The sequence below is a fragment of the Metarhizium album genome, assembly GCF_000804445.1.
Source record: "Metarhizium album ARSEF 1941 chromosome Unknown scaffold_14, whole genome shotgun sequence".
In the NCBI taxonomy this organism is placed as follows: Eukaryota; Fungi; Ascomycota; class Sordariomycetes; order Hypocreales; family Clavicipitaceae; genus Metarhizium; species Metarhizium album.
In genome coordinates this window covers 391,362-526,193 of record NW_024467588.1, presented here as the reverse complement: position 1 = coordinate 526,193, position 134,832 = coordinate 391,362, and the positions used below count along the sequence as shown (strand labels likewise).

At 55.8% G+C, this 134,832-nt stretch overlaps 38 protein-coding genes across 38 annotated transcripts in view; 18 read left to right on the top strand and 20 right to left on the bottom strand.

The window, feature by feature from the left end:
- The window catches only part of MAM_05616 (OTU domain-containing protein 6B), a gene marked incomplete at both ends in the record, with an annotated part of 948 nt that extends 462 nt beyond the window's left edge, over positions 1-486 (top strand). Inside the window, one exon of the mRNA XM_040824414.1 lies at positions 1-486. This exon is cut by the window's left edge and continues 462 nt beyond it. Within this exon, the coding sequence (XP_040677739.1) occupies positions 1-486 (486 nt within the window).
- A 176-nt stretch (positions 487-662) lies between these two features.
- On the bottom strand, positions 663-1,594 carry MAM_05615 (Thiopurine S-methyltransferase; the record flags this gene model as incomplete). Its single annotated transcript, XM_040824413.1, has 2 exons — positions 663-1,010; positions 1,121-1,594. 2 exons carry the CDS (start codon positions 1,592-1,594, stop codon positions 663-665), a joined length of 822 nt encoding a protein of 273 aa, XP_040677738.1.
- Positions 1,595-2,392: 798 nt separating this feature from the next.
- Positions 2,393-3,229, top strand: MAM_05614 (NAD(P)-binding domain protein; the record flags this gene model as incomplete). Its single annotated transcript, XM_040824412.1, has 1 exon — positions 2,393-3,229. One exon carries the CDS (start codon positions 2,393-2,395, stop codon positions 3,227-3,229), a length of 837 nt encoding a protein of 278 aa, XP_040677737.1.
- A 3,270-nt stretch (positions 3,230-6,499) lies between these two features.
- MAM_05613 (beta-1,3-glucanosyltransferase) lies at positions 6,500-8,252 on the bottom strand (the record flags this gene model as incomplete). Its single annotated transcript, XM_040824411.1, has 3 exons — positions 6,500-7,146; positions 7,236-8,067; positions 8,169-8,252. 3 exons carry the CDS (start codon positions 8,250-8,252, stop codon positions 6,500-6,502), a joined length of 1,563 nt encoding a protein of 520 aa, XP_040677736.1.
- A 2,771-nt stretch (positions 8,253-11,023) lies between these two features.
- On the top strand, positions 11,024-12,703 carry MAM_05612 (uncharacterized protein; the record flags this gene model as incomplete). The annotated part of the gene is made up of 2 exons (XM_040824410.1): positions 11,024-11,263; positions 11,363-12,703. 2 exons carry the CDS (start codon positions 11,024-11,026, stop codon positions 12,701-12,703), a joined length of 1,581 nt encoding a protein of 526 aa, XP_040677735.1.
- Positions 12,704-13,146: 443 nt separating this feature from the next.
- Positions 13,147-14,319, bottom strand: MAM_05611 (Aldo/keto reductase; the record flags this gene model as incomplete). Its single annotated transcript, XM_040824409.1, has 4 exons — positions 13,147-13,535; positions 13,625-13,706; positions 13,735-14,189; positions 14,268-14,319. 4 exons carry the CDS (start codon positions 14,317-14,319, stop codon positions 13,147-13,149), a joined length of 978 nt encoding a protein of 325 aa, XP_040677734.1.
- A 620-nt stretch (positions 14,320-14,939) lies between these two features.
- Positions 14,940-15,982, top strand: MAM_05610 (uncharacterized protein; the record flags this gene model as incomplete). The annotated part of the gene is made up of 2 exons (XM_040824408.1): positions 14,940-15,512; positions 15,587-15,982. The coding sequence occupies 2 exons, from the start codon at positions 14,940-14,942 to the stop codon at positions 15,980-15,982; spliced, it is 969 nt and encodes a 322-aa protein (XP_040677733.1).
- An 845-nt stretch (positions 15,983-16,827) lies between these two features.
- On the bottom strand, positions 16,828-19,239 carry MAM_05609 (SPRY domain containing protein; the record flags this gene model as incomplete). Its single annotated transcript, XM_040824407.1, has 6 exons — positions 16,828-16,979; positions 17,044-17,559; positions 17,616-17,862; positions 17,932-18,059; positions 18,124-18,347; positions 18,419-19,239. The coding sequence occupies 6 exons, from the start codon at positions 19,237-19,239 to the stop codon at positions 16,828-16,830; spliced, it is 2,088 nt and encodes a 695-aa protein (XP_040677732.1).
- Positions 19,240-21,565: 2,326 nt separating this feature from the next.
- MAM_05608 (DUF1711 domain protein) lies at positions 21,566-22,456 on the bottom strand (the record flags this gene model as incomplete). Its single annotated transcript, XM_040824406.1, has 2 exons — positions 21,566-21,977; positions 22,071-22,456. 2 exons carry the CDS (start codon positions 22,454-22,456, stop codon positions 21,566-21,568), a joined length of 798 nt encoding a protein of 265 aa, XP_040677731.1.
- Positions 22,457-24,984: 2,528 nt separating this feature from the next.
- Positions 24,985-25,386, top strand: MAM_05607 (Crotonase, core; the record flags this gene model as incomplete). Its single annotated transcript, XM_040824405.1, has 1 exon — positions 24,985-25,386. One exon carries the CDS (start codon positions 24,985-24,987, stop codon positions 25,384-25,386), a length of 402 nt encoding a protein of 133 aa, XP_040677730.1.
- A 1,169-nt stretch (positions 25,387-26,555) lies between these two features.
- MAM_05606 (arg-6) lies at positions 26,556-27,927 on the bottom strand (the record flags this gene model as incomplete). The annotated part of the gene is made up of 4 exons (XM_040824404.1): positions 26,556-26,611; positions 26,666-26,715; positions 26,768-26,968; positions 27,035-27,927. The coding sequence occupies 4 exons, from the start codon at positions 27,925-27,927 to the stop codon at positions 26,556-26,558; spliced, it is 1,200 nt and encodes a 399-aa protein (XP_040677729.1).
- Positions 27,928-31,375: 3,448 nt separating this feature from the next.
- MAM_05605 (uncharacterized protein) lies at positions 31,376-32,935 on the top strand (the record flags this gene model as incomplete). Its single annotated transcript, XM_040824403.1, has 1 exon — positions 31,376-32,935. The coding sequence occupies one exon, from the start codon at positions 31,376-31,378 to the stop codon at positions 32,933-32,935; it is 1,560 nt and encodes a 519-aa protein (XP_040677728.1).
- Positions 32,936-34,314: 1,379 nt separating this feature from the next.
- On the top strand, positions 34,315-35,889 carry MAM_05604 (indoleamine 2,3-dioxygenase-like protein; the record flags this gene model as incomplete). Its single annotated transcript, XM_040824402.1, has 2 exons — positions 34,315-34,769; positions 34,863-35,889. 2 exons carry the CDS (start codon positions 34,315-34,317, stop codon positions 35,887-35,889), a joined length of 1,482 nt encoding a protein of 493 aa, XP_040677727.1.
- A 1,060-nt stretch (positions 35,890-36,949) lies between these two features.
- Positions 36,950-38,114, top strand: MAM_05603 (uncharacterized protein; the record flags this gene model as incomplete). Its single annotated transcript, XM_040824401.1, has 2 exons — positions 36,950-37,208; positions 37,363-38,114. 2 exons carry the CDS (start codon positions 36,950-36,952, stop codon positions 38,112-38,114), a joined length of 1,011 nt encoding a protein of 336 aa, XP_040677726.1.
- Positions 38,115-38,719: 605 nt separating this feature from the next.
- MAM_05602 (Cell division protein Cdc14) lies at positions 38,720-39,680 on the bottom strand (the record flags this gene model as incomplete). The annotated part of the gene is made up of 2 exons (XM_040824400.1): positions 38,720-39,178; positions 39,258-39,680. 2 exons carry the CDS (start codon positions 39,678-39,680, stop codon positions 38,720-38,722), a joined length of 882 nt encoding a protein of 293 aa, XP_040677725.1.
- Positions 39,681-41,449: 1,769 nt separating this feature from the next.
- MAM_05601 (geranylgeranyl diphosphate synthase) lies at positions 41,450-42,832 on the top strand (the record flags this gene model as incomplete). Its single annotated transcript, XM_040824399.1, has 1 exon — positions 41,450-42,832. One exon carries the CDS (start codon positions 41,450-41,452, stop codon positions 42,830-42,832), a length of 1,383 nt encoding a protein of 460 aa, XP_040677724.1.
- A 361-nt stretch (positions 42,833-43,193) lies between these two features.
- Positions 43,194-44,694, bottom strand: MAM_05600 (peroxisomal Pex24-like protein; the record flags this gene model as incomplete). Its single annotated transcript, XM_040824398.1, has 2 exons — positions 43,194-44,439; positions 44,513-44,694. 2 exons carry the CDS (start codon positions 44,692-44,694, stop codon positions 43,194-43,196), a joined length of 1,428 nt encoding a protein of 475 aa, XP_040677723.1.
- A 3,741-nt stretch (positions 44,695-48,435) lies between these two features.
- On the top strand, positions 48,436-52,573 carry MAM_05599 (serine/threonine protein kinase; the record flags this gene model as incomplete). The annotated part of the gene is made up of 2 exons (XM_040824397.1): positions 48,436-51,429; positions 51,488-52,573. The coding sequence occupies 2 exons, from the start codon at positions 48,436-48,438 to the stop codon at positions 52,571-52,573; spliced, it is 4,080 nt and encodes a 1,359-aa protein (XP_040677722.1).
- Positions 52,574-61,142: 8,569 nt separating this feature from the next.
- Positions 61,143-66,051, top strand: MAM_05598 (Major facilitator superfamily domain, general substrate transporter; the record flags this gene model as incomplete). Its single annotated transcript, XM_040824396.1, has 3 exons — positions 61,143-61,581; positions 61,637-63,948; positions 64,021-66,051. 3 exons carry the CDS (start codon positions 61,143-61,145, stop codon positions 66,049-66,051), a joined length of 4,782 nt encoding a protein of 1,593 aa, XP_040677721.1.
- A 292-nt stretch (positions 66,052-66,343) lies between these two features.
- Positions 66,344-69,919, bottom strand: MAM_05597 (uncharacterized protein; the record flags this gene model as incomplete). Its single annotated transcript, XM_040824395.1, has 2 exons — positions 66,344-69,495; positions 69,604-69,919. The coding sequence occupies 2 exons, from the start codon at positions 69,917-69,919 to the stop codon at positions 66,344-66,346; spliced, it is 3,468 nt and encodes a 1,155-aa protein (XP_040677720.1).
- Positions 69,920-71,219: 1,300 nt separating this feature from the next.
- MAM_05596 (ESCRT-III component) lies at positions 71,220-72,170 on the bottom strand (the record flags this gene model as incomplete). Its single annotated transcript, XM_040824394.1, has 4 exons — positions 71,220-71,302; positions 71,373-71,581; positions 71,646-71,877; positions 71,996-72,170. The coding sequence occupies 4 exons, from the start codon at positions 72,168-72,170 to the stop codon at positions 71,220-71,222; spliced, it is 699 nt and encodes a 232-aa protein (XP_040677719.1).
- A 1,246-nt stretch (positions 72,171-73,416) lies between these two features.
- Positions 73,417-74,787, bottom strand: MAM_05595 (Anp1-like protein; the record flags this gene model as incomplete). The annotated part of the gene is made up of 6 exons (XM_040824393.1): positions 73,417-73,565; positions 73,618-73,752; positions 73,808-73,888; positions 73,944-73,991; positions 74,052-74,680; positions 74,780-74,787. 6 exons carry the CDS (start codon positions 74,785-74,787, stop codon positions 73,417-73,419), a joined length of 1,050 nt encoding a protein of 349 aa, XP_040677718.1.
- A 2,464-nt stretch (positions 74,788-77,251) lies between these two features.
- Positions 77,252-77,580, bottom strand: MAM_05594 (small nuclear ribonucleoprotein SmF; the record flags this gene model as incomplete). Its single annotated transcript, XM_040824392.1, has 2 exons — positions 77,252-77,315; positions 77,381-77,580. The coding sequence occupies 2 exons, from the start codon at positions 77,578-77,580 to the stop codon at positions 77,252-77,254; spliced, it is 264 nt and encodes an 87-aa protein (XP_040677717.1).
- A 574-nt stretch (positions 77,581-78,154) lies between these two features.
- Positions 78,155-79,261, top strand: MAM_05593 (DNA glycosylase; the record flags this gene model as incomplete). Its single annotated transcript, XM_040824391.1, has 1 exon — positions 78,155-79,261. The coding sequence occupies one exon, from the start codon at positions 78,155-78,157 to the stop codon at positions 79,259-79,261; it is 1,107 nt and encodes a 368-aa protein (XP_040677716.1).
- Positions 79,262-83,835: 4,574 nt separating this feature from the next.
- Positions 83,836-85,116, top strand: MAM_05592 (ECM33-like protein; the record flags this gene model as incomplete). The annotated part of the gene is made up of 3 exons (XM_040824390.1): positions 83,836-83,890; positions 83,947-84,781; positions 84,846-85,116. 3 exons carry the CDS (start codon positions 83,836-83,838, stop codon positions 85,114-85,116), a joined length of 1,161 nt encoding a protein of 386 aa, XP_040677715.1.
- An 818-nt stretch (positions 85,117-85,934) lies between these two features.
- Positions 85,935-87,631, bottom strand: MAM_05591 (G-patch domain containing protein; the record flags this gene model as incomplete). Its single annotated transcript, XM_040824389.1, has 2 exons — positions 85,935-86,033; positions 86,186-87,631. The coding sequence occupies 2 exons, from the start codon at positions 87,629-87,631 to the stop codon at positions 85,935-85,937; spliced, it is 1,545 nt and encodes a 514-aa protein (XP_040677714.1).
- Positions 87,632-88,425: 794 nt separating this feature from the next.
- On the top strand, positions 88,426-90,059 carry MAM_05590 (DNA/RNA helicase, DEAD/DEAH box type; the record flags this gene model as incomplete). The annotated part of the gene is made up of 4 exons (XM_040824388.1): positions 88,426-88,622; positions 88,687-89,175; positions 89,240-89,489; positions 89,550-90,059. The coding sequence occupies 4 exons, from the start codon at positions 88,426-88,428 to the stop codon at positions 90,057-90,059; spliced, it is 1,446 nt and encodes a 481-aa protein (XP_040677713.1).
- Positions 90,060-93,275: 3,216 nt separating this feature from the next.
- Positions 93,276-103,159, top strand: MAM_05589 (uncharacterized protein; the record flags this gene model as incomplete). The annotated part of the gene is made up of 3 exons (XM_040824387.1): positions 93,276-93,362; positions 93,455-93,509; positions 93,594-103,159. The coding sequence occupies 3 exons, from the start codon at positions 93,276-93,278 to the stop codon at positions 103,157-103,159; spliced, it is 9,708 nt and encodes a 3,235-aa protein (XP_040677712.1).
- Positions 103,160-103,771: 612 nt separating this feature from the next.
- MAM_05588 (Ribosomal protein L22e) lies at positions 103,772-104,541 on the top strand (the record flags this gene model as incomplete). Its single annotated transcript, XM_040824386.1, has 4 exons — positions 103,772-103,786; positions 104,028-104,063; positions 104,128-104,324; positions 104,415-104,541. 4 exons carry the CDS (start codon positions 103,772-103,774, stop codon positions 104,539-104,541), a joined length of 375 nt encoding a protein of 124 aa, XP_040677711.1.
- A 414-nt stretch (positions 104,542-104,955) lies between these two features.
- On the bottom strand, positions 104,956-106,182 carry MAM_05587 (Mitochondrial carrier domain protein; the record flags this gene model as incomplete). The annotated part of the gene is made up of 2 exons (XM_040824385.1): positions 104,956-105,893; positions 106,053-106,182. 2 exons carry the CDS (start codon positions 106,180-106,182, stop codon positions 104,956-104,958), a joined length of 1,068 nt encoding a protein of 355 aa, XP_040677710.1.
- An 839-nt stretch (positions 106,183-107,021) lies between these two features.
- MAM_05586 (Mannan endo-1,6-alpha-mannosidase) lies at positions 107,022-108,684 on the top strand (the record flags this gene model as incomplete). Its single annotated transcript, XM_040824384.1, has 3 exons — positions 107,022-107,121; positions 107,194-107,984; positions 108,112-108,684. 3 exons carry the CDS (start codon positions 107,022-107,024, stop codon positions 108,682-108,684), a joined length of 1,464 nt encoding a protein of 487 aa, XP_040677709.1.
- A 774-nt stretch (positions 108,685-109,458) lies between these two features.
- On the bottom strand, positions 109,459-110,201 carry MAM_05585 (uncharacterized protein; the record flags this gene model as incomplete). The annotated part of the gene is made up of 2 exons (XM_040824383.1): positions 109,459-109,782; positions 109,848-110,201. 2 exons carry the CDS (start codon positions 110,199-110,201, stop codon positions 109,459-109,461), a joined length of 678 nt encoding a protein of 225 aa, XP_040677708.1.
- Positions 110,202-111,625: 1,424 nt separating this feature from the next.
- MAM_05584 (uncharacterized protein) lies at positions 111,626-117,005 on the bottom strand (the record flags this gene model as incomplete). The annotated part of the gene is made up of 3 exons (XM_040824382.1): positions 111,626-111,669; positions 111,748-113,431; positions 113,493-117,005. The coding sequence occupies 3 exons, from the start codon at positions 117,003-117,005 to the stop codon at positions 111,626-111,628; spliced, it is 5,241 nt and encodes a 1,746-aa protein (XP_040677707.1).
- Positions 117,006-121,353: 4,348 nt separating this feature from the next.
- MAM_05583 (uncharacterized protein) lies at positions 121,354-121,788 on the bottom strand (the record flags this gene model as incomplete). The annotated part of the gene is made up of 1 exon (XM_040824381.1): positions 121,354-121,788. One exon carries the CDS (start codon positions 121,786-121,788, stop codon positions 121,354-121,356), a length of 435 nt encoding a protein of 144 aa, XP_040677706.1.
- A 1,600-nt stretch (positions 121,789-123,388) lies between these two features.
- MAM_05582 (enoyl-CoA hydratase/isomerase family protein) lies at positions 123,389-124,374 on the bottom strand (the record flags this gene model as incomplete). Its single annotated transcript, XM_040824380.1, has 2 exons — positions 123,389-123,882; positions 124,020-124,374. The coding sequence occupies 2 exons, from the start codon at positions 124,372-124,374 to the stop codon at positions 123,389-123,391; spliced, it is 849 nt and encodes a 282-aa protein (XP_040677705.1).
- A 1,036-nt stretch (positions 124,375-125,410) lies between these two features.
- On the bottom strand, positions 125,411-126,996 carry MAM_05581 (1,3-beta-glucanosyltransferase Gel1; the record flags this gene model as incomplete). Its single annotated transcript, XM_040824379.1, has 3 exons — positions 125,411-126,002; positions 126,062-126,722; positions 126,870-126,996. The coding sequence occupies 3 exons, from the start codon at positions 126,994-126,996 to the stop codon at positions 125,411-125,413; spliced, it is 1,380 nt and encodes a 459-aa protein (XP_040677704.1).
- Positions 126,997-129,123: 2,127 nt separating this feature from the next.
- Positions 129,124-132,243, bottom strand: MAM_05580 (Oxysterol-binding protein; the record flags this gene model as incomplete). The annotated part of the gene is made up of 3 exons (XM_040824378.1): positions 129,124-131,959; positions 132,039-132,115; positions 132,208-132,243. The coding sequence occupies 3 exons, from the start codon at positions 132,241-132,243 to the stop codon at positions 129,124-129,126; spliced, it is 2,949 nt and encodes a 982-aa protein (XP_040677703.1).
- Positions 132,244-134,121: 1,878 nt separating this feature from the next.
- Positions 134,122-134,832, top strand: part of MAM_05579 (Arf GTPase activating protein) — a gene marked incomplete at both ends in the record, with an annotated part of 2,173 nt that continues 1,462 nt past the window's right edge. Inside the window, 3 exons of the mRNA XM_040824377.1 lie at positions 134,122-134,319; positions 134,382-134,492; positions 134,558-134,832. The exon at positions 134,558-134,832 is cut by the window's right edge and continues 1,462 nt beyond it. Coding sequence (XP_040677702.1) covers positions 134,122-134,319; positions 134,382-134,492; positions 134,558-134,832 — 584 coding nt within the window. The remainder of the gene's footprint in view (positions 134,320-134,381; positions 134,493-134,557) is intronic.

Here is a 134,832-nt window from a genome sequence, read left to right as displayed (position 1 = left end):
GCGGCGGGCATGACGGACCACCGGACCATGGAGAGCGCGTCCATGAAGGAGGAGTTTGCGGCGCTGGGCCTCGTGGAGAAGGACATTGAGCCCGACGGGCACTGCCTGTTCTCGGCGGTGGCGGACCAGCTGGCGCAGAATGGGATCCCGACGGGCCGTACGGACGCGGCCGAGCCCGAGCACAGGACGGTGCGGCGGGCGGCGGCGGCCTTCATGGGCGCCCACGCCGACGACTTTGCGCCCTTTGTCGAGGGCGACCTGGGGAGCTACGTGGCGAGGATGCGCGACACGGCCGAGTGGGGGGGGCAGCTGGAGCTCACGGCGTTGGCGAGGCGGTACGGCGCCGAGATACGGGTGGTGCAGCACGGGAGGACGGAGAGGATCGGCGAGGAGGAGGGCGCGCAGACGGGCAAGGTCTTGTGGCTGGCGTACTACCGCCACGGCTACGGGCTGGGCGAGCATTACAACTCCCTGAGGCGGGGGTGAGGCCGTCTCCTGGGCTGGTCACTCTCGTCTGGGGGCGCAGGGACGTGGTGGCATCTTCCGGTCGAAAGCGGCTCTCTGATGTAGAATTCTATGGTGTGCGCGAACCCGTGCGTGCGTCATGCTCTTTTCCACCCACCGTCCTCCCACCGTCTCCGTGCCATGCCGTGCCCGCCACGTCAGCGGCTCCAGACCGATATAAAGTCCGACACGGTGCCGTCCGCGTTGGTGCCCGCGGGATGCGTCTTGGCCGGCCTGATGAGGCCCGATCGGTGCAGGGCGTTGGCGTCCGGCTTGGCGGCCGTCGCGACCACGGGGCTCCCGTCGGCGTCGTACGAGATGTCCTTGCCGGGGGCGCCCAGCAGCGCCTCGTACGTCTCGGGCCGCACGCCCCAGGGGGGGCCGCCCTCGGAGAGCGCCTTTCCAGACGGGCACTCGAGACACACGAGGTGGCCTGCGGGCTGGAGGAGTTGGGACATGCGTCTGGCCCATTTGGGGCGCGCTTCGGGGGGCAGGATGCACAGGAACTACGCGTCGCACTCGCCGTCAGCCGCGGACTCGTTCGTTGCAGGCGCGCGCGCTGAAGGGCGCCGCTCGGGCGTTGGTTCGCCGCCGAGGCCGCGCGACAAGTGCTCACCATGTAGTCGTATATCAGGTCGAACTTGCCCGAGCCGCCGGCTCCCAGGCCGCCCAGCACGTCTGGGGAGAAGAAGTCGCCTTGGAGCCACTTGATGGTGCCCGTTTCCGAGCCTCGCCCGGGCTGAAGCCGTGCGGTCCGCTCCGCCTCGCGGCTGTTCTCCTCGGCCATGCGCAGAGCGTCCGGGCTGACGTCTAGCCCCACGACGTCGTACCAGAACTTGCTGAGCAGGAGGACGTCGTGGCCGCGTCCGCAGCCCGGCACGAGGGCCGTTGGACGGATCGGATTTCCCTGCAGGTCTCGGGTCTGGGCTGGGGGCACGAGATCGTGTCGTGTGAGGAGGAGCTCCTCCAGGGCGTCGGAGGGGCCGTCCTGGTCCCAGGGCCGGATGCCTTGCTTGTATGAACGGGCGGCGAAGGCGAGGTTCTCCAAGCTTTGGCTCAGGCTGCCGGGGGGCTCGGCGGCGGTGGCCATGGTTGCGATGGGTTGGCGGAGGAGTTATCGATGGGTGGGAGTGGATTGACTGACGGGGCGGGGCCGAGCGGCCGCAGAGAAGAACGCGAAAGAGGAATGGCGAGACAAGAGGGAGAAGCGAAGCTGGGGAGAGAAGAAGACAAGGAAACGGGGAAGAGGGTAGAGTGAAGAGGGAGACTGCAGGCTCGCGATGGTTCGGGTGGCCGACGAACGGAGGGGCATTTCATTGGGCGGGATGGTGCAGGCCGGGCCGAGGGAGGGGCGGGCAGCGGATCTGGGACGACGTCGGGCAATGAATGAACCTTGTTGCGGTGCAGAGACGCCAGGCGCAAGTGAAGGTTTTGGTTTCGGTCTGGGAACGGGCGTCGAGGTGAGGCGATTGTCGGCGGTCGACGTTGGTTGGCAGGGATGCCGTTTGCGGCGGGAGCGACGAGGCGTCGATGCGAGAAGCCTGCGCGCGAGGCTTTGCTGCCGCACCGCGGAATCATCGCCGCCGTGTCGAGGAGCGGTTCATGCAGCCTGCACTGTGCGGGCTGGCCTGCGTGGAGTGCCCAACCCTAACCCTACGCCAGCCCTCGCCGGCCCCGCTTCCACATCGCAACGCTGTGCCTCGGCATCTCGACCTCATGCCCAAGCTTCAGTCGAACTCGGCGCCGAGCATCCATCCAACAATGGCTAACCACCTGCCTCCAACACCACACTGATCCATCCTCCATCGTGACACCCACAGGGCCGCCCAACCAGCACCATGGATGTCAGCACTCTCTTTGGAGTCCAGGTAACCCCTCCGCCCCCAAAATGGAACAGGCAGAAAGAAAAGACACCAAAGAAAACCACCCGCTGACCCATCACCACCACCCAGGGCAAAGTCGTCCTCGTCACCGGCGGTCCGTCCCTCCACCTCGATCCAAAACCCCCCCCGCTAACACCACGTCTCCTCCCCCCCCAAAAGGCGCCAAAGGCATCGGCCGCATGATAGCGACAGGCTTCATCACCAACGGCGCAAAAGTCTACATCACCGGCCGCGACGCAGCCGCCTGCCACGCGGCCGTCACGTCCCTCCAGCCGCTCGCCCGCCTCTCGGGCTCGATCCACGCGCTGCCCGCCAACCTCCAGCACCTCGACGAGTGCGAGTCCCTCGCGGCGTCGCTCGCCGGCCTCGAGCCCGCCGGGCTGCACGTCCTCGTCAACAACGCCGGGGCCACCTGGGGCGCCGAGCTGGACACGCACCCCGACGCGGCGTGGACCAAGCTCCTGACGCTCAACCTCCAGCGCGCCTTCACCCTGACGCAGCTGTGCCTCCCGCTGCTCGAGAGGGCCGGCACCGCCGACGATCCCGCCCGCGTCATCCACATCGGCAGCATCGACGGCCTGCGCGTGCCCACCCTCGCCAACTTTGCCTACGCGGCCAGCAAGGCCGGCCTGCACCACCTGTCGAGGCACATTGCCCGGGACTTGGGCTTCCGCAACGTCACGAGCAACGTGCTGGCCTGCGGTCCCTTCAGGACCAAGATGATGAAGGCGACGCTGGATGCGGCCGAGGGCGTGCTCACGGAGAACATCCCCCTCGGGAGGATCGGCCGCGACGAGGACGTCGCTGGCTCCGCTGTCTTTTTGGCCAGCAAAGCCGGGTGAGTTGGGACGCCTTTTTGCTCTTCTGCCCCCCGTCGTCGGTGGTTTTCGTGGGTTTCAGCACCCTGTCCATGGATCGAGTTTGCTGTCTTGTGGAGACTAAAACAAGTCGCGCGTAGGTCATATCTGAACGGCGCCTTGATTAGAGTAGACGGGGGCGCATCGTTGATGGCCAAGATCTAGAAACTGGCATTACCAACCAGAGTGTGTCTTCTCCAAGGCTTGTGCCCGGAGAGACTTGTATCAAACGTTACTGCCGAGCATCGAGGGACGGAAAACACGGAAACGAGGTGGTATAGCCATGTGTCAACCTCGCCTTGTCTTATTACACATCGTACTAGCTCTCTCCTCCAAGGGGTATCTATCATTCCTGCTTGAAGACGGACAAGACGAGGCTGCATATCCGCAAAGGCGGCTCCCTCCACCAAAGAAAAGCAGTGGCCGCAGAAAACATTTCCTCCAAAGTAGCAAACGGAAAAGGCCGAAGCCCGACCTTGTTCCCCGTGTAGCGTGTAGTGATGATGCTCCCCCGCGCCTCCTCCCCCCTGTTGCGCCACCGAGACAAGAAGCAAAACAGAACGACGACGAATTGTCGCACAGGCATATCACGCGCCGTCAAAGAAACCAAAAGACGATAGACTCCCCCGCTGATGCATCAAGTCTACCGGATGAAACCGCTGACGTGATGAGGACCGAGAAAAAGAAAAAAAAAACTAAATGCAGAGTGATGAGAACGGTACGGGCACAGCGTGGAGTCGTGGCGAACAAGGCCCCGTCACGGCAAGGTCCCCTGCTTGCCGCCGGCTGTGTGTAGATGGAATAACTATATAAGTGAGAGAAGAGAGAGAGACACATTGGACCGCAGGGCGTGTGAGCGCTCAGAGACCGCAGTCTTCGAAATCGCGCGCCAGGCAGGCCAGTTGGGCTCGCTTGGCAGCCTCAGCAACAAGGTTGACATCCTTGAGAAAGGCCTCGGTGGAAGGCGCTTTTATTTCGACGGGGGGGATTCTGGGAACAGACTGCGAGGGCTGGGTGCTGGTCGGGGACTGCTGCGTCGACGAGGGGGCCGAGCAGCCAGCGGCGCTGGGAGACGAAATCGGGGCGTTCATTCTCGGCTCGGCAAAAAGAGCATGTGGCTTTTGTTGTTTTGCGCCGCAAAAGAAGAAGAAGAAAGGAAGAAGGAAAGGGAGGGAAAAGAAAAGAAAAGGAAAGATAGTTGTCGTCGTTGTTCCCTTGCGAGATTGAATAGAGGGGCTCGTACGGAGTGGGCAGCGTGGGGATATGAAGCCAAAGGCGATGCGACTTTTCGCCGAGTCGGGTTTTGCACGGGGTTGGTTCTTTTTTTTTTTGGTCTCTGTATCGAGCGAGGCCCCCAAAGAGTACGGGGAGAGATGAGATGCAAGATGCGGTCGTAGTGCATGCAGTCTCGGATGGAGATGGAGATGGGACGCCAGATGCGGAAGGAACGATGGCCGAGGTTTAGTAACCGAAATGGTGTCGAGTCGGGGAAACCCCGACAAATCGGGGTTGCGGTTGTCGCAGAGGGGTCTCAGATGGCAGACGTTTGCGGGGGAACAAATCATCAACGGCTGACGGGTTCAGGAACAGCTCAGAAATCAGAGGAGGAGCAGGAGCAGGGCAGAGCAGAGCAGAGCAGAGCAGAGCAGGAGAGGAGGCGGAAAGGCGAAACAAAGTGAGCGTCGACCTGTGCGGCCGTCTGGCGGTATCTGCGATACGAAGCTGTCGAGGTCGGATTTGGGAAGAACCTCGGCCTGGGGAGGTGGAAGGCTTCTCGGTCGGAGGAGAGAGGGAACGAGCCGCTACGGACCAAGTTCCTTGCCCGAAGTAGCACCTACTTAAGTACCTAGCTAGGTACCTGCCTAGGCAGTACTTGCTCCGTACAGGAAGCTGGTACTCCGTACTCCCTACGCATTTTTGAATTTGGCTCCCCCGCCGGCCGCGAGTCAATGACCGACAGAAGGGTGGGCACATTGACGAACCAGACAGGGACGTCTGCAGCCAATGACCATTGACTGGCAAGCGGCGACGGTGTGCACATGCGGGGCCGAGCTGGTGAATGAATCGTTGATGCGATGCTCTCTCTCTCTTGCGTGCGCTCCGTACATGTACTCGGCTCCGTACCCAGCCAGGCACATGCACCACCATCCGCGCAACGTTGAAAAAAAAAAAAAAAAAAAGGCGCCGCCAGCAACAACCAAAGCTAGCCGGCGCCAACCAGTCCATCCATCATCCATCTCTCGCCCGCCGACAAAGTGCCAAGTGCGAGAAGTGCAGCTGCGTGCCGTCGAGTCGAACCGCCCGCGACAACGCAGCCACGTCCGTCACCGCGCAGCGCAGCGCGGTTTCACCACGGGCATCTTGTGCATCCGCCATGTCAGGGGCTCCTTTTTCGTTCGGTTCTATTCATAACTGCCTCCCCTGCACGCACAACCACGGCAAGCATGGAAATGGATGGACATGGACATGCATGCTGCGACTCGGCCGCTATCACTAGCCATGTCCTCTAGGGTTTGATCCACGGACCATGACCATGACCGTGACCATTCATGACATGACGATGGAACGGCGGTCTATCAGCAGTAGCAACGCCCAGGCTGTCGACATTGCGCATTTCTGCCATCCCGGTCGGCATTGTTCGTGACGCGCCCTACGGAGTATACTCCGTGATCCTGTCGAATTATCGTATACTAGCATGTCATGCCCCAGCCTACATACAGAGTACACGCCAAGTAATAACGTTAGCAGATGGAGCATGTTATTATCAACAAACGTGCCACCATCCGCCCCCTTGATCGGTGTCACCGTCACACTCGGTCCCCACAACGTGTCATGTTGGCCTGATCGTGGCCCCCGTCACCGGGACCCCTTGGTAGGATCACCAACTCACTGGCGGAAAAGTCTCGCTGGACTGGCGGCGAGGCCGTCGGGCTACAAGAGGAAACAAGAAAAAAACAATTCATTCGACGCCGATACTCCGTATGTGATGCGCCTTGCCAAATGCCACCAACTTTACGTTCCCAGGCTTGAGCGACTGATTGAAACACCACACTGTTCCATGGCTGACCGACGTGGTTCAGTCCTGCACAGACGGTCGGCGAAACAGGGACAATGTTACAATGTCTCACTCTATATTCACTTATACAAGCTCAAGGACAAGGACATCCGCCAAAATTGGCAACGACGCCCACCCTGCAGGTTTCTGCAACTCCGCAACACGAATATTATACTACACTGCGCATGCCAAACAGTTTCCTACCAGGCCACCATGCCCACTCCAAACAAAGCCACAACCAAGTAGAGCCCGACGGCAGAATTTCCCACTCGGGTCGGCGACGCTGTCATCACGGCAAAGCTGTCACTGCTGTTTCCGCTCGAGGTAGGGTTCGCGCCGTTTGAGGGAGCCAGCTTGGCACAGTCGGACTGAGAACCACGCGCGCTCTGAGTCGTAGCCTGGCCCTTGAAGTCGCACGACCCGGCAGCATTCTTGTTCTTCTTGTAGTACGCATCCAGCACGTAGGCAAGTTTCTGGCGGCTGGAGCACATGCTGTACGGGCCATACTTTCCGGTCGTGGTGTTTCCGTCAATGCCAGCACAGATTGACGTGTCCGTGCCGCAGACGAAACCAAAGATGTCACCGAAGTCGTCAGGCTTGAGGCTGCTTGCAGGAACACAAGAAGACGCTTTGAACATGCATTCACAGGCCTCGTCGTTGGGGGTGGGGGGAAGCGTCGAGCTGGCTCGCCAGGTTGAGTCGACGGCAGGACAAGCCTTGGCCGTGGCTGTCGGGTTGTACGAGTCCATCTTGACGCCCTGGGGGTTGACTTTGCTCATTTTGTTCTGGAGAGCGGCAAAGTCCTTCATCTTGGATACGGAGCCGCCACTGCCGAGTTCGACCAGACCTAGACAGCTCCAAGTTAGTTGCGTTGAAGCTCTAGTCCGGCTGAAGCAAAGGAAAAAAAAAGCAAAAAGGAAAAGGAAAAGAACGTACCATAGTCGTTGGTCTCCTGGAAGTACTCATAGACAATACCCCCGCTAATGACTTCAGTCATGTTCTTCTCATACAAAGCGGGCGTTTCTTCAAATGTGCGGTCCGCGCCGCCATTCGGCAAGTTACAGCCATATTCGGCAAAGAACGTAGGGACCGAGTAACCGTTGAAAAACTCAATGAGACGGTTGTATCCGGACGCCTCAAAGTTGCTGTTGCCACACCACGAGTAAATATTGTATCCAAAGAAGTCAATCGAATCTTCCCGGGGACCGCAGTTGAAAAAGCTGGCAATCTGGTCACGGATAGGCTTATCGTCGTTGGCAGCGTAGCCTACACCCATCCAGCGGTACTTCTTCGACTTGATGTACGCCTTGGTATCACGGACGGCCGCCTTGACGTATGCAGATGCGCCAGTGTTGTTGTTCTGATTGCTGACCTCGTTGCCAGCCAGGAAGCCAATCGTATTGGAGTACTTGGCCAACTCGTCAACGACTTGCTTATAGCGAGTAAAGAGCGCGGTGTCCCAGGCGGGATCATCGCGGTTGATGGAAAGACTGGGCTCGCCCAAGTCTGCGATGACATAGATGCCGTTGTCATTCAAGGTCTTCATGCAGCTTGAATGGTCCTTGGTAGGGTCAATTGCGTACACTCGGATCACGTTGGTCCTGAGCTGAACCAGATTGCGGACATCGGCTTCGCAGCGCTTGGTGTCAGCCAAAGGATCAAGGTAGCTCGAATTAGTCGGTGTCGACCCGGCAGCGCCAGTCTGCTGCTGGTACGCAACACCCTGGAAGAAGAATTGAGTTCCATTGGGATAGAAAAGTTTGGAGCCCTGCATCACCGGAAGGGAGGGGTGCCACGTCAGTCAATCATGTCTACTTGAGTTGTCTTGTGCTACATGGTGCCGTGTTTGGGACTTGCTCTGCGTCGTACCTTCATCAGGATGGATGGCAGGTCGGCGCCGAGCGCACCGCCCGCCAGAGCCAAAAACGATAATGAGAGACGTGAGGTGATCATGCTGAAGCTGGGGCGAAAGTCGATGAGGACGAAGCAAAGTTGGGATGGAAGTGAGATCAAGGCTGAAAAGAATCTGTGTATGCGTAGCCGACGGGACGTGACGTGAGACGGGAACGATTGCGACGACTCGACTCCTTGTTGCACCACCAAAAAAAAAAAAAATCGTCTCCCGAAAAAAGCGAGCGAACTGAGAGAAAAACTCTCACAGATCAGGCGAAACAAAGGGTGTCAGAAGACGACGAGGGCGACGACGGCAGAGTGATGACGAACGTCGAAGAGAGAGAGAGGCTCAGAGGACAGGCGCCCGGAAGTCACGAGATTTCAAGGAGAAAAGGGGAAGGCAGGAGCAACCCTCGCGGTGCACAGCCTCGACGCATAAATACCCGGGTACGGAGTATACGGAGTACGCACACGTGGGCCAGTGCGGGCGACAGTCGGGATGCCGGATTGCGCGGCACGGCAGCAGCAGCCGTCGTCGACCCCTTCAACGGCCAAACGCCAAACGTGAGCCGTTCCCCTGGGACGGGGTGAAGACTGAAGAGTTAACTCATTAGTGAACATTCAAGGGGCTTGCTTGGCCGGCAGAAATTGCCCTTGACAGGGGCCGGGGCGTCGTTTGCTGACTTGGGTGTATGGACTGAGGGGTGCTGACCGGAGGGCAGTCCCACCTTTCCACGCCAGCCCGAGCTCAAGGTGCTTCAGTGGAGCGGCTCTTGGCCAAGTTTCTTTTCGCCCCGCTTGACTTACTACAACGCAATTATATAACCCTGTGGTTATAAATTTCTTGTCAACAGAACATGCGGCACGTTTGGCTGCGTGTGCAGTTATGACTCGTAGGTCGCAGCTGCAGTGACAATTGCGGAGCGTTTGGAATCGTGGCCCGTACATCTGGCACGCAGTCAGGTCCTCGACTCTTCGCACATTGGTCTGCTGGGGACACATTGATGGCTGGCAAGTCCGTGCAAAAGAAGGGTTCCTGCTCCACGCCCCCGTGACTGGCAGGTCAACGCAGCAGCCTCGCTAAAGCTAGCACCTAACACCAGTGAAATTGGGCAACAGGGGCCTGCCCGCCCTGGCAGCTCACTTTTTAACACTAACAATACCGCTAAATTGTCAACTACAATGACCCATTCGGAGCCTAGGCAGCGCTGCGGCGGCGGCAGCCGAGCAGCTGACGGTCTGTGAGCGCGCACGCATTGATTAAGACACTTTGAATTGGCGTTAGTTCTTGCTTGTATTGTTGAGAATTGGCGGGGAAAAAAACAATCGATTCTAATCAACCACAAATTGGTTTTCGTGACATGAATGAAGCCTTGACCATGTGGGTGTGTGTGAGGATTTTAGGGGGGGGTGGGGGAGGCGCTGCAAGCGGGCCACTAAGCTAAATGCAGCTTAGTGGCGCGCGAATAGCACAACTCTTCATGCCAGGCACGGTCAGGCCTTTTCCCTTTCTGTCTTTTGCCAAGAGTGGCTTGACGAATCCACACCTGCGGCACTCGGCACGTCGACGGGACTCTCATCCCATCACCCATCACCCATCACCCATCACCCATCACGCTGCATCCTCACCTCGATCCAGCCACAATAGCTGCTTCAAGACAAACGTCCAACGTCGTCTTCTTCTACGACAGCTGCATCCACAAGGCCATTATCAGTGGAGCGATTCCGCCACGAATCTTTCTTCTGACCTGCAAATCGCATCCTACATGTCTCCCTTTCCCGTCATCGTCAAGTCATGATGGCTTTCCGAAACCTTGGGAATACTGGTAGCAACTTGTCAATTCATTCTAGGTGCCCAACTCCCCGCTGCAGGCTAGCAAGAAGCAAAAAGTCCAGGATTTTCTGATCCGCAAGACACAGACGTCATGTCGAAACATAACTGGCTTTGGGACGGCCGACCACGGCAATGTGGAATTAATCGCAGGAGTCGACATCAGATCTCAAGTGCTCAACACACGAATCCGACGCTACTGTTCGCAGCGTTTCTGTCGGAATAGACAAGCCACAAAATATGCTGATCCAGACTACGTAGATATGCGCATCTGGTATCAAATAGTCGCCCTCATCATCAAAGACTCGCATGTTGCTGTGACTACCGCAAACAGTGAGACAACGTGTCGCTGACTTGACAAGTTTCTCAACGAGTGATGCATCAACCGGCCATCCAAGTCCATGGAGAGGGAAGGAAAAAAAAGGTACAGAGAACATTACCGCTATTGTATAAAGGACCCAGGTCCAACCCAGTAAATGATGTTGTGATTGCTTGGCCTGTTCATTGTGTACGCATGTAGGGAGATTTACTTTCTATCGGGCCTAGCTCCAAGGCGGAAGCAGGACTCGGGGCTAGAGAAGAAGCAACAACACATCTAGTATTCAAAACTTTTCCGCTAACAGAATGTCTCACCTTTAGCATGCCCATCTTCGCCTTGCCAGTGCCGACTCAGGCTCTCACGATAGCCATTGTCATTGGAGGATCTCCTGAGAACGTCTCAACTTGGGGTTTTTTTTCTACTGAGCCATCTCCTGTTGCGGTCCTGTTGGAAATGCGGCACACAGAGATGTCTCGACGCGGGTGCGTTTGATTTAGACCCTTAGTTGAGTAAAAGGCCCATTTTGGTTTGAACAGCGTCAACCTTCTTTACAAAAGCGCGTGTCTTCCCATCCCCCCCGGCCGGCCCCTCGCGAGGGCAATTGTGAATTGCTTCTCGGCACTGTCTCCCCATGGTCCCCGAGCTTTAGCTCAAGGTGAGCAGTACCGAGATTTCGTCGAGATGGTCTTGTTGTGCTGTGGTTCACGGCCTGAAGAGGCCCCGATAGAGAAGTCGACTCCGGTGTATGACGCGGTGGTATATCCGGTACATTTGTTGGATCAGTCCACACTGAAGCAGGAACTGGTCACCTGGGTCCTGAGCTTCAATGACGTGCTCTCTGCAGCTCTCTTGCACCAATCTCTCTGCAAACTGCTGGAGATTGGGGACTGGAAGAAGCTCGGGACTCGACTACGGGTCCGGGTAAGTTCATAGTCCTTGGTTTCCTTGGTTGACATGAAGAATGGTGGAAACGACATGCTGTCCTTTTGGCGTGACGACACTGATGATTTCATGTCGTAGGGTGATGGCTTCATGGAGGCATATGCCCCAAAAGAATTCTCCGCGCAGACCCCTTGTTGCACATTCTTCCACGAGAAGTTTTTCGATACGCCTATTGAAAGCGACCCTGTTGGAAAGCACTTCGTGTTGCCGAACAAAAGGGCCTTCACTCAGAGGTATCCTTCGGACTACCGCCTTCACTTCCTTCCGCCAGGAGTCCCCTCAACCGTGCAGGACATTGTGGACGGGGGATTGTCCCAATTAGTCCTTCGTGTTCTTTCGTTCCGAGACGCAACCATCGTAACCCTCTCGTGGCCGCCCAACTCCATGGACACGGCAAGCTTCAGAGCACTCCTTCAAAACTGGTCGCTATGCATGGCAGGACGCACAGACGAGGTTGCCACTGTTTTTGGGGCGCGCGAGGATGCGCTCGTAAAGCTGGTTATAATTGCCGAACGAGAGAGAAACCTCGACGAGCTCAGAAGGGACAGAAAACTCAAGGCCTTGTCGCAGAACCCGATTTCGAAATGGTGGACACGACGGAGCCACAAACCACTGCAGAGTAGGATGGTGTTCATCCCCCAGGCTATCTACGACAGCTTCATGAAGGAGATTCGCAAAGACATCGCCAGCATACTGGAAGACGACGTCCAGCGATCAATGACAAGCGCCGCGGACATCATCTTGGCCTGGATGAGCAAACTACAGGCCGCAGCTGACCCCAAACCTAAGGGTGTCTTGTCCACGTCCATGGTCAACCTACGGTGCCGCATTTCCACGCTTCGCGACCCGTCAGGAGAGTATCTCCAAAATCTGACACTGCCGGCCTACTCGTACATGTCTCCCGAAGAAGCCACGGATACAATCGGCGCCATCGCCCTCCACCACAAGCACAACATGCAGGACCAGATGTCGGAACACCAACTGCTCGCCCTAGCGAGGCACATTATCGACAAGAAGAGGCGCGGCAAGAACCCGCTCCCCATGTGCGACGTGTCAAACATGCCGTGTCTCGAGTTCCAAAACTTTTCCCCGCTGCAACTCTTCTCGGCCGCCGACTTCTCGCCAGCGGTTGTGTGCGCCGGCGAGTTCGACAATCCTCGGTGGAACCCCCCCGGACGCGTGACCACGGCGTACTATCTCATGGAGAGCACGAATCTGGACGAAAGCGTTTGCGCCGTGCTGGGCAAGGATCTCGGCGGCAACTTTTGGATGACGTGCCAGCTGGAGCCCGAGGTGTGGATCAAGGTCGAGGAGGAGTTGTACAACCTGCAGAAGTCGGTGAACTCGCCCACTTCGGGGCATTGTATCCGGTTCTACAATTATTCCACGCGCAAAGTATCCGTCAGGACTTCGTTCTGACATGGCCCTGAGAGATGTATTTCGTCACCTTGACACCGTGCGAGAGCTGGGGTTGGCCGTGGACGGATCACTGGGGTCACTGGCGTGGGTGACATGACATGTGCTGTAAACGTCATATCAGATCTTTTTTTTTTTTTTTTTTTTGGTAGTCATTTCAACGACGCGCGCATGCTGCATTCTTAATAATAATAGCTAATAGCTAATAGCGGGCAACGCAGGATGAAGAAAAGGATAATAAAGGCGCATCGAATCAAACCATGGGCTGACCGGCGGCTTTCACCGTTGAAACGTACACAAGAACAAAGAACCCCCCGGGTCATGTTGGGGCCGGACGTAGCCGCAAGCGGGTTCGACATCAATGTAGTGTTGTAGTCAAAGTCAAAGAGAAAAGGAAAACACCTTGGGACACTCGTTCCATACACGCAGCGGCATCAGCTTGCCGCTCACAGCTGCAATTGCCCCATGTACGCGGCCGGATACCTCTCTCCGGCGACGACGAAGCCCCGAAGCATGGCATCGATCTCTGCCAGGTCGTCGTCTGTGAGGTGCGTAATCGTGGCGTTCTCCTTGATCCTCTCGGGGTCGGAAGACCCGGGGATGGGGATGATGACGGGCATCCCGGGCCGCTTGGAAAGCGACAGGAGCCAGTTGAGCGAGACCTGGGCCGGGGTGCAGCCCTTCTCCCGGGCGAGGGCGGCCACCTTTTCCACGAGCTTGAGATTGGCCTGGAGGTTCCCGTCCTGGAACTGCGGCAGGCGGCGCTTCGGGTCGTCCGGGGCGAGGTCGTCGATGGACTTGATGCGGCCGCCGAGCAGGCCGCGTGCGAGGGGCGCTGGGGTCGGGGTCGATCAGCAGACGCTGCAGGAGTCGAGCACAGTGGACGAGGCCAAGCGGCGCGAGATGGGAGGACAAGGAACTCACAGTACGCAACGACGGGGATGTCGAGTTCCGCGCAGGCCGCGAGCAAGCCGTTGGTCAGGGGGTCCGTGTGGAAGAGCGAGAGCTCGGTCTCGAGGGCCGTGATGCGGAACCTGCGGGCTGCGCAGGGTCTCGCGGTTGATCTCGCTCGTGGAGATGCCGTCTATGCGGCCGCTCCTGACGAAGGCGTCTATGGCGGCCAGCGTCTCGTCTTGGTAGTCGTGGCTCGGGTCCTTTCTTGCCAGGGCCCATTGGGCGATCCTCCCCGCGGGCCCGAGTTGCTGGAGCGAGTGCTCGATGCTGGCTGTGACGGCGGCTTTGCTTCCGTCGAAGCGGACCATGTTGGAGTGTCGGCCGCCCTTGATGTTGACGACGACCCGGTCCGCGTCCTGGGGGTACCTGGCGAAGTAGCGGCGGAGGAGGGCGAGCGAGTTGTCGTCCGGGCCGCGGCCGTAGAACTCGGCGCCGTTGAGGAACGTGCAGCCGCACTCTACGGCGGTCTTGATGGCGGCCAGGCTGGACTCGTCCGAGTTGGAGTCGGGGGCTGTCCCGAGCCCGAGCCCGAGGCCTGGAGGTTTGGGGGCCGATCAGCGGTTTTCGAGGCCCAAGGTTTGACGTTGTGGAATGACGGGGGGGGGGTTGATACTCATGAGGCCGTAGCCGATTGGGCCGACTTGCTTGCCAACAACGGTGGGCATGGCGATGGCTGGGCCTGCAGGACGGATGGGAGCAGTATATTTCCTGGCTGTTGAGGGTCGAGTGGTGACGGGAGATTGTGGTCAGGTCGCCGGTCACTGGTGGTGGTGTGTATTTTATCCCAACCGACATGGACGTTTGCACAGCCCACCCTGCCTGATAGTTCATGGATCAAAGATGCTGTCTGCCACCAAGTCCCAGGCAATCAGTCATGTTGCGGCGCCCAAGGCCACTGCACCGCTCGAGAGTCGCGAACAATTCTTGGTTGTCGTGGAACAAAGCGTCGTCGTGGCCGGCCCAAGACGGCTTGTTTGCGCGCGCGCCAGACACATGGCTCATCTGTGACATACAAGCAGATGCAAGGCGTCCGCAGGACAGGTCTCTTCCAGACCTGTGCACGATTGCCGGCTGGCCGTGCGACGCATCTTGTGCTTCAACCATCGCCGGCTCGGCCTGGAGTCGCTCCCCACGTTTCCCCGTCGCCAAGGCCGTGTGGGGCCAGCTCGACCACCGCCCCACCTGCCCCGCCTGGACGGTTGCAACTCCAAAAAATCTCCAAACCTCGACATCGTGACAACGCAGACAGACGACCATCCCATCCATCCCAACAAGGCCCTTTGCCATGGCCGCCGCGCCCGCGGCCCCCAGCGCGCCCCCCGACGCCGGCGTCTTTGCCGTCCCCCGTCCCATCCGCTCCCTGTTCAATCTCTTCCCGCTGTGCACCTACGGGCCGGAGCCTCTCCCCGTCCGCGCACCGGACCGATCCCGTCCCCGCGCAAAACTCTACGTCTTCTCGTCGCACGAGGATGCGCTCCAAGGACGGCCAAGCTTCAATCCCACCTGTCTCAAGTGGCAGGTTCGCCGACCCCCCCCCTCAAACCTCAAACCCCAAACCCCAGACCCCCACGACCCGCGTGCATCTGACAGGAAACAAAACAAAAACCACCAGACATACCTGCGCATGGCCAACATCGAAGTCGACCTCGTCCCGTCCACGAACCACGCCTCCCCGTCCGGCGCCCTCCCCTTCCTGCTCCCCCCGTCGACCGACTCCAGACCAGACATTGCCCTCACGGGCAGCAAGATCGCCCACTACGCGCAGAAACACTCCACATACTCGCCCATCCGGGAGTCCACGTCCCCAAGGACGGAAGCGTACCTCTCGCTCATGGCCCAGTCCATCCGTCCAGCGTGGGTACGTCCCTTTCCCTCTCTCTCGAGAACATCTCCCGACACGTGTCCCGACATGCTCGTTGCTCACGCTCCCAGCTCCACGCGCTCTACATCTCGCCCAGACACACGGCCCTCCTGACGAGCCTCTACCTCCCCCCCTCGCGGCTCGTGTCGACGCCGCTCCTGCACACCCTCCGCTCCGCCGCGACGGCCGAGATCCTCAAAACCACACGCCGGCCCTTCCTCGTCCCCGCGCAGCTGTACGCGGACGCCCGAACCGCCTTCCGGGCGCTAGACACGCTCCTATCCTCAGACGAGTGGTTCTTTGGCGCCCACGAGCCGGGCTTGTTCGACGCAGACGTCTTTGCGTACACGCACCTCATTCTGGATGCCTCGTTCGGATGGCAGGACGATGCGCTGAGGGCCTGCCTCGACGACTGTGAGAATCTGGCCGAGCACCGGCAGCGGTGCTACGAGCGGTGCTGGCACTAGCCGCGCAAGCGCGCACGTGGCAACATGCAAGTTGCGGTGGAATTGGAACTGGAGCTGTACATTACTGTACGCTAGGCGCCATGGCAAGCATTACTTGCATTGGCTTTATTTATACAGGCGGCTTCAATGTCTGGAAACACCCGTGACTCGCCGGCTATTCTCCGCCCCTTGTGCTTGTCTAGATTTGATGTGCGACTCGGGCTTCTGCTCACACAATTCCTAGCGAGGCGAGCACGGATGAGCAGTCTCGGGCACATATGGCTTGGCCGCAGTGCCGGTGTGGCAGGCATCCCATCTATTGAAACTCCGCACGAATACGGCGGCCAGGTAAACTACTCACAGCACACATGTGCCGCCAGCCTCCATTCGGAAAAACAAAAGACCAACAAGAACAACTGCATGCCACGACGGGATATGGACTCCGTCTATAATTCGCTGCTCCGTATCCGTTATCATTCTCTCGACTTACACGTGCCCTCCCCAAAGTCACCATCTACCACGTACGGCCCTAGGTGCTGATCGGAACGGAACCATGCACAATACCACTGTTCCCTCTTAAGCATCCAATCTCGCAAATCAAACGAGCGCAGGTGAAATGCATGCAACGCCACCTCTGAATCCAGATATCACATGCTCACAAGACCATTCATTACCCACCTACACGCCCAATTTGCCATGCTGAACTGGGGAAAAAAATAAGAGGAGAGAGAAAGAGGCCAAACCGAGGCGAAAGGGAAAAGCTACCAAGCGCCATCAACGCCGCACAACTAATACAAAACAGCGACAAGGGACAGCTTCGATAACTTGCCATGATGAGTGACAGACCATCTTTAGTTCCAATCCTTCTACAGTCGTGGCCCGGCCTTGATGCTGTCCACAACATCCTGCACCGAAACAAACGCACCTGCGCTGCCATCCGCTCCAAGATCCTCCAGTAGGACACTTGTTTGCGCATAGAGCTTCTCAATAGATGCCTGCGAAGATTTGCCCAACGACGCTGTCCGTGGGTCAGCACCAAAACTTGGCCTAGACAGAACGCCGTGCCTCATAGCGACACTTACCCAAAATGGCAGAGTTGAGTTCCTCTGCCACAGCTCCTCTGCCCTTCTTATCGAGCAGATAGCTGACATTCTTTTCCATTAGAGGATTGGCATACGCCACCAGTGCCCATATTTCTCCAAGCGCCTTGGTGACGGAAATTCGCGGGTCACTTGCATATTTGGCTCCTAGGGACTGTCCGTAGCTGAGCATTTCTTGTTCCAGCTTCAGCAGCTCGAACTGAACATCTTGCGTATCGGCATCCATGTTGGAATTCTCGTTCCAAGTCATGTTGTCACCGCCATTCAAGTCAACATCCATGTCCTGCGAAACAGAGCTCGAGCCGGGTCCATGTCCGTTGCTCATCTTGGTGTCGACTGCGCTTCTCAGCTGTGCCGTTTTACGCACCATTTCGATGAATTTCCGGCAACACAACTTGAAATGAACATCTTCGTTTTCTTCGAATACTGGGGGATAGTAGGCCTGCGTGTACTTCAGCGCACGATCAATGTCGCCCTCGAGAATTGCTTTTCGAATTTCTGCATGACGTGTTAGCCAGCACCAGTGGTGAGCAGGTGGCCACGCATCAGCTTACTTTGCCTGTTGTTAGCATCTTCGTCATCTTCAATATTGACTCCATCGACGGTAACATTAGGATCCAAGTTCAAAGCCTCCTTTTGCAGCTTTATGTCCTCCGCAAAAGCTCGCGCTGTTTCCACATAGCCATCGTGCTGCAGGAACTGTAGGACCAAGGCTTGTATGAGATCTGTTTCGCTCATTCCCGGTTCAAGCCTGGAAATATCAGTCTTTTCAATTTCGTTTTGGACTTTGCTCCGTTGCTCCTATTTCCGGCTTAGTAGATGTGATGGCGTGGAGCATGGTCTCAAAAATTATGTGTGCAAAATACTCACTCTCATCATATCGTCAATATCATAAACAAAAGGGGCCTGCCCGAAATTGACCATGATATGTTCGCCCGGTTTCTTAAGGCTAATGGCAGGGAAAAGCTTAGTTCGAGTGACGTCGTGAAAAGCCACGCCTGGACATGTCACATCAGAAGAGCCATCCACATGTGTAACTTCTTGACGGCCGAGAAGGCTTACCAATCTTGACGCCGTTCTTGGTGAAAAATGCAGTGTGATCGCGGAAGTTGACGCCGCATCCGACGACGTCTCCTGTGCTGAACGTTGGACCGAATGCCCGCCCTGAGCTCTGGCCGGCAAAGCAACGGCCATCATCTCCATGATATCCCCACGTCTCGCCTTCCCAACCTACTGGCCGCGACATGGTAGCAGCTTTTGTGGCAAAGCCGACGGCAATGGTAGTACTGCACTATTGTCAGTTCGCTGCGTGAGCTGACGGGTGTCGGAGCGAGGCTCCCATGCCTATTTGACTTACTCGTCGCGTTTTCCGTATAGGACTTGGACCTCGTAGTAAAATATTCCACATTCTGCAGGCATGGGATAATCAGCTCGCACGGCAGCTGCCTCGTGGTCCCTATCTTGATGACTTCTCGGCCCGATAAACTTCAAAGATCGGCCAGCTTCTAGAAATTCGATAGACCCCCACGAGTCCCCGGGATTCCAGCGACTCGGCAGAGGTGTCAGATCGTCTTCCAACTTTGGCCAGCCGGGCCTCTCCAGACCCGTGTGGGGCCTGGTGCCAACTGACGTCGGGTACATCCTCAGACCAGTCTGACTGCGGGCCAATCCAGTTGCCATCTCCTGGTTGTGTTGCTTGACAGCCTCTCTCCGAGCCTGAAGCTTGGACCTGTGTGCGGCCTCCAACTTGTGGACATAGGTGGACTCGGACAGATACGACGGGACGAAGAAGGCATCGTGGTCTTTGGAAGAAGACTCTGAGCTTTCTGGATACATCGGGGCCATGAACATGTCGAATCCGCGAGAAAACGAAGGCAGGGTGCCGCTGGTCTTCCACATGGTGGCCACGTCGTGGAGGCCAGAGTCGTGCAGGTTATTGTTGTCGGCACGCGACGTCGCTGAGACGAGGCCGGGCACGGGATCGAGCAGGAGACCACCACTGGGACTCAGGATGGACGTGCGGGAAGGATGCGTGAAGAAATGAGAACCGAGGCCGGAGCGACGCGGCGGGTCGGGGGTGTAGGTGGCGGCGTTGCGGGATTGCGGTCGACCAGGGCTTCCAGCTGACGAGTCTGAGTCTGAGAAACCAGAAGAGCCATGCTGCTCCAGGCTAGCCATGATAGTAAGATCAGAGAGCAGGAAGGGGTGTTGTGCGTGCCTGGGGGGCTCAAAAGTTGGGTTGGCCGGGTGGTGCGGGTGGATGGCAGTTGCCGTGATGCGAGATGCGAGATGGCCGTTCAACAGGGCTGGTTCAAGAGCGAGCGAGCCACGCAGGCAAGTGGGTGCTTGAGCAGCCAGGCTCTCTTGGACTAGAGTTCGTCACCTGAGCCGGTGATGCTTGAAGGGTTCAAATATTGCTTGCTCGACGTGACCAGTGCGCCGGTGTGCCACCAGACCCGATATCCCAGGATGCGGAGGTACGAGCATGTAGCTGCTGAGGCCCGGGTCGGGTCAAGTGCTACGAGGCGACACGTTGGCCTCTTTGCCCAGCGGAATTCTATCACGGCCCGGATGAGAGGTTCAAGCGCCGTGCTGGCTTGGAATGGAGCTTTGTCGAGGGATACGAGGGTGTCGTCGGCAGGCATTGAAGGCTGCTGGATGAGCAGACTTGACACCAGGCAGATGCCAGCGCTTGGAGGAGACTGGCTGGGAGGGGAGTCTGGGACGTCAACGGAGGGGGGTCGGAGCTCTTGGGCACTCGGTGCTCCGTGCAAGGAACCAGCTGCCACTGGCACCACGGGCACGGGCAGGTTCTGGTGCGCACGCGGCGTGCATATCACCAGTGGGCCGCGCGCAGGGGCGGTTCGGCCTTGCTCCAGTGCTGTGCAGGCGCTGTGCAGGCGCTGTGCAGGCGCTGTGCAGGCGCTGCGGACGACACAACACAGTGCCAGGCTCGGTGCAGGCTCGCTGGTCAGTCGACGGGGCGCCGAGTAAAAAATCGAGTGCAGCTTTCACAGCCAGCACTTGACATTTTCCTTGCTTGCCCTCACCAGTGGCAGTCCACAGTTTTCCAATGATGGCCGGCTACTTAAGTACCGAGAGGCTGGTAAAAAGTCGAGTCTGCTGCTGCGCTGCTGGCTGCTGCCGCTGGCCGCTAAAACGCCTCGTCGCAACTTCCTCGTCCAGCTCATGCCGTCTCGTCTCTGCATCGGGATGGTGGTAATCCTTCACGCCTCCCCTCAATACGAATGCCACGTTCGTCATCCCTACGCACGAGAACAACCAGACGCTGGCATTTGCCTCGTCACCTTTTGAGCAATCCGCCCGTTCCTTGGGTAGCGGCAGTTGGCCCCATGGTCAATCAGATTCTCTCCATCACTGCTGCATCGCTTCCCAACTTGCATTGCGGTCAACGTATCAGTCGTCTGGGCTCGGCCGCCAAGCAGACGTGTGTCTGCCCTTACTTTTTCAGCGCCACCCATCGACGAGCAAATGTCCCTCCTCGCCCTACACCTGCGATGCTGATAAACAAACCCGCCCGACCCCTTGCCGTGACAACACGAGGCCCGTACGGAGCATGTAAATTGTAATAATTCATGGGCATGGACGGCCACGGCCCACGGCCCACGGCCCACGACCAAGAAGCCCGCTGCCCCTGCTGCAGGCCCTTCCTTGGCCGAAAGCGTCCGCGAGCTCGCCTGACTAAGCCCCCGTCTGTCTGCCCGAGCATCGACAAGGGCCGATTCAAACCTGAATCACGGATGAATTCCCCTTGTTTTCTTGCCTAGCACCATCCAGTAAAAGCACTGAACTGTCGCGTCCAAACCAGGTACAAGTCGGCTGTCGTTTCACCTGCAAACTAGTCGGAAAATGCACGCAGTGATCCGTGAGCCGACCTCGTGTGCTGGAACATCCAAGACGTCAACAGCAGTTGATCATACCGCTAGATTGCTGCGTATCACGCACTGCGCTTGTGGATTTTCTGATGCATTTTATGTATTCGTGTGAATGTGTATACCCGGCATTGAAGCAGCGTCCATCGGTACTACTGGCCGCGGCCATGGCCCATGATACACCTGCACTAATTTAATGCTCGGGGCCCAGGGCTTCTAGTTATGGATATGTGAGAGACTGTTTCCATTCAGCCGTCAGCTATTTGCAGTCTGACTTCCCTGCAGTGTACCAAGAGATACCACAATGTATTGGCCACTTCGCTATTGACACGGACCCGATTCTAACAGTAATGTACATGCAGCACGCCAACCGTGTTATATCCTTTAAATCCTTAGGCTGTGATTCCAATGACTCGCCCCCGAAACCATGAAACGCCAACGGTCCAGTACCGTGATAACCCGAAAACATGTGGGAACAGTCAACCAGATGGCCCGACGTAGACGCCTGGCCAGCTCCAACCCCGGGCAATGGGAAAGTGGAAAGGGCGAAAAAAGAAATGCGGAAATGCAGAGGAGGAGGGGCAAAGAATAGTTGGAAACAAGGTCGCCAACTAAGATGCAGCAGTGAGTGCAATGGGAGCCGGTGAGGAAGCGTTGATGCTGGGAACGCTGTTCATCTCGACGTCTCCTCCAGCGTTGCTATTATTGGCACTGTTTTCTTCTTGGCCATTGACCTTATTCTCCTTGCCGCTGCTATTGTCAGCAGAAGCCGAGGCAACGCCGGACTCGTCGTTGTCATCTTCGCCAGACTTCTTTGCCGCTGGAGCAGTCCAGCGAGGAATTTCCCAGACTACGCCGGTAAAACTTTTCAGCTTGAAGCCACCTCGAGCCCACTTGCGACAAGGCTTTCCAGATCGGTCCAGCGCGCGAAGGCCGGCATTGATGGCCCCCTGGTTGGCCTTTGGGCCAAGTTTGGCTGCTTGCATCCTAGCGACAGCGGCGTGGTCGATTGTGCCATCCTCTCTGCAAGGTGAATATGTCAGAATTTGACTACGAACCGTGTAACGAACATCCAGCAGGTTCCAGGGGATGTGTGGGCGGCAAGACAAGACTTACAATCTGGGCTTCTTTTTGGGGCCAGGTTTCCCACGTGGCTTTGGCAGCCCATCTATAGTAGCTGCAGACCTCTTTGCACCTTTCTTTCGGCCATCTGTTGGAGGTGCCACTGACGAAGGGGCAGGAGTTCCCTCGGCTGCCGGCGTCGCAGTGTTGGAATCAGAAGCATTGTCGCCATTTGACACGCCAGACACGGCAAATTGGGCAGACAGAGCGGGCGAGGCGCCAGAGTCTTTCGGCTCGGAGGACTCTTTTCGGACGGGCGACTCAGCATCGGGAGACTCGGCGTGCATCACTTCGCGTAATCTAGACGCAGTGATTTTGAGTGTGACCAACAGGGCTGGCTTGCCGCCAGATTTACGACGACCGTCACCCTTTGGAGGCATATCCGCTGATGTGCGCTTTTCTACCGTCGGAATGTCGCGTACGAGGTCTGGATTTTTTATAAGATGTATAAGCATTCGTTCTGCTGTAGACGGTCAAGAGATTTATCAGGTACATGTCCGCAACAAACCTTGAACAAAACGACTGCTGTTCAGCCGATTGATGATGAACAAAGGCGAACAAGTGTCCTGGTTCCAAAAATGGACGAGGGTTCGTGAACAGTGCTGTAGGTACGGGTCGATGACAAAGTGTAATGTACGGTCAAGGTTTGTTTAATAATGGCTGTGATGCCGTACAGCATCAATTTTGAACGTGCGATCTAGTTGAGTTAGACCAGGGGCCTTCGTCGGGCGGCGTTGAACTGGAGTGATGCTAGGAGGCACGTGGGTTCCTTTTCTCAAGTCGCGGCGGCGGCGATGATGGTGCTGGTGATGATGGCGATGGAAAAAGGATGATGAAGAGGGGAGAGTTGGGGATGGAGGGAGGGCGGAGGCGCTTTCATTTTTTCTGGGGTTGCGTTGTCTCGTAGACCATGGTCTCATCCTCAATTTTCGGTGCCAGAGGCGGCGCACAAGAAATCGGGCAAAGGTTCTCTCTCTCTTTCGACGCTGGCGCACGCTGGACCGTGACGCTCACCCAAGACCAACAGGCGAAGGGGGTGTGGGTTTTGGAGGTTCCTTTCCCGCCGCCGACCCTGCCCTTCCTTTGCTGCCGATTGAGTGGTGTTGCCCAAAGCGGCTTAGCGACTAGGGACCCGACCAAAAGGGGCGCGCTTGGAAACAAGAGGTCGCGTGTACCGTGCACCTGCGACAAAGTACGCACTAGCGTCTCAAGGTTTGAAACACCACACTGCCAGTTACTCTGCTACCCTTAATGGGAGCTAGGTACCATGATCCGTTCGACGCTGGTGTCGCATCCACTGGTGGGCAGGAGCGATCCTGGCCGCGAATAGCATCGCAACAGCCGGGCTTGGGCAGAGCGCCGGGTGATGAAAGGAACAGAACAAAGAAAACTTGCCGACCCTGCAACATGGTGAAGTTTGCGACGTAGAACCCATGAACACGCATATTTTGTGCCCAGGAACAACACTATGCAGGAGTGCAGGCTAATTTTTCCCCCGCTGGCTGGCTGTTCAGTATTTCATGCTTCAGGCCGCCAGACGAAGAACAAGGCTGCCTCGAAACCGGGCCACGGACTCCACCGCAATGTCTGACGACTCAAGTGCGGTGGTGATTCTCGAGCACAACCTTTTGCCGCTTCCATCTCGTTCCAGCCACGCTCCAGGTGCCAGGTGGCGAGGGAGCCCGGATTGATGGTCGTAGCCACTCGGCACTGGTAATCATCGGCCAGTCTCAAGAAGTCGGCATGCGACGGGAGCAACAAAAGAGCGATCGCCTGCCTGACTCGCTACCTTCCCCAGACACGTGTTGAGACCGCAATGACCTGGGCTTTTGATGCACCCACGCTGATCCCGCTTGGTATTGCAATTTCAGATAGAGACGGATACTGACGACTAGGGTGGAAGGGGGTTGCGAAACGTTCAGCCTTGTGGTTTCTTTCAGAAGCGATCATGACGTGAACAGCATACAAGATCGTCGTGTGCTACGCCAACCACTTCGCATCTGTTATTAGAGCGTCGAGCAATACTCCGACTGGGCGCTCTTGGACGCTTCAAACCTGCTGCTTTCTTGCGGCCGACAGCCGCAAGTCAACCAACCCCATTACGAGCCTGTGATGGCGGCGCCCCCAAAGGCATCACACGGCCGTTGAGCTGGCAGAGATTAGAGGTTCCACCAGATCGTCGTTGGATTACTTTCGTCACCAGGTCGATACGCTCCTGAAAGCCTTTGTGTATGGCAGAGAACATCCCTGTGGTCCAGACTCTGGAAATCAAGGTCGTGTGGCTTTGGTTCGTCACAGTGAACATTTCAGCTCCAAGCAGCAAATTGAACAGAGTCCAGCCAAGTCAGCCAGCCAGACGCCAGAGGAACTCCACAAGCTTCCAGTGGTAATAAGCCAGAAAAGGATGATCAACCCACTTTGACTTCGTTCGAGACGCATCAATGACCCTGCAGGAGTGTCCTGCCTGTCAGGAGTCGGACTTTGTTGGTTGGCCATGCGCAACACAGGTTATGTGAACCGCCATGCAATTTTCATGTAAAGTGTAATGAAAGACGAATGCGGCGATGGCCCTGTGGACTTCCGGCCGAAGAACAACCAGGAAGACATTTGTCGAAAGACGTTCGTGATGATTGTCGGGTGCGGGAAGACGAGCTGGCCGAAATGTGGGGTGGCCCCGGCTTCACGAGCAAGCCATAACTGCCTAGGTATGTCTCTCTGCTTGATGTTATCGCATCATTGCCACCTCGGCACGGCCCTGTCGCGGGTCACATCTCTAATTTCGAAAAGCGAAAAAACAAGGATTCCGAATTCTCATTGCGGAACATCTCAATCTCAAGACGTGGCGTGCCTATTGCCCCCTCTCATTACAACTTTACAAGCGATGCTGCCCTACAGTCCATGGGTCACAATGGAGCATAACGAGTTCAAGTCCGTCATCTACAAAACGTCATCAGATGGGAAAGTAGCGTACATTGTCCTCAATCGGCCAAAGCACTTCAACGCAATCGACCAGAATATTCCGGCTGAACTACGAGCCGCCCTTCAGCTAGCCAACTTGGACTCAAGGGCACATTGCATCGTCATCAAAGGAGATGGGCCCAGATTCTGCGGGGGCTATGACTTGGGCATTTATGCCGAACATGGCCAACGTGGTCAAACCGAAGGTAGTCAGGACCTAAGCAAAGGCTACGACGCCTTTCAAGACTACTTGACCATGGGCGAAGCCACCGACTGTCACTCAGAGCTATTCCGGAGCCACAAACCCACCATAGCGCAAGTTCACGGGGCAGCTGTCGCAGGGGGGGAGTGATATCGCCCTACGTTGCGACTTGGTCGTCATGGCAGATGATGCTCGGATTGGTTACCCGCCGAGTCGAGTATGGGGTTGTCCAACGACAGCCATGTGGGCGCATCGAATTGGGTCTGAAAAGGCAAAGAGAATGTTGTTCACCGGCGACCTTGTAGATGGCAAGGAAGCCGCATCCATGGGCCTAGTTTTGAAGTCCGTCCCCGAGGCCGAGTTGGAGGAAACAGTGAATCTGTTGACGGACCGAATCAAGACTGTGCCTATCAACCAGCTCTGGATGCACAAACAAGTTATCAACAGTGGGATTGAGAGTTCCGTGCGGTCGAGCCAACGCTTGGCAACCGTATTTGATGGCATCGCGCGGAATTCTCCCGAGGGCATTGCATTCAAGAGCACGGCGATGCTGTCCGGTTTCAAAGATGCGGTGAAAAGGAGGGATGGACCTGGAAACAGCGAATCATACAGATTGATGTGGAAAAAAAAAAGTTGTGATATATGTCATTCCTTTTGATTTATATGGGAACGCCATATATCCTGGCACCGAGCAAAATGCTGCCTCCATGTCATGCAAGTCTTTTCCGTGCCCAACAATGTAGGCAGATATCCGATCGTCACAGGAACTTGATGCAAAGGCCTTCCGCTCTTGCTTCAACGTACAAGAGGGGAAAATTGTCATCCAGTACATTCGATAAGGATCATGGTTTGCAATCAAGAAAACCTTGCTGGCGGTCGTAGGAGATTGGGCCAGACCATGTCCGAATACAACACAACCCCAGTTGTTGACTGTGTTGTAAGGGTTGATGCTCCAATTAACCGTAAAACAGACAACAACAAAGGCCTGGCCTGTCTATATTACACATGAGTACTGACAGTTGCTCACTGATGGAATGGCCCCCCTCTCTCCCCGTGCTGTACCTATCCTCCGATCAACTGCTGCACTCAAATACATGTCAAAAGCATCATGATCAATTGGAGTACGGGGCAAGTAGGGTAGCACGGAAGCATGGTTAATAGATCACGAGGTACATGCAGCATAAAAGCTTCTATCAAAGATATTATAACAGACCTTGACAAATTCCCTCAAAGGCATGCATGTTACCATGTATGTATATATATGTAAGATATCTAAGCCGACTCCCACGAGGACGTCCCATTCAATATACCCACCGCCTTTACATGGTGGGAATGCCCTCATACTCTGCATATCCAAGCGCAAGGTTCATGTTCTCTGAGGAAGCCCGTTAGCAAGTCCAATACATCTCGCTTTGGCACGGATACTTACGCAGACACTGAGTACTGGCGCCCTTGTTCAGGTTATCTATCGTAGCGCACCTTCACGCAGTCAGCATTACCGGTCCACTTCAACCGTCGCCAGCCCACTTACACGACGACGCGCTTGCCCGTGCTGTCAACGGCGAGGCCTCCAATCTCAACGCCGTGGCGCTTGTAAATGTTTTTGACCATGGGAGGCTCTCCCACCACCTTGACAAGCTTCTCGCCGGCATATCGGTCCTGGTAAATTTGGCGAATATCGCGAGAATTCATCACCTCGTTGAGGGGGATGTTGATGGTCAGGTGGATGCCGCTGCAGCGCAGTCAATTAGTCAGGGGAGCTTGGGAATCCGGCGATTTTCAAATCACGCCAACTAACCGGAACCACGAAGCGACGTGCGGGACGAAGCCGACTTTGGCGCCGCCGAGATGGTGAGAGATTTCTCGCTCGTGTATGTGGTTCGTCAACGAATACGGGATGAGGTTGTCTGCGAGAAGCGTGACGTTGTTCTTGTCGCTTGGTTTGGTGCCAGCTCCGCTGTAGCCCGAGACGCCAAAGATGGAAATGAGCCCGTTGCCGTCGATGAAGGGCAGCAGAGGGGCGATGCCGAGCTGTGCGGCAGTCGCGTAGCAACCGGGATTTGAGATCTTGGTCGACTGGCAGATGGTGGACCGCTTGGTGAGCTCGGCGAGGGAATACGTCCATTGCTTGTCGAACCGGTAGTCGGCGGACAGGTCGACGATGACACTCCTGTGGCCGGTATGCTTCTGAGCCTGGTCGATGGCTTCGATGTAAGGCTTGCAGACGCCGTTGGGGAGAGCCATGACCCAGCAGTCGATATCCGTGTCCAGCCGGGCCACGTCCTCGGGGGATAGGTTCTCATAGATGATTTCGCGCTTGGAATACCCCTGGAGCGCTTGGCCATTGAGCTCTCGTGAGGATACATGCTGCAGGTCCATGTAGAGATGCTGATCAAGAAGATCAATCAGAGCCTGGCCGGTGTATCCTCGGGCTCCAATTAGGCCAATGCGAGACGGGATGTCGTTGGAGGCATTCTTTTTACCGAGGGGCGGGTTGGGGTTCGTCGTGGCAACGTAACCTCGCCTTTGCCGGCCAACAATGCATGCCGCGGCCTGATTGAATGCGGGACGCGAAGATGAGAGGCCTCGGTTAGAGTTTGGAGCCGCCGTGATTGACGACGACGACGATGTGGCTTGTCGAAAAGCTCCGCGGGCGGCGGTGCGCATCGCCACAGATGTGGGAGAGAACATGATTTTGGGCGCTTCTCAAGCCAATTGACTTGGTGATGTCGAGAACGAGAGCTGGAAAAGAGCTCTTGACCAGGGGTGACTCTCGCGACGAGGTGGGTTTTCCGACTTGAACCTTGGCAGTTTTTCCTCTGTGCCGTGGCCGAGATCGGGTCTGATGACATAATGGACAGGGCAGGTATTCCTCGTAATGGGAAACGCGATTCGCAGTTTAATCCATATGGAACATATCAATAAAAATTAGTCTATTTCATTGGCATACCATGTTTGTAATTTTCTATGTTTTATTTGAATATTCAAGGCGATGTTTAGAGATTTTGAATTTATACTCCGAGATAATAAGCACAACAACCTGGAGGCTGAAGCCTGGACCCCATATCCGGCCACGTGACCAGCGGGGGTCCGCCGCATTCATCATTCCCCGGCTCTAGTCACTTTTATGCCGGGTAGGTGAGGAAAAATCTCAAGTCGAAGTAGGAGGACTGCTTATTCAAATTGGCACCACTCAGGGTCCCCAGTGAAGGTTAGGACACTCATGATGTTCCTTGTGGCGGATGATGTGACAATGGGCTCGGTGGAGGGCTTCGTGACGGTGCGACGCTGGCAAACCAGTTTCTCGATCTTCATGGAGTACTCAGGGCACTTGGGCAAAGAACGTGTGGCAGCCATTGCGATGTCATCGGTTCACGAAGCATTTTGTGGCATCTCATGCGGGAGCGTGAATTGTCTTGAAGGTGTGCAGCTTGAGAACCGGTCGTCTCCCACGCCGCTAAGCAACTTGACGGGCGCATACAGATGCCTCTCGTTACTCAAAAAGCATTCAATTTAAACTTGCCACACTTTAATGCTTGAAAGATTCGGCCACGGTTCTTCCGGAAAGAACTGACGATTCTATTGTACTTTCGAATGGCGAAAAAGTGAAACCAGCTACTAGAACGTCTGGGTTGACGACAATGCTCTGACAGAAGATGTATTCTTCGTTGCTTCTTGACTGTAGACTCTCGGGCCTTTGGTTTCGCTCCATGGATCTAAAGGTCCTGCCGTAATGTTCGTCATCTGCTAACCTTCCAGGAGTTCAGACATACCCACGCCTTTGACATGGTCTGCATTAAGTACTAGTATGCCCCATCGCCTTCGAAGTGACGCGCACGTACAGAGTACAGTCGGCGATGTCCAGTGCGGAATCTCTAGTGCATTCTTCCTCTGGGGTAGCGTCTGCGGACATGATACGCGTATTGATTTGGCCGTGACGGATTCAAGCGTGAATAATCAGGCATTGGCTCGCACGAGATCTAAAACTGTCTCATTAGTCTGTTAGCCGGTGAAGGGAGATGGCGAAGGGAGATGGAAGGGAAGCGATGATGTGGTTGACGCAGTATCAGCCAGTGAGCGGTAGCGGCCCGTGAGCCTGCCAGAGCCGTTGTGCAAGTAACTTGGTACCCACTGACCCACTGACCCGCCGGGCCCCACAGGGTTGCTCTTGCCTGATCAGACTCAACTCTCAAGCCTTCCAAGTCCTCACACGACTCCGCGGACCACGAATTGAGTGCGGCATCTGCGCGAACTTCTGGTTACATCTGTATCAAGGTGCGCTCTCCCGGTCTCTCGTTTCTCTGCCGAGTATTTCACCACCCGAATATGGCCCATGCTCCCAAACCAAGAACAACCAGGGGTTTGACGCAATCCCCGTTACATCCAGGATCCGGCCAACCAGGTTTGTTGTTGACGCTGCGGCGAATGCCCTCTGCAAAAATGGGAGTCGGACCAGCCAATCCCTCATCAACTTTGTGTGCCCATATCTTTCAGTGTGATTCGAGGGGCTGAGTTGAATCTCACTATCCTGCTCGAAGGCACTGAATTCGAAACCCTACCGCCAACATGTCCTTTGGGGGCGGGTGTTCCAAATCCAGGCTCAGACAGTTTCCTTTTTCACCACCTCTCATGGTCTGGCGGGGAGATCTCGATCACTGCGCAGCGGGAGCCTCAGACAAGGCCATTTAATGACCAAGCCTCAGTCCGATACAGACGGGGGTTGACCTGAAAGACAAAAAAGTGGAAAACAGGACCAAGACTGCTGGCCAACTTTCAGCTTTGGGTACGGAGTAGTTGATAGTTGATAGCTTCTTCTTCGGCATCATCTATCGACACTGCTTGAAGCGGTCAGTACATATTTGGCAATGTGGCCAAGTAATTCGAAGCTTGGGACGGTAGTTGAGACACAGCCTCTGGTCACGGTAAATACACGCTCTTTGGAATCATCAATATGCGAGTTTCTTGCACGACAGTTTCTGCGTCAACAGCGTGGCTAATGTGCTTGAAAATAGCTGGCCGAAACCCCCAACTCCCAACCCCCTTGCAGCTCTGAGGGCGTTCGGTGGCTTTTGTGTAATCAGAGGTCATTATAACATATCAGCACATGGGTCGATTAAATTAAAATGAGCCAAGAGCACAAGAGAACATGATCCCTGAAGTCGCCTCGTAGCCTACACATCGAGGTATATGTTGTAAGTCGATGGATGCACACATGACAGATCTCATAGCCTCCACGCCACAGGGGTGGCTATTCAAGCGGTCAAACTTGAAGAGTCGAATCATCATTCCTGGTGCCGTACTATCTCGGTTTGTCTCGGCATGCAAGTTATCTGTATCATGCAGGTGGATCATCTGGCATGGCCACATGCCAAATAGTTTGCAATGTCCGGAGACCTACGTCGAAGAGCTGAATACGAAGAATGAGCTTCTGTTCAATTTGTCTTGCATACCAGTCAAGACGACTGCCCCGGGTAAATTTACGACGTAGGTGGGTGTCTGTCATCCCCTGTGAAAGGCTGTCACCGTCACGGTGGCATCGATTTGGGGAAATAATCTCCAAAACCGATTGCGTCACCAGTTCAGTTCAACGAATTCGCTGCCTCTCTATGGAATGATGACCCCAAGCGATATTCGAGAAGCTTTGGCCAGCTTTCAAGGGATATCTTTGACGTTGGAGCATCATCCACGGGAAGACCAGGAAAATCAAAGCATCAACTCAACGCCAGTCTGATGTCTGCAGAAGCCTCCGTGCTTCACCTGTCATATCATACATAGCCTTCCTACTGCAGCCAACTCACTACCAGATTAGTTTTGATACAGACATGGCAACCATAAACCTTTGACGGAAAATGGTGACCTACACCCCCAGCTGCCCTCTGGAATGTTGGCGACCCCTGGAGCGGCCCAGAGACACCTTCTGTCAGCACAATACCTGATTCACATGGGCGGAATTGCTAGCGTTGACGGCACCGTTACTGGAATGTGTTGCTCGCCACGGCTTCAAGCATCAAGGGTAAAAGAGATATATTCCCAGAGCCCATGAAATGCGACCGTCTTATCAGAAACAGCAAACGAGAGGCTCCACGTCTTTTACTCTTCTGCCGCAGCTTCTACACCTGACCCCTTCATCGTCGCTGCAATGGTTTTGCTCGGCAACCTCGTCAGGGCCCTGTCACTCAATCCACCTCCGGGCCTTGGTTCAGACGACAACGAAGCGCTCGTTCGTGCTGAAAGCACCCGTCCGCACGACCGTTATGTTCAAGGAATCCCGTCCTACGCCACAAACATCAAACGCTTTCATTACACGGTGAAGCGGGCGCGCAGCATCATAGAGGAGCGCGATGCCGTGGCCGTGCCTCATTCAGAAGTTGATAGTATCTTGACCAAGCTGAAGGATCTCGAGACCCAGGTGAAGGCGTGGGAAAGTCAGAACAGCGGCTCTGCATCCAAGCCGACTTCTGACAAGCATGGCTCCGGCAGCACGGCTGATGAGGACTGCGACGCAGAGAACTTGATGTACGATCTGGGGGCAAGAGCCGCTGTGAACGACGACGGACGGGTAAGTGGACACCCGTTGTTCCGTAGAGATGCGCCCTGCCGCATGGAATCTGCCCTCAGTGGTGAGAGCTCCAGCAAGTCCGCCGGTTCAAGTGACTTGACAAAGGGGTCGTCTGCTCAGGGCGGTGCTGCTCCCAACAGGGGAGGTAACAAAGCAAACCCCAACTCCTCTCCTTCTACCGGTAACGCGGCTTCGAATCGCCCCCAGTCCGAGGTCTCGGCTGGCCAAGCTCGCACGGGCTTGACTCGGGTCGTGCCAGCTACGGTGGAAAGTGTCGAAGTCAAGACGTTGCCCGTCAATGGCAACTTTGTCACGACGACCATAACCAGGACGACCACTGTCAGTTCAACAGTCACGGCTGTACAACGCAACAAAGCGACGGGCTCTGCCCAAGAGGCAACACCCGACGACTCTGGCCGTGTCACGGAGGAGCCCCAAGCCAGCAACAGCGGGACTATCGACAAGGGCAAGGTGTCTCACAATGTCCCCGCGGCGCCAAGCTCTGGCAGCTTCGCGCAGTTCTCCAACGACACCGCCAAATTCTCCAACGGCACTGCGGCCGGCCACAATTCTCAAGTTGCGCATCAAAGGCCGGCGGCGAGTGTCGCAGTTGACGACAAGTCTTTGAACCACACCTCTGTCGAGAAGACGGAACCGTCCCAGCTCGTCGACGAGAAGACTGTCCAAGAAACCGGGACGGCAGGGGATCCCACAGCAGCATCCCAGGAATCTGTGAGCGTCGCTCCCGATGAATCCGCCAACGACAATACCACGGCGGACACTGTCGCCACCGCTCCTGGTGACCAAACTACGACTCTAGACGTGACTACAGACCCGGGGCCGGGGGACGACGACACCGGCGCCGAGACAGCTGAAGAGTCCCTCAACAGCGTGCCTGAGCAGGAAGCAGACTCTTCTCCGGAGACCAGCAGCCCGAGCGAAAAGATTCAGGTTGTCACCGTGGTCCCCATCGCGGCCGAGTCGGCCAGCGCGCCAGCTGCCATGGCCACTCCGGCCGTGACCCGGGGCCTTGCGGCAGAGATGGCCGAGCCAGCCACGAGTGTTGAAACTGGAGCCAGCGAGGCTGCTCCCCGGGTGCGGGCCGGTTTCGTGACGGTGCTGGTACCTGAATCCAAGTAGTGGAGGAGACGGCAAGGCGAGAGGAGGGAATAATGGCGGCAGGGACAGGCAGGGGATACAGGCTATACAACGCGGCAGCAGGATAGGGTGTTTATTTCGGACATTTTGGACCTTGTTTTGGCTTCGGCAGTGGAGCGTATTGCTTTATGTATCAGTACGTATCTAATCATGTCCCGGGACAGGATTTGTTGGGCATATATATATGGAAATCCTCCGTGATAGGCGGGGCCGGAACATGCAACGGTCAAGGCCCTCGAGGGGCTCGAGACTCGGTAGCACAAGATTGTCCCAGCTCCTCTTTTTGCTTGGCTGCCCGCCAAGTACGCGCGTGCGTGTCTACCCCGGAAGCGCACGATGCATGTGCCGGGATGGGGTTGTCTGCGCAGCAACCATGAGGAGTAATAAACTTTCCAAGGCCTAACCTTGCCGGGCTTGTTACTCCGCCCGCACGAGGCCCCGTACCAAAAGACACGACACGACACACGTCGCACGACACAAGGGGCGTCGAGGCCCGCAGGTCTGATTGCGTGGGCACAACAGCCGGGTCCGATCTCGCCGTCTGTGGCCGGAACGATTCCGGCCAATGGGCCAACGAGAAGCCAGATTGGGGCCGGGCAGAGTCGGCATGATGCGGGTCTTTTGTGGGGCACGCCCTTATCTCCTCGTCGTCGGGCTCCCCGTCCCGCCCGCTGGTGGCCCTCGTGTCCATGCGAGAAGAGGACGACCAGTGCGAGGGAGAGCATTGTAAATCATGACCGTTTACCCCGGATTTCAGAGCCTCGAGCACTTTCCGCGGCACGGCCGGAAGCAAAGCAAGCAGCGCCAGCAGAGCCAGCAGAGGACAGAACAGACAGGACTCGCTCTCGCTCACGCTCTGCGCAGGCAGACGCTGGCCCGACACGCCGGAGAGCCGCTCTGGCCGTCGGCCGCGAGCCGCCGAGTCGCGTCCTCGTCCCGTCCGCCCGCGCGCACATCGGCCGTCGTTGGCCGCGACAGCAGCAACATGGCATCTCTGTTACGTGGCAAATGGAAAGGCCACGATGGCCACCCTTCCAATGACCAGCCACGCCGAGGGTCTGGCGCTCCGATGTTGCGCACATCGTCAATGCATCCCCGCTTGTGAGGCCGGAATGCATTCCGGCCACGGAGTACTTAGGCGGCGCCGCGAGCCCGGATCTCGAGTTGGACTTTTCTGTTCCATTCGTCCTCGAGAAAGGCGTGCCAGCCGTCACTCTATTCTCTTTCGTCTGCTTCCCTTGACTCGATCCCCTCGACTTGGACGCAGTCACCACTTACACCACCACTCACACCACCACCTGCACGCTTCCATCACCACACACCACACACTTACACGCCAAGTCACGCAAAAGCCGTCCACCATGGGCTCTATTGACACCGTCCCCCCTTCCCAGTTCCAGGTCCTCGACGACCCTCGTCCGGACGACAAGTCCCTCCCTGCCTTCATGGTGTCCACCACTCGGGGATTTCTTCCTCGCCTGGACCCCGTCGTCACGCTGCCCAAGGAGTTTGAGCCCCTCGAGTCGTTGTTGCAGCGCATGCCTGTCAAGACGCTCTCCGGGGAGCCCGGGCTTCTCGCCTCGGGCAGGCTGGGCGGCGTCGTGGACAATGAGTTCCCCGACCTCACCGACGAGATGGACAAGTACAAGCATGACCTGCCCATGATGAACGCCCTGTACCGTGACTACTCCTTCTTGGCCTCTGCCTATCTGCTGGAGCCTTGCCACGAGCGCTTCGTCCGGGGAGAGGAGTACGGCCTCGGCCGACAGACTCTGCCCAGGAACGTCTCACGGCCCATTGCTCGGTGTGCCGAGATGTGAGTAGTGTCCGGCACCAGCACGCCCTGCCGCGCAACGTTGCCACTCTCGTCTGTACTCCCACGTATCGTGCCGCTGACACGCGCCAACAGCGCCGGCTTCATGCCCTTCATGGAGTACGCCGGCTCGTACGCCCTCTACAACTACCGCCTCCAAGACCCCTCGCGAGGCCTCGACTACTCCAACCTCCGTCTCATCCGCGCCTTCGAGCACGGCCTGGACCCCGCCTCGTCCGAGGCCGGCTTCGTGCTCGTCCACGTCGACATGGTCAAGAACTCGGGCCCCCTCGTCGCCGGCACCGTCAAGTGCCTCGGCGTCGGGTCCGGCGTCACCACGCCCCTGGGGACGAGCCAGGAGCGCGCCGCCCTCAACCAGGGCCTCGGCGACATCCTCGGCGCGCTGCAAAAGATCAACTCGGTCATGGAGACCATGTGGGGGAAGTCCCGCCCCACGGAGTACACCAGCTTCCGCACCTTCATCTTCGGCATCACGTCGCAGTCCATGTTCCCCCACGGCGTCGTCTACGAGGGCCTCAACGACGACAGGCCCATGTCGTTCCGCGGCGAGAGCGGCGCCAACGACTCCATGGTGCCCCTGATGGACAACCTGCTGCAGGTGCCCATGCCCAACACGCCGCTGACCGACATCCTCAAGGACTTCCGCAAGTACCGGCCCAGCAACCACAGGGACTTTTTGCTGCACGTCAAGGACGTCTCGGAGCGCCACGACCTGCGCGGCTTCGCGCTCGCCCTCAGGGCCAGGCCCGCCACCGACGAGGACAGGGACCTGGTGCGCGAGTCGCGGAGCCTGTGGCTGCAGATCCTCGACCAGGTCCGCGACTTTCGCTGGCGCCACTGGTGCTTCGCCAGGGAGTACATCCTCAAGAGGACCTCGCACCCGACGGCCACGGGCGGCAGCCCCATCGTCACCTGGCTGCCGAACCAGCTCGAGGCCGTGCTGGCCGAGATGGTGAACATCAACGAGATTGCCGGCAGGGACGACGCGCGGGGCCTGGGCAAGACGTGCGAGGGCATCATGGACGCGGCCCTGCGGCAGAGGGACACCCTGCGGAAGGAGGTTGACAAGTACTGCGCCGAGCGTGGCGTTTCGCGGACGTAGAGACGGCGGCGCTTGGAGCTTCCCCCTCGGGTATATTGCTTCGCATTGGATTTGTATGTACTGGTTTAGTTTCTGACAGCGCCTAGAGCATCACGTTGCAGTTGACCGAGTTGTTCTTCTCCCACGTCTCCCGCGGTGCCTGTCGTGAAACATGGACCAGGACCAGGCTCGTGCCGCCGAGCGGGTGCGACAAGTTGGTCGGCGCCCAATCCTGCATCTCGCCGTGGGCGACCCGGGGTTCGAGGCGGCATACGTGCGAGGCGGGTCGGGGCGGCCCGGTCCTCGTCGACGGCACCGTCGTCGGGCTCGTAGACCGGGGACCGACGTGCTGGAAGCCCGTTGTGCGTCCGTGTTATCCTAGCGTCTTTGTCAGCGTGTCTGAGCACCTTGGCTTTACTAGATGGGCATTTCGAGGAGTGAGGAGCGGTACTTGGGGCCTCCAAAGGCCGAGGGGGGGCGAGGAGCGGCAGTCGGATGTGTCATGGACGGAGTGGTGCTGTTTATTTGTGCCAGACGACGATACGACGATGCGACGGGGTGTCTGGCTGTCGCGGGCCGTAGGATGCTGTCAATGACCTCCGCACACTTGACATACATGGCATATCGTGGGATCCTGATACCGGGATGGAGGGGGGAGTCATGACGTGACTGTGCTGCATGCGTTGGCGGCGAATATAGTATACGGCTGCTTCTTATGAGACAAACACCGGAGCTCTTTTCTCCCGCGAATCCCCAACTCCCTCAGCCGGCCCAGACATGCAGACATGCTCTTGGAAACACAAGCTTACTCGGTGGCGTCCGAGTCGAGTCGTCTGCATACAGACCAACCAACCAACCGACCAACAGCTCGGCCTCACACACCAGCCCTGGCCCGCGGACAAACAATGGCAGCAGACAAGGGGCAGAGGCGTCGTGCACAGACGGGGGAGCTTTGGGGCAAATGCGCGCCGCCCACGCGGGCAGAATAGAATCATCACGGTCGACCCGGCATCGACAGAGGCACCCGTCCGGCACGTCACGGCGCGGCCACGGCACCACGCATCACGCCTGCGGACGTTGCATGCGAAACTCGAGAACCCGGCCGTCCGCACGGCCAAGAGAAACAAGAGAGGGCCCAGGAAGCCCAGCTTCGTCGCCTCGCCTCGCCTCGCCTCGCCTCGCCTCGGCCATGTCTCCCGACTCTCCATCCCGCACGCGCACCCGCGCCGTCTCGGCACCGACGAAGCCTCACAAACCACCGCCCACGTCTGCAGCAGCTCGCGGATCGCCGCCCCGGCTCGCCAGGCGAGACCAGACCTGCGGAGACGGGCATCACAATTGTACGGACACGGACACGGACGGCCCAGCATATTCAGTGACCAGCTGAGCCCCCAACCCCAACTCTTGCCCATCACCACCACCGTCACCATCGTCACCGCCGCCATCGCCGCCATCCCATCCCATGCCCTGACACTCACTCACCCCCTCTTCCAGGCCTCGACATCAACCAGCCCGACCGATGCTGCAGCAACCAGAACTACTGCTACGTCAACGCGGCCGGCGAAGCGCGCTGCTGCCCCGTCGGATCCAACTGCGTCGCCGACTCGCCCTGCAAGAGCGAGTTCTACTTCTGCACCACCACGCTCAGCGGCCTCGCCGCCGCCAACGCCGCCAACGCCGCCAACGCCACCACCCAGGGCTGCTGCGGCCGCAAATGCCCCCAGACGAGCTACTACCTGTGCCCGTCGAGCCTCGGCGGCAAGTGCTGCCCCTACGACGCCGACTGCCAGGCCGACGGGAACTGCGTCATGAAGCGCGCCGCCCCCTCGACGACGACGCCGACCGGCCCAGACGCCATGTCCGTCGTTGAGTTGGGCGGCCTGTCGCCCGGCGCAAAGGCCGGCGTCGGCGTCGGCGTCGCGCTGGGCACGTCGCTGCTCATCGCCCTCGCAGCGTGGAGCTTCGCCCTGTGCAGGCGACGCCGCGCGCGGCGGGCAAACGCCGCCCGGGACTCGGTCGCGAACCGCGCAGAGATGACGGGCAGCCTCGCCCGCGCCCCGGCCGTCGAGATGGCCGAGGACGAGCCCGAGCCGGACGCCGCAGGTCCGGGCCCGGAACGCCCTCACGTCGAGTCCTTCGACGGCCCGTTCGAGCTGGACGCGTCGTCGCAGGCCCACGCCCCTGAATCCGACCCCGGCCCCGGCTCCGGACCAGGTGCATACCTGAGCCGCCCGGGCAAGGTGTAGCAGATGGCGACGAGCTCGAAAAGGAGAAAGAGGACCTCTGACGAAAGCAGCAGGTGTGAACCCGCGCGAGGTAGGTCGAGGTGGTATCCGCCACGGCGTCATGTGCAGACACGGCCGAGGGCACAACGGCAATACCTAGCAATGAGGTGTGGCGAGGACAAGGAGCACGAGTACAAGGCAGACAAGCAGGTGTGTCGGAGCAAATAGCAAGCCCTTTCGTCTATCTATACAACGCCAGGCCTATTCGTACACGATATTCATAAAACTTGCCTAATACCAGCTGAAACCGAGAAACCCCCCCGTCAGCGCAGAATCCACGCGTTTGCAGTCTAGTCCGTCCGTCAAGATATTGCCCATCCAACGCCTCCAGAGAAACAAGAGAAACGATCTAGCCAAGGAAACAGAAGAAGAGGAAGAAGAACCAATCTGCGCTCTGGGTTGTGGGGGGAAATGAATAACGCGTAAAAGAACCATATCGCAGTAATGGAAAGCAATGGCGAATAATCCTGGAAAAAAAAGAAGAAAAAATCTTCCAACGCTGGCCGGTTGCAGGCACCGACGCACATTCGTCACGTCGGACCTCTGCTCCTCTGCTGCGCGCTCTCTCAACACACCACGCCTCCAAAGGGAGCGCAGTTCTTGAGGTCCTTGACGAGATCCTCGACGCTGCTGAGGTGTCGACTGAGGAGTTCCTGCTTTTCCTCGGTGGTCAGCGTCACCAGGGCGGCGCTGCTGGCGCGCCTGCGACGCGACTCGGCGTTGAACGCGCCAGCCAGCTTGCTAGGGCTGCGCTGGAGCATGGCAGGCACGGAGTCGCGCTGGTCGGCGCGCGGTATCGACGGCGTCTCGGGCATGAGGTAGCAGTACAGGAACTCGACGAGCTTGAGCTTGACCTCTCGCGACGTGCTGCGCGACTTGAAGAGCGACGTGACGGTGAGGAGGCCGTCGAGGCCCTCAAAGGTGCGCGTGTTGCCGGGGGTGCCGATGAGGGCGACCACGAGCGTCAGCAGCGTGGCCGACTGGATCGCCGGGCAGTTGAAGGGCTCGAGGAGGTCTAGCAGGAGCTGTGTGGTACATGGACCGCTGTTAGGAGAGGGGGTGTTTCGACGTGCCGGCGGCGGCGGCGGATGGGGCCCGACTCACGTTCATGTTCTGCTCCCGCGAGAAGAGCGTCTTGCTGGGCGGGTGCAGCAGCAGCGCGCCCTGGATGAGGTCGAGTGCGCTCAGGATCAGCAGGTCGTTTTGGCCGTCGCTGCCCTTGGCCATGAGCCGGTCCAGCGTGCCGATGAGGCGCATCGCCACGTTCCACTCGAATCCCTCCTGCAGCTTGAAGAACTCGCGGAACGCGGGGTCCTGCGAGAGCTCGCCGAGGTCCTTTCTCGGCGGGCTCATGGGCCGGTCTCGCTCGTCGTCGACGCTGCTCCGTCGTCGCTGGGCCGGGGGTGCCCTGCCGTCGGACAGGCAAATCTGCGCCAAGAGACCTTCGACCTGGCGGAGGCCCTTGCGGACTTTGGGGCCGTCGTAGGACGAGAGGTTGTCAAAGGCGAGGGACAAGAGTGCCTCCATCTTTTGCCGGTCTCGTGTTCTGTTCGTAGCCCGGTTGCGGCGGAGGTGCGTCGGGTGGGGGGACGCGCGCAAAGAGGCACGCGGCCAAGTCTGGTTGATTCGATTGATTCTGGGGGCAGAGAGCAGGTGCGCCTTTTTGCTTTCAAAGTGCCGAGCAGTTGCGCGGCTTATATCGAAGCGAAAGCTCACCGACGCGAGCCCGATGGGAGCGCAGAGCGCGAGGCGCAAACGTTAGCACAGATGGTAGAGGTGGAAATGCATCCGAGCGAGAGAGTCCACGAGGCGCTTTCCGTCTGGTGCTTTACCGTACCGTCTGGATCGGACGCTCGGTTATAGATGGTGAGAGTGCTGGCACTGCTGGGTCGCAGACACGGCCCCAGGCGGCGTTTGCTGGGAGCATCTGGAGTGCATGCATGCATACATTTTGGTTTCCAGGGCAACGGGGCCGCGCAACAAACAGCTCTATTTACGTATTAGCTAGCCTCGGGGCTCGAATTTCAAGCACCCAACTACCTACCCCTGCGTCACGACGGGTCAAAGGAGGGGAGCAATGATGCAAGCAATTTATTCACAAAACCATACCTGGCGATGGTCTGATGTGACGGGCGCATCATGCACCATGATGGTACGATACTCCCTACTCTGTACTCCGTACCCTTGATTCTGCAATTTTGCGCGAGGCACAAAGGGGTGGGGTTCTCCATCGCAAACGTCTTTCTTATTAGTTAGTAGTTACCACCTCGCAGAAACAAACGCAAATCAGGGTCAAAGCATGTTTTCCGCCCCCACGAAAGGCCCCGTCCCAATTGAGCAGCGTGGTCCATTCCGTTTGTCCGTGACATCGCAACCGACGGTGCTTCGACGCTGGCTTTTTTAAGTTTGGCGGGCGCGCTTTGATGCTGCTTGTCGGCTGTCGCCAAGCAAAGCCCGGAGTAACGTTATTCCTCCAGCGCATGTGCACAGTACAGCTCGTTCGCGCCTTGGTTTCATCGGCATCAGCTTCCTCCCGCTTCACTGTTTCCATCCACGCGCCGCCACTCCGACATGGAGACTCCCAGACATGCGCGGCGGTGGCACGCAGACTCATCCTTCGTCGTCCTACCCGAAACTCATATAGGAATCCGTGTCCGTGCCTCTTGGTGGCGCATCTCGGGCACCGGCCCATCTTTGTTTCACATGTCAAGCCTCACGGCCCACAACTGATAGACAGAATACCAAGTTGCTGACTGACCCTTTTTCCTTTTGTTCCTGCGTCATTCTCTTCTTGGTCCTGCAGAACAATCGACGTCCACGAGTTCACTGTTCATTCAGGTCACGGCCGGGGCTCGGGCCTCGGGAGTCGGGGGTCGGGGGTCGGCGTGCGCTCTATCGTGACAGTGCCGCCACCCTTACTGTGCAAGCATCATCTAACAGGCATCCCATCATCATTACCGTCGTCCGACGGGCTCAAGGATACAAGGATACCCCGTGTTGAGCCTGTTGAAAACAGGAAGGTTAATCCAGGGACGGCACAAGACGAGCCAATCTCGAGTCTTGTCACCCGCCCGCCCCACGAAAAACCACCGACGTTTCGGCGACGCGAGACTGCCGACTCGCAACTACAGACCTCATCCCGTCCCAGCTCTGCAGCGCTCCGGCTCTCCAGCTCCCGCCTGGAGCCGTCTGGAGCCGCCTGGAGCCGTGTGCTCGATTTCGGTCCTCTCCCCGGCATTGTGCTATTTATTCATCTGCCACCACGCGCCCGGCGTTGGCGCTTCTTGTCTCTCACAATGGCCACATCGCCGAGTGCCAATTCCAACTCGATACCCCTCCTCTCCTCCTCACCGCCCAAGTCCAATCCCACCATCCCCCCGAGAACATCCAGCACGGGCCTGAATAGAAACAGCTTCACAGCCGCAACCGCAACCGCAACCACAACCGCAACCACAACCGCAACCTCGTCGTCAGCCGTCACCATCGCCGCCGCCGCCTCTCCCTCCTTCTCCTCGTCCTCGTCCTCGTCCTCCCCTCGCCATTCCGCCAACCACCAGGGCTTCACGCCGCCCGCTCCGCTGCCAGACATCCTCAGCCCCTCCGCAGGAACAGACGTTGGCCTCTCTGGCGGCCCCAGGCAGCGCTCACCAACTCACTCCCTGTCGCCAAGGACTCCCAGCAGCCCCATCTCCAGCTTCATCATGCACCACAACCAGCAGCAGCCCTCGCAGCCGCCCGACCCGCGCCGCTACGAATATGAGAACCTCAACTTCACCCCCAAGCGCTCCTGGACCGACGACAAGGAAAAGGTCGTCCGCGCCCCCTTCGACTACGTCGCCTCCCACCCGGGCAAAGACTTCCGCTTCCAGCTCATCAACTCCTTCAACACCATCCTCCAAGTGCCCCCCCACCGCCTCGAAATCATCACCAAGGCAGTCGGCATGCTCCACGAGTCCTCCCTCCTCGTCGACGACGTGCAAGACTCCTCCGAGCTCCGCCGCGGCTTCCCCGTCGCCCACAACATCTTTGGCGTCCCCCAGACCATCAACTCGGCAAACTACATCTACTTCATCGCCCTCCAGGAGCTCCAGAAGCTCAACAACCCCGCCGTCATCTCCGTCTTCGCCAGCGAGCTCGTCAACCTGCACCGCGGCCAGGGCATGGACCTCTTCTGGCGGGACACCCTCACCTGCCCCACCGAGGACGACTACCTGGAAATGGTGGGCAACAAGACGGGCGGCCTGTTCCGCCTCGGCATCAAGCTCATGCAGGCCGAGTCCGCCTCCAGCGTCGACTGCGTGCCACTCGTCAACCTCATCGGGCTCATCTTCCAGATCCGCGACGACTACATGAACCTCTCGAGCCGCGAGTACAGCGACAACAAGGGGCTGTGCGAGGACCTGACCGAGGGAAAGTTCTCCTTCCCCGTCATCCACAGCATCCGGGCCAACCCCGCAAACATGCAGCTCATCAACATCCTCAAGCAGAAGACGACGGATGTCCAGGTGAAGCGCTATGCCGTGTCCTACATGGAGAGCACGGGGAGCTTCGAGTACACGAGGAATGTCATCGGGATACTGATTGCGCGGGCGAGAAAGATGGCCAGCCAGATGGATCGCGGGCACGGCGAGACCCACGGCGTGCAGAAGATTTTGGACAAGATGGTTGTTGAGAAGTAGCGTCGGGCCGGGGCCTCGAGTATGTTGCCAAATTGTGTCTGTCTGCATCATGAGGAGAGCATGTCGATTGTCATTCATTTGCCTTGGGAAGCTTTGCAAGGGGTTCCAAAACAAAGTGGATGGGGCCGTTGTCGAAGCGTCGAGGCGTTGGGAGTTTCTGGGATCTCATTCGCGCATATAATGCCGCTAGCACAGTTTGATAGCTTACGCGACAAGGTGTCACTGCGAAACGACCATGGATTCATCATGTACATACTGGGGGTCCGGTGGAGGCATTGGAAAGAGAGACTTTGACCGTATGACTCCAAGGCTGTCGACGATGGTTCTCCAAAGGGCAACCAACCATACATGTACATGTGCATTATAAAGACTCCGGAGCAGCCTTCCTCTTGACCAACCGTACCCATCTCCTCCTTCGCCAGTCCCCTCTCCTTTGCATCGCATCCTCCCCTTCCTCCCAGCTCGTCTGGCGCATCGCCATCTCCGTGCTCTTTACGGGTTCCGGCGTGTCAATGACGCCCGTCCGATCGCCCTTGTCGCTCCAAATGTCATACACCCACCGCTCACCTTCCGTCTCAACCTCGACGCCGGTGATGATGCGCTCCTCGACCCATTCGCGGCTCCACAGGTCCAGCGCCCACTTCTTCTCGCTCCATTCCCAAGCATTGGGCGGCATGACGTCCTCGAAGAACCGCGTCCCCTTTGGCCGATCACCAATGATGCGAGCCTGAGACAGCGGATCGTACGGGTTCGGCGAGAACACCCACGGCTCCCATTCGCCGGTGGCTGATTTCCGCTCGAGTTCGAAGATCTCGACCTCGCGCGTCTCGGGGGCCGAGTCGAGGATCACGTCGTCGGCGATCCAGTTGTCCAGCCACGTCCGGGCGAGCGTCTCCTGCGCCTTGCCCTGCTCCTGGCGGGCGTGATGGAGCAGCTTCGTGACGGCCGGGTGGCAGAGGACAACGGGCGCCCAGGTGGCGACGAGGAAGATGAGGCGCCACGGGAGCATGTGCGCGGCGAGCATCATGACAATGCCGCCGAGGAAGGCGAACAGGAACACCGTCGACGACAGCGCCTCGTTGCTGAAGTTGGCAACGGGGACCAGCAGCTCCACGACCTTGTCGTAGCCGTTGCTAAAGTCGCCCATTTGGTTCTGCAGGTCCCGCGCGTTGCGGATAAAGTCCATGCTGAGCTCCTTGGCGGGCCTGGGCGTCGCGGCCGGCGCCAGGGGCGGCCCGGCCGGCGAGTATCCGATGCTCTGCTCGCTCGACAGGGTGCCCTTGGGGGGCGCCGGGTGTCTCGCCACGAATCCGGGTATGAGGACGCCGAATATCAGGAACGCTATGGGCAGCGCTGCCAGGAGGTACGGGTCCAGACAGATGAATGTCGCAATGGCCAGGTACGAAACCGTGTGGGATGTCGTTTGCCACGACAGCAGCGCTTCGACCTTGTCCTGGAACCGGAAGACGACTCCGATGCGCGAGTTGAAGCGCCGGAAGTTGTTGGACATGATTGTCAGGTTGAAGTTGGGCCGTTCAAAGGGATTCGGCACCGCCTCGTTGTTGTCCTGCACCGAGCCATCGACGGGAATCACCTGCTGGAGGAGCCTGGTGGGCATCGGTAGATTGTTAGCAAGGCGGGCGCGTCTCTCTGGTGTCGGGAATCAGGTGCCTTCCGTACCGTTCCACCAGTCGATCCTGGATCGAGGTCTTGTCTCGCAGAGCTGACAGTCCTGCCCATCCTCTCTTCTGCCCCTTTAGCTGCTGCTGCTCGTCGGGTTGCTTGCCGGGTTGCTGGCTGGTACCCTTGGCATCCGTTGCGCCTTGGGCGGAATCGTCAAGTTCGGTCGAAAAGTCGTCCATTGGTGGAAGAGAGCCGCTCTGTTGGTCCTCTTACTCTCGTCATGGCATTTGATGCTATGTAGGAGATGCTGAGTGACGCCCGTGTGTTGCTGCTCCACCGCCGAGGTTGGCCAAACGTGAAGCTCGGCTGATGGAGTACGTAGGCAGTGTTTGGGCGGTGCTGCGGTCTGCCACATGCAAATCGGCCGGGATTAACAAGAATCCGGGGCACTGGATTCAGGGTTCGAGAACTGGCGGGCGGGACTGTGCCAACGCTGCATATGTGCGGAGCACAATGGATGGAATATTCCAGTCGTCTCCAAGGTGGCACGGCTTTTGCGGGGATTTGGCCTCTCTTCTTTCTCTCTTTTTCTCCCGCGTAAATTGAAACTCTACCACGTTGGTTTTCGCTGCAAGGTAGATGTCCGTCGCCGTCGTGGATAACCAGTATGGAGGATGGAGGCGCACGTGCCCTACCTACCCCGAATTCTGAAAGTAACCTTGATGTCCCCTCTTCGCCAGGCACGAAGCTCCGTGGCATACCTTGCGCAGGTCCCTTTCTAATGTGATGGTCAGGAACTTGGTCATCTCGTCGGATTGTCTGCCAGGAGCCTACAGTGCTTTATTGCGAATATGCAATCCCGCCTCGACAATACGTACCTAGCTTCCTTGTTCAGGCCAACTGGAAGCCAAGCCACTACCAGCACACAAGACGAGATGACTAAGCGAGGCGTTGGCCCTGGCGCCATTCTCCCCCCTGAACCTAACTAATTCCACCACCACCGGCCGCATTTCAAGAACGGCATGCCGACGCCGACGTGTGATACACCCATCGTCGGCAATTCGAGAGCAGAACGAAACAGCGAGGGACCTTAACGGATCAATGCTCGCGGCCGTGCATGCACTCGTACTGGTTGGCATGCATCATAATGTCAGTGCACATCGAGTGCCTACATGCATTCGGTACTCCGTGTCCGAAGTGGCAAGCAAGTTTGTTGTCTTGCCGATCAGCGAGCGGCCAGGGGAGGGCCTGGTCTTGCCGCCGCGCTCAGGTATCGAGGGTCACGTATAGAATTCCAGATCAACACCGCAATTGGAAAAAAGGCTCCATACCAGGTACTGATACGGAGTACTAGGAAGCTAAGACATGCTTTGGTAGGCGCGGCTCATGTGGGCTCTAATCATCCGACGTCTTGGGCTGTGGACTCTGGATTCTGCAGACCACCACCGGTGTTATTAGTTCGACGGAGCACCTGAGGTTTTGGACGCTTGTAAATGAGCACAGACAATCTACAGGAGGAGCATGAAGTTGCCCAATCAATGCAGGGAGATGAGAGTTGAGTTGCCCGGGGTCTGCCAGAGGCTTGCCTCCCGGACAACCTGCCCTGGCCTGCCCTGGTCCTGTGATGCGAGCTACTACATGACCATGACCGGACCTGACGGGACGAAGAATTGATACACCATTTGGCACGACTTTGGTTGTTAATGCGCCTTATTACATCCCCAACAAGCGCAACACGGAGAAACATTGAACCCTTTTTTTTTTTCCCTTGCGTCAATATACATAGATCCCGTACAGAAATGGCCTGGTCAACCCTGGTTGCTATGCGCCATGGGTCGTGCCCCCCAAGGTCTGGCGTTGCGCGTCCTCAGGCCCGGCATTTCGAAAACCGCCCAATTTGGCCTCCAACTTCATCAAGAGTGATGAGGCAAAATTCATCCCAGCTAGCCGTCGTCATCCAGCAGCAGATTTGTGAACACGAAAAGTCGTCAACGACAACGGCACTGTTACGGAATGGCTGCAACCTGCAGGTGCCTAGTATAATAAGCACTCGAGTACGTACCAGCGATGGCATCGTCGTTGCTGCATAGCAATCGCCAGGGGGTGCGCCAGGGGTGGCGGGCAGCCGGTCGTCCAGACAGGGACATTGTTTTGGCAAGTTACGACAGTAATAACAACCCGTTCCTGATATGCATTTTCGCCAATGCTGGCTGGCATTGAACTCTGTCCCAATTGACGTGAAATAGGTCTGCGCGTCTTTGTCCTCGTTGCTCGGTGCATGGCAGCACTTGAGATCATCTGTCCCCGAGGCCATGCGAGCCGCCTGCACGCCGCCATAAACGTACATATGGACCATTACTACACACCGACACGGCATCGCTGTCCAGGGTGAAGCAAGGCTGGCAGCTTTAGAATCGAGTGAGCCCCGAGTTTGGAACGCCCGAGTTTGGGAACATTTCACGTCGACTCTGCCGCATCACTCTCAACGTTGCGCGCCATGTCAACTGAGTGTCCGGTCTCAGGAACCGCTGCCTTGTCTGGGCTCTTCCCTAGGTAGCTCAGGAAGGTGCCACCCCCTGTGCGTGCAGGCGGGTACGGAATAACTTCGCATCGAACCTCTGAGGACTTGAGCTCGTGCCCCCCTCGCCGTTGACTGTTGCCGCCGCCATCCCATTTGCCCATCTACAAAATCCATGGCCGCTCGGGCTTGACCATTTCGAAAAGCTATAAAGTAAACACAGTCAGTTGGAAGAAAGCGACATCGCCAATCTTCTCTCGCCGCAGTGTGTAGGTGACAAAATACGGCGTCTGATTGTGATTTTTTTTGCCGCCTTGCGCACTGAAATTGACAGCAGGCCAGCATTTGATCCGCGTACTTCGTACTGTGGACCCACCTTTCATGCTCATTGCTGTTTCCATACCCCACGGCCCACCAGCCAGCCACCAACCACCAGTGCTGTCAATCAAGGCTAAATCTGCTTTTGGTACGCAACATTGACACTGATGCGACCACAGTTGGTGGCCCGACCGCAAGCGCCTGGCTGTACAGGTGGAAAATAGGAGAAACGGCTGTACATGACGAGGCAGAGTTCGGATTGTCTGGGTGATTTATTAGTCCCGGCCAGCTCGGAAACCTTTGTAGATTCGACATCCTGGACGAGTGGCACTTTCCTTGGCTCAATTGCGGTATAATTGCGGCAGGTACGAGCAAGAACCAGAAGGCTGGCATTCGCACCTTCCCATCACTTGCTGAAGGGACCATCGCCCACTCCGCGAGCTCCACTGGCCTCCGCAATCTGCCCGCACCACCCACTCACTTCAGTGGCTGCTGCTGCTGCCGCCATCCCTCATGGCATAGACTGTCAAAAACAACCGACGACATCTTCGTTTCCCACCCATCCACCTCCCTTTCGTGCTCTCTAGCCCGCAAACAATACTCGCTTTAGGCCGTTTCGCGGCAGGATCGGGGTTTTCCATCTGGCTGTGGACGCTCGATTGAACTTTCACCTCGATACTGCCGTCATTCGGTCGCTGCCTCCATATCGACTGCGGCTCTCTGAGCATGTTCGGAATGAGGTAGTTGTCTCGAATGAACTCAGCTCCCTGACCGGACTGAGGCCTCTGTCCTAGCGACGACGAGCCACGCCGCTCCGCCAAAGCCAACCACACACCTTTCTGTTCGCATCGTCAACTCGAACTTGCCTGCTCTCTATGACGGTGACGCAGAAGGGACCGAATGAGCCACGGCCGGCCAATTCTCCGACTCGTGAATCCCCTTTTTTTTTTTTTTTTTTTCAAAACAGCCTAACTCAGGACCTTCAAACCTCGCAAAAGTACTCTGTCCTGGGGATGTATTCTGTTTGGTATCTACATGTTTACCAAGGTACTGACTGTCGCTTTTCTGTAGACGAGGCCCTACCCAGTCCAATCTTCACTCCCTTTCGACCTCGAGGTCGAGCAGCTTGATGTCCAACGCTCCAATGCTGTCGGCACCTTCTACACACTACTCTCTACTCTCCCTCGATCGAAATGGCGATAATGGAAACACCTCTCAATCGGCTGGATCCTTTGATTTCCTCCCGTCCGTCAGTTTCGATGATCTGCACACCAGTATTGAATCTGCTTCGACCGATTTCAAACTTGCCCAGTTCCCTTCACCCACAGGTGAAGGAGGTATACTTGAGGCGAAAGGCTTGACGGATAAGAAATCAACTGAAAGACCAATCATGGCACAGACCACCGGCTCAGGTCGTGGAAGTATACTGCCTCCGCCTTCTCGGCCTGGTCGTTCGGGATCAGTCTTGCGTCGACCGAGTACCTCGAGCAGACAAACTAGTGTGTCCTCGGTTGTGTCTTCCTCATCGGGCACACTGGATGCCCCTACCGCTCCCGCGGCCCTGCGGAATCGTCGCCACAGTCAATTCCACCCAGTTTTAAAGACCGCTGCTCCCAGGCCACCTCGGAAATCCGTGGGTCCTGGAGTCGTCGCAGATTCCGATGTGGCCGCCAGGCATGCACCTGTCAGGCGCGCCAGTGTGCTGGGCGACAAAATTGCCCCCCGGGACTCTACAAGGCGGTCTATTGACGGTGGTTCTGTAACGAGTTCGGACTCGACACGCAATTTGCCAACATCGCGGTCAATCAAAGCAAAGTCTGTCCAGCCACCTCCGAGGACAAGTCAGACGAACTTCCTCGGGAGTTCTACCCTTACGACGGAACAAAATCGTTTGTCGACTTTGGCGCCTCAATCTCCACGTGTTACTGGAAAGACGGGCACCCCATCATCTGGCGGTGGCAAGAGGATGTCGATGATGCCAGGCAGCCATGCCACAGGATTGGGAGCCCGCACCATCAGCCCAACAGACACGAGAAGAATGAAACGCTTGTCTATGATGCCACAATCACAGAGCCTCAATATGCTTGCCAATGCGCCCCCTCCCCCTCCACCGGTTTCCATGGATGTCCGTGCCGAATCACGATCTCCTTCCATGATTCCACGAAAGGCATCTTTGACCCCTTCCTCCGCCAGAACGACGCCAGATATAAACAACCGAAAGTCATATAGCTCCGGCCTCTCGATAGGCTCTGCGGCCAGTTATAACACTGTGCGGACGTCTACGGGGTCTGTTCAGCCTCGTTTTCCTCCATCATCCTCTGCAACTCGGCTGCCGGCGCCCAAGCATGGCAACACGCACAACAATAAGCAAGCTGACGACAATGAAGACGTTCCTCCTGTTCCTGCCATACCCAAAGCTTATGAATCCCCAAAGGAATCACATGCTGAGACGTACTTCGCGGAAAAGAAGAAATCGAGCCTCAACTCTCTCGACGCAACAAGTATTCATAGCAACTCGACCAGTAGCATATCGATACCTATGCATCGTGAACCTTCTTATGTTCAGAAAAAGACAAATGTCAGAAAGAGCTCATATGCTGGGATCTCTGCCATTGAAGGGGAGAAGCGCGATGCCCATGCTAGGAAACAGCTGGAACCACTGAGACTACCGCCTCTCAATATTGGGCCGTTGAACTTCCCTTCCACTTCAAAAATGAATGGTCAAGACCCTTCTCATCGGGATTTCAGCCCTCCACCTTCACGTCGGATTCCCAAGACCCCTACAACCCCTCTGACGACATCGAAGAGTTCCTTTTTTTCCAAAAGTCGGTATGACGAAACGTTGGAACTTCCGTCTCTTAGGAGCAGTACCTCCACTCACCATATTCGTCGAGTTACGCCGAGTCCTCCTGATGGTGATGGTATCTCCTCGGATTCATCATCTAGCTTGGTTGAGCCAATCCATAAATCGAGCATCTCGCCTTTCCTGTCGTCATCTTTGCCCAAGGGAGGCTTTGACATCGGGCACTTGAAGAGCCCTCAAATTGGAGGGGATTGCACCACCGTCACAGGAACTTTCTCTGAGCACAGTGGTGAACACAAGTCTGCTGGCCGCCAAGAACTGAACACGTTTAGGCCTATACCCAAGTCTCCCCCACCTGATCCGACGGAGACTCAAGGACCTCACAGTCCTTCATCAAAGACATCCCTTCGAAGGAAGCTCAGCTTGTCGTGGAAGCGAAGTAACTCCAAGTCCGGTTATGGTGACACGATCGATAAATTCGGCGCACAGCAATCTTCCAACGCTGACAGCATGCCGCCGCCTCGCATTCCTGCCTCAGCATCTGCCGTAGTTGGCGGTTATTCCGGACTCAAACAGCCTCATCCAAGCTCGATTGCGAGTACAAATTCTATTGGAGCCAATGCTGACATGAGAAGTCGAAAGAGCTCGGCAGCAAGTCTAACAAGTCATGGTGGCCCCAATGCCCCTAATCGTATTAAGAGCGATATCGGGCATGCTCAGAAAGAAGCGTCCGATTGTTTTACGGTGCCGTCCACCAGAATCGCTAGTAGCGTATCGAAAAAGATGGCCAAGCCCAAGTCTTCCGCCAACGGACTCCGTACTGTTGGTTCTTGGACGGCCGATCCGGACAAAGATGATATGGCTGCTGAGGAAGAAATGCGAAAGCTAGGATCTCGTCGAAAGGAGACCGAGGTTGCTGGCAAAGCGTTGGATGCTTTGAAAAGGAAGGCAACGCCCAAGGAGCGCGTGGGATCTCAAGACGCTATACGAATTGCTATGCTGAATATCTATGAACGGGGCGAAATTATTGATTACAACGACGTATACTTTTGCGGAACCCAAAATGCCCGAAAGGTTGTGGGGAACTTGCAGTCCGACACTCCAAATTTTGGCTACGATGACGACCGCGGTGATTACACTATCATCCCAGGTGATCATCTCGCGTACAGATATGAGATTGTGGATATTCTTGGAAAGGGAAGCTTTGGACAGGTTGTTCGATGCATTGACCACAAGCTTGGTGTTCTTGTTGCCATTAAAATCATTAGGAACAAGAAGAGGTTCCATCAGCAAGCTCTTGTGGAAGTCAATATCCTTCAAAAGCTTCGCGAATGGGTAAGCCCTGAGTAATACTCGATGGCATAATGTTTATGGTTCACTGACAAGACTGCAGGATCCCAAAAATAGACACAGCATGGTCAATTTCACCCAGAGTTTCTATTTCCGCGGTCACCTATGTATCTCTACGGAACTCCTGGACATGAACCTTTACGAGTTTATTAAGGCGCATTCTTTTCGTGGATTCTCCCTGAGAATCATTAGGCGATTCACGAAGCAGATTCTGAGCTCTCTAGTTCTGCTGAAGCAGCGCAAGGTCATTCATTGCGATTTGAAACCAGAGAACATTCTTCTGAGACACCCGCTACACTCTGAAATCAAGGTGATCGACTTTGGATCAAGTTGCTTCGAGCATGAGAAGGTATACACATACATCCAATCAAGATTCTATCGGTCACCAGAGGTAATCCTAGGTATGACATATGGCATGCCCATCGACATGTGGAGTGTAGGTTGCATTCTGGCTGAATTGTACACGGGGGTCCCTATTTTCCCTGGTGAGAATGAACAAGAGCAGCTGGCATGCATTATGGAGGTTTTCGGACCTCCCGAGAAGCATTTGATTGAGAAGAGCACGAGAAAGAAGCTGTTCTTCGACTCCATGGGCAAACCACGGTTGACTGTATCGTCGAAAGGCCGACGTCGTCGTCCATCGTCAAAGACCCTTCAACAGGTTTTGAAATGTGACGACGAAGCCTTCCTGGACTTCATTGCTCGTTGTCTCAGATGGGATCCCGACAGACGACTAAGGCCTGAGGACGCCGTTCGACATGAATTCATCACGGGCCAGAAAGTGCCAGTCATCATCCCAAGACTGCCAGCAAGGGAAGCATCACCGTCGAAACAAGTCACCCACTTTTTAACCCCCCGCCCTCTACCTGACCCTCCAGCTTCTATTGGGAAAGGGGTTGGTAGTTCCGCGCGGACCGGCATCAACAGCCCGCACAAGCCGGTGTCTGGCGCTTCAAGAAGAATCTCTGGGGCCACGGCAGCCACGGCTGCTAGCATCAACAGACGAACTAGTGCGGGCGGCTCCATCAGCAGCATCAGCAGTCTACCTCGAGCCGCTGGTCGAACTGCTAGTGGCAGACAGGACCTTGCGGCAGCTGGTGCGTCAGCCGCAATGAGCCGACGAGTATAACGGTTGCGATGCTGCAGCATGACGGGCTCGTCTCCCGTCTAATATACAGTAATATCCTGGGGAGCCAGCGGTATTGCTACCGGCTGTTTACTGTGCCTGAAGACGTTTTGACTTTTCAATTTAGTCTTTCGATGATTCAAGAACAAGACATAAAGTCTCGTCGGCAAATGACAATTCAGCATGCATTGATTGCTAGAGAGGCATATTATCGAAGCGATTTTGGTTTTGTTTCTCATTGTATTTGACACCCTTTGTCGTTTTTCATTTCATTTTAATATATACCAAGAACCAACGGCGGTAGGTATGACGGAATCATGATAACGTTCCCATTCAAAATCCCCACCTAACGCTGGCGCAAAGCACACGAGGAGAGTGACGGCATGTTATGAAACGTGTGTTATTGGGACCTGTCGGGAGAAACCCGTGTTTTCCTTTGATATCTTTACTACTACCTCTCAACGACATGTACACTATTCATGAAGGCATTGAAATGGATGCGTTGGCGGGTGGACGATGTGTCCTTAATGACCATGTCAGGTTCGCGGACAAGTTGGGAGAGTGTTGTCGTGGAATTTTTGACAAGTCATTGAAGCCGCGTGCGAGTAATGAGGCACACAGGCCAGGGGATGAGGGCAGAGACGGAGAAGAAAACGCGTTGCAGGTGTCTTTTTGCACACGATGAAGAAAAAAAAGAAGCTTACGTGAATGAAGCATAGAGAAGATAGCAAAGCTGTGTGACTACCACAGAAACAAGAATATCTGAGGCCTCCATACCCGAGTACCTGAAATCCCAGAGGTGAAACCGTTGAGAGGCATGGTGCATGTAACTATTGGAGGCACCCACCGACGATGGTGACTGGCGAGCCGATGCACAAGTCGAGGAGCGAGGCACGAACTGGAAGATGGCGGGAGAACTGCTGAGCAACTTGATCTGTACACGTTCCACGATGGACGTCATGTCCTTTCTTTCGTGCCGGGAGTTTGGGACCACGTTGTACGGAGCAGCCGTATTACGGCAGTGGGAATCAATCCGTCGGAGGCCGCAGAATTGGCCGGGCATCGTCTGGTCTGTTTCTATGTTTGTCTCTGCCGAAATAAGCTTGGCAGGCAGGCGACAGCGGAAGCGAGAAAATGGCAGCTTGAGAATTTTCGATGCGGCCATGGCGGGGCCGCGTCGCCGCATCGGGCGCAACAAGGTGCAAATCCAAATCCGAGGCGGCCGTGCTTGGCAGTTTGGACTTGCCTATAATTGGCGCCAACTACTTTAGGGACCTGAGTAAGTAAGTACGTGCCTGAGTGTCTTTTATCCCGAAGCGTGATGTGCCGGGAGACTTGTCAAGCTCGGCCTGACAAGCCCGCCCGCCCGTAGAGAAGACGGGTAGGGGTATTTGGTGGGACGTTCGTCTGAACATGAACGAGTACGTACCTGCACGTATGAACCTGATAGATACCAGACGGTCTCATCTCATGGAGGGGGGCGTGTATCCAGCGAGATGGGTCAGGGAAGCACATGGATATTGCCTTGCCTTGCATCGCATCGCATCGTGTTGTATGTATGTATGCGATGAACGATCAGTACTCCGTACATTCAATAGAATCGGTCGGACATGTGCCCGAGGGCCTTGGTGAGGCTGTCGAGAGAGGCGGATGCAGACTGCGGCGTGGCCCGTAGACGCTCGGCAAGGCCCAAAGCCACGTCAACGCGGCTTGCTTGGTCGGAGGCCGGCCTTGGATGGGAACGAGACGAAAGCCAACTAACCCTACAGCACAAGCCCGCAAGGGGTGACCTGACTGGCGACTTGGGACCGCCAATGCAGCCGTATCAAAAAGCGCCGCAAGCCGTATGACGCAACCGCACCGGCGACTCCGGCGCGGATGCGGCTGGCGGGCGGAGAGCGGGACCCCGTTTGACACTCTGGGGAGTCTCGTCAAGCTTCAGGCCAAGCATCCTTCTCCATATGTCAAAACACTAAACGAAAGGACCCTGATCGGGGGCGAGGCGCAGCCCACCAGTCCATGGCCATCTTTGCAGTGCTGCGCATCCCGACGTCGTCCTGATCCTCTGTACATTGGAAAGGCGTCGTGGCCCAAAATTTCCAATTGCTAAGCATCCTACATGGGAGACTGAAGCTTTCGGCAGGGCTATGAGCCGTGAGGTCAAGAGCCGGGCCCTGGGCCTCATGTGGTTGCCGTGTCCTCGGGGAAAGGGGGGGGTAACGCAGACGCCCCGCGTTGTTATCGTTTAAGATTATTCTGCTCTGAAGCAACACGGCAATGAACGTCAGCGCCCAACTATTGCATACCGCCATTTGCCAGCATCACAATACGAGGGCCAACTGTCACGATCCCATGTTGATCCGGGCCGCGTTGCCGTGTATCTCTCGTGAGATGGTAGTCTCTTTCATTCTTGCGTCTACTCACCTGGCTGTTGGATAATACTATTTATTGGAAGAGGACTAATACCGGAACCAGAGGACTCTCGTTCTCAAGGGTCAGCTGGATTTGCACGGCCCTAAACTCCTCTCCCGATGAGGTTTATATGCTTCTGACGAATTGACGGATTCCAGAATGCCGGTTTTCGTTACAAGGGCAGGTCCAGGCTCTTGGGTCTGGCCTAGACATCGCATGGGCCGCGATCAGCTTAAATAATCGTCCAATGCCGTGTCATCCTATTATAAGTTAGCGGAAGAGGTGTGACTGCCTGTCAGAAATGGCGGCGACCGTACATGCGGACAATGTCGGGCTCTTTTACGAGACAGTAACTTGCTTTCGCCTCACGCCAACAACTTCTTCAGTAATGGCTCTCCGCAGCCCGTACTCCGCACGCTGAGCATTTGCCGCCCACAGGTGAGTCACGAATTTATGAGTCTTAACAGACCTCGAAGTTTTGTTTCAGCCCCCGATGAGCCCTAGGTCTCTCGGACGGCTTGACTTGATTCATCCTCGGAGCATTTCGGTGAACATGATTGAAGTAAATGTAATGGCTGCCCAGAGAAGTCTGTCAAATAAAAGTGGGCTTTTGCTTCGTCTTGCTACTTGCTCCCTTCCTGACTCTGTAGTATCATCAGAATGCGTGACAAATAGGCAATAATCAATGCTCGAAGCCGTGCTAATGATGATGGGTCGGTGCTGTGAAGAGGGATTGCAAGCCGCCAGGCCGCGGCTGCGTGGACGCGCCAAAGCGTGGCATGGGCATCATTAGCCAAATACGATACGTTTGCAGTCTCTGGAAGAGAGAGCCGTCCGAGACGCGCAGCGGCATTTCTAGGATATAACATGCCACTCAGAGACATGAAAACGGTACCCGAGCTGGTGGCGGGCCAGGGGCAGCGACCCCCGGGAGGACAGAGCAAGTACGGGACAGTCATTTCGCCAGAGCCACACTGAAGGATATGTATGGATGTCGCCAGTATCAACCTATTCGGGCCAGGAAGAGTAAAACGATTATTTGGTTGGCTGCGGACTGATGGCCGAGACTGTTCGGCGTTGGCTTATGAAGACCCGTCTGCGTCTGAGTGTCGGGCGCGCCCAGTTACTTCTGTTTTGACGTTATTCTGCCCTACAAGGCGGATCGGTCGCTGGCGTCTTTTCGACCCTTAAACCGAAGCCGCACCCCAGCCAAGCCCCAGTGACGTGAGTAGACCTACGGAGTACTTAGGGACAGCGTTCCCGGGTTCCGCGGAGAGCATGGATCGATCCTATGACCTCTTCGGCAGAAAAAGTGTTCGAGTTGTTTGTTGCCGGCACCATGGGAGTAATTGATCCTTGGACCTAGTGTATCGTCAGCAGCGTTCCAAGGCATGGAATCAACTGTCGACAGGCAGACGGGACCTATATGTCGCCGAATGCTTATTATTTTCTTTCCTTCCCGTTGGCCCGTTCAATTCTCCATATAGCATATACTAGTTCATTTACCAGGCGGGAAGAAGATGGTGGTGGAGGGGGTGTGAACCATGTGGCTCATGGCCCATTCACTGTGCGAGAGCCAGGGTCGTCATCGTCGCGGCTTGACTTGGGAATTTGTGATGTCTTTGCCGTGACCTGTGGCGCCATGGAAGCAATTGGTCCGTTGGTGCCTGTCTGCCTGCATCGACAGCCCACGTGTGAAGGTTGGAGCCGTATGTTGCATCGCATGCATCACGAACCGGGACGGAGGGGAGAAACGGGAGTACAAAGGATGGCTTACGAGCACAAGGCTCAAATTGAAGGAGAGACGGATTGCTGGAGCCGCCGTGCGTACCGAGCCAGATAACAAACAATCTGGGGGTTCAAAGTCGGACAGGACTGCCTGCGGAGGTAGAGGAAGACGAAGACGAAGAGAAGACGAGCAAAGAGAGCAAAGATGAGCAGACAATGAGCGATACAGGGCAACTGCGGTCAATGTCGACTCGGTCGCGCCTGCTTCTGCGCCCTCTGGGGGTCGGCACTAGGCAGCTACGGGGTGCTAGGCTGCCAAGGCCAAGCGGAGACAGACCGAGACGAGAGAGGACCAGTGACGGGGGCATTTGGATTCTTGACGCCCGCGCATGATGCTCCATGGCATAATATGTCATGCTCGAGTTCCAAAGCTGGCACATTTGTCAGTCCGGAAACGACGTCGAACACGACATCGACATCGGTCTCGGGCGGGTTCCAGGCGGAGAGCCTTTCGGTGTCGATTATAATCATCGGCCTGACATCACGATTGACGTTTACAGTAAGCCTGACAAAGCAGAGAGGACGCCCATGATTCAACTCAACCCCTTCGCCAAAAACCGTCGGCCGTCTTCCGAGTCGAGCTAGACGCGAGCATTTTGAGCCGCAACTTGGGATTGACGTGAGTGCTCCGTATCTGTTGCGAGGAAGCTTCGAGTATTCGTCTTTGATTGACCGCTTCGGCTGCCCGAGAAGCACTCGACTCGAATATGGGACACGTCGTGTGTTGTGTCGGCTCGCGATACTATGGCGGCCTCCGCCACGTCCTCCCGGCCTCAGCCCTATCTGTCGGCCTGTCGATGGCCTGGTGCAGGTCCGCAAAAACGACCCCAACTCCGGCTACAGCGAGGTGAATTGTCCTTCCTCGACCCATGCAACCAACGTTGAACCGTGAAAACCTTCACCCATGAGTCCATGACACTCGATCGAGCACACGCCACGCCCCCCGCCAAACGGCCTGGACAAGTGAGTGACTCCTGGGTCGTTGCTTCAATGCGGCGCCGCGCCGCGGCTGGGAGTCTGGGAGTCTGGGACCCTGCCATGGGCCATGGAGCTTCCCCAGCGTCCATTGCGCGCTGGCTGACCTGGCCCTGTCACGGCGCGGCTGCATTAGACCGTCCTCTACGTTGACACTTTAGTCACCTGTCAGGTTAGTCAGAGTTGTCCCCATTTTCTATATGCGGCTTGGCTGATGCCTTGCTGCACCCCGTCCTCATACTTTCAGGCTTGTTCAGACGAGAACGAGAGTGTATGCGGGAGGTGAGAGAGGCGTGAGCTTGGTGAGAGTCTCCGCCCATCCGTCCAGCTTAGGAGGGCGTGCAGATATGTGCTAAAGCTAAGTTGACGCCTCGTGGGCTTCATTCCCTTTACACCTTGATTGACTCCAGACCCTGCCTGCCTCTAGGCTGCCTCCCAAGTCTAAAAGGCTGCGATGCCTCGTCGTTGCCTGCCTTGGTCTGCTTCTACGAATATTCGTCAACACACAACGCTCTCTCCAACCCTTTTCTTTCCTGTCTTGACTTCTTTTATACACTATTGTGCCGTTTTCCTTGTTTCGAACCCCATCGTCCTATCCATATCACTTATCGACACCAACCCTCAACCCACACAGCTCACACCTATCCCGGCAAGGGTAATTTCGAGAGCTTCTTCCTGCTACACCGAGAGAGAGTACTATCAGTGTTGTTTTGTTGGCCTGATCATCAGAACTAAGCTGGCCCGTGGTCCAGCCTTCGATGCCATCCCTGCGGGCAGGAAGTGCGAATCTTTCCAGACTACTTCGGTTGCATTAGATTAGATATGTGCTACCAACTCGTCGAGTTGTACTCAGCATGTCGGTGTCTCTACTACCAACATGCCATTGATCGATGTGCTGGCTATGGAAGACCAGGCCACGACATTCAACAACGCACAATCTACGTTGGCTATGCCTGCAGCGCACACTCAAGTCAAGGTGCCCAGTATGCATCGTCACACACCTACTCTGACTTGGGCTATTATAGCTCTCGGTCCAGCCATAAGGGCTACCGGTGAAAGGTGTTGTCTTCGGTGACGGGTTGTCAGTCATGGCATTTCACCAGGCTAGAGTTATTTGAGTTTCGAGATTGGGTGAGCTATATGTATTCATCCAATCCGTCTGGACTTACCTCATTACTTGCTGGCCGCGGATGACTGTGAGCCTTACTTGCGCCACCAACTTTTGCCGGCGTTTCTCGCGCTTTTCTCGACTGTCATTGGTGACGCAACAACCTTATCGAAGACACGAACATGAGACTATGACTTTTTGGATTCTCCCCGATTTTCATCCTGCGGGTCAACATTGAACCGCTGTAACAATACTTCACTCTGTCAAGTCCTGGATTGAGCTTCATACGGGCATTTGGCCATGTTTGCACCTGGTCATCTTCAGGGAAATGACGGCTCATTGTCTTTTTGCTCTTTGCTGAAATGCTCACCTTTTTATTTTCTACTCTTTCGTCCTTTTTGTTTTTTTTTTCCCTTGTCTGAAGTTCTCTGGCCTCTCATCTGGAGCTATCATTCGATGGACGCCGTTGATGAGACTCTGACTGATGTGGAGTTGGTGAACCAGACTCTTCTGTCCATGGCACTCAGACCTCTCAGATCCCAAGCGGGTGCAATTGAGCTGAGAGACATTCAGACATGGCTTGGGCTTAGAATTCTTGTTGCATGGCACACAGCCTCGTGGGTATATAAGGTTGCTGTTCATGGTCTTCCCGCTCTCTTTTCATTGTTGCAAACACGTCAGGACGACGATCCCATATGATCCCGTCATGTTTGATCCCGCTGTGCTGGACATAGATATCACGGCTGTGGCGGTCCGGAATCGTCGCAAATCAAGGCTTCATGGCACTGGCTGCCACCAATAACCAATTCGATAGAAAAAAGAGTTGACGTGTCTCTTAATTTGAACTCCCAGGCCCACGACGTGCTACAGCTAATCATTCTGGACTTCATGGCGCACACGTTATTGTTCTCAAAGACACGTAAGACCTATAGACACGGCTAGCACAGCGGTTTATCCCCAGTTGGACGTGTTTCAGATCTTTGCCATCTTACGAACTCCGTATGCCAGCAGCAAAAGAAAAGGATTTGTATCCTTGGAGCAACCCGGAATCCTGGTCCCATTCAAAAAGCCTTATAGTCATATTTGGGTGTGAATTGAGCTACGAGAGACCAGCTAGTGCTGTTAGGGATGCAGTCTGACCGCTCTGCGCCGTACTCGGTGTGTATAAGGCAGTACGTACGTACAGCATAACCCAGGCGGACCAGTGTGGTTTGCCACGCGATATATTAGGGGACCCGGAAACCAAAAATAGCCCTCACCCGGCTAGTTTTCACAAAGCTTGCCTCATCGGGCGCACCTGGATGTCTGGGTGTGGGGGATGTGTGCAGCCTCGCTCGAGTGCCGAGTAGAGGAGGGTCAAGATGAGGTCTGATTCGTTGGCAAAGTGGTCCCTCCTGGGATGGACGGTTGTTTCGCGGACACGGATGACGGTAAGAGAAAAGGGAAATACTTGCCGCTCAGTGCCATTCGCCCGGGTTTGGTGGTGGTGGTGGTGGTGGTGCGCCAGCGAGCCAGCCAGGCAAGCAGCCGGCAGGGTGGCATTGATGGGTTTCGATGGATGTTGCGGATTGACGTTGGGACGTAGGTACGCAAAGGGGCCGAGATGTTTTTGGAGTAGGGTCAGGGTTGCTTGGCACCAGCATCCAAGCTGACTCAACTTGACCTAACGTTACTGTCCAGGTACGGAGTAACGTACTCCGTACGCTCCTTCCGCGTGTGCAGGTAACACCAGACCGATCTGACCATGTGGTGGTCGAATGCGCCTTCGTGTGCCTTCAAACGCTACCATCTTCGTTCGCTTCGATGCCGACACAAGACGCAGGCGCAACGCTGTCAAGCCAAGCCCTCGCGGCGTCGCGTCGTGTAGGTAAATATTACAGCATGAGAAGCGAGCGTTGCAATACCTTGTCTTGTTCCATTCATCTTGTCCCAACCGCTCCCTTTCCGAACCGCCATCTTCATCCTCTCTTTTCACCACCTCCCTTTTTGACGCCTCTCCGTACCCTTACCCTTACCCTGTTCAAATTACAGACTTCTCGCTACAGGTTTAATTTATTTCACCATCATTATCGACTATCTACTTCAGCTCCGTACTATCTTATCAAGCCCTGACGAGAATATCGCTTTGTATGCATCCACCGCACCGTGCGTGCTTCACTGCTGCTTCACGGCATAAACCGCACACCGTCTCCGCATCAATGGGCTCGTGGATTTCTCTTCGAACCGCGGCGCTCATGCTCTATTGTCTACTGTTTCACATCGCGCCCGCGGCAACAGGGCGTCCTCGGAATGTTCACTGCACTTCTCGGCCATTTACATGCCCACGAGCCTTTTGAGGACACACCTGTGGCCACTGGCGACTTTGACAGGACACCACCTCCGAGCAATCGGCCTTCGCTGTCGCTGGCTGGCAGCGAGGGCAAACATTCCTGCATCGCCGACAGAAAAGCTACGGCTACCGGTAGTCGAGTTTCGGATCTTGCTGAGAAAAGTAGTCGATCCGTCCCCAGCCAAGAGCTTTTTGCTGTTCATCAAGAGAATCGTGCGGTGCGCGAAAAAATAGCAAAGCCGGTGGCCGCCAAAGTCTCGCAGTTGAGTCCTGAAAACCAAAGTATTAAAGTGCAAGTAAAGATCGAGCATCCTCTACAGGGAACTCGTGTGCCTTTCTCTGCCAAGGTTCATTGGTCTGGGGAGCCTCGGCCGCTGTCATCCAGTCCTTTTCTTCCGAGTTTGTATCTTCCACTTGATAAAATGGTTTTACAGCGTGCTAATTGTCGGGCTAGCCAAACACCAGCAATTGAACCACGTTCTCGAACCGGCATCCTCGTCGATGGCTCATCCTGCACCGAGCCTCCAAGCCATAGCAGCTGAAACGGGTGTAATGCCGTCATCTGAAATTGTTTCGCACTCTCCACGTGAACCTAAGCTTGTAACAAGATGCCAAGGGCATAGTTGCGTCTCTAAAGTTCGACCGGCAGAAGAAGATGATCCAGCACACGAACCTGCGGCCCTTGGACGTAGCCAAAGGCTGGATTCTGAGCACCACCCCAGCGCCGTCGCTTTATTTGGCACAGGAAAGAAGACTGCACACATGGTTGATTCTCTGGATGACAAGCTGACGTCCCTGCCACCGACAGCTGATTCTTTCAATGTCTCTCCAGATACGTCACCCCAGGAGAATTCTGCAGGAAATTCACACGCCACTGAAGACATCAAAAATGAAATGCCTAGACATCTTGACATCTATGGGGTTAGTCGGTGCTCTAGCGTCCAAGGCAACGATTTATCAGGCCAAATAGCGGACAAAATTTCTGGGCAAACAACCCCCATTCTCTATAATGATTTATCAGTGCCGGTCTCCAAGGTTCGCCCATTTGCCTCGGAGCCAAACCTAGATATTCGAACCGGAAGCTACCCAATTTTTGGCCCAAAAGTTCAAACCCTCTTGGACCCCACGCCGAGCCATATCTGCTCAGACGTCCCTATGAGCTCTTTCTCAACGGAGCCAACACTTGACTCCGTTGTTAACGAGATTTCTTGCAGAGGCGATTCGTTCAGTACTATTGGGTCGCACAAGGGTCATCATCATCCACGCTCACCGAGAATGATGGTGCCGATGACAAGTGGCGACCACTCGATAGAAAATTGTCCCGCATCATACAAAGTATCTCTAACGGCTGACGAGGCGCTCAATCACTCGGTAATGAGGTCTGCGTCTCCTAATGGTGGCGGCCTTTCAAGATGCGGAACTCCGGCAAATACCAACGACACACGCTCTGGCGCGTCAAAATTGCAATTGTCCGGAAGGAATAGGGAAACATCTGACAAAGAGTTCGCTCGTAAATACCCTTTGGCTAACTCACAACCAGAAGAAGCTCTGACAAGAGTAAAGAAACCCAATTCCGTTGCCGGAAGACGCACGACTCCTGAATCATATTCCCGCATGCTTCATTCCCCAGTACCCGTCTCCAAGGTCCGTCCGGCTTTCCAGACGGAATCCGCGAGCAATCTTCAAGCCCATGAACACAGCTCCATCTCGAAAGTAGGACATGTTGTGGACTACCCGGGTCAAGGTAGTCAGCGTGAAGAGTCCCATTTTATGACAGCATCGGATGAATGCTCCCAAGACAAAGGTGTACAGGCTCATGCTGCAAGTTCACGCGGGTCTTCGAGCCATACCCAGGCTGTAGGCTCAATGTTTGATTACAAACGCACGACTCAATGGCTGAAGGATGTATTGAAACACCCTCCAACGCGTTCGCCAAAGTATACAAGCCGGCCTGGTCAAAATACTCAGCAAATGTGCAATACATGGCCTGAGCAAAAATTTGAACGGTCCTGTACTGCCTTTCCAAATTCACCAGAAAGACGTTCCCTGTCACCTGAAAACGAATCGTCAAGGTTTGACCGCATTGGATTTAAACGTGCAGTAAGTGACCTGGAAAAACTCCTGAACGAGGCATTAGCCATTGCAACGCAGGTTGTCGATCACCCAACTTCCACTGGACAACAAGCCGCGTGCAAGCAAAATTCCCCAAGCTGTCAATCTCAGTGTAGGAGCATCGGCGGCGGATTGGCAAAGGCCAAGGTTTCTCATGTCGTATTTGCAACCCCAAGTGTAGATGGGAGCAGCGGAGATTTGGGCCCGGCAGTCTCTGAAGATGAGGCAGTCCAAGGTCAGGCCGGAAGACTGCAAAGGGCCCAACCGCGGTCAGGGCTCAACGAATTTCTCAACACTCGTTCCTCCGGAGACGGTATTGACCAAAAAAGCACTCAAGGTCTTGGAGGGAGAGGTGGACTGAGAATTCCTCGAAGGAAGTCCAGCATAAAGTTGAGAACAGTTGCCACGACACAGCTCGAGAACGGAGCCGCAGTAGGATATCAAGCTATTCAAAACCCCAGGGCAAGTCACGCAAAAGAATTCGCGGGGAATCTCGAAAAGCCGCCTCAAGAATCCCAAGCCGGCAACAGAACTGGTGCAAGTGGCCCAACATACGGACCGCTAGCGGCTACTGACGACATGCTCCCGGAACGTGATATTGCTGGAAGACCTTTGCACACAGACCATGGTATTAGCCTTCGTCGGCGGTCGCACGTTAGTCTAAGAGGAGCTCAAGGATTCAGTCTCGCAAAGTCACACAGGCGACAACCAATCGCTCGAGACTAGTCACCTCTGCGAAAGCGGTTCGTCGCCGCCGTAGCATGCATCAGCACGGGACTGATTGGAATCATATTGGGCATATATTCTGGCTTGGTTCCTTCTATCCAATACTACGTCCTTGACGAATCTCATGTTATAATCCACGGCAACACCGGTTGCTTCCTCGGCCTGGCTCTGCCGACCTTTTTCCTCTGGCCATTGCCTTTGCTACATGGAAGAAAGCCGTACATTCTTTCCAGCCTGGTCTTGGCTATGCCTCTATTATTTCCTCAGGCCCTTTCCGTCAATTCCCAGAGGCTCAGGAGCGCTGTTTTGTGGAGGTGTACCTTACTGACGAGCAGGACGCTCATGGGAGTGTCTCTTGGGTTTGCGAGTATGAATTTTCACTCCATCCTGACCGACTTGTTCGGAGCCTCCCTGATGAGTTGTAATCCTCATCAGGAGGTGGTCGACGACTTTGATGCCCGGCGGCATGGCGGCGGCATGGGTGTGTGGTTGGGTATCTGGACCTGGTCTTGGGTTGGGTCTCTGGGCGTTGGATTTCTTGTCGGCGCCGGCATCATTGACAGTCATCCCCCAGCTTGGGGGTTCTATGTCAGCATCATAACCATTGCCGTTGTGCTTATTCTCAACGTCGTGTGCCCCGAGGTTCGTCGGTCAGCGTATCGACGTTCGGTAGCTGAGGTGCGAACCGGAGAAGACATCTCACGGCGAGTAGCGCGTGGCGAAATCATGATGCATCGGGTGAAGACGGGCCCCAAGTGGTGGGGACAGGAAGTATATCATGGCATCGCACTCAGCTGTGAAATGCTACGGCAGCCGGGATTTGCAGTCTTGACAGTTTACTCTGCCTGGATCTACGCCCAGGTGGTCTTGATCATCATCCTTTTGGGGTCACTTGTTTCCCGGTATTATTACAGGCGTTCCACTGAAGTCGGCCTGTTCGTTGGATGCATGGCATTGGGCGCACTGCTTGCAACACCGTTCCAGAAAGCCAATCTATTCTCGCGGTCTCGTCAAGCCCAACTAAACAGCAATCTAGCCACGCTGGACAGAAAGGTTGCTTGGTCATCTCACCTGGTTCGCCGGACCATCTTTACACTTCTCTTGCCTCTGGCCGGAATTGGCTATGCGGCCGTATCATCGGGACCACCAATACACGTCAGTGTACCAACACTCTTTTCAGGACTTGTTGGCTTCTTTTCCAGCCTCGCCATCTCAGAATGTAACGGGCTTGTCATGGAGGCTTTTGATTGCTCTGATTTGTCTCCAGTGATGACTGGACGCCAAAGAGGTGGTTCGGGCAAGAATCAGAAGAAAACCAATTACTCGTCATTTCCACGGGTAACGGCAGGATTCGCATCTATACATGCCCTAGCATTCTTCTTGGCTGCAGGGTCTACTGCTCTAGGCGGATACGTTACCAGAACACTGGGACAGCAAGTTTCCACGGGTGTTGTGGCTGGGATACTGCTTATATTGACTCTTCTGTTGCTTTTCGTTCTTCTTCGTTTCACGGAAGTTCAAATCGTCCCCAAGTCCAAATCACAAGAAATGGACAGATTGGTGGAAGCCCGTCGGCGTTCGACCATTCGACGAGTCTCCATGCCTAGTAACTCACAGGCCATAATTGACGAGGAGAGGGCGTGGCGGCCGGCCATGATTGGAAACCCAACAAGCAAAAAACGCCGCATGAACATTTTTGAGCTCGGTGGCATGACGCGTTGGCAGGAAATCCGGAAGAAGAATCAGCTGATTGACGCTGGTGCTCATCTCAACAGAGAAGCATGGGACCAAGGAATGGACGCCCTGGATGATCAACTAGGCGATTTCCGAAGAGATGCACATGATCTTTGGCATGGAAAGAAATGGAGTGCAAGAAGATTGCGTCGAACAGACGAGAGCAGCGACGCTGGTCATCAAATAGAGATGAGGAACTTGGAAGAGCACGGAAAGCGTGGCAGGCGAGAGTGTGCACTGAGCCGAACCTCGGACGAGGGAGGCGAAGTCGAGAGGAGACGACGAGGCAAGCGATGAGTTGGGGCAACGGCATCAAAGAGATTGTTGAACGGAAACAGTGCGGTATATATTGAGTGCTGGGGTATGACCAATTTCCCCTCGTCGATCCTAAACTCGTCTTCAATAGTATGATACAATGAATGAATGACCTTGGCCATGCGCATGACAGACGTCTACTTTGCGCCAAATGCTCTCCCTTCACTTGCATGCCGACATTGAGGATGGTCGTCTGGTTTTACAAGGCACACACACGTGTCCAGAATGCTGTGGGAAAACGAGAAGTGTCCAAGCTTGTCCTGTGTGCTTCGCCTCAGTGGACATTGAGGTACAAATCAGCGCCTCGCCTCGTAGGAGTCAACCTGGGCAACCACGTCGGCGTCCAAGGCAGGTCCCCCGAGCGTGCCCCTGGGGTGATGACCTCTGGGGATGGACACACGGGCCCGCCGCTCGTCGGGTGCCGGTTCCTCGAACTGCTCGCCCAGGAGGCGTAGTCTGTCGATATAGACATGTCGACGGCCCGGTCGTGACCAAGGCGCTTGGCAACTATGGTGGCCTGGGGTGGTTGCCGCTGCTGCTGCTGCTGCTGCTGAAAGAACGCATCTTGAGGCGGTTGTTGCCGAGGGCAGAACGCGGGATGGTGATGGCTTGGACCCTGGTCTGGATAGGGCCGGGGGTCGGGGCACGGATAGGCGTGTTGCTGACGGGGGTGAATGTACGTCTCCCGTCGGTGTGGCTCTCCTGGAGTCTGGTCCTGCGGTTGCTGAAGGATGCTGAAGGGCGGCGGGGTCCCCGCGTCTCGACGATGATGCAGACGCGGCTGGATCGGGGCGTGCCGCGGCGGTGCTGGCTGTCGCGAAGGCCGCATGGGGGACTGTCCGTGGTGGTCTGGCTCCGTCTCTATCGTCCCGCGCCGCTTGCGCGAGTCGCGCGTGCGGGCTTGCGGCGGCAGCCAGAGCGTGCTCGTGTGCTGGGGGCGGCGGAGGGGGTGAGGGTGCGCGGGCAGCCCGGAGATCCAGTTGGGCGCGTCTGGCCCTCGGGCTTGCTGCGCCGGAGCTAGTTGGGGGATGGGGGCCGGCTGTGACTGCGGCTGTGCTTGCTCCTGTCGTGGGTGGTTGGCGTGTGGTTGCTGCGGTCGTGTGTCTCGGGGTTGCTGTTGTTGTTGTTGTTGATGTCGTTGGCGATGGTGGTGCTGGGTGGCCGGCGTTGCCTCCTGTTGTTGATGCCGCTTCTGGGAGGTTGGCGCATCTGTCGAATGCTCCGGCTGAGTGCGGTGCTGGGGGGCCGGGAATGGACAAGACTGCAACCGAGCCTGTTGCCCCTGGGGCAGTGACTGCAACGGCGCCTGTTGCCTCTGGGGCGGTGACTGTTCCGGGGCCTGCACGCGGCGAGGGCGGGCAGACGGCAGCATGGCCCTGTCGTCGTCGTCGGGCTCAGGGGAAGGCTCGACGATGCGCATCGTCGGAGAGCCGGTGCGAGGGAGCGCGGGATTCTGCATCGGCCGTGGCCCACGAGGCGCGCCCACCGCTGCGTAAGGCGAGGCCGTGACGATGCTCGTGGAGGGAACGACGGGCTCGGATGCACTCGGCGCCGGCGCAGTCGTGAGCGTCGCTGTGCCGGCGGCACGGTTCGTCCCCTGAGGCGTGTTCGGGTTGGGATTCGGGGCCAGAGACCCGACTGTCAGCATGGCGACGCTGCTTCCTATACCTCCCGAGGCGGTCCGGTGGTGGGCCGACTTGTATAAAATCGGCATCCTCAGCGGCTGAGCACACGTCTCCTTTCTGCTGATGGTATTCTCCCTCCCGGGGATCTTGGGATACGACACCGGGGACTTGGCGCCGCTTGCTGGACGGGGCGACTCCGTCACGGGTGAGAGGTTTGCCTGCGACACCCTCGGCGGGTGAGGCTCACGATGCTCGTCGGACGAGACGCTGATGTTGGTGATTCCGCCGTCCCCAGATGCGACGCGGGGTTTTGTCAGGTTGCGCCCCGAGGAATGCCGCGCGGCAGCGGAGGTCGTCGCGCTCCGCGGATTCCCTCCCGCGTCAGAGAACAGGGGCCTCGGGACGGCATCATCCTGTCCGTCGTTGAGCGCCGTGAGGGGTTCGGTGACGACCCTGACGGACTGCTGGGCGGGATGGGGAGGCAAGGGGGCCGACGATGAGCGACGATGAGCACGACGCTTCGCGGCCCCTTGGCCCGGCTGTTCTGCCGGGGCGCCCGTCACGGCTGGGAAGACAGCCATGCCCGTAGAGAGCTCGGGACACGCGCCGAGCGGCGTGGTGCCCTCCAATTCTGCAGCCTGCACACTACTCGAATCACCGGGCATCCAGTTACCGCGGCCGTCAGCCACGCGATGGGTCGCGGCGGAGGAGGGCGGCGCAGCAGAGGGCGCGTTCCAGCGCTGAGTCCCCGACGAGAGGACGGTCGAGGAGTGGCGTCCATCCTCTTCAAACTCGGTCATTGTGCTTTCGCGAGGCTTGTTCGCCGAGCCGGGGACGTGGAGGAGGTCGTGGCCCCGGGGGATCTGCAGCTTCGGCAGGACCGGCGGCCGGGATGTGATCCGTCTGTGCTCGGGCGATGGGCGACTCTCGGGCCGGCTCCGGAGGGATGACGCCGGGGGCGGTGGTGTATGTTTTGGCGGAGGCGTGGGCGGCTTCCTGGGGATGTCCGGCGAGAGACTCGGCTTCGCGGGGAGCAGTTTCGACACGGGCCGCGGCGGCGGTGCTGATGTGATGTGGCCGGCACGCCTGGCGTGCGAGGGCGACAGGGCTACTCCTATGAGGCTCGGGCGCCAACTGGATCGGTTGTACGCCCTTGGTGGTGGTGGTTTTGGTCTTGGCCCTTGTGTTTGCGGTCTTGGTGACGGTGACTGTGCTCCTCCGAGTCCTCTCCCAGCATCGTCTGGCGGGCCGACGGGACTCGCCATCCACGACGGCTCACTGCTGCCTTGTCGGCGGCTCTCGTCAGACTTGTATCCCCAGGAGTCCCGTCTCCGTGGCGAACCGGCCAGCGGTGCGTGTCCCCGACGCTTCCCCTTCGCCCTGTGCAGCCTGAACAGCAACAGGAGCCCGATGGCAACGGCCGCAAAGCCGATGACGCCCACAGCAATGCCCGCCTTCTGGACCGGGGTCAGGGACCCTCCGGAGGCAGCTGCCGCCGCGGGCTCTGACGAAGAAGAGCTGGTCCCCGTGGTCTCCGTGGTGGTGCTCACAACGGCCGTTCTCAAGGTGGTATCGGAGCCCGAAGACGGCGTGGATGTCGGGGCATGCGTGTCGACAGGCCGCGTCGAGGGGAGATGCGGTCTCGCCGAGGGCCCCGTGCTCGTCTTCCAAGGCGCGGGATACGAGACGGGTCCTCTCCCGGAGGAGGGCACAGCCAAGGTGGCCGTGATGACGGCGTGAGTGGGCGTGAGAGCGCCCGGCTGGTCGCTGCACATCTGGTACGCTCTATACATTGCCGATGCTTTTGCGAGGGACAAGGAGGGTATGAAACCGCATTAGCCCCAGCGCACGCTCGTGCGTGACGACCAGCCGTCTTGTATAATCAGACGAGGAGGACATGGACACTCACAGTCGGCTTCTTTGCCGGAGCACGCTCCCAGCCTCTGCTCGGCGGCCATGCACTGCACCGCGCCCTCCCCGACCGTGAAGCCCGTGTTGCCATCCGTGGAGCAGAGGTCCTCGAGCGAGGGGACGTCGTCGCACCGCCCAAGGCCGTAGTTTGCGTCGAGGAACGAGATGAAGCAGTCCTCTGCGCAGGCGGGCACCACCTCGGCCAGTTGGACGGTGAGGTTGGAGCTTCTGCGAGACGTCTCGGCGGCCAAGACTGTGGGAGAGAGCGGCAGCAGCGGCAGCGGCAGCAGCAGCAGTCGTCGGGGACTGGACATTCTGTGAGGAGGCATCTAGGTCTTGTCAGCCGGCGAGAAGGGAGGCAACGGGTGCGTGCGAGCCAAACCATCGCCGCCGTCGACTCACCTAGTCAGGACTCGGGACTCAGGACCGTCTGGCACAGGAGACGGCCAGCATCACATCCGCATCCAAACAACGACGATGATGGCCGGAGGGAAGAGGGGGACGCGTAGAAGCAAAACATCGACGTGGAAGCAATAAAGCCGTCGGCGAGGAACCACGTCAACGGCCCCGTGGCCTTCTGCTCTGCCCTTCCTCCTCTTCCTCCTCTTCCTCTTCCTCCTCTTCCTCCCGGTTCCTCTCGCGCGCCCCTCCGCGACACCAGCGCCTCGCAACCGCCCGCGTTGCATCATCGCATCCTCACCTGTGTCATCGGCACGGCTCAACCCATATCCCACGCCAGCTCAGCCAACCGTCTGGACTGTGCATGGGGATGTGGAGTGGCTGTGAGGCTGCGGCGCCTAGCCGTCCCGACGTAAGCGCCGCCCGCCCCCTGCGCGACAGCCAAGAGCCAAGAGCCAAGAGCCAGGAGCCGACGGCCGTCATGGTGAAACCCATCATCGTCACCGGCCCAGCCGTTTTTCATGTCGGCAAAAGCCTCGTGTTGCAGCCCAGTCGTTGCAGATTGGGGCGTTTGGCGCGTCCGTGTCTAAAATAGGCCGGGCCGGGGGCGGGCAGCAGGCTCTCTTCGTCTTGCTGCTGTCGCACGTTCCGCAACATTCGGCCTGGGTTTTTGGCATCAAGAGCTTCTCTCGGGACGGGCACGCATCCACCTCTGACCTCACCGTGTTGGTGGAGGACGGTTTTGCCGGCAATCCCGAGTCGGCCTCGTGGTTTTGTCTTGTGCTGCTCCGTAGATGCACCAAGAGTAGAGGCTCTATTCTTGGCACAACTGCTGCGCCCAACCATTTGTCAACGTCTCGTGACCAGAGCGAGCCGGCACAGACTTGCGTCTGCATGAATGCACACGAGTACGCAAATGTCTTCTATTTCAACCTCGAAATGGTACATCCACGGGGAAACGTCCATCAGCCAAAACACCACGTCCACTGTGCTGTTCGCCTCCCGCCCATCGACTATGCTGAAGGAACAAGGTAGACACCGAGAAAAGAGAAGAACCTATGATGCGCCAACGCCAGACACAAAACACTCGTCCATCATCCGCAGGCGAATGACGCGGGTGGAATGCTGCGAGAGACGGTGAACCCTCCCGAATCTCCTCGTGCTGCCCGCCAGAAATATGCTCTACGACAAACTGTCGACATTGACGCTCCGCCTTCACATGGCCATTTCGGCCTGAAGCTTTCTGAGCTCGGCCTCCTCGTCGTCCTCCTCGGCAGCTCGGGTCCTGCTGGAAACGGCTGGCGTCCATTGTCAGCAACTGTGAATGCCGGCCATCGATTTCCCAAACAGCATCATGACACGACTTACGCTCCTGCTTTGCCACCGATGGCATCTTGTGCACGATATCTGCGACGGGCACACTTCCCGTCTTGAGGATATCCTCGTCCAGCTTCTCCTGCTGAAGCTGGTCCAGCTCGTCCTCCAGCTCGTCCTCGTCGACGACGTCGCCGATGGGGTTCGAGGTGATGGCATTGACAATCTCCTCACTGAGTGCGTTTTGCTCACGAAGCTCATCCCTACACCAGTCCAGGTCAGCGTCTTGACATCTCAAAAGGCGCTGCAAGACAACGCCGAACGAACTTCGTGGAATACAAGGATGACACCCACATTGTCTGGTCGACCTTTTCTGGCGTAAGCTTGCCGTGGATATTTGCCATGGCCTTGCCTGCCTGCTGCATCACCAGCAGAGTTTCGTGGTTGATATTGGCCGACTCTATGGCATGGATCTGTGTCTCGAGGGTGCCTATTTGCGCCATGGTCTGCTCCAGTGTATGTTCGTTCGCCTTCTTGCGTCGCAAGGCTGCCTTGGCCGCTGAGATCAAACACACGTCAGCGTCTCTGATCCCTCTCTCGCCCCGTGACTCAACTTGCATCTTGAAGACCTTCAATAGCCCGCCGGTGGGGAGTAGTGGGCACGCTGCAGTTCTTACCAGTCTTGTTTGTGGTTGCGTGCTTACGCGCAATGCTGTGCTGTTCATCTATTTGGCTCTGTAGGTGCTTCTCTCGCTTCTGCAGCATGTCGAGCTGCGAGCGGAGGCCGAGGATGGCATTCTTGGGAGAATCTTTGCGAGCCTGGGCGGAACCACCGCCGAACCAGCTCCACATGTTGGGCGTCCGGGTTGTCGCTGGCAGCTTGACAAGTTTTTACGTGTGTTTGGGGAAAATATTACGCGAAGCCAGCCAGAGTCAACACCTGCCGGTGTTCGAGGGGATTTAGAGTCAGAGCCGTCGGCCGCGGCTGGATGGTTCGTCGCGGTGATGTGGGCGCCAGCGTCGGCGGGGCGTCCTCGACAGACGAAATCGCGAGGCGAGCTCGGTCGGCGTAGTCAGGGCAGAGGAATAGATGCCTTCAGGCAAATCCCGCTCTGCCGTAGATGGCCGTAGACTGATGTGAAGAGATGGCTCTTGTTGGTTTGATTTTGCTGTTGGTCGTACGGGGGATGCGTGGGCAGTCAGTCATCCGTGATCACTGATGAGGGACGGCGGGACAACAGTGACTCCATAGCGGCGGGCCTTTGGCTGATGACGGCACATGTCGGGTCGTCCCATGTTTAGCCGTGTTTCACCCGTCCGTCACGTGACGCCATGTTGCGGAGTGACCGAGCTGCTGTAGACGAAAGACGGTCATGGGAAGGAGTCGGAATCCGAAAGCATCTTTAGATCGCAATATGCACATCGCAGCACGCAGTGCATTAAGATCTATTCTTTGTGTCTCAATGTTCAAACCCCCGTTGCCTTACATGATGAATCGTCCACGCCCAAAACCAACAGCAATGTCCCAAAGCTGACCCACAGCATAGTTAGTAGTCGATTGGGAACACTGTCACACGATATAGGGGGCATCAACGCACATGAAATAAAGAATTGGCCTCTGGCTACGCCATATTTCGTATGACAGCTGTGAAAAACGGAAAACAACAAAACGGAAGCGCCCCCTTATGCATGAAAATGTCTGCTTCTAGCTGTCTTGGGACCAAGTAATGGCCCATTTTCCCCCAGCCTAGCGTCATGGAACCAAATCACCAGCTCTTTCCACCATCCATGGAAAGCCAGAACAACCCTGCAATCCTGGTGGAGGCCACGAGTTAAACACCTCGTCGCCCCTAAACAATCAGAAACTGGAGGCAAGAGAAAAAGCCTTGGTCATCCGGTACAGCCAACCTGCGCCCTCAAGTATTTTTAGTGAAAAGTATCATGAACGCTCATACAATAATATTGTGTTCCTCCAACATTAGCAGGTCGACGAGACCATTCAAAGCAGTCCAGACGAATTATCAGACGTGTGGATCGTATTTTGACGGTGTCTGACGGGTTCCTCCATCGAACCATGTTTTGTCAGACGTGATTCCGTTTACAAGTTGCCGGCCTTCTCATCAGTATCGATGTGCCAGACGACATAGTTGGGAAGACCAACGACCTGGTAGCCGGCTCGCTTGGCCATCTTGGCAAAACCTTCGGTTTCGGCTTGATGTTCGAAAGCGTAGCAAGGAAAGTTGATGCCTAGTCATGAGTCAGAAAATTTTGTGATCATGAGGCAAACCCATATACGCACCAGATCGGTGAACATCAGCCTTGACAAGAATATTCACACCGCCAATACCATCGAGCTCAATCTCTTCATCTTTATTCTCTCGCCAGTCTCCCATCTTTGCCATGTAGGTGCGACCGGTATCGTACTGTTTGTATCCTGCAAAGACATATGAGTGGCCTATTCAGCGACTATGGCATGCGGAACGACTGACCCTCGGCGAGAACGGTATCTGGGTCCAAACTAGCCGCCAATTTGCGGCCCTTGTCCGACTCGACCCATGAGTTGTAATCAACTGCGTGTTGTTAGCCTTTGTCCTTGTGAGCCAGCAAGGTAGCACAACGGCATACATCGACCTTCGATATCAACGCCCTTCTCATAGCGGTGGAACCAAACGTCTAGGCAGAGCTTGTCAGAACTTTAGAGCGTAGTTGTAGCGCGTCATCGCCATGGCTTACTAGGAACCAAGATGTCCTTGTCGTGAGCAATAAAGTCCTCAAGAATCCCGGCGGGGCTGTCGACAATGTCGACATCACGCCAATACACCCAAGAGTGCTCCGGCTTCAAAGCGCTGGCCAGTAAGTAGTTTCTGGCTCTGCCCATGGCCTTCCGGCGAGGACCCTGAGCTTCAAAGGAGTGTCTCTCCCCAACATCCTGGCTGAGATGAAAACCGAAATCCTTCTGGACAACAGTGGCACTTCGGAACGGAATATTATCCGGTCGCTTTTGGATGCGTTCGAGTTCGGCCGCAAGTACCGCCAGGGTATCATCCTGAGAGTCGGAAACAAGGAAGGCAAGGTCAATGAGTCGATGGGGATAGGAAAGCTCGGCAAGGAGCTCGAAGTACTTGGAAAGATGAGATGCAGCGTCCTTGAGCGGGGTGAGAATAAGAATCTTCTCGTCGTTTGCCATGGCCTTTCGGGTGGACTTGATTGGGTTCAAGTCGACGTTTTGTATCGTCGGCGACTGGACCTTGAGAGGAGCATGGTGGTTGAAGATGACGGGCGTTTGCATGTGCGCATTCCACCGGGCATACTCGTTTTGCGACATTTCTATAGGAGGCGTCGACGGTCCCCAGCAGTAAAAGCTACGTGAGGAAAACGATTACTTGTCAGTCATGTTGACTTGTTGCTGAAGCAGCCCCAAAACACTAGGGATCGATGTGCATGGGAAAAGTGAAACCTACCTCTGCATTTCCGATGCTGACCGGCTAATACCTCGCCATAGCAACAAGATGATGCCAGCGACTGCAACGAGGAGCAAAAGGCGCGACCGTGCAACGTGGTTCCAGACGATACGGGTCGGCGGCAATTGTGCTCGGGCAGCTTTCCAATTCAGACCACCCTTTGCAAGAAGCATGCTGGGCGGTTGGGATGCTAGCAAGGCGCCACAGCCGGATTGAAAGGCTTTACGAAGATGTGTGGTTGATCAACAGGCACCACAGAGTATCTCGTGCGCGGGCTCGGTCGTCGTGTGTGTTGTTGAGCTTTGGCTCCTTTGGGTCGTCGGAAGCAGGGGTTTCGCCGAGGGATGGCGATTGCGCAGACGACGGCGAAGTTATGACAATGTGGCAAAGCGAGTGATGGAGCCCCAAAGGGAGACTCGGTAAAGGCAGAGCAAGACCAGAAAGACGAGAGGAGATGTTATCGCGGATCGCGGAGTGCTGAGTGCTTGAAGAACGGTTCTGTTTGGTGCTCCAGAGTCGGCACCGCGTTCAGCACCCGAGTGCCTGACCTTTTCAGAGGGGATTGATTGGCGATTGGCGACTTGGCGAAGCGTGGTTCGGTTCCTCGCACGGAGTAGCGTCGTTTTTCATTGGCGCAACGGACGTGCACGCTCAAGAGTACGTACCAAGAACCTGGGGACCTACCCAGGTACCTACCTAGGTACTCTACGGAGTATTAGGTACTTGGTACTTTAGGTACTTAAGCACCCCTATGTAGGTCCCCAGGCACGCAAGTTGATCAGGACTGGTACATGCGGAGACGGGCGAAGGTTCTCCGTACTTCTACAATCACTTTTGAGACGTTCGTGTCTGGCTTCATCATAATCGGCTGTCGGCGTGTCTGCTATACGGTCACACGACGTTATTATTCCGACCAGGAATGCACCTTGCTTTGTACCCGAGAGCGGCCGCGAAAGAGTTGTTGAGCGACCACCAAAGTACTAACTAACAATAATATCATCTCATAAGTTATGTGTACCTAGGTACTCCATCGCCTTGGTCACGCTGTACCAGACCTCGGTCCTCAGTCCTCAATCACTTGCACTGCCACTGCACTGCCATGTGGTAGGTAGACTTCATTTTGGAAACGGGCATATGATCCCTCATCACACCAACTCAACTCAACCTATACCTCGAGCCCCAACTCATATACACACGTCCTCAATGTCTAATGAAGGACACTTTCTTATATACGACCATGCGTAGATCGACGATACCCACCACGCCTCACTTCTTCCCAAGCTCATGAATCGGCACATGCACCTGCTATGCAGTCCGTGAGCGACGGATCACTTCTCTTATGAGTCCGCCGCAAAGGAGAAGATGACGTAGGAAAAGCATGTGCTGCTGGCCAGGTCCATCCCTGTTCCTGTAACCGGTGGCGCCAACCCACTTGCGAATCTCTGGGCAGCGTCCCGTGTTGACGGCCTCACATGGTAGCTCGTACTCTGCGACAAAGCTCGCTTCCATTACGTTGCTGAACACGCGTGCTATTGCCGTCACTTCTTCCCCAGGCAGGACTTGTGAGGTCGGCTACTTTCTGCTGCTCACCTCGGACTAGGCTTTCAACTCGCACCAACATCAGATAAACCAGGTGCAGAGCCACACTTGGCAGGAACAATGCTCATCCGGCGGTCTCGTATTCATACCACAGGTCCTCGGTACTTGGCCGACACGAGCTGGGTATTATCGGCGCGGCAAGCAGCTACGAATGAGCATCGTGCGACAAGTCCACCACGTCGCGCCACGTTACTGAAGCTGTAGTTTTGGAAAAGAAGTGGGGAGTGGTTGTATCAGAGAAGCACAAGAGACATCCCGATTAAGCGCGGGAAGAGGAAGACACCCCGGCGTCTAATCAGCGCTAGACGCTGGCTCCAGAGTGCAGCCGCTTCCTCAACAAGTAATCAGTCACTGCCGCTAAATGATCCCCAAGCACCGTATAATATTTAGTAGGCTGTGTGGCAGTAAGCCTTCATCTCTTTCCCTCGTCCCCTAGGAGCCCTGAGCTGAAATGGAGACAATGATATGCTCCTGCACGGCAGACAAATGCCGCGCCAATCCTGGCAGGTATCTGATACCGATAGTTGGGCTATGGAGTTACAGCCACTCGAACCTCCGCTTATCTGTGTGCTATGTATGGCCTTTTCATGCGAAAAAAAAAAAAATCTTTTCATGGTATCGTTTCGCGCAAGCAAACTTCCTTGCCCACAGCCTTGATTGGGGTTTGTTCCAAGGTCAAATCTTTGCTCTAGATCAACATGATACATGGCTCTTCGCACTGGCTGGCAACAGGCGAATATGAGCTGTGCAAGGCGCATGGCGTTTCGGAGGATAGAGCAGAGCTCGACAGAAGATTCGTCCACGCATCGGCTGATTCGCCACTCCTCCTTGTTCATGTCCGCAAGGACCCTTACGGGTTATGGTTGTCGTCGGTTAACCTGACATGGCAGCGTCCTTGGAATCGTCCGCGCCACGCACCCAGAGTACGTTGTTACATCTACCTAGTCTGTTAGTGACGGTGTGGTAATGCGGCGGATTGCGCACAGCTTGCAGGCAGCATACCTGATGAGCACTTGGCCTAGCAATCCGGTGGGCTTGTCGGAAACGTATTCCTCGGTACCGGACAGCTGGAGGTTCATGTAGCTGTCGACGGAGACGAGAGTGCCTTTGTACTCGACCTGACCCCACTTCAAGCGGACAAAGACTGGCTTGTTGACGAGTTCTTGCAGCATAGGCCGCGGGTTGACGGGCACGAAACTCATATTTGAGGTAGTTGATTCGATGTTGACGGGATGGCTGCGACCGCGTCTGTGCCTTGGGATGAATTTTGCACACTGTTTTGCGCGGATTTACTTCGGCTATATTTGACTACGGGGACCTACCCGGGACCTTGACAAGGAGTAGTGTGTTGACATCGAACTCTTTTTGCACCTGTTTTGGCCTCTTTCTTTGCTTGGGTTAACACTCGGTGGGAAGAAGAGGGAAGAAAAGGAATGCTGGTTATAGATTCATCTTGTGTTCGCTACCTTGCACAAATATGGCAATTTGATGGCAGAAACTGTACCTGCTTTTGTGAGGGGGCGCCACTCCGCGCCCTCAAACACGACAGACGCCCCTGAGCGACAGGGAGTATCAAGTGCATCGAACCGGAATCTTGTTGTCGGATAGAATATTCACTCCTACACCACAGAAACAGCGCTGTTCGCCCCGGCCGGATTCTCGGAACACTCATACGAACCTCACATGACGTCACGACTGGCTACATCATTTACACCATCACTGAGACCTCACCACCCTTTCATTTCCGGACGTCCGCGATCCTTGGCGAATGCCGCCATGGCAGCGACGAGACGTTCATCACGGCTGAGTGCCCAGCCAGATGCAAGGCTGAGACCACCATCCCAACGAAACTCGCCGCAGCTGCAAAACCAGACTGAAAATTCCGCACAGAACACCCGGAAGCGAAAGGCCTCAACATCAAAAGCAACACCGCCCGTCACACCTACAAGGCGACCAGCGAAACGCATCCAACCCGAGCCACCATACACACCCACCCCCAGCACAGCAGTAGTCATTGCGGCGCCAGCAGAAAGCACGAATCGTCCAACGCGTGCAGCGGTTGCAAGATTAGCTGATCCCCGGGCCACCAATGCCGCGCTCCTGTCGCCAGAGACGTCGAGGGTGGTCGCATCCAAGGATATAGGACCAGGGTCGCCGTCCAAGGAACCAGGTGCTACGGGAATCACTACGGAGAATCTACTTGACGTCGCGTGTGCGCATTTGATCAGTGTGGATGAGAGGATGCGGCCGCTGGTAGAACGGAATCACTGCAGGATGTTCTCGCCGGAAGGGCTGGCAGAGAAGATCGACCCGTTCGACAGCCTGGCGAGCGGGATTATCTCGCAGCAGGTTTCCGGCGCGGCTGCCAAGTCCATCAAGGCTAGATTCGTAGCCTTGTTCGATACGCAGGACAAGACGACGACGCGGTTTCCCCATCCGTCAGAGGTGGCTGCCGCCTCCGTCGAGACGCTCCGTACAGCAGGGCTGTCGCAGCGCAAGGCCGAGTACATCAAAGGCCTCGCGGAGAAGTTTACGAATGGCGACCTGAGCACCGAGATGTTACACGAGGCGCCGTACGAGGAACTTGTCGACAAGCTGATTGCCGTGCGAGGTCTGGGGAGGTGGTCCGTTGAAATGTTTGCCTGCTTCGGATTAAAGAGAATGGATGTATTTTCTGTCGGGGATCTGGGCGTCCAGAGAGGCATGGCGGCGTTTGTGGGAAGGGACGTGGCAAAGCTGAAGTCCAAGGGGGGCAAGTGGAAGTACATGTCTGAGAAGGACATGTTGGAAATGTCGGAAAAGTTTGCGCCGTACAGGAGTTTGTTTATGTGGTTGATGTGGAGAGTTGAGGATAGCTGTACCGACGTGAGCACCCTCGAGTGAGCGACGAACAGATGGTGATGGCGTCATTGACGTTTGACATTGTGGCTCGGAGCCTTGCGTTGGAGCCGCCTCGTTGCCATCGCTGGGAAAGCCGGCTTTTGTTTTCTGCCTGTTCACCCTCTCAAACCACGCACTGGACTACTCGGACGATGCGTTCGTGGGCTGGCAGGAGCCGTGTTGAGATGTGTAATTGCTGCTCCTCGACACCACCACAGTCAGTATTGACTATGCCACCCAACGTGTACCAAGGAGAGCCAATACTCTGCGACAGCCGCGATGCAATGCCGTCGCACTGGCGTTGGTTCATGGCTTCCAGGAGGGCCGAGGTGCCGATCGCGCGGCCGATCGAGATGAAGCTTAAGATGGATGACAAGCACCGTGTGCAGTCTCAAAGCTGTGCGTGCAATTCAGGGGCGGTGCGAATGTTCGCGGTTCAGGTGTTGAACTCTGTCGTAAGAACTTAGGTACTTTATGTACTGAAGAACGCGTTACCTACTAAGTACCTACTTACCTAGGGAGTTACTCAAGTAGTTAGGTGGGTATGGACAAAGTATGCGGTTCTCACGAAGTCGTGAATACTTAAGAAACGTACCTAGGTACCTGTTTCAGACTGGTCGGCATCGCACCCAGTTGCTGCCAGCCTTGGCATCAATCCCAGCGGCCATCAATTGATACTTTCATCGAGCATCCCCAGCCTGCGGTTTAGTTTCCGCCACGGTCGCGGACGATGTTCGGGAAGCAGTTGAACCGCTGCCTCAAATGCATATGTCGAGGAACATTAAACGTACCACGTAAGTAGCGAGGGGAGTGAGCCCCGGGGGGGAAGCTTTCCCTACGCCGCATTCCTGTGGTGCTTTCCGCTGCACTGAACCTCGGTCTGGGAAAGCAAAAGCAGCAGCAGCACGTACCTACTCAGTTACAGAGTCAAGCAGCACGGCTCCTATTTTACTGAAAACTGAAAGATGGCTCCCGTTGTTGTTGTTGTTGTTGTTGTTGTTGTTGTTGTTTGTTGTTGCATGCAGCAAAAGTCTCATCGGCAACCCTCCCGCCCTTCCTTCTTTCGAGCGTGACGGGAATGCTGGCGAGATTACGCAGTACCGCTCGATCCAATTGCAGACCACTCGTCGTCGTTTCTGGCCGGGTTGATGGAAGCGACCAGCTTCATTTAGGAAAAGCTGCTTGATTAAGTAGTATGAATTTATTCGTCCAGTATAACCCCTGTTTGATTAACCATGCGAGACTTCACAGGGGCGGCATATACCAAGGTAGCCAATAGAGATTTCTAGCTAAGCCTCGCGAGGATGCTAAGAATTATAGACCCTACTTACCTGCTAAGCGCTTACTTAGGTGGTGTTCTCCACCAGGGTCTGCTGGTATTCTTGCCAACTGCTTCACAGCAGCTCATCTAGAATACGTAGATCGCTGACAGAGCAGGGGCCTCTTGCGCCCGCAACCTTGCTACGTCGCGGGCGGTTCATTTCAATAGGGGTTACTCCGTAGACTGCCTTGATAGACAATCGGAGCAAAATCAACATGCAGATTAATAATGAAAAAGGCCCTGGAACGGTCACGAGCGCCAAAGACAACGGTGTGTCTCGACTCTCGAGGGACCACGTTTCCCACACCCGCATAATCCGTATTGTACTGCCTACTTAAGTACGTAACTACCAGACCGAGCAGATGACTGTCCTTCCCTCGTGTGTATAAGACTGCCGGCTTGGCGCTGGGAATCGAAGCTGCGCCTCCCCTGGTTCTTTGCCTGGTGCTTTGGTCGTGTTGGAATTCCAACCGAGGACTCGGTACGTACTGCCAGTCGCCACGTAACTAGGTACCTACCTACTTACTACCTTTAGTACTAAGGTGCCTTGGGAGATGGAGCTGAGTTGGAGCTGCAAGTTGTTGCAGGCAGTTTGTTCATTTGACCTCTGGTTGGCTCCTTAGCTCGTATTGCTTCCCAGACAGTACGAATTTAGAACAAGTATAGTACTTCAACAGGAGCAGCCGAGCAGCCACCTAAAACTACTTACAGAGCAACGTACTACTTTGCTACTGCCTTACTACAGACAACAGGCAGTCTTGCTCAACAGTAGAGGCCAGCCGACTCAATGAGAGCTATCGGCTGCTGTCCAGCCTGTTCACAAAATAGTAGACAATTGCGTCAGCCGTTCAAATCCTTGATTAAAATTTGTCTTGAAACTCAGGGTAGGTACTATTGCCATCCTAGGCATAATCGAAGCACTTTGACTGCCGCTTGCCGTCAGTCATGAGTCATGATTGTGTAGGGAGCCGTTGCCTTTTGGGTGGCCTTTGGCTTGCCAGGCTGTCCCCCGTTGAACTGAGGATTGAGAACGAGTCTGCACCGCATGCTCGCAAGGATACGTTGAGTAGAGAAAAGAGTCGTGAATAGCTTCATTGAATCACATGAGTCTTGCGTTAGCAATCTGCAGTGGGCGCTGGTCACTTGCATGCCACAGGGGGTGTTTATCCCGCCAAAGGGGGTGGCGGCGCACAGCCCAAGGTAGGTTTGTGAAGGGCGTCCTTCACCGACGTCATTCACGGGAGTGGAAAAAGCGGATCCTTCAGATGCTTTGCATTGCGTTCTACAATGCGAACTCACGTGATTGATCATCACAGATGGCGTCTCGGAGTGAGGCGATACCCGGCTGCGAGAGTGTCGGTCGTTGATGCGGCAGCAAGCATCTTGAAAATGGGAGCATGGGCACGGCATGGTTCCGTACCCTTTTCCGTCGTTGTTGGGCGGATGCCTCCTACTACTGCTGGCCTCTCCCGCTGTCCGTCTTTTTTTTGCCAATTCGGACGATTGCACCAGCCTCAGCGCTGGCGCAAGAGCGAGGGCAGAGGGCACCGGCCGTAATCTTGATAGCTACTGACCCCGCATTAAAAAAAAAAAGAGAGAGAGAAGGATGACTCGTCCTCTAGTGAAAGGCCGAGTCAACGTCTTTAGCTGAACTGGACAGGACAGGACAGGCCAGGACAGGCCATGGTACGGAAGACGGAGTAGCAGCACAACACCCGTGACCGAACTCCGGGTGTACATTCGAAGTGGGAACAAACCAGGTTTGCCGTTTAGGCCGATGGTGGCGTTGGTGGCTGTGGAGCGGTCGTGGGTGCCTCTGCCAGGTCCAAGGACCAAGGCACGCGGGTCGCAGAAAATATAGCTGAGTGGTTGCTTGTTTGTTGTTTTTCTGCTACCACGTCGTCGTCGCAGTCGCAAGGGTGTTGACTTGAGCCCTGGTGGGTGCGTGGGGCCTGTGCGAGTGTTCGTCCGCCTTGACGCCCAGGCTCTGATTGCAATTGCGGTGGTGACAGTGTCACTGACAGTGTCAAGATGTGAATTGACGGCGTAGAGGTTGGGCACCGGAAAGCCAGAGGAAGCATTTCCACCCGTCGGCCCCTGATGAACATACAACTCCATTCCCTCTCACCCAAGCTCGTCTAGTGGCATCCAATTGTCAAAGCAGTTGGTTCAAGGCCCCGTACCGTACCGTACGGAGTGCTGGCAAGCAAATAGCAAATGAGACGAGGCAGGCTTGCAAGTGCATGCCACAAAGCCGCTAACACGGCCGCCAGGACACCCCCCCCTTTTTGCGGTCCCAGCGTGAATGGCTTTGGTCTGTGCCGTTCGGGCTTGAGGCCTCGGGGCTATCAGATGTCGACGGGACCTGGCATGGTGTTGTTTGGGGGGCAGCTCGTCCAGGTTGCTTGGCCTGACCATGGTCCGCGGTCCACGGTCCACGGTCCACGGTCCACTTGGTTGAAGCCAGCAAGGGTCAGAGAGATAGAAGGAGAAAATCCCTAGCTCTGTCTCCTCCTTGTCTTTGCCCATCCTCTTTGCCCATCCTCCCGTTCCCTTTCCCTCGTCCTGACGCTGCTTTCGCCTTTTGTCGTCGTCGCCGTCGTGTCATCGTTTCGGCTTTTTCGATTCCCGCCATTCGTTCACCAGGTTGCAAATCGCCTCTTTTATAACCGCCAACCCGTCTCTCGACCGACCCTTGGAGCCCAACAGCAAGGCGATATAGCCTGCCGACCTTGCAAAACATTGGCAAGCAGGATTGAAAGACAAGAGACGGTAGGTTTTGCACCTTGTTTCGTCATCGCACGCTCGTGGCTTCCCAATTCCAATCCACCCAATTTTCGTCTCCAACTTCGCTTTGCTCCTGCCACTTTCCCTTCCAATCCCCTTCCTTCCTACCTACACACAAGTCATCGCCCAATTCGGTCTTGCCCGAATTCTCGTGCTCTTCCAACCCTCCTTTCGATTCTTGCCTCGGGGCGTGCCCGCTTGGGTCGCGAGCCGTCGAGACTTTCGACCAGAAAATCCTTCCTCGTATCTTGCATCATTGGGAACGCAGTCTATTTCGACAAACATTCTTTGCCAGCTGTCGAAGCCCTTTTTGGACTGCAGTGGATAGAGTTATATACACCAGAAAATCAATCAAGGCCGACAACTGTCGAATCCCCAACATTCTATTCCACACGCTCGCACGATCGCTCCGTACAATACATCAACCATATATGTTTTGGTTCTAAACCAGTTAATTCTGCAGATAAAAATGCATCCTGTCACGCTCTTCCCGGCCATCCTGGCTGTTGCTGGCGTCGCTTCCGGTAAGAAGCTCTCTACTTGCTGGGCCATGGGTGTTCATGCTCTGACGACGAAATAGCTGCCACTACCTGCTCTAAGGACGTCAAGATTACCCAGCCTACTCCTGTCATTGATTGCGACGTTGTCGAGGGTGATGTCACCGTCGATGCGAGTGTTGCCGGGAGCCTGTCCCTCGAGGGCCCTAGACAGATCAAAGGCGACTTCATCATCAACAACGCCTCACAACTTGTTGGCGTTTCTTCGTCGTCGCTCAGGACCGTTGATGGTACTTGTCGTATCCAAGGTTGCGAGCTTCTCAACGCTGTCTCGATGCCTTCATTCCAAAAGGCTGGGAACCTCGAGTTTATCAATCTCCCCCAGCTCACTAGTTTGTCGGTTGGTAACGGGAGTATCACGGTTATGACAGTCAGAGTTCAGGACACCTTCGCCTCGGATCTCAAGGGTCTTAACGTTGCTACCGTCGACAATATGACCATTTCCAACAACCGTCGTTTGAACACGTTCAACTCCACAATCCAAAACGTTACGAACATTATCTCTATTGTTGACAATGCTGGCAGCATGCAGATTGACATGCCCAACCTCGAATCCGCTGGCGAGCTCGACTTCCGATCCATCAAGAACTTCGATGCACCTCGCTTGAAGACTGCCAACCGTCTTAGCTTCCAGGAGAGCCCAGATCTTCTTTCCGTTTCCGCCAACAAGCTGACCCAAATCAAGGACTCCCTTACTCTGGAGAACAACAAGAAGCTGGAAAACATCTCCTTCACTTCTCTCGAGAAGATCAATGGCGACATGACCATCCGCAACAATACTGCTCTGGAGAAGATCAACCTTTTCCCTGAACTGACGACTATAGGAGGTGCTATGCTTTTGGCTGGTAGCTTCAACACGTAAGCACAAGCCCCAGTTCATGCTTACGGCGGTCTTTGTGCTAACCTCATCCTTTTGTAACAGTGTCGAGATGCCTAAGCTTAACGACATCAAGGGCGCCGTGACCGTGACTTCTACCACCGACATCTCATCCTTCTGCTCCTTCTTCAACGGCCTGTCGAAGAGCAAGGCTATCCAGGGCAAGGCGTCTTGCACCTCAAACAATGCAAAGGCTAATGAGGGCGGCAAAGGTGGCACTTCAACTAACGGCACCGACTCTGCCGCTGTTAGCCTCGGTATCAACCACGCCCTGCTGGGCTTTGCTGCTGTTGCTGGATTTGCGCAATTGATCTAAGACATCCGGATACAAAAGTATCAGACTTGATTGATGTTGGCGTCGTTCAGCTGTTCCTCGACATATGTTTCGCCTTTTCTTTAATCGGTAGTTGGTAGTATATTACCGGCCCTCACCTGTAGGCGGGCGGGTTGAGTGCCCCAGACGAACATGGCCCGTGTGCGTCTCATACATGCTAGGACTTAATAATGGATTGTATTTGATTCATCTTTGGAGATGACTAAACGGGAGTCCACGGTATTCCCTCTTTCTCCTCTCCCATGAATGGCTCGGAAAGTAGTTACTGGAGATGGTAGTTTCCACAAAATACAGCTGGCCAGCTCTTACCATTTTTGATCCCGACTAGCTATTTCAGGACAAACAATACCCATCGGTCAGGTCCTAGAGACTAAAAAGAATGACCATCGCCATGCGACCACATCAACGGGCGTCCGGATTCCAAAGGCGTGCAAATACAGATGATGCAAGTGAACATATTTATTCTATTTGTCCCGCAATTGCACTACGTACCAGCATCTGCCAATAAGTGTAGATGATGCCACCTACATGATACCTTCACGCCATTTGTTGTATTACGATGCCCCGCGACACCTTTGGGTGTGTGTATTTCAAGCGGGTATCTACTTGCTTCTTCACACTCAGAGCAAGGGGCGTCACTGCATCCGGCGAAATGTGATGATGATGCTGAAACAGCCCAGTGCATTGCACATGCTGTTGACATCACTAGTGACAGACTGTACGTCGAATATCGACGCAACTGTTTCATGGCTCGAGGGTACTTGGGTACCCGTGTATCCTGAATGAGAAGAAAGACATTACTAGACATTATACACACCCCTCTCAAACGCTTCTGAATCGTGGAATTTGGGTATTATTGCGTTGCCGTTAAATATACGACCATTTAGTTCGTTGACCGCCTGTGTTCCAAGTTTAGCAGGTGATCCGGCCCAAGGGACTTGGAATGTAGTGGGACAAGGTTCATACCCGCAAAGCGGAGACTTGGTCTGTGAACTTGATGAATACCTGGCGAGTAGGCTGATGAATGTAGAGACGTTCCACACGGCCGTACTGCAGCATGATGCGTTAGTGAATGGATTGCAGGGGGATGAGGCGCCATGCAGGGAACACTCGCCTTTTCTCCGCACTCTTCCCCAATCTCTTGGCCCAAGCCGTCGGCTATCTCGGCCTGCAGATCGGGCATGTTCTCCAACATGTTTTGCAGAACGATCACGTCGCTCATGGGGCCGAAGCTGCCGGCTTCATCTTTGCTCTTGGAACCGATGATTCTGCCTTTACCTTTGGGTTCTGCCCACCCGCCACCTTCGGCATCAGCTTTCTTGCGGCGCTTCTCGACTTGTACCCGGAGGGGGTTGGTGATGCCGGTCTCGTTGGCGCCGAGGCCCGTTCCTTGGGTCCAGCCGTACTTGGACATGAGGCGGTGAGCGAAGCCGGCCTGGCCGGGGCGGTTTGAGCGTTGCTGAGCCTCTGATTTGCACATCTCGTCGTTGTCGCTGCCGCCGCCGAGAGTTGGGGGCGGGGAGTTGGTATCGTTTTCTTCGCCAGAGTCTCTGGGTTGAGTGTAGTGTACGGGGGCGCGGGATATGGTCGTTGAGTCTGTCGGTGGTGGAATCGAAGGCGGCTCGTTTGGTTGCGTGGGCGGCGAGGGCGGCGGCGGAGGTTGACTGTTGGAAGACAAGGCCAAGCGGTGGGCGTAGGCATCATCGGCGCTCTCGTCTGGCGGTGGTGGTGCTGGAGGCGATTCAGGCGGTGGCGGCACGTAGGCGTACGAAGGGGGAGGTGCGAATTGTTCTAAACTTGAGTTAGTACTGGAGATGTGTGCAACGAGACGGTCACGGAAAGAAGGACGGTGCTGACTTGATGGCACTGGCATTGAATCCTCGTCCTCATCATCTGATGCGTCGCTTTCATCCGGTTTCTTCCTGTGCCGATAGAGCAGTGCTTTCCATTCTCTCACTTCGTCTATCTTCTCATCACTTCTCAAGTACTCGTCAACGTTTGTCGGCCTAGCTGGGTCATATATTTCATCCCAATCCGTTTCGACTTGCATCTGTTGTTGCTTCTTCTTCTTCTTACGCCCACCACGCTGGCGCTTCTCACCCACGCCGTACCGCCACTCGTCTTCCTCCGTCGCGGCCCAGTCTGCGAGAGTACTCTTGGCAGACTGCCCGGTAGCTGAGGCCGACGAGGCATGGGGTGCCGAGTGAACTGGATTTGCACTCGGCTCTGCAGTGCCAAGCGGCTTGGAAGCTGCTATTAACTTTGGAAACGCGGCACCTTTGGTTTTGGCTGCTTGCTTTACGGGAGGGCGGCGGATGGGCTGAAACCGCAGAGCTGGATCTAGCGACTTCTTGGCTTCGGCGACCGACTCAGCTTGACCGTACAGAACTGGAGCGGAGGATATCGTGGCCGGAGGAGGCGGATCATTGGGATCTAAGAGGTTATCGTAAAGTGAGAATGGTGTCTTTGATGAGGGTGGAGGCGTTGGTGCGGCCATTGAGACTTTGCGACGCCAATAGGCGCGGTTGCAGTGGACAAACGACACAGTTGACCTGAAGTAAAAACAATATCAGGGTTATGAATTGTAATTGTGTGCCGTAGTAAAAGGCAGAAGCTGAATACTGTGACGGCACTCTCGATGTTCGTGTCTAGCTTGGCTAAGTGAAAGACTTCAGAGTGAGGCGGGTCGGATAAAGGACGGAACGACCTAATGGGTACCTACTTCAGGTAGTTAGTACTTAGCTGCGGCCCAGAAGAACTATTTTGGGTTAGCGGCAGGCTGCTACACTCCCCTAGTACATTCAAGTACAAATGAACAGTTGTCACGATATCAAGTACTTAGGTAAATATGGCCGTGTTGTGTGAAACATATCAGATTTCTAACAACGCCGCATCGGGCGGGAAAATCGCTCAAAAAGCGCGATTGCTGGTGTTTTTGTTGAATAGTGCACATTACGGGCCGCGTGATCAGCTTCCCAGCGCAACAACCCGTCCAGTTACACATACGTATCTTGTAACTAGTAACTGTATGAAATGTACCTGTTCTGCTGGCGACGGGTGTGAGCGGATGAAAACTGGGTCTGATGTGCGCGGAGCAAAAATTGGACGTGCTCTGAGCACGCACCCCGCCAAAATTGCAGCCGCCCACCTATTGCTTCCAATCTCCGGCCTTGTCGACTGTCTCAGGAAGCCCTGATTTATTCATCTATCCTCGAGCTAGCCAGAAACTAGCAATCACCAGTTTGGCTGATCGTTCGACTGACCTCTCGAACATCATCGCCATCAAACACAATGTCCGATCTTGCGAATCGTATCACGAGCCCCGACGAACCGGACAATGCAGCAGCTTCAGATGCCCAAGTTGATGGCGCATCCGCTGCCATTGGCGGCTCTGCCCTACACGAAGCCGAAGGTGACGTCGAAGTGACCATCAGTGGTGATAACGCTGCTCCCATCTACTCGGCTGCTACATGGCAAGACTTGGGACTGTATGTGCGGTAGACAGACATGTCAAACTACTAGCTGGAATACTAATAAACCCCCTTCTCCTAGGCCCGAACCGATCTTGAAGGGCCTTCTATCAGAGAATTTCTTGAAGCCTTCCAGAATTCAAGGCAAATCCCTACCGCTCATGCTTAGCAATCCCCCCAAAAACATGGTTGCCCAGTCGCAGTCCGGTACCGGCAAGACTGTTGCTTTCCTCACAGCTAGTCTGTCTCGTGTCGACTTCACCCAGCCGGAACAGCCACAGGCTTTGATCCTGGCCCCTACGCAAGAACTTGCGGACCAGATTTACAGAAACATTCTCAATATTGGACGATTTATCGAAAACCTCAAGGTTGCGCTTGCCATACCCCAGAAAATTCCTCGAGGAGAAGCAGTTCGAGCTAGCGTTGTAGTTGGTACTCCGGGCACAGTTTTGGATTTGGGCCGTCGCAGGCAGCTTGACGGTTCTAAGCTCAAAGTACTTGTCCTGGATGAGGCTGATAACATGCTGGACCAGGCTGGTCTGGGCGACCAATGCCTTCGAGTGAAGCGCCAGTGAGTCACAAACACCCTCCACGCGCATAGTAGCAGCTGTCTTGATCTAACTGAGGAATATTAGCCTTTTGCCACCCGACACCAGTGCCAGTACTCAGGCACTACTCTTCTCCGCTACGTTCCCGGCACGAGTACAGGAATACATCCCCAAGTTCGCACCGAACGCAAACACTTTGACTCTAAAAGCCAAAGAGCTCACCGTCAAGGGCATTTCGCAGATGTTTATAGACTGCCCAGACGAAAATGCGCGGTATGATACTCTTTGCAAACTATATGGGTTGATGACTATTGGACAGTCGGTCATATTCGTAAAGGTATGCTGCGTATGCGTCGTGATGGCGTATTTGAATTGAACATTGACAGTCAGATGATAGACCCGAAAGAGCGCCAGTGAAATTCAACGGCGCATGAGTGGCGACGGTCACAAGGTGACCGTACTGCACGGAGAGTTTGACAGTAGCGAGAGACAAGAGTTGCTCGCCAAATTCCGCAGTGGCGAGAGCAAGGTTCTCGTCACTACTAATCTGTTATCCCGTGGAATCGACGTTTCCAGTGTCTCGATGGTCATCAACTATGATATTCCCATGAAGCCCGGTCCAAAAGGTGAGGAGCCTGATGCCGAGACGTATCTGCACCGTATCGGCCGAACAGGTCGATTTGGCCGTATTGGTGTCAGCATCAGTTTCGTCTACGATCAAAAGAGTTTTGATGCTCTTAACGCTATTGCTTCGCACTTTGGCATCGACTTGGTGAACTTGCCCACGGATGATTGGGATGAAGCTGAAGAGAAGGTCAAACACGTTATCAAGAAGAACAGCGCACAAGCCAACTATGTCCCCAAGGTGGATGAGGGCAATCAGGGCGGTGCTGCGCCTGCCTCCTAGGGGTGGTCAGGCAGGGTAACGCCAATGAGTAGCTTTTGGTGACCAAGGTTGTACGTCACAGTAATGACTTGACGCAGTGTAATCGGGCTTTCGACGATGGGGTGCGGTGGAAATTGGTCGCCAGTCCTCGCTCAGTTTGAAAGGGGAGTGTAACAATGCTTGCCGAGATACCAGTACCATATTCGAAGTAAACAAAATAGTTACAATAAGGGGAAATGATGACGCCATGCCAGAGATGTGAGCCATGATATTTTAAAGGTTGGCTGGTGAATTCCACGAAGATCCGACAAGATACTTTTGCTCATCGTAACGCGATCGTGGGGTTCGCAGCACTGTCAACTGAGCTTGCATGGCTAGTACCCCAAAGCACATGTAGATTCCCGATTCTGAATCAAGCCATGGCTGTTCCTTGACCGAACTGCGGTTATGGCGGTTGTTGGTCGCCCCGGTATCTCCCTGCTATGCCATCTGATCCTTGCTCACCGCCGAGACCGCACCGATCTAAGTACCTAGGTAGTTACTTAAGTACTTTGATATTTTCCGTCAACTTGAGTAGCTAGGTACCTAGGTACTTAAGTACTCAGTACGTACCTCATATACAAGAATCCTCCTCAAAGCCGAGATGGATAGCACACAGGCGTCATGGTACACATGCTGTGACCAGAATAGTGGTGATACCGACTCCGTGTCCGCTGCGGTTACTTTGATTCTTATTATTCGTGCGGAGCAGTAGTATCACCGTTTATGATGATAATTCTTATATGACGATGATTCTTTGTTTTTAATGGAGACCTGCCCAGCCCCTCCCCACCATCCTGCAAGCCCGCATGACTAGATTACCGTGCAATGACACCAGAGCAGCTCGCCAACTAGGGACAGTCCAAGACTCGGTTTCAAAGGCAGAGCCTGACCTCAGCCAAACTGGAGCGAGGAGAGAATGTGTTGAAGCGAAACGAAGTGATGGCCGTTATATCCCCCCGCCAGACCGTTCCATAAAGAGTCAGTCTCCTTCATCACTTGCGCGCCGCTGTTGATACTACTTCAAAACACCAAAATGTAAAATCTCGCGATAGTGGAGCCAAGCCTTAAAAAAAAAACGCCGATGCGCCTGCCTCTTTAAACTTGGGCTAGCAGCAAATGACACATACAAAAAAGGCAAAGGACACTAGCTGATGGATTTGGACTAGCGCCGTCGTGAATTTAAAACTAAGCTAGACCCTTAAGTACTTACCGTTGCGAGTTTCTTTATGGGAAAGAGGTTGGATATGGCCAGCGTCGCATGGAGTAGTAGTGCTTTGGCGATATTTATTCATGCAGAGGTACTTATTTAGGCTATACTACTACAGCGTACGGAGTACTCGGATATGTTGTTGGAGCCGAAATCTCCGTCAAGCACAGAGCACGGCGCAGTCGATCTCGAAGTTCCAGCGTAATAACTGACGGGCGGAAGAATGTTATCGACGAGGTTGTACTCTGTACTCGAAGCCAACCTTTACAGAGACAGACGACCATGAACCTTTTGGAGCGACATAGTCCCGTGCACAAAGTAACACCGGGCAGGCGCTGGGTCCACTTCTGCACGAGCATTCAATGTTTCCAGGCAGTCGCGCTTGCACAAATCAACATCAAGTTGCAACTTGCATCTACGTACTCCGTACCAAAAAACTACTCCGCATTCCGTGCTCACTACTCCCAAATGCAATGCCGTTCTCCGTTCGGAGCAGCACATCTGATTCACCGGGAGCACTTTCCTCAACGCCGACTTCGTGCATGCGTCCTGCAGTCAAGCCAACACAACGGATGGATCCTTTTGTCTGTGCGGCCCGTCGACACCAGTGGACACGAGCCACGTTGCAGTCTCGAAGCCCTTGGGTCTCTGGACTCTGCAGTCTGGGCTCTTGGACGATAGAATGCAAACTGCTGCATCAAAAGGCACGAAAGCGTTTCCGGGCCACACGGATCGTCTCTTCTTTGGTAGTACATACTAGCTAACCAAACCTGGCTGCAGGCATTGGGCGAGGAGGGCCACGCCGTTCGTTATCCGGCCGGAGTCGACTCTTAAATATTCATCCATGGGCTGGCTCCGCAACGCCAACGCGGCGTCGAGGCCCAACCCGCACCGGCACGAGACAGACAGATACTTCGGGGTCCGCTTTCGTGACAACCTCTGCCCATCATCAGCTTGCACCCTTGCTGTTCGACGCCAACTATTGCCCGGTAACGTTATGCGCAGCCCCAGAGGGTCTCATTGCGTTGTTGTCGGGCATCAGCAGTACCACCAAAGAGACTAATCAAAACAAGCAGAACGAGGAGCAGTATCAAGTTGCCAGTCAGCATTCGCCTTCCACTGATTCCCCTGCCACGGCATGTCCCGTTTCCACGCAGACAGGTCTCGACCTTGGAAGCTGGCATGTCTCGTGTCGACAGCCTAATCGCTGTCCGACGTGGCCCGCCGCTCAGAGCCGCTGACAACCTCATGACCGACAAGTTATCGTGTCCGCGGAGTAGATAAGAGACAGGAAGAAGACAGGAGATGCAACTGATGATGTTGCCATCCCATCTTCGTCTTGGCGGCCTGGACAAGGGTGAGCCGGCTCTGTACTACTACTACTACGTACTTCTCGTGGCTGATCAGGCAACAAAAAGGTCGCCCATGATTTATGTCAATTTCGGTTCCGCTGAACCAAGCGGCCATGCCATGGGTCTGGTACGCGCTCCTATCCAAAATGGGTCCCTCATCTTGCACGTACATAGTAGTTAGTAGTACTAGTACTCCGTACTCCGTACGTACGTACTACTGGTAGACGAGCCCATGTAAACAAGGGCTTCGTTCCTAGGAAGCGGTCAAGTTGTCTTGTCAGTGACCTTTGACCACACCCCGTTCGACAGATTTTTCTTTTCGTCTCCCCTTTTGTTTTTGGAAAATCGTTGCATTTGCACCTCACATCACAAGCAATTTGTTTTACTTCACCAATCCATTGTCGTTTGGTGCTGCCGTTTTGCGTTTTGATTTGCCCTTGAGCTTGTTGTTCACGCCATCTGAATGTGCATTGCACCCGCATAATTGTCTGTACGACTACGTAACTTGTTATTCCCCAATTCTGGAATCAGCCCAAGCAGCCCCGATCCAACACATTTGGCTGCCCATCTGGCTGCATCTACCCGACAGCCCAATACAAAGTCGAAGAAGCTGTGACACCACTCAGCATTTTCTGTATGGCGGCCGTGACTGATTTAAGCGCTGCCCAACCCACCCTCCAAGCAGAGCCTCTGGCCTTTGATGGAGGGAAAGACCCAACGACAGTATGGATTCTCATCAAACTGTTGCTATTTGTCCACATAGGACAGCTGTTGGTTTATCAAACGTACAATTTTCTGATTACACAAATGTGCAGTACACTCGCGTATCGGAATCCGAAGCGGAACCGGAGCCAGGGGAAGACCATCAAGGTAGACTATATATCTCACATCCGAGATGCCGTGACTGGCGGCACCAGACTAGTGAAATGGAGTAGAGCTAACCCAGTCACATAGAAGATCTAGATAATGGCGAGGATGTAGGTGAAGATAGCCCAGGTGCAGAGCCGTCAAATCAGCCGGAGCCGAAGAGGGAAGAAAACTCACGGCCTTCTAAAAAACGCAAAAATAAGCAGAAAAATAAGACGAATACCCATGTGGAAGCCACGAATCATGAGGATGACGACAAGCCCGTAGCGACACCAACGGCATCGAAGAAAAACAAAAAGAAGAACAGCAAGAAGAAGAATAAGGGTGCGGCAAGCACACCTGCGATCAAGGAACCTCAGTCCGACGCCAAGGCTGACGAGGCACCACCCCGGGAGGTGGAAGAGGAGGGCGTGCCTACGGTGGAAGCAGATTCGCCAGCTCCTGAGCCCCCCCGACACACGATTGAAGAGGCCGACACTGGAGTGGTGATGGAAGACACCCCTGCAGTTGAGGAAGCGGCGGCTGGCTCCGAGGTTCCCGTACCTGCGGTTGAAGAGGCGGAGGTCGTGGTTATGCAGCAGGAGACAGTCGTGGCCGCCGAGGAACCGACGACTCAAAAGGTATCCCCTGAGGTGCCGACCACTGAGGCCCCAGCTGAGGAGAAAGCTGAGGAGGAGAGCCAACCTGGTAAATCCGTATCGGAATCAGAAGCACCAGCTCCCGAGGTCATTGCAGCCACCACTGTCGAACAAGCTGCACCAGCGGCAGAAATCCATCTCGAGGCAGCCATGAGCGATTCTAAGCCTGAGACGGAAGCGCCCGAACCTGAAGGACTAAAGGAAGAGACGCCAACTCCTGCGGCGACTCCCGAGGCAGCTACTTCGTCCCCTGAACCTGGAGAAGTATCTCAGCCTGAGAAAGCAGAGGAGGAGACGGCCATGGCGGCTGAAGAGCCGGCAGCTGCGAGTACAAACGCTGATGCTTTAGCTGAAGTATCTACCACGGAAGCAGACGCGCCGCCAGGAACAGTGACTGAGACGGAGGGAAAGCATGGCGATGAAGCTGCCACTGAAGCTTCCACCGAAACGAATCCTACCGAAGCGAAGGTGTCCGAGAATACAGACCCTGCGCCGGAAGAGGCATCTGTGGACAAGGCTGCTGAGGGTGAACATATTGATGAAAAACCAGCCGAAGAATTAGTGACCGAGGCCGTCGTGGTAGAAGGTCTGAAGGGAGAAGTAGCTGCAGTTGATGATACGAGTCCTGCTCCAGTGCCAGCTGCCGAGGGTTCTCTGAAGCTTATGGAAGAATCAGATGAAGCCGTTACCTCGGAGGAGCCTGCCAAATTGGTTGAAGAAGCTGCACCTACTGAGGTGGCGACTGAGATTGAAACATCTGCCCCCGAGCCAGCGACGGAAACCCCCAAAGAATCGGTGGCCGAGACTACGGCTCCTGAGGAGTCCCCAAATCAATGTCCTGAGGCTGAGCAAACAGCTGCCCAAGAACCTGACATCCAGCCCGCAGCAGTGGAAACGGCTGCGCAAGCCACTCCTACTGGAGATGAAGCTACGGAAGATTTGCCCTCAGGGGACTCTCTTGTTACAACGGAAACCGCATCGGAAGACAAACCTCCTTCCGGTACAGTTTCTGCTGAAGGACCGACTAATGATGCTATGGAGGAGTCAGCAGCCCAGGAACAAGAGGGCCAGTTGACATCGACTGAGGCGTCGACTCTTGACGAAGTAAAGGAAAAAGCTAAAGAAGAGGCGCCTGCTTCCACGGATCCACAAGCTCTTCTAACGACTGGAGATGCGGAAGCATCGCCGGACGCTGGCTCTTCACCAGCTCCAGAGTCAACTCCAGAATCTAAGAGAGAGTCTCCGGTGGAGTCAGCGGAAGTGGAAATGACGGCTGAAGAACCAGCAACGCACGAAGGTTTGGCCGGAGTGGCAGAACCTGATACAGGCGATGACGCTGAGACTGCTGAACCAGAGCCTGTCCCAACATGTCTAAACGATGGTTCAGAATCTCAAAAGGCAGTGGATGGTGCCATTGAAGAAGCATCTCAAACCGAAGCAAGTACGGCAGCAGAAGCCAAACTAGACGATACTGAGCCCGATTCACAAACCGAGCCTGCGTCTGACTCTGCGCGTGCGATTGAAGAACCAACAGCAGAGGAGGCTAAACCTGAAGCTATTGCGACGGAAGCCGCTCTAGACGAGGCTGTCAAGGAAGAAGAAAGGGCCGCAGAACCAATAGAGATACCAGTTTCCGTTAGTGAAGAAAAAGAAGAGCCTAAACAGCACCCGCCCGACAATGCTACTGGAGCTGCAGAACTTGAGAACGATAAGACGGACACTCAGACAGAGGACCTCAACACTGTGGGTCCAATAGAAGAAGACAAGCCAGCCCAAGAGATAGCTGCACAGGCAGAAATCACGGAGCTGACTGACATGACGACAGCTACATCGTCACAAGAAGATCCGTCTGATCCCACCAATGACGGCGTCGAAGCTGCAACTGCACCTGTGGATGAGCCTACTGCTACTGAGATGAAGCCAGAGGAGTTAGGTGCCGATAGTTCGACCGCCGAAGCTGCGGAGGAAGTGAAGATAGAGGAAACTACAACTGGTGCTGGACAATCCGTGAGCGGAGAGTCCGCAGCTGCTCCAGTGAGCGATGACGTACCCGAGACAACTGAGCCACAGGATGAAGAGACATTGCCAGAGAAGCCTGCTGTCGATGAGTCAAAACCTGAAGATGGTGCCCCTGATGGAACTAAAGATTCCGAAGTCTCTGAAACGGACCCAACTGAAACTCAAAGTGCGAAGCCTGACGAACTAGGAGCGGAGGATAAAGACCAACCTTCGGCTGAAGCAGGAGCCGCTGAAGCCCTGGCAGAGGAATCGGAGACCAGTGATACGGCCGGATTAACTGTCGAGGTTGCCACAGCTGATGAAGCCACCACTGCAGCCGAAATTTCTACCAGAGAGACAAAAGCGACCAAAGAGCCTGAGCCCATTACAAATGAAAATACAGCCTCTGTTTCCGAGTCTGTAACAAACGAGCAAGACAAACAAACAGAAGGCTCGAGCCTTGACAATGCTGAGACCAAGCTGGATAAGGAATCTGCCGTCTCTGAAGGGCCTGACAAAGCTGACGTAAGAGATGCACCTGCCCCTGACAATGAACACTCAGAGCCGCAATCGGACTCTCTGAGTGATGAGCAGGTATCAACAGTCATCAGAGGACCCGGAGCCTCAGGCGAAGAAACGGGTGTCAAAGAACTAACCGATGGAGCCGAAGAAAAGCCCAAGCCAAAGGAATCGGAAGAAACGAAAGAAAGCGAGGACACTTCCGACACTCCAGCCCTAGCTGCCGCTCCAGCAGAATTGAAGGAAGTAGCAGCTGATACGGAGGTTGAAGAGCCATCTGACACTGTTGTGAAAACCAGTGATGACCAAGCTGCCGAAGAACCCAATGCTGAACAGACTGCGGACATTGAAGAGGCGGTTCCTGTTGATGACATTGTCAAGCCTACAGATGAGACTACCGCCGTTCCTGCAACTGAAACTACCGCCCGGTCTCCTGATTCCACAGAATCAGAGACTGAAGGCCTAGCTGGAGACCAGCCCCAGGAAGCCGACGTTCCGGTAGAGCCAGTTGAGGATAAGGTGGAAGCAGCTGAAGTAGCAGCTATACCTGATTTTGAAGAGACAAATAGTGCAGCTATTGTTGAACCACAGGAGCAGGAAAAGGAGGCAGTTCAGGATGAAGATTCAACAAATATACCCGAAGCCCCTCCTGAGACTGTTGAAGAGGAGCCTGCACATAATGAAGAACCTGTTATTGACGATGTTGCTGATACGACTGGGAACCTTGCCCTTACTTCTGATGAGGACAATGCCGAGACAGATATCATGAAGGAGGCTAATGAGGCACCCTCTGATGCCATCGAGAACAATGCGGCTGAACCTCCTGCTTCTGCAGTATCAGTTGAGGACCAAGAGGTAGCAGAGGAATCTAATGTCGATGACAGTGCCTCTGAAGCCAAGCCTGATCTCAACGTTGATGCTCCACATGAGCTATTGATAGAAGAAGATGATGGTCCAGCGGACGCATCGTTTGCAGAAGAACAGGCGCCCAAAGAAGATGCGCTAATTCCCGCAGAGCATGGTGACGAGAATACGGATGGTCTGCCTACAAAAGACGAAGCGAAAACATCAGATCAGATTGAAGTCGCTTCTGAAGAAGACAAGGAAGTTGTCACTGTCGAAGCCACCGGAGAAGCCTTCCAAGACAAGGTAGCTCCCGAGAGCGCTACCAAGGTCGCTGAACCGAATGCTGCCGCCGAGGATGTGGAGGATGCATCCCCTGATCCGCCCACAGAGACCGGGGAGCCAGCCCAGGCTGAGACCAAGGAAGAGCTTGTCCACGCAGAAGATGCCGTCGTTGCAGAGAAGCAACCGGTCCCTGACCCACCTAGTGAGCCTGTTGAAGGTGAACGGGAAGAAGAAACGGAAATAGACTCCAAGGAAGAAGCCGATATTCTTGCCACACAGCCGGTGGTTGAAGCAGAGGCGAAAGGACCCGAGCCACATACTGAGGTAGCGGAAGAGACTACTACCAAAGCAGATATCGCTGAAGAATCTGACGCTGTTGCTGCTGATGAGGCATCGTTAGGAGAGGCTCCAGATGCCGACGAGACTGGAGCCCAAGTTGGCTCCAAAGATGAAACGGAGCCGACAGCAGAGCCAGCAGCAGAAGCCCAGGAGCCAGCAGCTTCGGAAGAGCTCAGGGCAGAAGGCGTCGCTGAGACTGAAGCTGTATCCCCTGAAGCGGCTGCGGCTGAAGAGGGAGGAGCCAACACAGAGGAGGCAGCTGCTGAAGTTGCAGAGCCAGAAGAAGCTGAGCCTGTATCCGCCGTCGAAGTTGCTGAAGCCGAAACATCCGATCCCGATCCCGAGGCCGCAAAGTCACAGAAGGAGCCAGGGGCACTGGCCGCCGAGGAATTAGAACCAGAGACTGAAGCTGAAGCGAAGGAACCAGAGCCGTCCCATCCTTTGGAGCCTATCGAAGAGCTCAAAAAGGGAGAGGCTGAGACAGAAGAGACAGAAGATTACTCTCCCAAAGCTGCTGCCGCGGCCATTGCTGCTGGCATTGCTGCTGCAGCGGGTGGAGCTGCTCTCGCCGCTGCCGCAGGGTCAAAAGATGGACCAGTGGCGCCCAAGACACCCGAGGAAGAAGAGAGCAAGGACACGGTTGGACCAATACCTAGAGATGGAAAATTGACTCCCAAGTCGAAGAAAGGTGAGGAACTACATTCTTTTCATGATACCCCGATCGAGTTTTTGGAACCTGTAGAATATACCAGTTCCGGGAGGGCTGGAGAGGACGATGGCGATGGCGCTTTGATGTCACCAGAAACAGAGGAAGCAGTCGAGTTGCGGCCTGCTGCTACTGAGGTTCTAAACAAGGCTACTGCAGCGACGCGTAAAGCCCCGGAACACATGGTGGCAGAGGACCTCGCCATGGGCGCCATCGAGGAGGTGGGAACAGAGGAATCAGTCCTTGCTGCTGAACAAGATCCTCTCGTGGAACAAGTATCTCAACGAACGCCGCGGTCAATTCCTGGGCCCGAAGCTATTCCGGTTGAAGGACCTTTGCTCCATCCAAACGAAGAGCGCAATACTATGGTCTCCGCGACCGAGGAGCAGAGTCTGACAAAGAATGATAATCTTGCTTTGGCTCCAGCTAGTAGAACACGACCTGACCAAACCGCAGAGTCCGCTGTGCTAGATGATTTCAAAGACGAGTTGGGTCAACGAGCCGCAATCAAGCTTGTTCTCGAAAATATCTCAAAAGAGTCTGCTGCAACTGAAGAGCCGGTGGCACGAGCTAAGGAGAAGCACGCTATGGCCGTGGCTGAAGAAGAAACCCCGCCCATGGCAGAAGACTTACTTGCGTTGGACGACACCAAGGATGTCTTGGGCCTTCAAAACGAGAACGAGGCTTTTGCTGCCGATAATGCTATCCTAGAGCCTGTTCCGGCTGGGTCTACCAAAGGTTTAAGTTCCTCGGTCACACAAGAGCCCGTCTTGCTGGACGATCCGACCAAAGAGGTAACACCAAAGGCTCCGGAAGAGCTGGAATCGGTTGAAATTGAGGCGTTAGATACCGCCCAAAAGGCGCCAATCGTCGTAGATGACACTGCAACGGACGCGTCCGTTTCGCCTCAAGTCAGCGAAGAAGCAATCCCTGAAGTTGCCCGAGCATCTGCTTCTTGTACTGCCTCTCAGGAGGAGGAACTTCCACATGCCGGAGAGCCCACTTTAGAGTCCACGGCGAGACCCAATTCCACGGCGGCTAGCTCTGTCGCTACCATCCCCCTCGATCCTGAAGAATACAATGCGGCAGCCATTGAAGTGTTTGAGACGGCTTCGGACCAAAATCTAAGGTCTGCTGTTAGTGAAGCCGCCATTGTGGATGAGGCAACAAAGCATCCAACGACGCCAAAGTCTGCTGATTTTGTCTTGGACACGGGCTTTCAGTCATATCCAGGTACAGACAAGCTCAATCTGTTGGACGAGCGAAATGAGAACCCTGTGGAGGGGCCAAAGCCTCTGCTCACTAAAGATCTTGCGCTGGTCAACATCGCCCAGGACGTGGCGTCTGTTGAGGACACTATCAGCTTGGACAATTCGAAAGTAGGCTTGGCTCATGGGGCTGCACAGAAATCCGGCGTTGTCCCAATCCGAGATGCGGTTGCCGCAGCTAAGGCGCCGGCTGTGTTGGCGCAAACGGCCGACGAATTAGATTCCGGGATCAAGGCAGAGTCCATTTTGGCTACAAAACCTGACACTGGTTCTGTTACCGAAGTCACTCAAGAGTCCATCCTGTCGCAAGTATCGACCGATGAGGCTGCGATCGAGGGCGAGCCAAGTATCCGAGAGGTCGCCGGGGAGTCAGACGAATGCATACCTCTCCGGGCAGTTGATCCAATTGCGTTGGCAATAATGGGTGGATCCCTGATGATGTCAGATAAATCAAGGACATCTTCAATTGTCGAGGGGAATGTCCCTCCAGCGAAAGCCCCTGAGGAGACTGTGCCCCTGGATAATAAGCCTGAAGAGCTGGTGGCTCAGGAAGCGGCCGACGCAGAATCTGAAGATGTTGCTCCTGTCATTATTGACAACAGCTATAAAGGAACAAATACCGAAGTTGCAGAGCCCATAGCAACCGATGCCGAAAAAAGTTTCGAAGACAATGCTGCTGGACTGACTCAAGATGACCCTCTGTCGGAGTCTTGGGCACTAATCGAGGACGCCGAGGACTCCAAATTCAAGTCAGCGGAGGAAAGCGTCATAGAACAGGATGTACAAGGGCCTTGTGACCCAGATTCTGAAGACAACGCAACAGTTGACCTGTCGCAGCCGGAGATTCCGGATGATGCTTCTCTGGTCGAAGAAACAGAAGCCGAAGTACAGGAGCTAAACACTTTGGAAGAAACGCTTCCTGATGCAGCTGTAGAGAGCATTGTTGAAGTCAAAGAACCGGATTCTGATCTGTCAGCTGAACCGTCAGTTGGGTCAGTCCTTGAAGTTGCAGAGATTGCGGCAGAGGACCAGACACTTGGTCCTTCAGCAGAACAGGCGGCAACAGCACTTGCCATGGAAACTTCAACTGAGCGTTCCAGGGCCGAGACACAAGCTGAAATGGCTACCTCTAGCCAAGCAGTCCTTGTTATTCCTGATATTCCAAAGACCAAGCTAGAGATCGATGCTTCGCCAACTGAATCTGTTGAGCGGAAAGACATGGCAGAAATAGCTGTAGATCAGGAACCGGTGGTCCAGGCAGCGGCAGAGGCTTTGATCGAGATGAGGCTGAGTCATGAAGCAGCTACTGGTGATTCCCCAGAACAGGCTCGTTTTCCTGATATCGATGAGGAATTTGTCGATGCCTCTGAAGAAGCTCAGCAGGAGGTGGATGCATCTGTCACTGCTGAGCTTGTATCCTCACCGCTCGAAGACTTGGACCGGCGGTATCCCCGGGAAATGGTAGTCGAGCTCCTGGTTGAAGACGGTGCGCCTGCTACTGGAACCGCAATTAAAGAGCACCGAAAGTCATCGGAGGAGAAGGTCGTCCAAGCCGAGAGCTCAACTGAGAAATCTGGCAGCCGAATCGTTGATATTGCCTCGGCGTCTACTGGGATAACAGCCCTTCCGTGTGCGGCGGTAGCCGCCGCTGCTGGGAAGTTACATGATTCCATGTCAAATCGTCTGGCAGACCTAGCTGTTCAGTACGAAAAGTCTCTGGAACCCGCTGAAGCAACACAAACAGAGCAACTTCGGGACGTCACTGAGGCACAAGAGAAATTGGCTCCCACCGGTGAGATTTCTTCTCGTGCAGCTACAGAACCCGAAGTCGAACCAACGCACAGTCCTGGCCTCACGGCACATGCAAGCGATGTCGATTCAAGAGCCCCTACACCCGCTGTGTTTGTCCCCGACTTGACAATGGTCGATCAACAACGAAACAAGACTATGAAGCGCAAGCAGAAACTCGCGGTTAGGAACGCCGAGGATGCAGTTGCGGCTGCAGTTGTCATTTATGCCACTGCTGAAGCTTTCAGCCCTCCCGCCAGCCCCAAAGCCGGTACCTTTCAGGACCATGAAGAGGAATTTTCCTCGGTTGTTTCACGGGAAATTGTTGAGGAGGACTTGACACAGCTTGATACTGACTTATCTGCAGACGAATCTTCAAGAGAGCCTCGAGCGTCAAGTGGCGAAAGGGAGAGGGAGAGGCATCGCCGCCGCAGGCAATCTTCTCACCACTCTAACCGATCTAGCCGCAGCCGTGGCGAAGAGGAGCACCGTGAGAGCAGACGCCATTCATCTCATGGGTCTCACGGCTCACGAAGCCATCGCCGTCAGTCTGATGACACGCGGGAAGAGGCATCAAAGTCGCCTCCGAGAACGCCCAAGCGACGAGACAGCGGTGTCTCCGGAGAAAGCTCTGCAAGTTCTGGCAAGAGGCGAACACCGGAAGAACAAGCCGGGCACGAACGACGCAGAGCCGAGCGTCAGCCTAGTGAACAAAACTCGGAGCATCGGGGACGGTCAGAGCCTTCGGAGCCCTCGGAGCGCTCCGCGCATAGAGACCGTAGGAACAATAGAGACGTGGACCCCCCTGCGGAGCGAAGCCATCGCTCCTCGCGCCGACATAGCCACTCCAGCCAGCACAAGTCGGAACGGGTCCCATCCGCTTCTGCTCCTGTCGAAAGGGAACCAGTTGCGCAATCCTCTGACAAGCGATTTTTTGAGCTCAAGAACAGCGAAGGGATAGTAGGCAGCGGCTTGCGCCCGACGATCGCAGGAGAGGCCAAGTATGAATACGAAATCGAAGCTCCCAAGCGATCCAACACCACTCGATCCAAACCCGGAGCAGGACGGCCGTCAACCGACCAATCTCGTCCCAAGAGTACGAAGACACGAGAGTCAACCGATGCTCCCCGAGGCTCTTCATCGAAGGGCAGTACTACTACAGCTTCCGAAGACAACGCGCGACGAGCTAGAAAGACGGAGCGTAGCAAGAAGGGAGAGGAAAAGAAGTCTTCCGGGCTCAAGGGGGTGCTGAGGAGAATATTTGGATGATGTTTTTACTTTGTGGACAATCACGATGTATGAAGTGTACGAGTCGGAACGGCCCACGAGATTCTGAGATGGAATTGTTGTCAAGCTTTCGAGTTGGATGTTTAGATGTTTAGTGTTTGAGATACGATGGCAATGAGATTGATGTCTGTGCTTTGGACCTGTTGGCTCACAACTACGGCATTGTCTCACGCCAATACGATATGGTAAACACCAGGACAAGTTGAAGTCGGCAAGGATGAGCAGCTAGGTCACGTGAGTGCTCGCGTGACATCGATGATGACCGGCGCGACAAATCTGCTGTGCGACACGACGCCCCACCCCGCACCCACAGTTTTGCACGGCGGAGCCCTAATGCCGCGGCCATTTTTCCATTTTTGTCACCCGCACCAGATTTTGATTTTGCGGCAGCCGAGCCGAGCCCACCAAGCAGCAGCGCTGCCGCATCGCTAGCAAAGTGGGTTGAGGCGCCTCTTCTCTTGTCTGCTCTCTTTTATTCCCTCCCGTTGCCGGTCTTTTCAAAGCACAGCAGGCACAAATTTTCAAAAGGCGCAGGATTCGACCTCTTTGCGTTCTTCCCGATAAACACCCACTCATTACCTCGAGAGAGACAAGATGGCTCCTCAGACAGTATGTAACCACCCGCTTTGCTGTTTGGCGCAATACCACCCGCCCACCGGCCGATGAGTCTCTTCGACTTCTGTCATTTGCCTGCACCCAGTCCGACACACGCCTGAGTTGTGTGGGAAAATGTTGTCGAGGTCGCGATCGCCGGCATTGGACAGTGATGAAAAATACTCTTTATTTTTTTTTCTTCTTTTGCTCCGCCGTGAAACGAGCAGCAGGCTAAGTTGTCGTTTTGTCTTGATAGAAGAAACCGGGCAAGGCCCAGAAGCAGACTAAGAAGGTAAGTTGTTTTGCTCTCTCTCTCTCTCTCTCGGTCGCGTGCTGACGGGCAATGCCACTGCCAGTTCATCATCAACGCTCAGCAGCCTGCTAGCGACAAGATCTTCGACGTCTCCGCTTTCGAAAAGTTCCTCCAGGACACCATCAAGGTCGAGGGCCGCACCAACAACCTGGGCGACAATGTCATTGTCCAGCAGCAGGGTGAGGGCAAGATCGAGATCATTGCCCACAATGAGCTGTCTGGTCGCTACCTCAAGTACCTGTACGTGAACCTCTGCGCATCCAACTGAGCAGCGGCAACGACTGCGTACTGCCGGGCGGACGTGCTAACCAACCATTCGTTGCGTTGCAGGACCAAGAAGTTCCTCAAGAAGCAGCAGCTCCGCGACTGGCTGCGTGTCGTCTCCACCTCGCGTGGTGTCTACGAGCTCAAGTTCTTCAACGTCGTCAACGACGAGGCTGATGATGACGACGAGTAGTCCAGGTCCGCTTCGCTGCGTCCCTAGTGATTACTCGACGAGTCTTGGTCAGCGACGAGAAGTGGTGTCTTTCGGTGGTGGTTGGGGGGTGGGAAGCACGGGCATGAGTCTCTTCTGAGAGGGTTATGTTTCTAGGATTACTTGCGCCTCGCGATTCTCCCAATAAAACCAGCCAGCCCGTTTCTGGGTGCGACTGCAAGACGGCATTGCGCATGATGTGAAAGTGATTTGGTTTCTTTTCTTCCAGGTCTCAATTGTCCAAGCTTCCGCCATCTAGTAGTGTCATACGCGAGGTTTATGCCGTCGCTGCTGGGTATATGGAGCACTGGTCCCAACTCGCCCATCTAAGTGTGACTGCGACCACGTCCGCGCGTCTCAAAACGCCGTCTGAAGCCATCCAGCACAGCACAGTCCTCAGGGCAGCATCCTCATGACGCCCTCGAATGCCACCAGCGCCATGGCATTCGCCGGAAACGCTCTCAAGAAGCAGGGCAGAAAGCCCCTCCAGTACCCTCTCCACCCGCTCTCCCTGTACACCGCGACGGCGGCATTCTTCCATCGGGGGAACCTTCTCTCGCCGTCCCCCAAGCCCCCGCCCAGCGGGTCCGTCATGATCCTCTGCTTCACCAAATCGCTGGGATAGCTGGTCAGCCAGAAAACCTGCGCGCTCAACCCGCCCGCCCAGAAATTGATGGCCGGGGCGCTCATGCTCGTCCGCTGCCTCATCCACCTCGAAATCACGTCGTAGCTGCCCCACCAAAAGAAGAACATGGCTCGAAAGATGACGGTGGCGCACAGTCCGTGGTAGACACCGCGTACGCCGTGGTGGGTGTAGATCCTGCGCAGGCAGTCTATGGGCCCTGAGTACATGCGTTCCGACTTGTGAGCGGCATACTGAATCTGCAGACGGGCCTTGACGTGTTCGACTGGTGCGGCAACGAAGCTCACGGTTGTGCCGGCGAAGATGCCTGCAATGCCGTGGCCCAGAGGTGGGAGGTACGTCGTCGGTGATGACGATGAAGGGGGGGAGAAGGAGGAGGAGGAGGAGGCCGGAAGCACTCCGAGTCTGTCGAGGAGGGCGGTGAATCCGAGGCCAGCACCCTCTCCGGCGCCGGGTGTCCACGATGAGGCGTGGAAGACATTCTCGGCCAGCAGGCGGCGGTAGACGGTGAGGGAGCCGAGCATGACCGAGTCCATGAACATCCAGCCGACCAGGGGCGGCGTTGCGCCCTTGTAGAGGCCGCGAATGCCTTCATTCTTGACGGTTTGTGTGACGCACTGCAGAGGCCCGCTGAATCGGCCGCTGTTGGTTGTTTGCAGGCGTACTTTGATGGTGTCGAAGGGATGGCCGACTGATTTTTGATTTTTTTTTTTTTTTTGCGCGTCAGCTTGCACCCAAGCGAAAGGGCATTATGCTATCCAGGAGCGGATGGTTGGTTGAGTTGATGGAGGAGGAGGAGGGCGACGAGACGAGGTGAAGCGGGAGAGGAAGGGGCCTTGGCTTCTCTCACCCGTCAGTTTTGCGATGCCGCTGAACACGCCGGCCACGAAGCCCTTGTAGTCCCGGCGCGACGATGGCTTGCTGACTGGAGTAGACGGGCCTCGTGGCTCCATGTGCGCGTCTACTGCCGTTGAGGCCATGCTGACGAGCCACGGCCGAGGGCTGCCCCGACGTGTGCACGGTGGACGGTTCTGATTGCTTCCAGGACGACGACCTCAGTTGTATCGACAAGCGGAAGCGAGGTCGGGGCGCGGGACGGGGACGGGGAATTTTTGGTGGAGACGACGAGTGCGAGATCGGAGGGCAGCTTTCGAGAACTCGACCTCGACTCTGTCTTGACGTCTCGACTCGACTCGTCTCGTCTTGACTCTCGTCTTGACACGACACAATGTCCAGAACTCCAGACTCACCACGCCACCGCAGCTGCTCCACGGGCAATCTCCGCCACATGGAGCGCCCGAAGCCTTCCTGCAATGGCCGATGGCTGCGATTGCGCGAGGCTGTCCAGCCACGGCTGCCCGCATTCCGCCACCATCCATCGTCTTCTCCACCACCATGTTCGACTCCATCTGGAACCCATCGCCCACTGGCAAACAAGCTTTGAAAAGCGACGGTACAAGTTGTTGGGTGCGTTCTCCTCGGGCTGTTCTCGGAACGCGTGCACTCATTTGTCAAAAGTGTAAGTCGGCATCAAGATCGCTGTCCTCTGGACATGTCGTCATGACATGAAGCAACTAGTCACAACAGCTGGTCGTCTCTTCTTCCAAGTCTCGGGTCCTCTTTCTTCATTTCCCACTCCGAGCCGGTCTGACAAGCTCGTTTCTGGCAGCAACTTGATCCATGTTGCGACCGTTTACTTGAACCAACCGTTGGCACGGCGCGCCGGCTTGTTGCGAATACTCCCTGCAAACGACGTGTCGTCGCACCGTTTCTGTTCTTGTACGATTCCGGCATCGTTTGCACAGCGCTCATCACCGCAATGAAGTTGTCATCATGCCCGTTTTTGATGCTGCTGGTCGCCGGTCCTGGCCGGCGGGGGGGTGCCGCAGCAGCGTCCGTGTTTTCGCTCGACTCTGACGGTGCGTCTCTGCGCACACAAGCCAAGTGCCCAAGGCCCAAGCCGGCCCAGCCCAACTGACGGCCACTTGCAGACGCAGTCAAGAAGTCGGCCAGCGTACTCGCCTGGGACATGCTTCAATACTATCACGGCAACGAGTCCGGAGCCACGCCCGGGATCCTCCCGGGACCGCCGCCCGGCGGCGACTACTATTGGTGGGAAGCCGGCGCAATGTGGGGCACGCTCATCCACTACTGGGCCTTGACCGGCGACGAGACGTACAACGGGGAAATCATGAAGGCCATGCAGTCCCAGGTCGGGGAGGGCCAGGACTACATGCCGCGCAACGTGACGGTCTCTCTGGGCAACGACGACCAGGCCTTCTGGGGAATGGCCGCCATGCTGGCCGCAGAGAGCAAGTTCCCCGACCCCCCGGCCGACCGCCCCGGATGGCTCGGCCTGGCTCAGGCCGTCTTCAACACGCAGGCGAGCCCTCAACGGCACGACGGCACGTGCGGCGGAGGCCTGAGGTGGCAGATTCCATTTACAAACAATGGCTATGGCTATAAAAATAGTGAGTTTCTTCCTCGCTGCCGCGCAGCCGAGTTGCGCCGAGCCCCGACTCCTGACCACGGCGCAGGCATCTCCAGCGGCTGCTTCTTCAACATGGCCGCCAGGCTTTCCCGCTACACGGGGGACGCGCGATATTCCGACTGGGCAGAAAAGACCTGGGACTGGGTTGAACAAGTCGGCTTCATCGACCCTGGCAACTACGCAGTCTATGACGGGGCCAACGTTGCCGCCGATTGCAAGGACATTAACGAAGTCCAGTACTCGTACAACAACGCCATTTTTGCCGAGGGCGCGGCCTTTATGTATAACGTTGTGCGTGAATCCACTCATCTCTTGCGGTTCCTCCTTCTCTTTCCTCGCTTGATTCTGCTCTCGTCCTTGTTCTATTTCATGTCTGCTCACCTCGCCCCACAACTGACCCGTCGCCTCCACAAGCCAGACAAAGGGCGAACAAAGATGGAGAGACCGAGTCGACAAGCTCATCGACTACGGCCTCAAGACCTTCTTCCCCGACGACGTTGCCGTCGAAATCTCATGCGAGCCCCACGACAGCTGCAAGACAGACATGTTCGCGTACAAGGGCTTCATGCATCGCTGGTACGCGAGCGCGACGCAGATTGCGCCCTTCACGGCGGGCCGCGTCCTGCCCGTCCTCCGCAAGTCGGCACAGGCTGCGGTCGCCCAGTGCACCGGCGGTGCCGACGGCCGCCAGTGCGGCCTGAACTGGGCAGACGGCAGGTATGTCGGCGAGACGGGCGCCGGGCAGGAGATGAGCGTGCTGGCGGCCGTGCAGAGTCTGCTGGTTGGCAGCGCGAGGCCGCCCGTGACCCACGACTCGGGCGGGACGAGTGCCGGCAGCCCCAACGGCGGAAAGGGCGACGAGTCACCGGTGCCGGGGCAGAAGGCTGTCACCGCGGGCGACAGGGTCGGTGCGAGTCTTGTCACGATTTCGTTGCTGGCGGGAGCCTGCGGCATGTTTGGGTGGATGGGCTACGAGGCGTCGGGCCCTTGATGTCGGATACGGTCTGGCTGTTTGTCACTCAGCCTTGGCTTTTCTGGTGCTGGCTTTTTTTTGTGGTTTTCAAAACTCCTACCTGGACCAACCGTCTATGGGAAAGGCAGATGGGTGATGGGTGCCTGTGTAATGCGCGGCGGGCAGGAAGGGTTGCGCGCCATGTGTGGCATCATGGAAATAAATGACCACGGAACACGACGGGGCGAAGTTTTCAAGCCTCTCAACTACGGGCAGTTGGTCTTTCATGCAGTGTTGCTTAATTTCCGTCCCGAACGGCATCGAGCCACCCGCTTTTGGGTTCTGCGGGGCCCCCGCGGTCGGCGGCCCGGAGACCCGCAACGTCCCGGCGAGTGCTCGACCGATTTGGCAATTCCGTCGGCTCCCGTCGGCTCTGCCCCCCCCACCTTGGAGCCCGGACTGGCTTCCGCTCGCCCTGCCCAACCTGCAGACGGTCTACAGACAGAGGCAGCAATCACTCCGCCACACGGTTCCGCGGCATGTCGCTGATTGCACTGGTCAAGGGCAAGGGCAAAAACTTGTCGACGTGTCACGTCGCAACCTAGACCGTCGTTGAGATGGATTCCAGGCCTTGTTCTGCACCCAAATAAATCTGGTATATTCACGAGCACCCCGCGCCCACTAAGTACACGGTAGGACGGGGCCCGGCCCCTACGAGAGTCTCCAAGAAGGCGTGCTGCATATGCAGGCGCAGTACACACCTCGGCTCCGACGCCCGGCGAACCGGCCACGCGAAGCCGGGATCACGGTCCCTCAGAGGCCGCCGGCCCTGCAGACCTTTGCGGCGGTAGGGACAGCCCTGTTGTAGCGGTCGGGGTACGCGGACCGCTGGACGCGCTGGCAAAGCGTGCCGACGGGCATGTTCTGCCAGCCCCTGACGCGCTTCATCTCGGCGAAGAACTGGCCCGCGGAGCAGGCCGCGTCCATGTCGCACCTGACATCCCTGTAGACCGACGCACGCTGCTGGAAGAGGCCGACGCTGTCGTGGTCGGAGCCGACGCGGTCGTGAGGCAGCTTCATGGAGGCGGGCACCGCCTTGTTGGCATACATGATGAGAGCGGACTGATGAGCGCCCGACTCCCCCCCAGGGAGCAGGTCAGCAAAGACAGTTTGGGAGCGTGCCTGGAGCAGGACGTACGTACCTCGGTGAGGGCGGTGGCGATGCCGGCCTGGCAGCCGTGGGCGCCGACCCTGTCCTGCTTGGCCCGGGCGATGATGCCACGGGCATACTTGGACTGGAGGGCATTGAGGCCGGGCAAGTTGTCGCGGGCTTCCAGTCTGCCTTGGACCGGGCCCGCCTCCAAGTCCAAGTCGCCTTCAGGGACTTCGGAGTCCTGGCGGACGTCAATGCCGCCCCCGTAGACCTCGGGCTCCTCCACCTCAACATAGTCGCGGGCCTCGAGGTCGACGACAACCTCACCAGCGGCCTCGGCGGGCAGGGCTCGGGCAGAGGCAGCGCCGAGGGCAATGTAGAAGAGGACAGTGGACACCTTCATGTTGTCGGTTGTATGGGGGTTGATCAAGATAGGCAGGGCAGGACAGGGCAAAGAGCGTGCAAGTAGCCGGAGTATACTGATGCTGGAGCAGCTTGTCCCTTGTTTTCTTTTCGCTGTCCAGTGTCCTATGGTGCAAAGGAATTAGAAAAAAAGGAGTCTCGGACGGGAGAAGAGCAGACAGCTTTATATACTCGCAGCTCGGCTTCACAGGGCCGTAAGCACCAGCATCCTGAGACAGGTTGTTCACAGTCCTCAGCTTCCTGTCTCCATGAGACTCGGCAAGGAGAATAGAAACATGGTGAGCGAAAAGCTGACCCGAGGCCATCACGATGCTCGTGCCGCTGCCGCCCACGATCCCCCTCCCCCCCGGTCCTGTCCGTAAGAGCTTGCCCCAACGGTATTGAGCGCGACGATCCCGCGTCAGCCCGTCAGCCCAACGAGTCACAGCCCAGCAGGCGGCCGAGCGGCGTCCAACGTGGCGGCGCTGTTCCTGCCAGCCCCGGCAATTTGAATTGTAAATCTCATTCGAACCGTCAGCGCCCCTGAGGACGGCAGAAATCCGCGGGGGGGAAGGAAAAAGAAAGGAGCAGGAAATTGAAAAAAAAAAAAAAAAAAAAAAAAAAGGAAGCAAGGAGGGGGCCATTGCCATTTGTATTCCATTTCCAGACCCGGACTTTTGCCGCCGGCTTCAGTGACGAGCGAAACGGGTTCCCGGTGTTGACAAGAGCTGACTAGGCGCCGCGCCCGACTTGAAACGGGGCCCGGCAACGTTTGAATGCCGCAGTCGTGTCTCAGAGTTGAATGCATCCTCCTCAGTCACAATTGAGACCGTGGAGATTACCACCTGGGGGATGAAAATGGCCCAGGCTAGATAGTAGATGGAGCTCGCCGAGCCTCGTTTCTCCCTGACTGACCGCCATCGACAGCTTGGCCACACAGTGCCTCACGCATATAGCCCACGATGTCATCAGACATGACGGTCAAATCAACTTCATTCGCTTTCCACGGAGAATTCAGGCTATACCTGGGGTTCGATGTACCCGTACCCGTGTCACATGCTCAAACCCCCACACCGTCGATACAAGTCCCGACTCAATGCCATGCAAAAAAACAGGCATTGATGCTCAAATCTAAAAACCAAAGATAACTAGTCGTCATTTCGTCATCAAGCCACGGAGACAAACATGAGTAGGACATCATGGCTTCCCGTCTCTGTCCTGGAACTTTGGTCCGGGCTCTCCCACTCCCCGGGGCCATTTATGCTGATGTCTTTCTTTCTTGCTTTTCAATCATTTCCTGCGCGACCTACATCGTCACCAGCGGCGCCACCTCACTTCTGATTTGTTACTATCAGCAAAACCCAATTCTCAGCATTGCACGTGGCCGACCGGGGACACGGGCGTCCGACTGGCGTAGTACGTGCTTCAGAAAGTATCTGTATCTTCACTGGCCACGGTTCCAAATGTATCTAGAAAAAGTAAAAAATAATAAAAACAAAAATTCAGCCGTAATCTCCACAGGAATCGAAAACATCGTCAAGACATACCTCGCTTTCGTCGCCTTTCTTCTCTCGCCGTCTCTTCCTCAGGGCTCTTTGGTGTCATGGCCCGTGGGCCACTGGGTCGTCGGCTGGGAACGCCGAGCGCAGCATTTAAATTCCTGTTCTCCAACCTGGGGCTGCTTCCAGAGCAGTGGCTGAGATATGTCCCCGTCATCGTACCGTACCCGCTCTCAGAGCTCTGCTGGGGAGCCGGGCTGCCCTCCTTCTGCATCTTGGAGAGCCGAGTGGCCTTGGGCGGCGTCTGTGGGCCGGGAGAGCCCATGGGTTCTTTTGGAGGACGAGGCGGGCCGGACTGCTGCCCAGCCGATAGGTAATAGTCAGCCTCGGGGCCTGGAACGGACGAGGTGTTGCTGAACCTGTTGGTGTTGGGAGGCAAGCGGTTAAGGCTGGTTGCCGAACCGGCCCAGTCGGTAGATCTTGGTGTCATGGGGTTGCTGTACTCCTGCGCTGAAGACTCCAAGGCAGTTCGGAATCTCTCCGTTTGACCAGGTCGTGGCTGGGGATGCTGCAGGTTCAGCGAGTTCCGGTGGGCCTTGTACTTGGGATCCGGATCCTCTGGTGACATGTGTGAGGTTGGTGGTGGACCTTGCGAGTTGCGGCGTTCGCCTCCAATTCCTTGGAGGCTGGGATCCGAGAACCCAGAGTGTAGCTTGTCCTGGCCATAGGGGTCATGGCGGAACGTTTGATCATCATCATACGAAGCAAGACTGGACCCGGACCTGGAGGGCGGTTGAAAATCGTCGTACTTCGGTCCCTTCTTGGAGGAGCTGCTACCACGGAGAGCCTTTCCGACGCTTGAAGCCGTTGTTCCCGACCATCGCGAGATCTTCGGCAGCCACCCACTGGAACTGCTGGACTTGTGCTTCTTCCCCCTGTCAGTTCGTGGTGTGTTCTCGGCGCTGAGGGGTTGGGGATCCGCGGGAGGTGCCAGCCGGGGTGGCGTCTCGAGAGGAACTGAACCCCCACGCTGAATTTGTTCGGCTTGCGTTGGGGTCTGGACATGGTCGCCGCCAGATCTCTCTGCTCTTGGACTAACATGGTCGTACCGGCATTCCTCTTCATTTTCAGGCACAGTACTTATCCTGTGCTCGGAGAACTTTCGCTCTACACCGCCGACCGCGTGGGCACGAGACTGGGACGCAGATGCTGCTGTTCCCGGCTGGGTAGCAGGAGTGGGCGTCGAGATGCCATCTGGCCCGTGGCCCCTGTCCTGCTCAAGCTGGTCCTCTTCTCGGACATTTTCCACTGATTGTCCGGGTCCTCCAATCGAAATTGCTGGCGCTGTCTGCGTCTTGAGTACATCGACTTCGCCGAGAAGCTGCATGAGCATGTCTTCGATGCGAGTGAGGTCGTTGGTACCCTTGGCACTGAGGCCCTGCAAGGCTCGCTTCCAGAGGGTCTTCTTCTTGGCCGCAGCCTCATCAAACGTGCCAGCTTGCGACGGGCTTTGCAGGGAGCGGGAGGCGGCACCCGGATACGGCCTAGGTACGCTCATGGCCTTTTGTAGCTTCTCCGTGTTTTCCACATTGGCGAAGATGACATCATCTCCCGTGTCTTGTACGAGTTCCTTCATTTCACGAAAGGAGTTTCGCATCTCGAGGGCAGCGTTCATGAGCAAGGCGACAATTTCTGTATCCCGAGCACTTCGCTGGGCGTCGCGCACCATCAACTATGTATTGTCAGTAGAGAAAAAGTACCGACAAGTCATGGCCCGTCACCGGGCAACTTACGTGTTGCATCAAGGCCACAATATCCTTATTTTCGATACGCTCTATACCCACACCTGTTGCCGCGTCATAGAATGGTGAGGCCATGCCCTGGGACATGCCACTCGTGTGCCGGGCATGAGACTTTGGCACATAGAATGGGTCATCGTCAGTTACGGCTGCATTTAAATCAACCGCTTTGCCCTTCACCTGCGGATCGGGGGTTCGGTTTGGACCGTTTGACATATAGCCCTCGTCGTACTTTTGACCGAAACCAGGACTGCCAGTGTTGAACGGGGCTTCGAGTCCTCTGCTGAGCAACTTGTCGTTCAGCTCAGGGTTCACGATGGGGCTGGCGTCTTCATAGGGGTTGGTCAGAAGAGTGTCTCGTTTCCGCTCGTCAGACGTACGGTGCCATTCTTCCTCATCTTGGCTTGCGTCGTGGCTGTGGGCTGCAGCCATGGCTGCGGCAGCGCCCAGTGCGGCAGCTCCAACAGCCTCAGTAACTCCAAGGGCGCCTCCAACTTCAGCTTCCTTGCCCTTTGCCTCGGGAGCATATCCGCCCATGTCTCGTGGTGTTGGCGTTGCCCTGCCGGACCATTCCTCATAGACGGGCTCGCCATCAAGCCGCTCATCGACTATTGAGGGATTGGTCTGCAGCTCGTCATCGACGTAACCGATTTCTGGCATAGGATCATCCATGTCGGGAAGCCCACTCGCACCCAACTTGGGGGCCTGTTCTTCCAGATCCAGTCTGTCGATGCTGTGAGTAGGAGTGTTGCGTGGCTCCCAACCGTGGTGCATGGTTCTCTCTTTAAACGATCTATTTCGCGCTACACCTGCAGGCTGGAAGTCCTCCCCAAACTGCCCAGAGGCTACTGCTTGCTTCCTCTCCTTGGCAGCCTTCAACGCTGCAGCAGCAGCGCCAACTGCACCAGCCGTGATGGCCGCTTCCGACGCAGTTGGCGAGTGGCGATGCTTGGCTCGAGGTACCTTTCTTCCATGCTCATCAACATCATACTCTGAGTACTCGTGGTGCCGTGCCACAGACTTGGGCCCTGGTGTTGTTTGCCATTCGTCCTCCACTTCACGAGGGTCAACATCCATCCTCTCCGGGCTGCCGACGCCACGAGAACTTTGGGTCTTGTGCGGTTCCTCGTACGAAACGTTTGAATCCCTCACAGCGTTTTGATCATTCCCCGAAGCTCCAGTGACGACAGATTGGTCAAGCATTGATCCGTCCACCAGAGACGCAACAGCAGACTCGACGCCAATAGGCGAATTGACAAATTTAGGATTCGCTCCGATACCGCGGACAGCCTGACCAGTAGCAGTCTCATCAAATTGTTGTCCACCATCTGGAGAGACCCGGTCCAACTCTCGACTACGCACGTTGCCTGCCGCAGAGCCATCTGGTTGCAAGGATAAATGCTGACGGGTTCGCTCTGGCGACCTGGCTGGTGACGGCATTTCCATGGAGTCCCGGGGTGGGGGCGCTTCACTGCCAGCTTCGGTGTATCCAGAAACGCTAGGAATAGGGCTGAGTCCTCTGGCGCCGGCTTGATAAGGAACGTATCGAAGAGGTGGAGGGACGTCTTGTGTGCTGTAGTAGCGTTCTTCGAAATCGTCCTCGGGATAGTCAGCTGGCTCGGGTGCGACTCTGCTGCGTCCGTAGTCGTCGTAACAGCCGACGGGGACTTTTCTTCCGTACTCATCCGTCTCATATTCTTCAACATAGTCCTTGTTGCCGCGGGGTAGTGCCGTAAGGTCGCCATGAGAAACGTTTGCGTGATGCATAGCCAGAGCATGTTGCTCCTGGTTCACTGGGGACTTGGCACGAGCAGGGGTTGACGCTCCTGAAGCTATCTGTTCGCCATGGACAAGATCTCTAGCCGGCGCAGCCACAAGCTCTTCGCTGGCAGAGTGCGGGCGGTCTGATTCCGCCGATAGAATGGAAGTTCGAGTGACCTCGGAGGGGTTCACGTCACTCATGAGTGGCATTGGGGGTTCAGGGGCAAGGTGCTCCTCATCCAGTTCTGTATCAAACTGCTCGCGGCCCGAGCCACGACTTCCGGTATTTTCGGCCCTTCTCCTGCGTCTCTCACGCTGTTTTCTATCCGGTGACTGAGCAACATCATCCATGGCAGAGCCGGCACCCTTGGCCAATGCAGCCCCGGCGGCTCCAGCGGCGGCAGCTTTGAGCAGATTGTTGCTGCGCCTTGGAGAAGTGACATCTCCTTCATGTGCCTCATATTCAGCGTTGATGGAACCGTGACTGGGACTGCGTAATGAGATGTCATCGTCATAGTCGTGACGCGCCTCTCGATTGCGCCGGTCCTTGTGTCTTGCCCCATCTCGCGAACTCTCGCCTCGTCCGTCTGAAGACCGCCTGCGGTCGGATGAGACGTCTTCTCTTGAAACAGAGGTAGCGGACGAAGTCAGTGAGCCACGGCGGCTTTCACGTTTGCTTTGTTCTCTCTTGAGCGCGCTCAATTCGGGCAAGATTAGCCTCCGGATGGCATCCTCAACAGTTTCGAGAAGCTTGGGGTTATTGATTGATGTTCTCGAGGCCCCAGAGCGGACGGAACGCGTGTCAAGGGAGCGATGGCTTGGGGCGAGATGAGATGACACGACACTGGAATCCGCCGCACTTGTATTGGATTCCTGGTGGCCGCGACTGGACCGTCGACGTGGGGACCGAGTCTCATCAACAGCGCGCTCACTAGCGACACTACTGGCCCTACTTTTAGAGTGCCTCTTCTTGTCGGACTTGTCTTTTGATTTTTCCGCCATTTTAACACGCTCCTTTGCCCGAGCTTTGCTGCTGCTCATTTCGCCCATGGCCGCTCCTCCAAGCACACCCGCGGCGGCCGTTGCACCAATGAGCGCCTCAGCGCGGACAGGGCTAGAAGAGCGTTTCGAGTCTCCCGCAGGACCCGAGCCGTCCAGAAAACTGTCTGTCGGGATGGCAGAGATCTCGGAAGGATTCCCAGGCTGATACGACTCGGCAGAGGGTATCAAGGGACTTGCGGGCCGTCGTCGCCTGTGGCTGCGGTCTATTTCAATGTCGATGGGATTTCTTGAAACATTGGATTCCTCGGTTGCCGAGGCATACGACGTCATGCTGTTCGCGTCCTCGCCGTCGTGCAGCTCGATTTCCCTTGATGCGATGGCTTGGTCGAGAGGACTGCGGCGGGTGAGAGAAGCCTTGCGGGATCCCTTGGTCTCGGATACTTGAATATGATCGCCTCTGCTCTTCTTGGACGGGGTCAGACGGACCCGAACACTTGGTTTACGATCTTGGCCGCCAGAGCCGGTTTTCCCGCCCTCGAAATACTCAATGAGCAATGACGTTTGAGATTTACTAGCTTTGTGGCCGCGAGTGCGAATAGTGACCGGAGTACCATCCTCGGGAATGGAGTAGGAAGATTTCTCGTCGCCAGGCTTGGACAGGTCGGTTGCCAGCTCGCTCGGAGTTGTCGTGTCCGTCTCCGTCGGGGCAGGAAGTGGTGGTACTTTCCTCGACTCGGCGCCCATAGTGCCGGTGTGCAAAAGAGGGGGCAGGAGTGAGGATTTAGAGCGACGTGAGAGGCTCTTACTCCGCAGCTGCGGCGGCGTTTGGGATGAGGGACGGGGCGGGCTGGGAGGTTGAGGGTATCAAAAGGCCAGGGTGGTATCAAGACATGCGGAGCGGTGCGACAGAATTATGGAAAGAAGCAAAAACCTGGCCAATGTTCAAAAGGTCAGCTTTGCCAAGACAGGACACACAGAAGAAGGACTATTGCCTGTGTCCCGGAGATCTTGGGCGCGTGCGACGACTCACACTTGACTACACTTGGACGCGATGGGCCGAGTCCCCAACCGTGCTGAAGAGGGCGGAGGGGCGCAAATCCGAGAAAGGGTATTATTAGGGCAGCAAAATGGAAACAGGACGAAAAAAAAAAAAAGAACAAAGACGTTGTATCGCCCGTTGGGCGTCGCAAGGCAAGACGTTGCGCTTGAGAAAAACGAAACGAACCAGAGGCGGTTGTGCGAGCAATGGTGACAAGACGGACCATGCGCAAGCCCAGTGCTGTGGCAACGGGCCGACGCAGTTGAGCACGCCAACGAAAGAGGCCGTGTCCAGAGTGTCTCCGACCAGACTAGACTGTCTGTCTGTTTGTCGACGTCGTCGGACTAACAGAGGATGGCTTGTCCGCCAGTCAGGAGCGGCAGCAAGGATGCTCCCGCCTGAGCCACAAGCGTGAGCAACCCCGTATGTACGGAGTACGGAGCTGCTGATTAACCTTGTGTGGGCTCGAGCGGCGTCCGATACGGAGCAGGTCGGTCGCAGATGGCAGATCCTAGCAGCAGCAAAACCAGACCGTTGAGCGGAGCAGCCCATGCGCGAGGATGACGATGTGAGCGATGACGAGAGGCGGGATCTGGTCCATGGGCGACGGGTGAGGCCAACGGACAAGTAGCGAGCAGCAAGCAGCAAGCGGCACAGGAAACCCGGGGGGCGGCGGCGGCGGCAGCAGCAGCAGCAGCAGCAGCAGCAACAAACAGCAGCCTGTTCCCAAAAAAGCTTGAACCGCAAGACGATGGATGGAGTGCAAGTGATGGATGAATCGGAGGGTGGCAGACGCCGGAGAGCGACACAACTACGAGTGACAGGCCCACAAGGGCTTGGGGAGCTTCATCAGACCGTCAAGGCAGGCAGAGGCAGGACCAAGCACCAAGACCCGGACGGGGCAGAGGGAGGGGCGACGAGTCGACGAGTCGAGAGTCGAGGACGTGGGAGCGAGAAGCAAGGCCAACCAGCACCAGCACTGCTCGACGATGGGACGACGAGGCCTTTGTTATTGTCCAGACACGACGGCCAATTGACCGGGGGTTGGATTGATGAGTTGGCGGTGCCCGGTGAGCTGACCCAATGAGGCCTGCAGACGACCTGCACGACGCCTGCACGACGCCTGCGGACAGCTGGGTGCACCGGGCCCCGGGGGGTGGCTGCTGGCTGGTCGCGAGCATCATCAATCATCATCTCATCAACATTTGAACGTGGAATCAACTGATCAACCAGACCCGGAATCGTGGGTGCGTGGGCACGTCGGGTACGCTAGCCTGGCCAATACGCTGGCGACCAGGCATCATGTACGTATTCGTCTCAACCATCAAAAACGGCGGCGGAATATAATGGCGACGGCGACGGCGACGGCGACGGCGACGGCGACGGTGACGGTGACGGTGACGGGCTCGATACTCGATCCTCGATCCTCGACGCTCGACGCTCGACGCTCGATTATATCATGTCCCCGGACAGAGCCGTCTCTCGCCTGGTGCGATTCAACATGACACATACGCCTTGCCATGCCGACCCGTCCAACAAATGCATGCAACCCTCCGGACGGCCGGACGCACCAACATTCAAGTCTGTGCACGACGACGCACTTCTGTACGAGGAGTATTGCGCGCTGCAAACAATTCGGCAGCGTGAAGAAAAAGTCTGCAACATTGTCGGTCCACAGCTGTATGCTGTATGCTTCGTAGCAACATGAAGCCAACGGTTTTGTGTCTTGTCTTGTTTCTTTCTTTTTTTTTCCTTTTATTTTTTTTCTCCCCGCCCAAGCAGTCTCAACACCTCCCTCCTCTGCCGCTAAATTGCACTAATACTAGCACAGACCGCTGCCGCGATTGCCTTTTTTAAAAAAAAAAAAAAAAAAAAAAAAAAAACTTAAAATAAGATAGTATCACCAGGGCATCGGGGAAGCTGCCCGTCGTTCCAACAACAACAACAACAACAACAATGGGTCCGAGCGCAGCAGACATTCATCTCATCGTCTCAGCCATACGGCGCGACTATCGTTGTAAAAATCTTGTCCACTATAAACTTGTCATCGATACTCCGTACAGAGTGCCGTGTACAGAGTACGTACCAACTTAACATTCTGCCATGCAAGCCTGTGGCCACAAAGTTCGGAGCGTGCCTCTTCTCCATAAAGCCCCATCCGTTCTGGGGGACCTAAACCTGTTTCAGAATTTTCATGCGTGACGTCTGTGTTTTTTTCTTTCTCCTTTTTTTCTTCCTTTCTTCTTCTATCTTGCTATGCGGCCCCGTGCCCCACATCAATTTGCAAACACACCAGGCGCCAAATACGACTCCACACACCGGCCCACACTGTCCAATCACGAATTTGCCCCCCGGCACCTCTGGGTTGTTGTCGCCCTGCTGCCATGGTAACCATCAGATGGGAGAGGCACTGTTGGCGATGAGGAAAACAAATTTCTCGGTCAACCTGACGAGGTCCCTGCTTTTTTTTTCCCTCACCAACCCATCTTCATCTTCATGAGAACCTCCAACATGCGCGCGTTGGTTCCCCAGCCACGTAGCGCCAGGCTGGGACGATCAGACCGTTCAATTTGGGATCATCCCGGTTCGGTCTTACCCGCCCGGCATTCCACCCGTCCTGTTCGGCCAATATAGTATGGATTGATCTGTGGTCGACCGAGAAAATCCAGGCTTGGCAGTAAATGATACCTCCGCAACTTGCTTCTCCATTCATCGCCCCCGTCTGGAGACTGTAGTGCTGGCGGGTGGTGATTGCATTCCTTGGCGTCCGCCGTCGTCCCCCGGCGGGTGGGCAGCAGGCACAACTTACAAGGGACACCCATTTTCTGTGCGTCTAGGGTTCATCTTCGGCATCACGGTACACCAGTTGGCCCATCTCATGATGCCAGATGGCAGCAAAGGCAGGTAGAGCCATTGTTGTATCATGAGCACGCCGACGACGGACGTTGATATGGCACTCGGCTGTTGAGACTGGCTTGTGCACGCACACCTCGACGTAATGCGCTTGAAAGCTACAGAGTATGTACGGAGTACTCTGTACGGAGTACCTAAATATTAATTCCCGGCATCTTCCGTATATGCCGTACACATGGAGTACCGTACGATTTGAAGGCGTCAAGTGGTATCTGTCGTGCCGCCACGATGGCAACTAACCATGGCCCGAGCCAGCAACAATTTGCCCTTGGAAAGTAATGGCTGTCTGTCCGTTAATACCGTCCTGACCACTATGTGTGTGTCCATGCTTATTGCTACTACCTCAACGGAGCATCGAGTCTACGATCCTGCCGATGCTCATGGCTGGTCCCCCAAGACTGACGTATATTGGCCACATCACACTCTACGCCGGAGTACGGTCATAAAAGGGCCACTGGAGGTAACCTAGCACCAGACTGTTTCGGCTCTATTTCACCAGTGGCTGGGGTAAAGAAGATTGTACTCTGTATACTCCGTACTCCGTACACGATAAGTCACGAGCACCAGTCGCACCAACCAGCGATTGTTTGATACCGTCCGGCGTCATCCATCCATGTCTGACAAACAACATGCCGCTCTGCACGACACAATAGGTACGTATGCCCCGCGGCGTACGGTCATGTCGACAATACACCCTCCAAGCATAGGCGAGCCCGTCATCTTTGCCGCCAATTGACAGTGATATGTTCCCAAACTGTGGAATGATTCTGCTCTGGTCATCGAGGTCACGCAGAAGGCGCCCATGGGCCCATCTCTCAACACCCAGAGCGTGTAGGATTGTAAACAAAGACCTGGGATGCTTTGGCAGCCACCCGTATTTCTTAACACGACTCGGTGGAATAGCCATCTTTGTCCAGTTGCGGACATCTGTAGCAAGAACAGAAGAGGATATGACTGGAATATCCACGAGTCGAAAAAGAAAACGAGCCATATCATACGCCGAGCCACATCCATGATCCGTTTCGACCTCCAAACACACACCAAACCTAATGCTCCAGCCGCATGCTTGCCTCTGCCGTCTCGCGCTACTTCTCCGGTCGCGTGGTGCTATATATAATCAGGTTCAAATCGAGAACAACGTCACGAGGTTCTCCGGTCTCTCGTAGCTACTGGCTGCGGTGGAGCAGGATACGCCGGCGGTCGTCGGCCAGTCTCCAGATCCCGCAGCTCCGAACCCTCTTGGCCGGTCTCCTCGCGCCTCTCAGCAAGCTGATCGTGTATAGCGGGAGGCTTCTTCGAATCGTACGGCGGAGGAGCCTCGCCCAGCTCATTCAAGCCTTCCACTGACCGTGTCTCTGACCATGGAGACCACCTCATGCCCCGCCTGCATCTGATATAGGAGCTGCCCACGAGGACTCTATCTTCCGGCAGCTCGTTACGATTGAGGCTCGACCTTTTTCTTTGACGGTTCCAGATGAAGAGAACAAAAGTGCCGACGGAGAAGACGGCAATGAGCGGAATGATGACCCAGACTAAGGGTTCTGTGGACTTGCCCGAGGTGTCGGTCGCAGGCATGTCGTATGTACGCGGGGGGCCAGGATTTACAAAAAGAACGCTTTTTGACGGTTGGAAACAAGCAGGTCACAGGACTATGCCTGACTGACAGATGTACTGCTGGCGAAATAATTGGTCGTCGTACCTGGGGAATGGATGTTTCAACGGCGTGTGGTTGTCTTGACGGTCCGAGTCTGTGATACCACGGCGTACCAAACTGCCCGTCAGATACTCCGTAAACATCACAGTCTCAAGAATTGCAAAGTTCAAACAAGGCACGGCCAAGGTTCGTGTCAATGGCTCGTCGACCTTGACTAGAAAAGGATGAAAGAGATGGGAAATCGACACCCCAAGCCAGATTCAATCACGCATGTACGGAGCGCATGATGGTTGATGTCTCGGACAAGGTTGAGGCAGTTTCGCCTGCACATGCATGGAGAGGGGACACGCACGTCTTGCCTTTGCCGAGCCGCCAAGCGAATACGCCGCAAAATGGTTGCAAATACTCGGCACGTACCGGGCGGTTGAGCTGCGGCGGTGGCGAACCCCAAGGCGCCTTCCTGTCGACGCCTCCGGTCGACCAGAGTCCTGGGCCTTCACATCAATGACAGGATGGCGTCTGGCACATGGACTAGGTTGGTTGATTGAAGGCAGTACTCGGTACTTGTGATGGACGGCTAGCGGACCGTACTTGGGCACCAGCTACTTAAGTAGCAGCTACTAGGTACGGAGTGCTCCGTGCGCAGTAAAGGCCTCGTACACGCATGTTTTGTCCTTATCAGATAACGACCCGTGACCATCACCACCACCAGTGTGCGCCCGCCCAGATCATGCACAGGCTGGAAAGCCAAGCCCGAAACAATTTTCCACGCAGCCCCACAAAGTTTCCACTACGCCAACCTTGCTTCGCCGACCGCACTTCCACCTTGCAGCCATCGTCAATGTCAAACTCGGACCTGCCTCCACGCCTCCACAACTTCAACTTCCGAAGAAGCGTCAACACATCGCCCGCTCGAGGCGGCGTGATTACGAGAAAAAAAACCAAAAGAAGATGCCACGCGCAATACGAGGTTTGTCCAAACGTCACCTCCCGCCAACCCACCAAGCCGACGAGCAGAATAGCCGGTTAACCCAACGCCAGGCGTGCTGATCGAGTGCGATCCTTCTATAAAATCCATCATCGTAAATATTGACAGCGACAACCACGATTTCATCATCGAGGACCTGGACGACGAGAGAGTCGTAGTCAAGGAGAATATGGTTCCCCTGCTCAAGCAGAAACTCGAAGATGTGCGTTTCAATCTCGTCCTACTCGTCGGCAAGAACACACACACAAAGATAGGCCTGCTCTTGTCCCACCAAAGAATATACCGCTCACAAGCATCCGCAGCGCCTCAAGGAAAACCTCCCACCCGTCGACGAGTCGGGCTCCGAATAACCGCAAGAAACCTCGACATGCAACACCGCCGAACACGTCTGATCCGGTATGGTGTCCGAGCACGCTTCCACCTCCAGCCATTACGTACATCGGTACACATGGAAAGTCACAGGCGGCCGTACGTTCCGCCAGGTCGTCTACCCGAGCACTTCAAATTTTTGCCCTCGTCCCCACTAAACGTCACTACAACTTCTCAAACGTAGGCTTCTTCTTGGAAAAGACGCTCGTCAACGCACTGCGCAAATCGCCGGCCTGCAAGGCCACGGAATTCCAAACGGCCGTGTACCGCAACGCAGCCGCGGTGCCGTTATCCCGCGCGTGGTTCAAGAGCTCTTTGGTGCCCTGCACCGCCACGGGGCTCTTCTCCGCCAGCCGCGACGCCATGTCCAGCGCCGCCTGCACCGTTCGCGCCTTGTCCTCGAAAACCTGGCTCACAAAGCCGACCTGCAGCGCCTCCCGGGCGGAAAAGTCCCTGGCGGACAAGCACACGTCCTTGACCCAGGACGTCGAGCCCACAATCTTGGGCAGGCGCGCGAGGGTACCTACGTCAGCGGCGAGTCCAATGTTGACCTCCTTGACGGCGAGGACGGTGTTTGAAGCAGCGAGGCGGATGTCGGCGCAGCACGCAATATCGACTGCGAGACCCAGCGCAACGCCGTGCATTGCGCAAATGACAGCTGCACGAGACAAGACGAGACGGCGCCAAAGTTAGCTCAATCCCAATCACATGATTCAACCTCCAACGTTTCTTGCTCGCCGTAGAGTGACGGTGACGGTGAGGGTGACGGCAAAATGGGCCAAAAAAAAAACGTACGCTTTTCACACCTCTCCATGTCGGAGATGCACTCCTGAAACTCCTCGATATGGCCTCTCAAAGCCTTGGCCCTCCGCGCGGGATCCAGATCCTCCCCCCCCGTGCCGGAGAGCGGCCCCTCGGTACTCGCAGCCGTCACGTCCAGGCCGGCCGTGAAGGCCCTGTCCCCCGCGCCGCTCAGCACCACCGCCCGCACGTCGGCATCACCGCCGAGCTGGCGGAACACGCGCCCAAACTCGAGCCACATCGGCCTCGAAAACGCATTCAGCTTCGACGCCCGGTTGATCTCGACGTGCGCGACATGCGACGCCGGGAACGTGACGCGCATGAACTCGTACGGCGCGTAGGCGGCCATGGTCTGAGTCGTCGACACACGCTCGGACTCGGCGCTCAGGAAGGGCAGATTCGACGCCCGCAAAAAAAGTAGCCGTGTAAGGGGGCGAGAAAGCCTCGGATTTGATGACTCCAGGCGGTCACCGCAACGTAGCGCTGACGAGATGCCGACTTCAAGGAATCAGGACAAAGGGGTCTGGGAGGAGGAGGAGGAGGAGGAGGATGGGAAGGCGCGGGGGGAGGCGGAGGCGGAGGAGAAAGGGTTTAAATGTGGTTGGGCGGACACGGTCAAACGCGCCCGTCGAGGTTGAAGCTCCGTCCCGGCAGCCGGCCTACAAGATACGTACGATGAGCTGATCGCCGCAGAGCCGAGGTCCTGGGCGATGCTTCTCCACATTTAGCCGCGTCGGGTCCCCGCTGGATTCTCGTTACCAAGGTCCAAAACTGCTCGCCGCTCCGGACGCTCACGTGAGCATTATTGCTTCTTGCTTCTGAGATACATCATACACCCACGGGCTTGTCGGTTCATCAACAATGGTCTTGCCTTGCCACAGACGACACGAGGTCTTCAACGCCTGCTGCTGCCAGTCGACATGTATAAAACATGTTGATCTTTAGGGGCTTCTGATGTTACAACTCTCTGCGTATCATGTCATTCATTGTCAGCCAATCCGATGATGCAACATGATCTCTTGAAAGCGCCCGCCATCGGTCGGTGCTTTTGCTACCAGCAACCGCGCCTGTGGTAGACGACCTTACCATCTACTTTCGTGCCCTTCTATTCCATGACGACATTGTGCAATGACTTTGATCAACGTGGCGGCCACAGCCTAACATGAATTACTATCGTACCCTCCAGACCGGCGGCATCTGACCGCTGACCAGTCAACTACTGAAACAAAGAAGCAACCCAATGACCCCTAACAGCACGGAGCTTCTCAAGAGTGAAGATCTTTTTCAACCGATTTACAAAGTTTTTTCTTTGCCCCCCTATGAGAGAAAAAAAGGCAACAAAAGATCTGCCCATCTCATCATCATCGCCAGTTTTGCAGACGAAATTAGAGAAGCAAGGCGCCAAACAGTGTGAAAAACATGACCAATCCAGTCATGATGAAGGGTGCCTTCTCGACAGGACCGACGGTGCTAATACCAGCGTTGTCAGATTCCTTGGCACCGCTGCCAGTGGGAGAGGGCGAACCGCCAGTAACGCCAGCAGTCGAGGTACCACTGTCACCCGCGTTCTGGGAGCCATCACCGTCGAGCTCGAAACCTGGTCCCTTACCAGCGCCACTCTTCATGTACTTCTGAGCTTGACTGGGCATTTCGGGGACCAGACTGGGGTCAACCTGCCAGCCAGTAGCAGAGGTAGGGCAGTTGACAGCGTGAGTGGTCGACGCCGCACCGCCTGCACCAGTAGGGGCAGGGTTGTTCTTCAGAGCAGACTTGAATGCGTTAAACTCGTCGTCTCGTTTACTAACAGACGAGGACTTGAGCCCATCCGAGAGCTCGACGATACCGTACTTGTTAGCCTCATACGTGTATTCGTACATCAGACCACCAGAGTAGACACTAGTCATTTGGCTGTTCATCAAGGCCCCAATCTCTCCAAACTTGCGGGGGCCGTTGTCAATGCATCCGTACTCGGACAAGCTGTAAAAAGGGATCAAGTCAGAACATCGTCAATCAGGTGAATGGAAGGCGCAACTTACAAAATAGCAATGCCGTAGTCACTGAAGCTCTTAACCTTCTGATCCCAGCCAGACTGCTTGAAGTTTGAGTTGCACCACGAGTAATCATTGAATGCGAAGAAGTCGGATCGCATGTCATCGGTGCCGCAGTTCATGTAGTGGGCAGTCTGTATTCGGTTTGAAGAGACATCGGCAGCGGAATAGCCAACAGGAACCTTGCGAAGACCGCGAGAATTCATGTAGTTTTTGATGTCGCGAGTGACAGCCTTGACGTACGGCGCAGCCTTGTCAGTGTCCTTCTCGTCGTTGATGACCTCATTACCCGAGAAGAAGGCGAGGGTGTTGGGATAGCGGGCAAACATATCGACAGTGGCGAAAACACTCTGCAGGTATTTGGCATTATATGAAGGCCCGGGGTTACGACGGTTGAGGGAGTACTTGGGGTTGTTGACATCGAGAACCAGATAAATGCCTGCGTCCTCGAGAGCCTGCATGCACTTGTCATGGTTCAAAGAGTTGTCGACGGCGTAAACACGAATGGCATTCACTCCCAGATCCTTGAAGACGGCGATATCGCGAAGACAGACAGTGGGATCGCCAATAGGGTCCTCGTTGGCGGACGAGCCGCCGGGCTGGTAGTCAATGCCGCGGAGGTAGAATCGCTCCTTGCCTTTCCAGAAGGCTGCGGGCAGTCTAAGTTAGCACACTGAGCACGTTGTGACAAGATGGGCGCGCTCTCGACCAGCACGGTCGACTGGTGAGCTCCAGAAGGGCAGCAGGGTGACAATGTCGAAAAGTGTTTAGAGCGGATCAATTGGCGGCGGCTTACCGTTGCCAGAAACCGTGACAGCAACAGAGCCGGCACGCTTGGTAGGGGGCTCCTTTTCGGTGGCCGTTGGCGATGCCGTGACGGTGCCAACGGCGGCCAGGGCTGAAGCAAATACGAAGCCCTTCATGATGTGAATCGATACCGGGAGGCAAGGCAATTGTGTGTTTGGTTACAGCTGTCGTGGTCTAGTCGTATGAAATGGCAAAAAAGAAACCCTCAAGAGAGTGAGTGAGTGGGTGGAGGGACGTCGGCGAGAGGAAGTTGGCGTGGCTAAATAAGTATCGGCCAGACCTGGAATTAGAAGGAGATTAGAAGGAGATGACAAGAAAGAAACAAAAAATCCAGCAACGAGGGAGTTGGATTAATGGCAACGAAGAGGAAGTCGCACGAAGATGTAACGCGTTGGGTTCGGGAGGAAGAGAAAGAGTGACACTGATGAAGATGTGGGAGGAGCAGGCAGGCACAGCCACCTGGGTTGAATTCTACTTGCCGGCTTGCGAGCGCGACCTAGCACCCGGAGTCCAAGACAAAAAGGAAAGACGTGGCAGTTTGAAAGGGGTCGGAGGGGGGTGGGAGTATTCACGACGAAGGCGCAGTGATTGGCAGAGCTTGACTGGTCTGGAAACGAAGGCCAGCCACAGCCAGGGACCAGAGCCTGGGGACTCGGGAGGACGCCCTTGGTGGTTGGTACCTAGGTTAGTGGTTGTCTGGACACTAATAAGAAGGTTTACAGTGCTCCATAGTGATGCCAGTCAACTGGTGCCCTGTGTTTGGGCTGCCTGAGGCTGCCCCGACTCCAGTGCTGGCCCCGTCTGGCGCCTGTTGATCTCGTCTCCATGGCGTCTTGGTACCTGAGTGCCTAGGTACTCGAGTACTCATGTACTTACTCAAGTAAGTTGTGCATGTGTGATTACTTACCGGACGCCATAGAGCAACATTGAAAAGTATCCAGCTACGGAGTACTTGAACACTCTCCAAAGTCAGCCCGCAACCATCAACACGTGCCTTTCCTGATGGATCTCGAGAGGCATTGATGAGCCGTAGAAAGGTCAAGGGCCCCTGACCCGCGCAGTTGCTCAAGCGTCCGAGTCAAGTCACAGGTGCCACCAACGTCGAAGTTTTCATCCTCGTGTACTCCGTACTCCGTACCTCGCCAGCCCAATTGTTGGTTTCCGCAACCACACCCCCATGGGCCATCAGAATCCGCCCAAACGCAAGGCAGTCAGTCAATCAACTGCACTGCACTGCCCGTCCCAGCTTCAGTTGAGGAGCCGCCCAGACGGCCCAAGTGCCCCTGAAACCCCCGCCCCACCCCCCCAAGCAAAGGATGGCCTTGGAATGCGACGTCGTCACCACACTGTATGGATGCCGTGGCGGCAAGAAGTGTGCACATCTTCATCTTGTGCGGATTCGTATTCCGTGCTAGTGCTGCGTCTAGTACGGAGTAATCCGTATAAAAGGGGACCAAGAGCGACCGCGCTACGGCCTGTCCCCTCCCCTCATGTTGTATTCGAATCTGAAGTACTTACCTACTTAGGTACCTAAGTAGCTAAGGCAGGTGCCTAGATGTGCACATACATGCTAGGCACGTACGAGGTTTCTCCGCCACACCCCCTTGCCAGTGACCCGTGGTAGTCACGTATCTACGCTCAACTCCCTGTAACTTTGGCCATGGATGATCTGACGAGAAATTTGTGGAGTGTCATGCAGAGGAACCTCTGGAGTTAACAGCAACTCGGCTTATTTCCAGCAGTAACTGTTCAGTAACCAAGTGCTTGAGGTATGATACAAGTTCAATAGCAGGAAAATAACGTAGTTGGTGACTTATCGTAGTTGGTGACTTATCTCGATGAGATGTTTTATTAAAAAATTAGGTACTTGCCTGCCCTACAGTCACCACCTGCTGATTAAGCTTTTCAAAGTCGGGATTGGCTCGATGGAGGCGGTGCCACACAGTTAGGATTTAGTTTTTTCTTGTTTTGCAGCAGCAATGCGACCAGTCGTCGTCGTCATCGTCGTCGTCGGCCCAGGGTAAACCTCGGCTCTCAACCCACCTCCCTTGGATTGGACGGGCTTCCGTTCACACGAAAGGTGCACCTTTGACGCACTAAAGGAGGATCCTCTGCCGTACGCAGCATGAGTTTATATTTGACATCGCACATCATCAAGAGAGCTTGACCTATTCAACGCGCGTATTGTCAAAACACTCTATCCAAGAAAGGTGGTCTAGAAAAGGGAAAAAGACAAAGCCCGCCTACAACTCGGGCACGTCAAACAATTCTTGTACTCCGCTCCAAGTTCCCTTTGCCCTTTCCTCCCAGTAGCCCTCCTTGCCCGTCTTTATCTTCCACACTTCCTCGCCATCGGGACTATCCTCTGCCCTGACAAACCACCTCGGCCGATAGACATGTCCCTTATCCTCCATCTCTCGCCGCCGAGCACGTTGCGCCTCCTCGAGGTTATGTTTCCACTTCTCAGCTCCATCCAAGTCTCCCTTTTCAGCGAGGCGCTGGTCAGGGCGGAGTCGCGTGTCCGTCGGTGCTATTTTCCCCTTTTCAATCTCGGTGATTTCGTTGAGACTCACCGCAAAGAGCGTCATGCCGTAGGTTCGAGATGGGTTGTCTGCCATTTCGCCCACTTCCCAAATCTCTTCGCTGGCTGCTTTGCCGGGACCGACGCTTTTAAGGCCGCCCGTCCAGGTCCCTGCAAGGCCACTGCCTGTGTCGCCGCCGTCCGGACTGAACGTAGTTACATGGACGTCTTCGGCGCGGCCACCAAACATGCCTTTGCTTTTGAATTCGACATTGGCTTTGTGGCCGGTCGTGTCGTTGGATACGTGCATTGATCCGACAGGCTCGACGTACTTTTCACCCATGACCACGTTGCGCAGGAACATGGTCGCTACGTTCCACGAGTACAGCTCGTCATTGCCGTCTGTCAAGCGTAGGACAACCCGGACGCGACCATCGGTGGTGATTTCGGCACTCTTGCCCCAGAACTTTTGTCCTGGAGCCGGCGAGTGCGAGAATGACCAGTTTGCCGAGTCCGCTTGCATGGCTAGCCTCACCGGCCGATGCTGAACCTTTTCCACGAGCAATCGGAAACCCCCCGGTGTTTCCTTGTTCGTCCTGACCAGTTCAAACGTCTCACCAAGAAGAGGGTTGAACGGTTTGCGAATGGCTCGTTCTTTGGCTCGACCACCACTGAACTGAGACACAGCAAACGCCGTAACAAAGAGTAGCCGCTCTGTCGGGCTTTTCTGTCTACAGGCCTTGTCTAAAAGCTGAGCATATTCGAGTGACTCGGCAACCTTCTGAAGCAAAGATATGGGCTCGTTGGCGGACACGGGCATGCTGATCGTGCTGAGATCCTTTCCAACGTTCTTGCGAACGAATGCAATAAGACTTGGTGGTTGGACCAGCGCAGGCGGTATTCCACTTCTTCGTGTCACGGCTTTGTCAAGAGGCAGAGGACTGAGATTCTTTGGCCTGACGGGATAAACATCGCCGGCGCCCTCTATGCCAACCCCCTCTTCGTCTTCGATGGAGGAAATGGATGAGCTTTCGTGGATAGATTCCTCCTCGGCCTCGGTCTCGGCGGATTCGTCCTCGCTGCCATCGATCTTGACGACGCCGGATTTCGCGTCCTCAGCATCAAAGAATTCATCCGTAGATGTCGTTTCGATACTCATGCGGGAAGCACCCTCGGCAGACGGGGTGAGTGGCAAACGACGTCTCTTGCTGTTGGCAATCAGAGCAGTGAATTCGGAGACGACGGAGTCAAGATCAGACAGTAGGGCTCCACAGTGATCGTGCAGAGACTTCTCCTCTTGAGCTCCTCCACGAGACCTTCGCCTAGACACCTGGCGGGCCACGGTTCCCGCACCGCTGGTGGCACTGCCGGGGGAAGGCAGAGCCAGGCCTGACGCTGTGGTTTGCGGAGTGGGAGAGCTTGACAAACCTGGGGCACTAGACTTTCGTTTCCAGAATGGCTTCTTTTCCACTGTCGCAGGGAAGTAACTGTCCCGGCTCTCTTCGCTTGGGGTTCCAAGGCCGGGTGACAGGAACTGTCCGCTTGGTGAAGGCCTCGGCAAGTGGGAAACTTCCTTCGTCAGCCGGCGGAGAGCATCGCGCGTGCCCACGACACGGCTGACTAGCGTCTCAACCTGCTGCCATTCAACGGTTTCACTATGGCACAAATCTTGTGTCTTGTCGAGGTGATGATCGTCAAGCTTCAGAGCAGGCCTCGAGGGCTTGGCCAGCGTGTCTAGACCTCGAGCAAGGCGACTAGCCCTCTCCAGTGCCTGTGCCCAGTCCTGAAATTCCTTGTCATTTGGTGCCCGCAAATGCCAAACTTCAGCGCCAGAGTCGATGCTGATTTCTCTTCTGCGCTCATCGGCGGCGATGGCAGCCAAGCTGAGAGGGATAGCTCCACGCAGGGCAGATGAGTTTCGATTGTAATAGTATGACAGAGTGCAGGTTGAGTAGTCCAATGAAAAGAAGCGGCGAGCATAGCCTTGTCTCTTCTTGCGTCGTCTCTTTGAAAGTGTACCAACATGGTAATTCAGCGGCGCTATCGTGGCATCACTCTTCGCAGCCGAAGATTGCGCCCGCTTGCGACCCTGACTTGGAAGACTGTCGACCGAGGCGGAGGGACCATTCTCATTTTGAGGAGTCCCATACTTTCCCAGGCTAGACTGGCTGGTCTCAGCATTCGGCAATTGCAGGTTCGGTAGGTTGTTGGTTGTCTGGGGTGGTGCCCCAGTCGGATATGTGAGGACAACGAATGTGGCTGTCTTGGAGGTTTGTTTGGAAAAGGTGTTATCAAAAACTAGCCCATACATGCCACCATCGCCGACATGAACATCGTGTGTACCCCTGGAAACCTTGTCCGCTTCGCACTTCCCATGCCACAGGATCGGGATGAAGCCCTTGCTGATCAGCAAGTCTTGTGCGGTGGTCTCCTTCTTCGCAAATCGACTTCCCTTGCCGTCTGTGGTGCCCTGAACAGGAGCACTGTCGAGCACGTCACCAGTCGCCGAGAGGAGTGTCGCTGCGCCGCTGCCTGGATGTTTCACGATACCGAAGTTGCTATTGATACAATAGTGTCAGCCAAGTCGGCAGTCGCATGCGATGACATGTAAAACGGCTCAGTCCTGAGATGGCTCACATGGACTTTTTGTTGGGCTGCACACTCCACGAGAGAGTATTGTCTTGGTCGACTCTCACCCAGCGGACTATGTACGACTTGTTTGAGGTCAGATCGGGCTCAAGAGGCAGCGCTTTACGGCCGTGGGTGACGCTGGCGCAGGGAGATGGGAGTGACAGGTGGCTCGTACCTTGCTATGAACCTCGAGCTTCTCAATACCGGCCATGATGAGCGCCGTGGCACTGAGGTCCTGGAGCGAGGGGAAGCAATGCCAATGGCGGTCAGTAGTGCGGCTAGGTTGCACCCCTTAAACGGTGCACGCGGAAAGCTCCTTGATCAACTCTCCATGGCGAAGATGCAGGGCACGAGTGTTGGAGAGATGCAAAGCCGATGGCAACGCTCATGCAGAGTGGACGTGGGCGACCGAGGTATCACACGCAAAACTGCCGTCGGGAGTCGCGGACCGCAGCCCCGAGGACGGCGGAGAATTGGTGGAGTTGGCCAACGAGGATTCAGTATCCGGAACTGCGGTTCAGTTCAGGGCTGGGGGCACATGGCTGACCGCTGCATCAGGCAACATTTGAAGCCTGGGGAACCGATGCTGGGTGCTGTACGGAGTAGATCAGCTGCAAAAGGGCGAGCAACAGGCACTGACATGACTCGAGCAGCGGAAGCCCAGTGGGGCCAACCAGACATGACTGGGGCGGGCGTCTGGTCCAAGCTGCACGTGCAAAGCTCGTGCAGGTCGTGGCCATGCATGTTAGGTGACCAAGTTGATAACCAGTTGGCAGGTTACTTGGGGTATCGTGCGTAGGTACTCTAATAAATCATGATTCTGAAAAATGCCGATATGTACAGACTGTTGTTTCGCAGGGTTGATAGGGACAAGGACATGGACAGTTGGCAGTTATATTGGCCGCGGCACGAATGATGGAATATCCATGCCTGGAGGCGGCGACACGGACGGATGGGGGGCACGGACCAACCTTCCAACCGAACAAGCAGCAGGTAGGTTATCTACTGAAGTACCTAGGGTAGGTAACTCGTGGATGTCGAGATGGCTCGTCTGATGCGCCCGTGACAACCCGTCAAAGCTTGGAGGGCCGGCGTCGCCCTTGTAAAAAGAGCAGAACCCAACCAGGTCCAGTCTGCAACTTGCTCCATGTACCTTCCTTAAGTACGTAAATACTCAAGCAGCTATAGGTGGGCGGTACTCGACAAATTTGAGGTTGGAGGCATGTGGCTGCCGACTCTCGGCTCGTTCGTTCCCAGCGCCTTCAATGGCGCCATGTCGGACAACGACGCTTTCGTCTGCATGCTTGGCCAGACGCCACCGAAGAGTCAGTCATCCCGAGATTCCGAAATGGCATTATTGGATAACTACTGCTTGACCTGGGCCGACATCCGTGTCCAGCCTCGCGAACAGATGTGTGATGAATGGATCACACCGTTTCTCCTGGCCCGCGACAATGGATGGTGCGCTACGACTGCGGGGTGGGTGGGCGCTGAAGAGACATCGATGGCACCCGGGCTCAGGCACCGAAAATGCCTGGGCTGGTTAGTGCTCCCACAGCGCTCGATAGCACCGACAATTCGAACCAGTTGACGTCCACTGCGGGTCTCCGGCCATGCTTTGGGCTCGAAGCCCCCCACTAAAGAGAGCGCAGCTTGGCCTAACCCTTGACGGCAGCTCGCCCGCCAGACAGACGTCTTGATCGTCTCCTTTTCGGCCAGACCATCCGTGAACCCTCGAGATTTGAACAACTCTGCGGCATTGCAACGGCGGCTGGAGTCCCGAGGTGCCTCACTGCGCTTTGCTAATCCCTTTGTCTGCGTCACTTTTGTTTTCTTAAACTTGTCCTCCTCACCCCTCGCCTGAAGTCTGCGTTTCACACTTTTTTTTTCTCTCGTCCCTCCTTTCCTCGTCACCATGGTCTTTGAATAACTTGCATCATCGCTCGCACGCGACTGCTCTTCATCTTGGTTTCCATCACCCTGCTTCCCTTACCCTGCAAGATACCCATTCAACTCGGCGGCCAACAGAGCCCTTGGATTTCCTCTAATCGTACATTGCCCTAACCTATAATCCCCCCCCCCCGGCGCCATGACCAGTGCTCTGAGCAAGCGCCAGCAAGCGCGCAATGAAAAGGCTCTCCAAGACCTCGTTCACAAGGTCCCGGGCAACAATGTATGCGCAGACTGCCACGCGAGAAACCCAGGTTTGTTCAACCCTCCCCGTCTGATCTCATTTGTCGTCATGTTAACTGACGAAATCGCGCTCGCAGCTTGGGCATCATGGAGTGTATGAAAGACGTATTTCCACCCAACGGCGTCGAAGTCCCCTTGATACTGATCAATCTCTAGTTGGGCGTTTTCCTATGTATGCGCTGTGCCGCGATACACCGAAAGCTAGGCACCCATATCTCCAAGGTCAAGTCGCTGAGTATGGACACCTGGTCCAACGAGCAGGTTGATGTACGTTGCGAGAGCCTGCTACCATGAGACCCGACTGCCTTGAAATTCCTGACGTGTTTGTTTAGAATATGCGCAAGGTTGGCAACGTCACTTCGAACCAGATATACAATCCCCAGGGTCGAAAACCACCGGTGCCGATTGACGCTGACGAGGTCGACTCGGCCATGGAGCGGTTTATTCGCCAGAAATATTTTCACAATATCGCCGCCAAGCCAAGCAAGCCGCCAAGCCGGGGATCAGACGAAGGGACGCCACCGCCGTTACCGCCCAAGAACTCAACCAAATTCGGATTCAGATCAGCTTCGTCTATTTTTCCCTTGACATCTCGCGCAAAGAAGGA